Genomic DNA, 144,179 nt, shown 5'->3' with positions numbered 1-144,179 from the left:
GCAGCTCAATTCGGGCAACCAGTGTCACTTTTACGTCAGATAGTGTTAGATATCTATTAGATGTGAATTGGATCTCTAAGTCATATCTTGTGGAAATCGTTCAAGAGTATCTCCAGAATCGCATAAATGTCAAATTTGACAGGCTAGATAACGATATCTTGGTGACGTCTAAAAGATATCTAGTAGATGTCTATTTCAAAATCCGAATCGGGCCCTCAATAAGACTCGTGACTTAAGAGACTCGGAAGCTTTTTAAGCACTGAGTCTTCTAAAAAGGATTCTAGTTCTTCAAAAGACTCCAAAGTCTTGGGTTTCTACCAGCTTGGGACTTTAGTGTAGTAAATAAAGGTAGTGGACCCCGCAGTAATTCCTCAGCCAGAAAAAACTTTACAGTATGATAAAGTATCAATAAATAAAAAGTATTGTTTAAATTTCCAAAGAATAATAATAATAGAATTAAAGTAAATACCTAAAGTCTTAAATCGTTAATATCTTTTTACGGAAAAATCCACTCAAACTTTCTTCACCAGACATATTCATGTAACGTATTGCAACAATATATGAAATATCAAAAAAATATCCCAGCAGAAATACCAGTATTAATAAAATAAATTTTTTTGGCGTGTCTTGGACCGGAAAATTGCTCAGTCTAATTTTTTCACTGGAATGCCATTTTATTGCCGTTTTATACCTACAAAATGAAATTCTAAAAATTTTCCACTCTCAGTTTTTAATAGTTCTATAATACATACATTTCGATACGCATTTTTTTTGGATTTTTTTACCCACTGCGCCAAATTATATTCTAAGATCATATAAGAAGAAATAAATGACAGAGCAATTTTCCGATGAAAATGAGCGTCAAAAAAAGGAAGTATCATAAATAATTATTCTCATGTTTGACAAAACATTTAGATTTTTTTCTAGTATCACATACTGATACAAATAACTTATTTTGTAAAATAATTTTGGACTGAGGAATTACTCGATTCAATATATAATCAGATTTGTGTTTTTACCTAACTTAGGAGTGTTTTTTTTTTGGATATTTATAATGTTAGTCTCGGCTCATACTATACAATACCCAAGCTAAATTTCATCGACTGAGAAATTAATGCATGGGTCTCCATACAACAACTTGCTTCATTTACTACACTACTTGGGATACTAAGGTTAAACCGAGAAACACACATTTCTATGAAATTATGACGTATAAATAACACTTTCACTGCGTGGGCTATCAAAATCGCAGCAGATTTTTCTTGGTCTAACTCTAGCAGCTGAGGGTGTAACTTGGAAAAAGCCTAAAAAAGAGTATGAACGCCCTGTCGGTCAGCGGTGCTTCAATAAAGAATACATATCAGAAAGTTGCTTTATTAAATGAAGACAGAACTTTAACCCTTATGGCATAAGCGTGTCAGGAATTATTAAAATTTAACCCTATCACTTTGAAATAAAGTCCAAAATTAGGTGGGAAATATATTTTCTCTGCCTTATAGACTTACCCCCTTATTCATAAAACTTTACGGGCCTGATTTAGCTAAATTATGTTTTATCCCTTTCTTACAAATACATAAGTCAAAATGACAGATAAGGACAAACGATTATTAGCTAATTGAAGTTTGTAGCGCGTTTATGAATAAGGGAGTTAACCTTTTGGACGCCAATGACCGATATATGCGCACCGCAGGTCCAACGCCAAAGACGGATTAATCGGTCACAGACCACAGAGCAACATAGACCTACGTGCATATGCATAAAGTTCAATTTCAGTTTTGACACTTCGGTGACGTGGCGTCCGAGTGACAGCTTTTTTGTTTGACACGGCGTCGAAAAGGTTAATGATTATCACAAGCTGTTTATTCAATAACTTAACTTATCACTTGTCTTTTGCAGTAAAATTATGAGAAATGCTCTGTTTCTTCATTGAAAATCCTGATACGTCGTTTAAGAACTTGACGAAAAACGAATGGGACGACCCAAGACGATACCGTCGTGAAATAACCTCAATAGGAGTTCATTCCAAAAATTATGTCAGGAAGTTACTTTACTAACACTTGAGCGTACATTAAATGATATCACTTTTTGAATGAAAAACGAACTTTAATGATTACCTACTTGTCTTTTGGAGTCATAGACTAATGTTTTGTCTGTGTTTGGAGTACGATTTATGACAATTTGATCAATCGCTTTGGTCATCAACATTTGGCATGTTGACCTAAAGCATACTATATTATATAGCCTTGTGCCGCCCAATGTACATCAGGATGTACAATTGTACACTCAGTTTCGATGGAATGTCAACCTTAATTAAAAACAAAGTAGGTAGCATTTCATTTATCTCGTAAAATTTTCGAACAAATGAAATTCAACCTAATTGAAGATACAACAAGATTCTAACTTCCTTGGCTATAATTTTGTATGGTGGGCGGCACGAGGATAGCCCATTTCAGTCTATTTAACGTAGATTTTGCAGAACCACTTCCATGATCGTACTATTTATGAGGGCCTAGTATTTTTACTCCAAAGAAAGTTTCGGGTCTGGTTACATGCACTTCTTAGCCTTGTCCTTTACCTCGCAAGGATTGTGTGGCATCCTTTTTTAATTATATAGGAGGCAAACGAGTAGAAGTATCACCTGATGGTAAGCGATTACCGCCGCCCATGGACACCCGCAACACCAGAGGGGTTGTAAGTGCGTTGCCGGCCTTTCATATGGGTGTACGCTTTTTCATTCTTCTTTCTTCATTCTTCTGATGACAATACTTCTACTTTGACTTGGGGGTTGAGAAATCGTGTGTTTACAGTGGCAGATTTACCCTAAGGCCAAGTAGGCCCGGGTCTAGGGCGGCAAGATATTTAGGAGCGGCAAATTGTGACAAAAAATTCGCTGATGATAAGAAGAAATAACTCAAAATGTAGTCAATATGATGTGCTGAGAAAGCGGCGGCAAGAGGCCTAGGGCGGCAAAGACTGCAAATCCGCCACTGTATCCAAGATACAATTTTAGGAAGTTGCTGTATTAAAGAAACACTTGTCTGAACTCTGAACATTAGATAATATATTTTTTATATTGTAAGCCTAAGAACAGGTGACTGTGTGGAAGAGGATCTTAGGAAGATGAGGAAGTATACTAATTGAATTGGAAGGTTGCCAAGGATTGCGACAACTCGAGGAAGATATTGGAGGCCAAGACCCACAAACGGTTGCGGCGCCATCAGAAGCAATTTCTAATTTTTTTTAGGTTTTTTTTTTTGGAACATATTCACACGGGTCTTTTTTCTTGCACTTCGGCTTAGTTACGGCTGAATCGCAAGGATTGCGAGGGTTATAGGGCTTCTTGCATGCTTTCGGCTCTGGAGGCGCGCATTCGTTCTTGTCCTTAGGTCGACATTTCCTCTTTGCTTCCGCGGTGGGGTTAGAGAAATCGTGTGCTGACATGTTAAAGTATAACTAAAAATAGTTGCCTTAAGTTTGAATAATCGGTATGAACGCTGCAGTTAAACTGCCTTTGAATTTAAATAATCGATTTTCTGTTTTACATTTTTATATTTTTAATAATCATGGTTTGGATGTCAAATGTGACGTATACAAAAAGTCACTCTATGATGTGGCCATCAAAGAAGATTTTTTTTTTAATTAACTACACAGTTTGGTCAACCGAGTGACCAGCGAGTGCTTTTTTGAGAAAAGATTGGTGTCGTGGCCGAAAGGGTCACGTCACCACCAAGGACGAAAAGGAAAGGAAATTTACAGAAATAAGGATAGAGAAAAGCAAGAATAGAGAAGAGAAGTTGACTTGCAGCAAAACAATAACGCTATTTAAAGAAGAGTAGATAAGTAGAGGGAATATTACGCGGAACTGCGTAGGCCACTACCACAATCCATCACAATCTGAGGGTCTACCGCGAAACAAGAAAAACGAAATTTCGTTATCTAACCTCTTTATCACTCTTGCATATTCGACTGATAAAGAGGCAGATAACAAAATTTAGATTTTCGCGTTTCCCGGTAGGCCGTTCCAGGCAGTGATTCTCAAGAAAGTGGCATCGACAGGTTAAAGAAAAAAAAAATATTTGTATTTTTTTTTTACTTTTAATAATGAAAAATATGTTTTACCACTTCAAGTACCCCAAACTTTCAAAAGGGAACGGAAAATGAAGAAGTTATTTTCAAGACATACAATAACCTATACATTGAACACAGGTTAATGTTAAGCTGTTTACAGTAAAAAATACATTCATTTTTATTTTTTCCCTTGAACGGATAATAATACGAATGTCTCACTTTTAGCATAGATGAATAAACCTTCATACAATATTAAAATGATATTATTACATTAGGCCCCATACCAAATTCTTAAAATAATCGAGACAAGTTAAAGTTAACATTCCGTTACAAAACCCCAGATGTCTGCCTTTAACCACTTGTCTCTACGAAACTACGACACTTGGGTCATAATGGTACCCTACGGTGGTTAGCTTGATACTTACCTAATATTTTGCCATAGTTATGATGTAAATATTTTTTCTCAAACATGCAATGAAATATTGATGTTATGTTCCTTATAATAGGCTGCGAAGTATGACGTTTCAGGTGCGGCTAGGACAAAAGGTCGTTAATGGAATTTCATACACATCTTGCAGGCCTAGGCCGGCAAAGTCCTCTTTTTTAATTTTCATTTCACAGATATTTGTGACACAGCATCGTGGCATTCATCCATTAAAAAAAACTAGAGGCAGTATTTGCTTTATGGTTCGTAATGACACTCTGCCACTACGCCTATAAAAAAAAAAACAAAAAACAATGTTTGCTATAATTTGCAGTTTTATTTGTATAAAATCAACATGAACTTAATAAATAATACATTCTATAATTTTAAATTATAAATTTAACTACACAAATAAAAACATTCAAAATATTTCATCTAAACGTTAGCGGTAAAAAGGTCTACTCAAACACGCGTAGTTATATTTTTTAAATTGTTATGGAGGTAAAGTTGAAAAATATTCATTCTGTTTTATTGGATTTATGGTGCGTTGTTGATTTTTTGACTTTAATATGAGTTTCGACGAAATAATGAAATTAATATTAATTGTAATCGTAGGTGTTGGAATTGGCAGCGTAAGCAGAATTGATTTTAATAACTTGCTGCCTCTACCGCCAAGTCAAAGACGAAGTATGTATATGGTTGCTTATGGCAATTTTATTATTTGAGAAACTAAGAAAAATGGCTTACAGTTTATTAGAAATAGTTTTGTGGCATATTTTAAATGAATGTAACTACAAATTCGTCAACACTGTGGAAATTATACTTATTTACTCCATGCATAAAGCAACGATGTATGTGAAACATGATATCAACATGAAAGACTATGTAAACTTATGTGACGAAAACGACAGTCAGACGGATACAAGGCGAAAAAATCAAAGATACATGAAAATATACGGGTAGTAAAAATACACGACTCGTGTAAAACATACGCGTGATAATGATATAGGTACGTGTTGGTTATATTTTGGGTGTAGTTTACTTTTAGTTTTTTCTATAAATAAAACTTGGGTTTCGTGGATTTTTTATTTTATTTATTTCATTGCATGTTTGAGAAAAGCACTATACATACCTCGGCGGGAAATGGGGTTGCCCGCGCTCAGACCTATGCGGCCTCGCTTCGCTCGGCCGTCTATATGTCTTCGGCCGGCAACCCCTTTCGTCCCGGCCTCTGTAGTAATGTACTATTTGTGTGTATGAGTCAGATGCAATACCGCGCATGTACACGTTGGTACAGGCAGAAAGTATATAGGGAGTTATATATATCTTTCGTACAGGTTAACAGAGAAAATATCCTTGGACAAACTTCGTGCGTGAATATTGTTGTAAAAAAATATAAGGCCTGTGCATGTTTTTAAAAGGTATTGTTTATGTTATTATATAGCATGATATTTTATTTACATAAATTGGTGCTTATAAAATCTAAATAACTAAAACTGGAAGAGCGATGGTTTTGGACAAGACAGGTTATAGTAAAAAGTGCTACTCTTTATTTTTTATAAATATAAGTATTAAATTTAAATAAAAATAATGACTTGGCCTCGATAAACATTGTTTTAGTTTACATTTTTGTTTCATATGAAAAAGAGCAAATAAACATACATTCATTTCAAAAACTCGATGACAGGTTAAGATGCCACTATTTTGAGAATCACTCTTGTAAACAAACCGCCTTGATGCATCAATTGTTTTTTTTTGTGACAACTTGTCAAAAAACAGTTTAAGGCACAGTATGTATAAGTTACTCTATGGATTACGATAGGCGCTGGTGCAGCACTCTGGCGGCAGAACATTGCAGTAATACCCCCTAACACCACGATAGTTGGGAGAAGCGTCGTGGAATAAGGGAACTAATACATTCTATGACTCTTCTTTTTCAAATGTATGAACTCGCACTAAATAATAATCAATAGGGAATATTACGCAAAACTCTGCGTAGAGGGCGTCACTAGCTCAATCACATGGCCTACTGTGAAACACGACAGTCATAAGTTCGGTTCACTCTTGCCTATTCGATCGATAGAGATGCAGATAACGAAATTTCGATTTTCGCGTTTCGCGGTAGGCCACCTGTAATCAAACCGCCTTGAAGCATCAATATCATAGTGAAAACTTGTCAAACAACTGTTTAAGGCCCCGTTCGCACGGCAGCTTTTTCAACGCGCGTTAAAAAAGCGTTTGAATGACGCAAATGGATAACCATGTATGTATTCACACGAAGGCGGTTTTTAAGCGCGGCGCTTTTTTATCGAGCACTGTTCGATTTTCGGCGTTGAGCGTTGGCGTCAAATTGAATAGACCATACGGAAATCCGTGTATCTGTTCTCACAAGCGTTGAAAAAGCGCCGGCGCTGCTGTCAGTTGGCTGTCAAGTGTCAATTTTTGGTGTCAATCGTCAAGATTATTATTAGTTTCACCTTAAAAATGTCAACTTTTGCTTACAAATTCCTGAAATATTCAAGCTATATTCAAATAATACGTCGTAATAGCAAATAAAGTATGGCTTTGCTGAGATGCGTACGTGGCAGTACGACTCACAAGTGATTTTTAAGCGTTCATATGAACACAAATATTGGAAACGGTAAAAAAGCGCCAACGTCGGGTTTTAACGCAACGCTTTTTAAGCTGTCGTGCGAATGGGGCCTAAGGCCTAGTATGCGTAAGTTACTCTATGGTTTAGTATGTGCACTAGTGCTGCACTCTGGCAAGAGAACATTGCAGTAATGCTCCCCATTAATGAGTGTGTAAACAGACCAGTACGGTTACCATCAGTTTGTCACTGACATAAACGCCGTTGAGAACGTAATTTACTTTCTATACATCCCGTTTGCACTAATATGCGAGTGCGAGCGAGATGTATAGAAAGTAAATTACGTTCTCGACGGCGTTTATGTCAGTGACAAACTGATGGTAACCGTACTGGTCAACGAGCTTTGAGTTCGCGAACGCAAAAATTACCCGCCCGTCTATCATCCCCTTTAAATTTTTATTTTGTAAATACAGAACTTACCATCTGCATTGTAATTTAGTTTTAAATACATTGTCTTAAAATTCATTTTCAAAGGTTTTGCTTGTCATAGTAAATACTATGTTAAAAACTTCAAAAATAACTCTGTCCAATTTACTGTTACAATAGTGCAGTACAGCAGCATGTATCGCACATTTATCGATATCGATAAATGTATTGCACATTTATCGATATCGATAAACAGTAGGTACGCCAGTAGTGGCAAGCCCTAGCGTTGTTTTTTTTTGTGTTGGCAATATTGACATGTATTTGGTGTGTTGGCACAATGTACGTTCCTAATTCGGTTTAAGGCTTGTTCCAGAGTGCCGACTCTTAAAACGTAGTGATTATATGCTCTTTGACTCTGTCATATCAATAGAAGTCACCCAAGAAACCTGTGTGCAAAATGTTTTAAATTAATATACAAAGCACTACAAAACTACAACAATCAACAAAATCATAAAACACACTTAAAATACTCGTATTAACTAGAATGCCAAACCCAAAGAAAACTGAAGAAAACCCATGCGAGATCGATGTTAATTGTACAGGGAAAGCCAAATCTGGTACCGATGGTCCTTGTGTGGTAAAAATTGATAAACCTGAAAATGAACAAAAAGAATTACCAATAAAAAAATCAGAAACTGAAAAAGAATCACACAGCAAAACGACGGCGAAGAATCTAGACAACGAACAAGCAAGGATAAACAAGGAAGCATGCTCAGGTTGTTTCAATTTGTTCAAACGTTTATAAAAGAATAGCTACAGCTTAATCCGTAATGGTCTAAGAGCTAGCCACGGAAATAGGTATGCAATTTATAGAGCAACGAAATCCCTCTAGTTAGTATGCCATACTATCGTTATTAATTAATCCGGGCGCCTGGCAGCTGTTTAGCGGTGGGTGCGGGAGTGGTTGGGCAACAAAGGGGTTGTAAAATCAATCGAAGGTGTGCAATTTATAGAGCTCTGATTTTGGTGTGATATAATTTAGCTAAATATGTATTTAATTCAAATATAACAATGCCAGGCGTTTTAATTGGGGGAAAAGTAGTGCCAGGTGACGTACAAGATTCGCGAAAAAGTACCAAAATAGGTTTGCAAATTATAGAGCGACGAAATCTTTCTAGTTAGTGTGCCATACCATCATTATTAGGGCGAGCGAAGCGAGCCCTATCACTAATCGACGAACTATGCATTCTTGTGGTACACTTTACGGAAAAACTACTGCACTGTTAGGTTTGAAATTTAACATAGTAATTTAAATTCATGTCTAGATGTGTTATCAAACATAAAAATATCTTTTTATAAACCTAAAAAATAAAATAAAGTAATAACACTTCGTATTACTACTAGCGCCATCTGTTGGCAAAATGATGAATTAACATTCGTGCTAATGTTAATTATTTCTTTCTCTAACAGATGGCGTTAGTAATAAATAAATAAATAAATATTGGACATTCTTATACAAATTGACTAAGTAAGAAGGCTTGTGTTGTGGGTATTCAGACAATACGATACCTATGTGGTGTTTTCAAGTTCAATAATGTCGATGGCGCTTACGCCATTAACAACGATGAATACCAAAGTGGGTACAATTTTGGATTCAACCCACCTCGCTTCACTTGGTTTGATTCCCATTTTAGCAATTAAGTTTTTGTGAATACCTACTAGAACAATCAATCTTGCTGTACTGCGGAGGTCAATTTACTCGTATGTTTTGTGACGCTGACGATGTGATGATCAGTCATGTTGTGTTAGCAAACTTAAATCGGGTATTTTCAGTTCGAGATACAGTTTTGGCGCCATTAATTTATTACGTAAGACGATTTTGGGGTGGAGGGGGGTCGAACATATCTTATTTTTTCTTACAAGGGGGTGGGAGGGGGTTTTCATAGTTCTTAAGTAAGATCACAAAGATTTTTTTTATTTTTTTTAATTTCTATGAAATTATGACGTTTAAAATAATACTTCCACACTCTATGCTATCAAACACGGTGCAGAGTTAGCTTAAACAAGCTCAAGTACATTTGTACAAGTACAAATAAACATTCATAAAAATATTTTTTTGAAAATAAATTATATTGGTGGGAGGGGGACGGGGTCAGCCTATTCTTATTATTTCTTACATAGGGGAGGGAGGGGGTCAAAAGCTGGCAAAAATTGTCTTATGTAATTAATGAATGGCGCCTTTAGTGTTACTATTGCTTGGAACTGCTAAAATTATAAATAAAGATAAGCATAATTAATACAAACTTCAGTGAGTTAGGGCCGATACAGACGGACTACAACCCGACTGCAACTTGTATGGGAACTGCATGCCAATCGAAACGTCGGCGTGCAGTTCAGCAAAATGACCCAGTACCCTGGCAGTACCTAGTGGAACTCAGGTTTGGTGTAACAAAGGCACATTATGGTTTGTTCATCCGACTCATCTTGATGAGCACTTAGGAGAGTAGTACCCAAGATAGAGCCGATGCCGAACCCTAGCAGTACCTAGTGGAGCTCGGGTTTGATGCAACATACATAGACACTCGCTGTTTTGGATATCCGACTCGTCATGATGATCACTGGGTAGATCAGTACTTTCAGTACCCAAGATAGCTGATGCTGAACCCTGACAGTGCCTAATGGAGCTCGGGTTTTATACAACATAGGCACACGCTGTTTTGGTCATGCAACTCGTCTTGATGAGAACTTAGGAAAGTAGTACCCAAGATAGAGCAGATGCTGAACCCTGGCTGTACCTAGTGGAACTCGATCAGGTTTGATGCAACATAGACACACGCTATTTTGGACATCCGACTCGTCATGATGAGCACTTGGGAGAACAGTACCCAAGATAGAACTCATGCTGAACCCTGGCAGTACCTAGTGGAACTCAGGTTTGTTGCAACATAGGCACACGCTGTTTTGGCCATCCGACTCGTCTTGATGAGCACTTAGGAGATTAGTACCCAAGATAGAGCTGATGCTAAACCCTGGCTGTACCTAGTGGAACTCAGGTTTGGTGCAACATAGCCACACGCTGTTTTGGTCATCTGACACGTCTTAATGAGAACTTGGAAGAGCAGTACCCAAGATAGAGCTGATGCTGGACCCTAGCTGTACCTAGTGGAACTGTGTGTGTTAGTTTATGTGCGGAGCAGCGTGATTACCGCCAGTAGGTGTCCAGACGGGATAGTTTTTCGATCAATTGTGTGGAGTGGACGCAAAAATAAATTCAAGAACATTGGCTCGCTGACCCAACATTATATAGGAAAGCCAGTTGGGTTCCTTACAAAAAGTACTGGGCGGCCGTGTAGGATGTAATAAGCACTTATGAAATTGTATGTTACGTGTGGATGATATTGGCAATTTGATTTTGTCGTCTGGACACGTTACTTTCAAAGGACAAAGTAAAAGCTGTAACAGACAGGCGTACCGGACAGCAACCGGTTCGGTACGTTAAGGTAGAAAACCTCCGCGAGCCCTTACAAAGCTCTGCTTTTTGCTAGTTAATTAATCCGGGCGCCTGGCAGCTGTTCAGCGGTGGGTATGACAGTGGTTGGCCAACAAAGGGGTTGTAAAATCAATTGAAGGTGTGCAAGTTACAGAGCTCTGTGTTTGGTGTGATATTATAGCTAATTATATGTGGGTCGTTCTTTCTAAATTCTTGATGTAATAATCCTTACTTATAAGCTCAATCATTTTCTTTTTTGAAAAATGGCCATTCTCATGTGCTCTTTTTATAATCTCGGATTCCATAGTCTTTGGTACCACGAGATGCTTCTGTATGCCTTTGTAGAGCAAACCATTTTCCAAGTAGTAGTCCTGATACTGCGTGTTGTTTTTGAGCACCTCTATGATCGCTTTTAGCCCATCATCGTTTTCTTGTGAAGTCTTTAGTCGTTGATGAATCGGCCCGTTACATACTGCCACATATGGGTTTCGGCTGAGTGCATCCACATGCTGCATCTTACTTCCAGCTCTGTGCTCAATTTCATGTAATACACAGGATGCAGCTCTGCGTCTTCTCCTCTTTGTAACAGTATCGCAGAGATCGCTGCCATCGAGGCATCTGTGTGCATCTCAGTCTGCAATCTGGGGTTAAATATGCGAAGCACTGGCTGACTCACCAGTCTCCTCTTCAGCTCTTCAAAAGCAGCTCGGCATTCATCATTAAACTCATAACTGTTTTCTCGTTTTAACAGGTCTGTCAATGGTTTCGAAATCATGGCAAAATTCTGGATATATTTTCGAAAGTAGGATGTTAGTCCTATAAAACTCTGCAATTGCTTAGTATTGGTGGGCACAGGGAATCTGGCAACAGCGTCTGTTTTCTCTGGTGAAGGCCACACCTGTCCGTCTTTAATAACATGGCCCAAGTACTCAACTTGTCTTTGAACCAGTTGTGACTTCTTCCAATTTATCTCCAGCCCGTACTCAGCCGCCACCTCCAATACTTCTGCCAGTCTGCTCACAGCGTCATCTTCATTTTCTGCGGGAATGATTATATCATCAATAAAAATAAGGATAATACCCCTAGCAATCAGGTCCCTGAAAATCGCTGTGATAAATCTGGTGAACACTTTTGGACAGATCGAAGGAACTCGAACTGGCCCGTCATGGTAACAAACGAAGTGTATTTGACAGATTCTTCGTCCACAGGCAAATGAAAATAGCCATTCTTTAAGTCTAAAGTGCTAAACACTTTAGCATTTGCCAGTCTGTCAATATGGTCTTCAATGACTGGGAGAGGATACTCGTCTTTAACAATCTTTTGGTTCAGCCGTCGATAGTCCACACACACCCTCGTACTACCATCTTTCTTTTTTACTAATACTAAAGGGCTTGCATAATCAGAATAACTCACCTGTACTATGCCGTCTTCAACCCACTTAGCTATCTGCTGATCTACCTCAGTCTGCTCCCTCGGGGCCAACCTCCTTGGCCGCTGAGCCACAGGGATGTCGTCTTTGAGCACGATCTTGAGCTTGATCGGCGCCTCTTTCGTCTTGCTAGGAACATACGACTGCACCATGTTGTTCACCTTTTCCCGTATCGCGGGGCTTACCTCGTTACCTATAACAGAAGGGTCATCCACACGTATGGTATACACCCAACGAATACGCGGTAAAATCAAAACAAACCCGTCTTCCAACACAGTCGTACAATGTTTCAGTAATTCTTGCCCGATAATCATTCTAAATAAATTAACTGGTAGGTTATCTTTGTCAATAACAAAAAACTTCATGTCGTTGTACCAAAATCCGTCAATTAACAACTTTAACTTAACTTGTCCATAACATTTCACACCACCGCCAAGTCCAGTGATATTATCATCGGGATCGCATTCAACAAGCTCCGGCGCACTTAATTCGCTGTAGCACTCGATCGTCAGAATGTTTATATCACTACCGGAATCGATTAACGCGATTTCGTCCTTTCCGCACACGGAGATTTGTTTCAACGGTTTGTTATTAATCGTTTTCGGTCTCGTAGTCGTCATAACAGTTGTTAAACACTGATAATCATTCGTCGTTGTAGTATTTTCAGCGTCGGCGCAGCTAACGTCATTGCCGCCGTCCGAAGTGAAGTTTGTGACATTCGCGTGACACATGAAACTCCTTTTCCCGCCGCTGGCGGCGCCACCGGCGTTACTCGAGTGAAGTTTTTTCGTGTTGCCAACTTCACTGCTGTTCGCCGCTGCGTTTCCGTCGTCCTTGCCGCGTGAATTTGAATTTGTGGCTTGTGGCGTTTTACACTGTGATGAAATATGCCCAAAATAATTGCACCTGAAGCATTTTAAACCCTTGTCTTTATGCGGACACTCAGTCGATGAATGACTCATTTCTCCACAGCTAAAACATCTTGTAAACGCCTGCCGCCTGTTTGACTTCTCGTGATCTACGTACTTCGACTTAGCTTCTTTTTCTTTGCTCGAACCAGACATATTTTCTTTTAGTTGCTCGTATATTTTAATCTTCTCTTTTAAGTCACTATAGGTACTCACGCCGTACAACATGATTTTATTAACTTCTTGGTCTCTTATTCCCTCCACGATGTACTTTATCGCTACGTAGTCGGGCATCTTGCCGCGTTTTCCCAATTCTTTCATTGTAAACATGTATTCTAGGCAGGACTCACTCGGTTTCTTGTACCTGGAGCTCATCAACTCGTGTATCGTCTTAATATCAATCGTATCAGGAAACTCTTTTAGAACTGCAGCTTTAAATTCATCCCAAGTCTTGAATATTCGCTCCGCCCGGAACCATAGTAATGCCGTTCCCGCCAGCGAACGTCTTGCCATCAGCAACTGCTGTAATGGGGTCCATCCGCAGAGCTCCGTACTGTCTTCAACGTCCTGGACCCACCTAGCCGCTGGGTAGGTCTTGTCCTGACCGGTAAACTTAGGTATGAGGCCTTCGGTGAGATGCAACATACCGCTGCCGGCGCCATGCCACGTATTTGCCGCGAGCTCGTCGTCTTGCCTCCGCCGGTTTTTACGTGGTGACATCTTCGTCGTCGTTAGTAATCGTCGTTGTCGTCGTCGTAAGTCGTCGTAAATCGTCTTTAAGCGTAAATCGTCGTCTTCTTGGTAGCGTCTTCGTCAAGGTCAAGTCTTCAAATCGTCATATTTTCGTCGTAATTCGTCGTCTTCTTAATTTTGAGCCGTTCCCACATCTGACACCAAAACTGTGGGTCGGGCGAACACAAAACAGCTCAAAATATCTTTAAAACTTTTATTATTGGAAAAACACAGGAAATTTACACCCGCACATCGTACGTCCCAAATCAGTCTCTTTGAATCACCGGTAACAATTCAAAATCCGCCCATGGCGTTTTGCTATCTCTTTCACACGCTCTGATACTCGTCATCATACTCTCTCGTTCACACATCGTTCATTCAACAGTTCGTTCTATCACTCACTCGTTCATTCCTTACGTTCCAATCCACGCATCCTACATATATATTTAATTCAAATATAACAATGCCAGGCGTTTTGTTTGAGGGAAAAGTAATGCCATGTCCAAGATGCGCGAAAAAGTGCCAAGTCATCTCATTTACTGTGTCAAATTGTATCGTGTTTCGTTACTTGGGTGGGGTTGGGCTGATTTGAAAACGGGACTCTATTACTAATCGCACTTGGCCGGTTTTATCGAACTAATTCAAATTTGTCAACAATTTAAAAGATGATTTAGACTGGTTATCCGTAACACATCTAAAGAACTCAAGTTGCGGAGCGTTGGGCGTGACACGGCAGCGCGGTCGACGCGGGCGGCCCGGGCGGCGCGAGGCCAGTTGCTCTTTGTCGTCGCCTGGCGGGGTGATCGACTGAATATTTGCGCCTGTATTTTTGCACACACGATTTTGAAGGTCCACTCTAATGAAAAAGTAAAGGCCCAGACCTCTATAAATGAGACAACTTTGGCACTTTTTTCCGCACCTTGCACGTCATCTGGCAATAGTTTTCCCCCAATTAAAACGCCTGGCAGTGTTACATTCGAATTAAATACATAATTAGCTATTATACTACATCAAACTCAGAGCTCTATAAATTGCACACCTTCAATTGTTTTTTCAACCCCTTTGTAGCCCATCCACTCCCGCACCCACCGCTGAATAGCTGCCAGGCGCCCGGATTGATTAATAATGATAGTATGGCACACTAACTAGAGGGATTTCGTCGCTCTATACATTGCATACCTGTTTCCGTGGCCAGCTCTCCCTCTATAATGTAAACACAGGACTATGATATTTGAAAGATAGGTAGAGTCTGTTCAGAAAGAGAAGAGTCGTGGAATGTGTTCAATTACTTCAGAATGGTGTCAATCTGATACCATAAATGAATTTGCCAACCCCGATTTATACGAAAACGATACCAAACATGGCTTAGTAGCTTCAAAGAAGTAGATATGAAGATAAAATTGAGAGCTCCAAATAAACTTTCAAGAGAGGATATCTCGAAAACTATTCAATATTTATATCGAAAAACTAGACAAAATTAAACTTATAAACTGATATAGATATCACATCAAAGAAAAAGTAACCAAGTCCACCGGCGGCCGAGGAACCCAACCTTTTAAAGATAGCATACACCAGAAAATTTGGGACGGGTATCGCCGTGGCCACCCGGCCACCCGGTCTAGGGTAAGGACCTTAGCCGCGTAAGAAGACGCGGGTTCAATTCCCGCCTCGACCACCGGTGGATTTAGTCACTTTTTCTTTAGTGTATGATATCTATTCCAGTTTATAATTGATATAGGTAGTAGTGTGACTACTTAAAAAACACAAATCAAAATATTTTCATAAAAATAATAATTTATTCCCTAGTTGGAAATTTAAACTTGTAGCAAATTTATTCAGCTTTCGTTTTGTGTAAGTAGTTAAATAAATAAATAAAATAAATAAATAAATAGTATAGGACATTTTTACACAAATTGACTAAGCCCCACGGTAAGCTCAAGAAGGCTTGAGTTGTGGGTACTCAGACAACGATATATGTAATATATAAATACTTAAATACATGGAAAACAACCATGACTCAGGAACAAATATTTGTATCATCATACAAATAAATGCCCTTACACGGATTCGAACCCGGGACCATCGGCTTCATAGGCAGGGTCACTACCCACTAGGCCAGACCGGTCGTCAGAAGTAGTTATGTCGCTAAGACGCAGTTTGCAAGATATCGGTGAAAAACCAAAAAATGGGACCTTCAATCCTATTATTCCGTTGCTAAAAGAAAGAAGTGTAGAGCTAGACCAAGATAAGTCTGCAACGATTTTGATAGCACACGCAGTCCAAGTGTTATTTTTAACGTTAAACTTCTATGAAATTATGACACATAAATAACACTGCGTGTGCTATCATAATCATTGCAGACTTATCTTGGTCTAACTTGAATTTCCAATCATATAGTAATAATAATAAGCCTTTATTTAACCATCTTGTAAGTGTGTTACATTACATTTCATCTTAAAAATCTACGATTAATTCTAAACAGAACTATGATATTTAACATTAAGTAAAAATTAAAAAAAAAAACTAGCAAACTTTGTTGTTATGATGGTCTCGCTTCTCAGCATAGGCCTCCCCTAAAGATTTCCACAATTCACGATCACGTGCTTTTCTCATCCATGTAATCTCTGCTACTTCTTTAATATCATCTTCCCATCTGCGACGTTGTGAGCCTTGCGCTCTTTTGCGGTATCTTGGGCACCACTCTGTTACGTCAATAGTCCATTTGTCCTTTTTATTTCTTACCATATGACCAGTCCATCTCCATTTAAGTTTTTTAATGCAGTATGTTGCGTCGACCATTTTTATTTGTTTTCGCATCCATTTAAGTTATATTCTGTCTCTTAATTTGACGTTGAGTATACTACGTTCCATGTTGTGCTGACCGACTTGTAATTTGTGTATGTGCTCTTTGGTTAAGCTCCATGTCTGACCCCGTACGTCATGCTTGGCAGGATACACATATAGTAAGTATGCTTTAATTTTCAGATGTATATACTCCACCCGTATGTGAAAAAGAAAGAACAATACCTCCTAACCCACGCAAAGAATTCCAGAAGAAGAAGAAAATTAAGAAAGAAGAAGAAGAAGAAGAAAAAGAAGACCCGTGTGCTCCGAACCCGTGTTTTTCGTCACTAGAAAATCCAAAAGATGATGAAGAAGATGAGCCGTGTGACCGGTGTGACTAATGTTGGTACATTTTTGAAGGGGATAATATAAGGGAGATATTATGCGATTTTTCACAATTATACTTTTAAAGAGCAAAGGAGATTTTACCTTTATCATACCTGCTGTTCAACCTGGTTTACGGCCCGAATCGAACTTTAAGATACGTCAGTTAATAGATCTAGAAACGATATGGATTAGATATGTCAGTGTCAAATGTGACGTTTCTTCAAACAAAAACGTCACTTTTGACACTGACACATCTAATCCATATCGTTTCTAGATCTATTAATTGACGTATCTTAAAGATCGAATCGGGCAGTTAAGGTTCACGAAATATAAAGTGAGCCGATCTTGTTCGAACTTGTTCGAGAGACTTTATATTTCGTCCAATTTACCTATGTACCATCGCCCAAACTGTTAACTGTACACCGGTGGACCTTATGCTTTGCCTTTTGTAATAAGGTTCACCGATGTAAAGTTAGAAGTGTTGCTGTTTGTACAGTCAAAGAATTTCATTTCAAATTTCAATACCATTTCGTACCTTTCAGAGTGACAATCAATGTGTGTGTGTGTGTGTGTGTGTGTGTGTGTGTGTGTGTGTGTGTGTGTGTGTGTGTGTGTGTGTGTGTGTGTGTGTGTGTGTGTGTGTGTGTGTGTGTGTGTGTGTGTGTGTGTGTGTGTGTGTGTGTGTGTGTGTGTGTGTGTGTGTGTGTGTGTGTGTGTGTGTGTGTGTGTGTGTGTGTGTGTGTGTGTGTGTGTGTGTGTGTGTGTGTGTGTGTGTGTGTGTGTGTGTGTGTGTGTGTGTGTGTGTGTGTGTGTGTGTGTGTGTGTGTGTGTGTGTGTGTGTGTGTGTGTGTGTGTGTGTGTGTGTGTGTGTGTGTGTGTGTGTGTGTGTGTGTGTGTGTGTGTGTGTGTGTGTGTGTGTGTGTGTGTGTGTGTGTGTGTGTGTGTGTGTGTGTGTGTGTGTGTGTGTGTGTGTGTGTGTGTGTGTGTGTGTGTCTGTGTGTGTGTGTGTGTGTGTGTGTGTGTGTGTGTGTGTGTGTGTGTGTGTGTGTGTGTGGGTGTGTGTGTGGGTGTGTGTGTGTGTGGGTGTGTGTGTGTGTGTGTGTGTGTGTGGGTGTGTGTGTGTGTGTGTGTGTGTGTGTGTGTGAGTGTGTGTGTGTGTGTGCGCGCGCGCGCGCGCGTGTGTGTGTGTGTGGGTGTGTGTGGGTGTGTGTGGGTGTGTGTATGTAATTTTAAAAAGTATTAACACCGTAAATTGAAATGAATTTTGAATTTATACTTGCTGCATGTGTACCGTGTGTGGGGTGTGTGTGTGTAGAACATATTATGTTATTAATGACGTTTTACGGATGAGTGCATAATTATTTTCCATCATAAACTTATTTTTCCATCATATTTTGAGGGAAACGTACGTTCGTGTCTTGCTATTTCAGTCAGTCTCAGTACAAAAGTACTGAGGTCGACTGAAGAAGCATGACAAAAACGAACGTTTCCGAGAAAATACGATGGAAAACAATTATGCACTACATCCACTACATCTGTATCAGGTATGTAATTTCGGGCTTTCTGAAATAAGAATCTGAATTGACATTTCATCACTTTTGACAGAATTAATATAGTATTGTTTGGTACTGTCAAGCCATGTCACCAGTCAACAATGAACGAAAAACGCAGAATTTTATCTTAAACTCATCGAACCAAAAATGCCGGATCCCAATAAGAAAATATCCACTCCATCTCAAGACTCGCCGTGTGAGATAAAACTAGCTTGCGCTGGAGGAGCCAAAGACAAAAAGAAAACCTGTGAAAAGATAATTAATATAGAACACAGAGACGGAAAAACAGACACACCAAAAAAAGCCAAAACACGTAAATCTGCGGAAGAAAAACAAGCAACGTTGATTAAAGAACCGTGCCCTTTAGGTTAATATACTTAATAGTTACTGCGGGTTGGCCATAGAATAGAGCAGCAATTTGTGGGTGGGGGTATGTGGGGGGATGGAGGGATGGAATTGGTTACCTTACTGCTATGGCGCGACGGATCGAAGTGGATTTTGGCCTCCGACATCAAATGCTTCTCAACAAAGCCTTTTCTTTCCAGTCGATGACGCCGAGGTTGCTAAGGTCTACTTAATTGTATAATCATCATCATCGTCGGCATCATATTTAAGGACTTGACTCTTGTTGCTGGAGTAATGTTCACGTATTTTTATTCTAGGCCTTCTGTTTGATAGCCTGATATACGTTTACTTTTTCTTACATTTATTCTGTTAGTGACCCGCACACCATTACACAAAACCTTGACAAATTATACACTTAAACCTTTCTTAATAAGCACTCTATTGATAGGTGAAAGCCGCATGAGAATCCGTACAGTAGTTTTTGAGTTTATCGCGAACATACAAACACACAAAAAGACAGACGCGGCGGGGAACTTTGTTTTATAAGTAGTGATTAGATGTAAATAATCGTTATTTGGCTCAATTTTTAACAGGTCAGCGTTCAAAAACTAGATTTTTGGTTAATTCTAAAGCCTTATCCTTCAAAATCGCCATCTTTAGCAAGTATAATATAAATTGAAAAATCATTTTTATTTACTTTTTGAAATTGTAGTTGCAATGTTAATGAACATATCGAAACCAAAATAATAGGCATTTATTAGGGTTCCGTACCCAAAGGGTAAAAACGGGACCCTATTACTAAGACTCCACTGTCCGTCTGTCTGTCTGTCATGCACTAGGCTTTCTCATGAACCGTGATAGCTAGACAGTTGAAAGCTTCACAGATGATGTATTTCTGTTGTCGCTATAACAACAAACACTAAAAAGTGCGGAACCCTCGGTGGGTGAGTGCGAATCATACTTGTCCGGTTTTTTATTCTAATTTCTCATTTCAAGGAGTTGGCTGCCAATTAGCAAGACCAGAACAGACGACAGACCCAGCTGCTAGAATAGACAAAGAAAAGCCAGGATGTATCAACTTTGAATCATGTGAGGAGGATGAAGAAACGACAAAGGACAAAAATCTAGAAACAGGCTGTTTGGATTTCGAAGACTGTGACGAGTATTTGAAAGAGGAAAAAAAGAGGGTCCAGCAAATGAAGGCAGAGAGAAAACAGAGGAAAAAGGAGGAAATGGCGAAAGCGAAAGCGAGAGAAGCGGAGAGAGAGGAGAAGAGTTAAAAATGTACTGCAAAAGAATTAAATTCATTTTGATTAGACCCGTCTCTTCTTGTTATGCACATGCATGTGCGCTGGAAATATAATGTGCCGGGTCCACATAGAGCGAACATACGTATACCCGTATACGCTCGGCCGGGGCACGTCTACACTGGCCGTTTTGTGCGCGAGGTGTGGACCCGACTCTAGTTCGTTTTTTTTAGCATTCACATTTTTACCTTATTTCTAAGGTAAACAATCTTGATGTGTATTTTTAGTGAAAAACACGTTTTAAAAATAAGTCACGGCAAATAACAATTATGAATCTAATACGATCATTTATATGCTCCTGATTTCATAAGTAGTAGTTACTGATGAAAAGACATGTCAAGATCGCTTACCTTCTTTCTACTGCAAAAAAATCGAACTATAATGATTTATATTGTGCATGAAGCGCTAGCCGCATATATCGCCTCGGCACATTAACAATTTGGTTCGTCGCGCGCTTGCCTGTCTGTCTCCTCGGAGCCTGTCTCTGTGCCTGCAGTTTAAGAGAATGGCGAGAGACGACAGCAAGCGTCCCGGACAGAGCCACGTTAGTTCCGTGGAAACTAGGAATGGCCCAGAGGACCTTCCGACGAAATTCGCAAATTGCGGGGATCTTTCTGTATTACTCCAATTAAGGCGTAATTAGAGTGACAGTGAAAGATGCCCGCAATTTGCGGACTTCGATTTTCGAGGGCATAACCCTGGTGTAGGACGCGCCGTGCGTCGACACCAGGTGTCGACGCACGCCCCAAAGGTCCTTTGCACAAATGCACAAACGCAAAGGTCCTTTGCACAAATGCACAGTCCCATATTGGGGCGACCCGCATTCAGGTCGGCGCTGCAGTTGACTAGGCTCAGATATTCAAATACTCAATCTTAACGACTATGAGCTTGTAGCGCTCACGCTGACATTGTGAGATGTCCCTAGTCAGCCGACCTGAAAGCATTCATAAGGGCACTGTCGGCGCGCCAGGTCGACACCATATCGGACTCTAAGGCTGGCACGTACCTCTCAACGTATCTTACCTTGTACTTGTACTTGTACCTTGCAAGTCAGAGAGGGACCACCGCCAGTGTCTTGGGGTCTGGTTGGACGGGGTTTTCTTTTTGTAATTGAGTTTATTTTATAGCTGGTGCATGTATGCTTGTGAGAGTTGTTAACGCATGCAGCAAGCGTGGGTTACATGCGCCGTGTGCAAGAACCATAAGACGATAAATGAAAGTATTGTTACACGTTCGAGTAAAGGTATTGTTACACAATCATTCTCTGCAGTAGCATGCTAATAAGTAATAAGCATGCTTATGAGCATGTTCAATATGAGCATGTTTTGAACGGTTTACAGCTGTTTGCCACTAAAAAGTAAAAAGCATGCTTAAAAGTAGTACGTCTTCAACACACATTTGCTCAATAGTAGCAAATGATTTCAGGTATGTCTAACAGTACCTTAAGAATTGAGAGTAAAAAACATGTAAAAAAGAAGGTAATAACTTGACAACTTATTTTAACTTATTTTTATAAACGTCAATTAAAATATAGAGATGATGGGGTTTGAATTAAATTTTAACAAAACAAAATATCTTTCATCCTGAAAAATGTGACAACAATAACCAAACAAATATGTTTACCACAAAATAACCACGGTGACTTTAAAAATTTAACTAATCAATACTTGAATTCTTTGTTTGCTAAATTTCATGAGATTTTTTCAATTTTGCTAAGTTTCATAATTATTCAAAACAATAAGATAAAACACCCAAAATGGTTGTTCTTGGCCAAGATTCATCTGCTACTAAAGAAGACAATCTAGAAAATGACCCAGAAGAAAGTAATAGTGATACTGAAACTAATGAAAAAGAAAAATTGAAGACAAAAACTGATTTGCCGCCTACTGAGCTTGAACGTTTAAAAACATTTACCCAGAAAGTTGCAAGATGTGCAGCCAAATCATTCTGCGACACTTATGTTCACCCTTTAGTAATAAAAAATCCCCACCCAGTGCCAAATAAATCAGAGACCATAACTGCTCAAAATCAAGAAGGTCAATCAGTCACAATAATTGATCCAGCAGAAGATCAAAGCGAAATAATACTAAATCCAAAGCAAGAACAAAAAGAAAAACAAGTTTCATCAATACAAAACCGAAGACGAGAGATAGAAAAAGAAAGTTATAGACAAGCAGCAGTAGTCAATCCAAATAAAATAAAAGGCCCAATAGCAGCCACAGTTAACCTATTACAAGAAAAGGAAATGGCCATATTAGATAAAGAAAAACCTGGTATATCAATTGATATAGCAAAAATTTTGTCATATATTCCTTGCAAGCTTGCTTCTTGCGACCAAAAAGATGAGAACGCATTGAATCTAGAATCAAAACCAAGTGAACTATCGGGGCCTTCTGACGTTAATTGTAGCGGTTCTCAGTCCAGCACTTCGCAAGAAACAAAAGAAGATGACGAAGAAATTGACAAAGATACCATCGAGGAAGCATCTCCATTTACAGAAGAATAACAGTATATCGTCGGCCTAAGTCGCAAACCTCGTAACTCCTCCGGGGGATTGTTGTCCAAGGTAGCAATTACTAATTTCCTTGAAATGGAGTTACGAGGTTTGTGAGTTAGGCCGACGATATGGTCAATACAGGCAAAAAAAAACATTAATTGAGTTATAAGATGCGCAAAATCTAAGACAATTTCGTGCTTCAACAGGTAAACGAGATGTCGCTGTACAGATCCACACATTTTGCGGTAATTCTGATTGTCAAAAGTTGACATTTGACAATTCAGTGACCGCAAAACATATGACGCAGTACATCGTCATCTGTTTTGGATGTAAAACTAAGGGGCACGTTTTTTTCTCAGACTTTACCTATGTATTACAATCAATTTTCTTTGATACAGGTAAGTGTGGCGGGCCTTCACATTGCAAATTGCGAGTAAGTTCATAGATTTGCTAGTTGCTATTTGGGTTTAGTGGCAAATATAGGAACTCGCACTAACCACTAGTCAAATATAAACCGGCCCCAATGTGTAGGATACTCACATTTATCTTACAGCCACACTTAACCGTATTTACCTTATTATCTTTACAAATACAATAATTGTGAGGAGATCATTTAAACCTTATTCAAATAAACCTTACAACATATACATACATATATTTTATGTTGCACAGTTGTATTTTGAACGTAGATAAGTTTGCAAGAAGTGTGTCCATAAAATAAACTTAATCTCAAATAAATAAATATATAAATTAAACAAGACCTTTTATCTCAGATCTCCCTATAAATTAAAACCATAATATTTATAGTCTTCCATAAATAGTCATAAGTTAGTTAGGTCTACACGGTCTACAGTATCATGAAGATGTAAAAAAATCAAACTTCAAGTTAACGTAAACTAATAAACATAGTTATAGTTAGACCAAAACAAGTCTGCAATGATTTTGATAGCACACGCAGTGCAAGTGTTATTTTAAAGGTCAAACTTCTATGAAATTATGACGTATAAATAACAAAATCGCATCGACATCGGTCCATCCGTTGGAAAGCTACGATGCCACAGACAGATAGACAGACAGACATTGGCGTCAAATATAAAACACAGGAATATTATATCTATGTGACACCCCTATTTTTGCGCCAGGGGTTAAAAATAAAGCTATACATATATTCTTATAAATTATTTCTTATACATTTGTAAAAAAAAATATTTTTATTCCATCGCCGATTAAACCAATGGCTTCAATGTTTTTAGATAACAGAAAATGTATCAGAAACAATATTTTGGAAAGTTACTCTATGTTTGATGTTTAGAATTGACAGCAAAGTGTCAAAACAAAAAATGGATTTTCCTTAATGTTAAATTTATGTTAAATTATCTTTAAAATGCAAAAGATCATGTCATGTGGTGCAGGCGTCGGGTTTTGGATTTAGATGAACAACAAAGACGCTTCATACTATTATGCTTCCAATAAAATACGGAGACGATGATAGCTTTCTAAGTGATTTTTCTCTACATTCAACAGTTGATAAAGAAACACAAACCGAACCAGATTGCATCACCGAACAAATGAAAGAAGTAATTGTTACAAGACCTGGTGTTACTGGGCAAGATATTGAAAAAGTATTGGAGTACCGTGATATACTTAATGACACAGGAATTATCGATAGTAACATTAGTATTGAAAATATAAAACAATACAAACAAGGTGTCCTAAGTGCGCATTCATCCCACGGAACTTTCATATTCGGAAATATTCTTCAACGCGAAAATCCCATTGGATCGCACCTGAATAAATATTGGATATTGGACGAAAGTATTGAAAAAGAATTCCCTAACAGTGGATACGTATATATCCCTTGCGTTGAGGCAAATAACGATAACAAAGAAGACACTTCTAATAAAGTATGTATATTTATACCTAATCAGGAAACGCGAGAACATTTAGAAAACAATCAAAATATAATCAAGAACCAACTGATTGAGATTACAAGTATAAGCAACTCTATAAAGAAATCTTCTTTTCATTCAAAGGCAAGTAAAGAGAAAGTGACTCCTTACATAAGCTTCATAAATAACGCAGTAGAAGAGTCAACGAATCTTATCAATCCTATAAATAAATATTCTTTTCATTCAAAAGCAAGTAAAGAGAAAGTATCTCCTGACATAAGCTTCATAAGTAACGCAGTAGAAGAGCCAACGAACCTTATCAATCCTATAAATAAATCTTCTTTTCATTCAAAAACAAGTGAAGAAAAAGTCTCTGCTCATACAAGTTTCATAAATAACGCAGTAGAAGAACCAACGAATATTATCAATCCTATAAATAAATCTTCTTTTCATTCAAAAGCAAGTAAAGAGAAAGTATCTCCTTACATAAGCTTCATAAGTAACGTAGTAGAAGAGCCAACGAATCTTATCAATCCTATAAATAAATCTTCTTTTCATTCAAAAACAAGTAAAGAGAAAGTATCTCCTTACACAAGCTTCATAAATAACGCAGTTGAAGAGGCATCGAATCTTATCAACCCTATAAATAAATCTTCTTTTCATTCAAAAACAAGTAAAGAAAAAGTCTCTGCTCATTCAAGTTTCATAAATAACGCAGTAGAAGAACCAACGAATCTTATCACTCCTATAAATAAATCTACTTTTCATTCAAAAGCAAGTAAATCAAAAGTCTCTGCTCACGCAAGCTTTATAAATAACGCAGTAGAAGAGCCAACGGATCTTACCAATCCTTTAAATAGATCATCTTTTCATTCAAAAGCAAGTAAAGAAAAAGTATCTGCTCGCATAAGCTTCATAAGTAACGCAGTAGAAGAGCAAACAAATCTTATTGACATAAATAGGAAGGAAGACATGCCGGATAAAAAATGCAGCCCCCCACCCCCACAACCCCCCGACCCTTGTCAACCATCAGAGATGATAACTAAGCGTCTAAACAATTTTGCCCAAGGAGTGAAAGATTGCCTGTCTAATACTATATCGGTTATTGCTACTCCTATCTGTAGAGACATATGTAATAAGCCGAAAGAATTAAGATATGAGTGCACAAGCAAAGAAAAGATAAAAGAAGAAGAAAAACGTCCTTCTAGTCCAAACACAAGTCCGCCTCCGCCAAAACCTCGAAATTGCAGTTCTGACATGGAATCTACTAATACAATAGGATCGCGAGAAATTACACCTCTTATTAATGAAATGAGCCCAAACAATGAATTTGCGACTGAAGACTACGTATTCAACAATAATCAACTGACACCAATGAATTTAGAAGTAGTACATAAATTGTCCGAAGATGCCAGGATTAGAACTGATATGAATGATGTCCTATCTGCAGCAGCGTCTAATACAACTGACGATATTTCTAGTTCAAACGATGAATATTATCTGAATAGTCAAGATAAAGTACATATTCCGGAAAACAGTGGATTGAACCAAATGGCAGTGGCAATCAGACCGGTAGAACCAAGTGTGAGAGATTTTAAAGGACTAAATCTTGATAAGATTAGTGAGAGAAGTAAGAGAAAAACGGAGGCATCTGAAACACCTAGCAGTGAACATATTATCAGAATGGTAACTCCGGAAACTATATCTCATAGTCATACATTTGCTCAGCCGCCAAGAAGAGGTTTGTTCACTGCCTTCAAGTCGACTATATTTAGATTTTTCGGCGACAAAAATGTTATTGAAGAAAATTCAGATAGCAGTTCGGTTTCGTATAATTCCTCAGACAACTCGGAAGACTGATCCTGAGACGAATTGAGCATATTTTAGCCACAAGATCCACCATTCGAGATGTATGTTTTATAAAATGATCATGACTATTTTTGGGTCTTCCTTTATTTTTTACAATTATACCTACTTAAATAGTTATTTACGATACAAGTGCGGAAAAGAAAAAAAATAGGACCATATGTAGGTACTGTATAATAATATTTTTCACTTCTCATGCTCACAAAGTGCACCTTTATGTCGTGCGTAGACGACATAAAATCGCATTTTATGCTCTAGAGCATAAAAGTAAAATTTTCTTCTAAGACTAAGGTAATCGGTCTCAACAGCCAAACAGTTAAAACATATTGCACAATGATGAGCAATAAAATTGTGTAGATGACAAAACTTGTTTATTTATTTTCTTAATGCTACAATTTATTAGAAATCCGTATTTTCTGTCATTAAATTTAGTAAATCACATAAAATAGGAGTCGATTATCGTTCAAAAATGCTCCGAAATGTTTGACTTGGCAGAAAACCAAGCGTCTGAAATTCTGATCACATGTTGAAAATTAAAAAAAAAATTAAAAAGGAATGGTTATGTATTGTGTTCTTTCGCTTTACAACAATTTCGTGGTGTAAATTGACGTAAAAAATATAATTATTTTCCTCGCAATCGAAGTGAAAAGCAGAGTGTACAACAAGGGCATAAATGTCCATTTTTACCCTCGTCTACTATTTTGGTCTTTGCTTCGCTCAGACCAAAAAATTGCCTCGGGTGAAAGTGTGTGTTGTACAATCTACTATTTAAGCAATTAATGTCAGAAAAGAGCAAATAATGTCCTCTGGATTTTATACTTGCTTTGGACCTATAATAGTGTCCAAAGCAAGTGTAAAATAATTTCTCTCTGGATATCAATACTGGGCTCCACATACCTTGCAACAAATCGCAAGCGATTTTCAATAATAACCGGCCAAGTTGGTACAGTCAGTATCATATCCTATTAGGTGGCATACAATAGTGCGGTACACCATATAATTTGTATGGCGTACCGAACAATTTGAATACTTTCGACGCTACCTACTATATAACACTGACTGTACAACGAATATGATGGACCAAAGTGGCAACGTAAAGGCTGGCGTCCACAAGGCTCGCCGAGACCAACCGAGACGAATCGAATCGCAATAATTCGCCTTCTATACATGAATCGTAAATTCGATGCGACGCTTCACGGCTCCTCGTCAGTAGACGCAGTTTCATAGTAAATGTATGTATTGTATAAGGTGAATTATTGCGATTCGAACCTATTGGACGCCAGCCTTTAATCCAAGTAATATTGTTACAATAGGGGATATTACTGCAATGTTCTGCCGCCAGAGTGCAGCACTACCGACTCTAGTCAATTCATGCCTCTTTATCGCTCGAATATGCAAGAGTGATAGAGAGGCAGAAACCGAACTTTCGATTGTCGTGTTTCATGGTATGTAGGCCATGTGATTGACGTAGTGACGCATGATGTGTCATTGATGTTTGTTTACTGTATGTGCTAGTTGTGCCACCTACGCAGAGCTTTGCCTAATATTCCCTATTGCTGGGTTCTTGCTGGGTTGATAGAGTTAAGCTACGAAAAGTCTGCAGCGATTTTGATAGCCCTCGCAGTGCCAGTGTTATTTATACGTCATAATTTCATAGATGTTTGACATTTAAAATAATACTGCGTGGGGTATCAAATCTCCTGCAGACTTTTCTTGGTCTGACTCTACCTACATCTACCGTTTTGACGTGGCACTTAGAACTTTTTAGAAGTAGGCCAAGAAGTAAATCTAAATTAAAAGTGAGCCACGACATGGACCAATAATAATAAGACTTTCTCTGCTACTCCTACTGAAAGTTCCATAAAACCATCCCTTTCAGTCATTTCCGTCACCTTCCCGAGATACTGGAAATCGCATGCAGTTATCGATGACGTCTGTGGACCCCATTGATATACCTTATCGGTTCTCTTTTTTATACCAAAAAGGTGTTACAAAATCACCAACCAGATTTCACACATAGGTCTGAGAAAAAAAACTGACAACTTCACTCATTATCCAACCATCACTCCCTTTGGTCATTTCTTCCATTTCACATTCTACAAAATTACTAAAATAATGTCTGACAATAGTAGTAATAAGAAGAATATCACTTGCGTACCTTGTGATGGCAGTATAAAAAACTTAAATGATGAACCTAGGAAAGGAAATGATGAGAACTGTGCGGGTTGCGTGTGTGGAAAGAACTGCTCAAATACAGACAACATGAAGAGGAAGGAAAATCAACCCAGCAATTGAAAGTGTAAGTTAGGTCCTTATTTCGTTGATGTTATATTTTTCTACGGGGCACCCGCTTAATGTAAAATCTACCCCTAAAAAACCAATATAATTTATTTTCAGAATTTTTAAATACATTTTAGGGGTCGCTACCGCACTTTTGTACATAATATAATACGGATTGAGGCTGCCTTTCCACGGAGGCGGAGACGTGTGGGGATCAACCAATAGCAATGGCTGTAATTAAGCGGAGCAGAGAAGAGATGTGGATTACAACCAATGCTATTTTTAATTCCTGCACCTCTCTCACCTCTGCTTAACTCCGTCAGTGGAAAGGCAACCTGAAATTTGCATGTCTTACCAGTCTTACCACTAAACTAGGCTATCAATACTTGATGTTTGATGTTTGATGATATCTTCAGTAGAAAGGCAGCCTGAAAGTTGCATGCCTTACCGCGAGGCTAACCATGCTTATCTTATCTTTTTTGTTTCAGGAACGAAAACGGATCATATTTGTAACCATGATACATATAATTACAATTATAAATTATAATTAAAATTTGAAGTAATAACAGGAACATTCAGAAAAACAATTACAAAAAGATAATATGTACACTTTGTAATGAACAATTTGGAGTTTTTTTTAGTTTTTTTACAACCTTTTGTTTAACTTGCCCTGTTAGTAAGTATGGGTCAAATCTTGGAAGCTAAAGACCCATTTCCCGATTACCGAATGAGCTGAGGCTGAAATTTTGCAAACAAATATGTAAATCGGATAATAAATATGGCAATGCAATATTATGATAACATGGGGCTATAATGGTCCACATCTTTTTTGCCATAAACTAACCCCTAGACCAAATTATCTGTCTTTTATACATCTTATAAAACAAAGTCCCCCGCCGCGTCTGTCTGTACAGGACAGCTGTATGTTCGAGATAAACTTAAAAGGTGTATAATTTATGGTTTACCCGCGCGAAGCTGGGGCGGGTCGCTAGTTTAGTATAAAACCTTTTTCCTTTACAAGACTTCTTGGACTACTCCATTCGTCAACATGACAGTTGACTGTTAGAAAAAAAATCTTAAATCCACCCTGTCAAATATGGCCGATGGTAGCTCAGGCACAAAACCCTCAAACAAACACAACATCCTCACACCCGAAGCTCTTCATCCCTGCGCCAAAAAACCACAACCGGAAAAAGGTGACATCGTGAAATTAAAGCAATGCGTTTTCCCTCCAGAACCGGAACCAATTCCACCAACACCATGCCAAATACAGATTAGGGAACAGAAGTTAAAAGCAGGAGTGATTTTCTGTGAAAAACCACCTCCCCCACCTCGCCCTGAAACTCTTGAGTGCTCCGCTATTTGTATCGAAAAAGTGAAAAATCTTCCAGTCTCTGTTCCTAAGTATGAAGTACTACCAAAATGTCCTGTGCACAGAATAGAAACTGGTTCTGCAAGATGTGACAAGATTAAAGACGCGAATGCAGCTCATACGGACCTACCGTGGCCTGGCTGCCCGCCCGAACCACCCCCTCCACCCCCACATATCCCCACTCCTTGTGAAATACAAAAAAAACAGCAAGCTGCAGCGAGATGCAAGGCAAAGTATGCACACTTTTATCCACCTGAAAAAAATTAATAATTATTGTGAAAATTACAAAATTCAAGAACGAAATCCTTAAATATTAAGAACCCCATTGAAAATTTACCCTATTCAATTGGTAACCCTATGAACACTTGATGCTAAATAATTAATAAACTAAAATGTCTGACTCTCGGATTCAAATTGGGGTAAGTTGCCTGACAAGGGCTCTTTTACTTTCAAATAAAGTGCATGAAGAAGAAAAAGTGATTCTCGATGATAACCTTAACGGCGATATTAAAAAACTGAAAAAGGAATTATTGCAGAAAATGGAAAATTTAAAAGAAGTTGATAATGGAACCGACTATACTGTTCCACTAGAATACTTGACACACAATGAAACCAGAGAATAAAGCAATTATGAAATATTTGTCTTTCTTATTATTAGGTACCGAGTCCGAGAACTTACTCGTATAGTTATTTATGTTTCCTATAGGCTACATTTTAATTATTTGAAAAACTAATTATGCTAAACCTTCTGCAAGTTGTAGAGCTGATAGTTGCATTTATAAATTATAATTAATTGTTAAATGCATTTTTTCATGTAACTTTAATAAAAAGCTTAATAATAGTACATTACGACACATGTAAGCAAGAAGTAGGAAATTTGCAACGAGTGGCGATAAATTGAAACACGACCGAAGGGAGTATTTTAAATCGACACGAGTTGCCAATTACCTTTTCGCATGTGTATTGTACAAAGTTTTATAGTACATAAGACCCTTTAAATTTTCGACATAGGCACGTGTAGTGCTATTTACCGCACTAGGGCGGTAAAGTACCGCATATGTACCTACTGTAAAATAATTTTAACACTTTCGTCCACATTGATATGAAATCTTAGTACATAAAATAAGGTAATTTTTAGGGTTCCGTTTTTTTTTATTATGTTATGAACATTAATACATATGCTACCTATACTGTACTGACGTACTCTTTTTCCCTTTAGACACTACCTACCTAGGTACTCAAAACTTAAAGCCAATAAGCAGTGCGTGCTGCAAGAGTATCTTGGAAGGTGTTAAGAAGGTTGTTTAATAAAAGGTAAGTATAAATTTGTTGCAACAATTTTATTCACAATAACAATATCTCCATACAAAATACAACATAAATAAACATTTACATAAAACTCTTCCAAGCAAGCAAACTGACTAGACTTGCATCATTAAAATAGAAAAATACCTACAATGGTTGAAATATACAACAATAATAAATATAGAATTGTTTAAATTTCAATAGCAATAAATAGAGAATAATATAAAATTTTACTAATATGAAGTAATCATTTTGGCACGTATTTACTATATTATAAGTTATAAGTAATAAATATATTATGGGGCCACAATTTTCACAGTCCGACACTTAAACACATACATCTGTAATAATTAAGGCACATACCCATTAGGTATATAACATTATTAGTCAGTAAATATTTAATATTATATACAGTAAAACCTCAGGCGTTTGCGAAAAGCGATCCAAAAACTAGAATCATCTAAAACCCCGTTAAAAAATTCCTCCGTTTTAAAATTTAGAATATTTTAAAACTCCGAATGCTTTAAAAATATTATTCATTTCATTCAAAATATTAAAATGCTAAGTACTTAAAATTTAAAATAACATTACAAGCTACGCGGTCCGTTAAAATCGATTGCAAAATCTTCAAAAAACCCGGGCCGGGTTCAAAAAAGGGTAACACAAACCCTTTTGAAGGGTAAGACCGAGTGCGGTTACCACGCCGCACCGGTGGAGGGTAATCCAAGTATAAAAGTATAAAATATCATTTTCTCTGAGGCGGCTGCATCGGGGGCTGATGGAAGGGGTGGTACTGCCTTGACAGTATGCTCTCCTAGAAAAGAAAATAAGGCTTTTAAAAAATCTACTTAATTCACATAATTTAATAATTATATATTATGTGCAGTCAGTTGCAGGGAAGGTCAACAATATCTGCAGTAAACTGTATCGTAATAATAGTATATGAAATACCTAGGGCAGTACTCGTAAAGTAAGAGATATCTCAGACCAGATGCCATCGTCGATTTGAGGCTTTCTTCTTTACTGCCCTAGGTTTGAAATCTATTTTTCTGCTCGACGAAGCCAGAAAGGCAAGTTCGCTTAGCGCAGCGGAGGAAAGTTAAAAGTTAATTGTTTCAGGTTTATGATTAAGTAAAAACATAATTAGGTACAACTTGGTACAACTAAGGAACAAATTAATCAAATTATTATCCGTTTTTAATTTAGCTTTGGCACTGGAGTGTTTAGTAACTTCTTTAGTATAAGATATATATTTTAGTTTAAAAATATAATTGTTTTAGAAGAAACTCACCACATTGTTAGGCAGTTGTTGTGTTCTGTGCATCTGCCGCTCTTGCAAAATGATAAGGTTCGCAGCGCTGTGAAAAGGGTCAAATTTAGAAAACACACAAGTGTAAAACTTATGCGGAGGCAAATTTTACAAATGCAGGCGCGAAGGGTTATCGTCCCGTAGAAAATTTGATTTCGCGCCTTTTTGTACTGACAAGATTTGCTTGACCAGCTATATTTATCCAGTGGTGGTACTAAAGTGGCATTCTATGGAACTTGCTATGTAAAACAAACCGCCATATTGAAATTGTCAAAGAATAATGAATTTAGTCTAATGGAACTTGCTAACTCTATGTAGACAAAAGTCACTAGCTTTTGTTTACATAGAGTTAGCAAGTTCCATAGAATTGGCCAAAAACAACACAACAAAGTCCGAAAACAGTGACAGCAGCCTCGCAAAATGTATGTCGCCGACGTCCGTACTTCAACTAACGCCGCCGCTGGATTTATACAGGGCAGCAAACAGGGTGATTTTTGGACCGTTAGCCATATTATACGAGGTGATTAGGTAGGTCATACTGAACAACTTTTTCTATGGGACCAACCCCGAAATCCCAAAAAAATTTGGCCTTCCCATAGAAAACGTCGACATCCACTCGACCAAAATGTATGAAACGGCCAAAAGGATTTTTGTGATTTCGGAGTCGGTCCCATAGAAAAAGTTGTTCAGTATGGCCTACCTAATCAGTAATCACCTCGCACAATATGGCTAACGGTCCAAAAATGACCCTGTATTTTATATGTCTAGGTACACTTCAGATACTCTAAAGATAAACACTGTAGCAATATTTACTAGAATCCTCTGTACCCCAGTCAACAAGCTGGGCTGTAACAACCCCATTACTGACCTCATCTTGAGTCGCCACTAGTAAGCTTTAGATGCAAACTGCGCAGTCGGAAGTTTTATCTGGTTCTAACGTAATTATCGTCTCCTATGAGAGGCCCGGTGTCTCCTGCATCTCATGTGAGGTACTCTGGAGAAAACCGATTTGTGGCAAAGTTACCCCATTGGGCAAAGTTATACGATTTGTCTTTACGTATCGCGTCCTGGAAGAGGCCCAACGCCTCCTGCATCTCATTTTGGGCACTCTAAATACAACGATTTGGGGCTAAATTATTCAAGTGGGCAAAGTTATACGATTTGTCCTTACGTATCGCCTCCTGGGAGAGGCCCAGCGGCTCTTGCATCTCATTTTGGGCACTCTAAATTTAAGTTTTATTTAAGTCTGTATCTAGATTAATAAGTTACTTGTTTCCTAGATATACATTGTTATATAAACTTGCGTACTTAATAAAACGACCCATTTATCGTTGAGGCTAGAAAGTAGCAATTATAAGTATTTATTTTATTTTAAACGGACGAGTTTACATGCAAGATTTAAAGTTAAATATGGTTGTTAGAAGTAAGAATTTTTGTGAAATGAACTCAATGCCATAGTAAATAAATAAATATTAAGGACATTTTTTTACATAAATTGACTAAGCCCCACGGTAAGCTCAAGAAGGCTTGTGTTGTGGGTACTCAGACATCGATATATATAATATATAAATACTTAAATACATAGAAAACAACCATGACTCAGGAATAAATATCTGTATCATCATACAGATAAATGCCCTTACCAGGATTCGAACCCGGGACCATCGGCTTCATAGGCAGGGTCACTACCCACTAGGCCAGACCGGTCGTCAGTAACGTCAAATGTAACGATTTGGGGAAAAATTACCCAAGTGGGCAAAGTTATACGATTTGTCCTTACGTGTCCATCGCCTCCTGGGAGAGACCCAGCGCCTCCTGCATCTCATGTGAGGTACTCTGGAGAAAATCGCGGTCGCAGTATTTGCCGAGACCCTGCTCTGTCAAAACCTGTAAAATAATAGTCGCGTGTAACTTTGACGCCAACCACCATCAATAGGGAATATTAGGCAAAGCTCTGCGTAGGTGTCACCACTAGCACATATATACGAGTACAGTAAACAAACCTCATTGACATCATCAATGACACCGTCATGCGTCACTAGGTCAGTCACATGGCCAACCGTGAAATACGATAATCGAAAGTTCGGTTTCTGCCTCTCTATCACTCTTGCTTATTCCATCGATAGAGAGGCAGATAAAGAAATTTCGATTTTCGCATTTCGCGGTAGGCCACATGTAAACAAACCGCCTTGGTGCGTCAATATCAATGTCATATGTATAAGTTACTCTATGGTTTACTAAACAAATTAGTGCTGCACTCTGGCGGCAATACATTGCAGTAATACTCCCTATTGGCAAACTATTGGTTAAAACAAACATAATTATTTATCAAAGAAAATTTGATATAGAGGCGGATTGTCAAAGTAATTTTTGTAGCCACAGTAAATTTACTCCCATCTTTCGCCCGCCTGCCAAAACTTTTTGAACGCCATTTGACTTTGTTCCTTGTTCTTTCACTTAAATTTGTTAAATGTCAAAAAGTGTCGCCATCTACACGAGCATAGACCAAAGGTACGGTGCCATCTTATCGAGCAATGGCGCCATACCTTTGGCCTATAGGTACTCGATTTAACACATATCAGTGAAAAAACAAGGATCAAAGTTAAATGGCGTTCTAAAAGTTTTGGCAGGCGGGCTTTAGATGGCGGTAAATTTACTGTGGCTACAAAAAAAATTCAGCCTATATACGTCCCACTGCTGGGCACAGGCCTCCTCTCATGCGCGAGAGGGCTTGGGCTTTAGTCCCCACGCTAGTCCAATGCGGATCGGGGACTTCACATACACCTTTGAATTTCTTCGCAGATGTATGCAGGTTTCCTCACGATGTTTTCCTTCACCGAAAAGCTAGTGGTAAATATCAAATGATGAACTTTGACAATCCGCCTCTATACTAAATACTCTTTGATAATTATTGATCTCTTATCCAAACAATTAATTACTACTTATATTATAAGAGGGACTTTAGCAAAGTTTACTTATTTGCTTATACCACAAAAGTATGGCACCGACGCCGTACGTGAACTCGTAAAGTGCCATCTATTGTATTTACGCGACAACATGTTTTCTCTATTGGGTTCAATGTACCAAAGACATATGTAACTTCTATTTGCTTCTATTCTTTTTGAATGAACGTACAGGCTCACAGATAGGTGGACAGCGCCATCTCTGCGAAGTTCAGTGAGACTATAAGACTCTTCATATACCTAGAGACAGATTATAAGGACAACAGTCTATTCGCTCCGTGCATGACTGTGGCGCCACCCTAGTTGGTGTGGGACATATTATTTATTTATAATAAAACTTTCGCGTTTTGAACACATATTAACTCACTTTTATAGACGAGTCTATCGCGAATTTATTTTATTACCTTTATTTATCGACAAAGACCCGTCTATAAATGTCAGTTAATATTGCTTATTTGACAGTTGGCATTTGGCAGCTAGTATGAAGATGTCATCCCACGAAAGTTCATATTTTCACCACGTCGTGCGTTGGCGTCAAAGCGATTGCCAATATGGGCACGGGCAATACTTATCTCGTAAATTCTGGAAAGATCTCTTTAACATGCGGAAAGACTTACACGAGCAATGAGAGTCTCCGCCGGATTCTCTACACAATAAGGCACGTTGTTGTTCGGGCTCGACCTTTGGTCATGATCTGAAATGTTACAAACAAGCACAATGTTATACACATTTAAAAAAGATTCGGTTGCCTGGAAGATATCGCTTTCAAACGTTAAGACCGTCTGTTATATTTATCCAATTAACTTTGCTTTGGCTGATTCCTGCACTCTATCACTTGCTGACTTAACTTGCAAGGATTCTAGCTCTATATTTTTTTATCCAAAGTGTGTATCGGTCAGGGAATATAATCTCAGTACCATTTCACAGGTCTCTAGCAACTTTCATATTGTCACTGTGAAAAGGTACAAAATGGTAAGGAAATTATATTCCTTGACTGTAGGTACCTAAACGAGTGTCACATTAAAATTACTATGTCGATAAATATAATTTGTTAACCAAAGCAATATCCATTTTGTCAGACCTCGAAAATAATAGAAGAAAGGATTGAATACAGCGCCACCTTTTGTAGGACTACGATAACTACAAGTACTCTAGAGTAGCCTAGAGTAAAAATAACGTTACTGGAATAATGTCCACTAGATGGCGCGCTATATTCAAAATATGTTCGTCTGTTTTAGCCAACTTCAAAATATTAGAAGATTTTTAAAATGTAAAATTCGCGTTGATAATCTTGACTCGAGATTCTATTAGTCTTCGTCACTTTTATTACCTCCATATTTTTGTAGCTATTTCGGCCTTACCAAAAATATTTATAATTACAATAATATAAAAAAGGTTAAATCTTTAGGATATTGATAGAAACACAAACTTTTGCCATTTAACCCCCCCCCCCCCCCCCCCGATCCCTACTTTGAAATGTCAAAAGCCCCTAAATCCTAGGGGTTTTTCATACATTCAATAATTCATACATTTTGTATAAAATCGTGTGTGTCTAGGAGCCCGATTCAAATGTACCAACTTGCTACGATTTTGATTTTAAATATTTTGATATGACCTTGAAGATCACTCACGCTGATTGGTGCATGCAAAATGAAATGAAAGTGCGAGTCGGACTCGCGCACGAATGGTTCCGTACTATTAAGCAAAAAACGACAAAAAATCACGTTTGTTGTATGGGAGCCCCACTTAAATATTTATTTTATTCTGTTTTTAGTATTTGTTGTTATAGCGGCAACAGAAATACATCATCTGTGACAATTTCAACTGTCTAGCTATCACGGTTCATGAGATACAGCCTGGTGACAGACAGACAGACGGACGGACGGACGGACAGGCGGACAGCGGAGTCATAGTTTTTACCCTTTGGGTACGGAACCCCAAAAAGACGTCAAAGTTGTATCAAAACCAGATTAAAAATATAACAAATTGCTGAATTTGAATCGACTTGCCAGTTAATATAAAAAGTATAAAAGTTTTATTGAAGGTAAAATTAATTTCGTAGTTTGTTTAATGTTAATAATTTTAGTAAGTAAGTGCAAACGCCACAAATAAAACAGTTAAACAACAGTTTTTCCGTAAAATCGCAATTAGTATAAAATATTATTAGTAAAAATTAAAATACATATACTTACTTAAATACAATAATAAGCAAACAGTAAATATACATACCAATAATTCAATAAATAAATCTGCATTATAGAAAATAGAAATAATAGAATGATTTGTTGATTACCAACCAAAACTCACTCAATAACAAATAAGTCGTTTAAGTGTTAGATACGCGTAGCTGACACCCTTGGAGTTCTAGACTTGCATAAAAAGCGACGGTATACTCGTACAATATAATGTAGACGAAGCTCTCAGTACATTTTTGACTCCGAAAGCGGTTAACCCTTCTTCATAAATATACTACTATAGCTTTTAAATACATAATTTCCCGCAATTATAAAAAAAGCCGCGGACAGACAGACAGACGGACGGACATGGCGAAACCATAAGGGTTCCTAGTGGACTACGGAACCCTAAAAAAGTTGTGAGGAGTCGATAAAAGTTTTGCTTGGCTTAAATTAAATTGCGAGAATTGTGTCGCGAGCAATTCAATTGTACAGCGCTCAGTTTGACAATGTTTGTTTGACAATATTTGTTATATATATATATATATATATATAGTTATTTACGTTACGTTACGTTACGTTAGTTAGTTACGTATATATAGTTATTCTAAGTCGTTGTACGAAAGCATTTTTGCTTAGGCCGCAACGCTTGCGCTCAGTCAATAATATTTTAGGGTCTATCGGTCAAAATTTCAATGAGTTTTCGTTGCTAACTGAGACTGATATTATATTATAAATATAGATACTTATAATAATTAATAGATAATGATTTAATGAATCACAACACAGTAAAATGGACTTACGTCGGCCCCTCATCGTCTGCATTAAATCATTCGATGTTTTTCTGCGAACATTCATCTTTTCTTAACTATTTGCTTGATTTTAATGTGCCATGATTGAGATAATTTCAATACAACAACATTTAAATGACAACAATTAACTAATAAAATGAAAATATTAAGCGCCACTTGCACCATCCGACTAACCCGGGGTTAACCGGCCAGGGATCATCCATTAATTACATCACACGTACAATAGGAGGGGTCAAGAAAATGTGACATGTTGTAACAAGGGGGAGGGGGAGTCACAAACTTTGTGACGTCACTTGAACTACATCTGTAACCGAAAGTGGTTTAGATTTTTTAGTTAATAGTTAAATAGCTAGTGTTTGCAATGATAATCGTTTTTATGGATGTATTTTTATTCTTAATCGGCTTCGTGTTATGAATTTCTAACAAAACATCTGTCTCAAATGTTTTTTTTTTGTTTAAGTAATAAAAACTAATATAAATTGTTGGTTTAGTTGAAAACAAAATTGCGAAATAAGTGACGTCACACCAGGGGGGGAGGGGTTAACTAAAAGTGACCAAGTGTGACAAGAAGCCCCCTCCTTGGGGGTTAAAAAATCTTCAAATTCGTGTGATGTAATTAATGGATGACCCCTAACGTCAAATTTCATGTTATTTCAGAATGTCGTAACATAAATGTGAGCGTTACGTCGATTGTATGGCGGCGGCCAGGTTCTAGTGACTCTAAAATATCTGATGTATCTAAAGTCCGTTTTTTTTAGATTAGAAATTGTATAACTTCAAAAGTACTGATAACTTTTTTGTTCCAAAATTAAATATGGGTAAAAAGTAAATACATAAAAAAAAAAAAAACCATACTAAATAGTTGCCATATTTAAGCATTTTACGTTAAAAATGTAACAGTATCTATGCACTGAATTATAGCTGGTCAAGCAGATCTTGTCAGTAGAAAAAGGCGCGAAATTCAAATTTTCTATGAGACGATATCCCTTCGCGCCTACATTTTTCGAATTTGCCGCCTTTTTCTACTGACAAGATCTGCTTGACCAGCTATATATTAGTGTCGTTTACATATTATTGTATCGCAATATTATATATCACCCTAGCATTTCGGAAGAAACAGTTTAGTACCTATGTACCACTACTTTTGAGGTTAGAAAAATTCTAATCTTAAAAAAACGGAGTATAACTCCGGACAAACTTGCAGTGACAATGCAGAAATACCACCATAAACTAAAATAGATGTCATATACGAAAAAAAAGCGACCAAGGCCTCCAGTGCCCAGGGCCGTGATCGAACCAGAGTCCTTTGCATTCGCGGCAGATGCCTCAACCACTCGGCCACCCAAGTCGCGACGGGTTGAATGGGGCTGGCAACTGTCAAAGGATAGATGGCGCCAGCATAGAATTTACCTTTTTCTAGGTTCGTTCTAGATGAGATTTGGCTCACAGTATAATAATCCAAAATAATACGACACTATTCGTTTGAGAGGTAAAACCTATGCTAGCGCCATCTGTAAGATACTTCAACCGGCAAACCCCATTTTCTCGGGTATCTACAATCTCTTATCCTCCTAAGGCCCAAGGTTCTACCTATAGCACTTCTTCAGTTCGATGAAATTTCAATCATATTCAATTGGAACAGAGTCGCTTTTGCATTGTTTCGTTCAATTTTATAACAACGCAAAATCAACTCTATTTCCTACACTGTAGATTCACATTTCAGTGGCAAATTTTGAATTTTGAATTTGTATGACTGGGTCTTAGGGGGTAGGCTTACAGCGCCTTTACCTTATTCCTTAAATTCGAATGAAAATATGACGTTTATAGTGCCACTACCACACAGTCCCTGCAGAGTTGTTGCAGAGTTAGATTAGACGGACTCTCAATGAAATAACGAAACAAAAATGAGATAAATTACATACAGTAAAGCACTATATAAGACATGACAATTATTAGCAACAAAGTTTACTACATTATTTCGCTTAGGTTAATATAACACTAGACCAATCTAAGAATACTTCAAAATAAAAATATTCGACGTACATCTGTATCCTTACCACGAGTTTGACACTGACATAGATGATCTACCTCGTACTGACATTGGTGCAAGCGACTAGCGAGATGAGCTGCGTTTGAGTTGACCAAGTCGCTAGGAAGGCCGCGCAAAACTCATGGTGAGGATACGTGACATTTCGTTCGCATGTGTCATCCCGATACATTTGCACTTTTGACTCACGCTAGACCGGGCCGGGGCCGGGCCGGAGCCTCCAGCGCTTCGTTTTCTATGAAAGCACCACCGATCAGCCGTCAAGGAAAATTACATGTCGGACGCCTTGGCCCGGGCCCGGGCCGGTCTAGCGTGAGTCATCCTTAACGATCGACATCTTGTCTACGGCCCCTGATATTTTTAAATAATAAGAATAACTTACTCGATGGCGTGGAATATCTTCTCAGAATCTTTTCCACGGAGTAGCGGCTCCATCGCTATCTCCTCGTCGCTCGCGTGATTGTCGTCGTATTTTCTATAGAAATGAGTGTAATTTCATTAAGGGGTCCACATATATTATTACCAGTTCGCCGGAGGATATGTCTGTCAGTTACTCGCAAAAGGTAACAACAGTGGCGAATAAGGGATAGGCTGATATTTTCCGGCGAACTGGTAATGTGGGCCTCTTTAGGTACCTACTTACAATAGTAAGAATCCTTCAACTGAGTAATATCAAGATTTTATTGACTCGACACTAGGCCAAAGGTATGGAATCTTTTCCAGCGATGACGCCATAACCTTCAGCCTAGGTACTCTCGAGTAGATGGCGTTAATATTAATATTTAACAAGTTAACACATATCAGTGAAAGAATAATGATTAAAGTCAAATGGCGTTCTAACAGTTATAATCTTCTGTCGAAAGATGGCAGTAAATGTACTGGAGCTACATAATTTACCATGACAGTAACTCTCTATTTCAAATTATCTTTGCCTTAGTAAAAGCAGGTAAAAGGTATGTCGCCTGTACAGTCGCCATCAGATATATCGGAGCGGCCAAGGTGTTCACAATATCTGAACACGCGCTCTAACGCCCTGACAATAGAGGCGTGTTCCGATATTTGTGAGCTCCTTGGCCGCTCCGATATATCTGATGGCGACTGTATCTATAAATCTGTATCTGCTAAAATCCTATTCAGACTTACGATGTGTCTTCTTCAGGTATTCGGCCATCCATTCCAAACTCTCTCCTCATCATTGAGCCCAAGTCTTGTTTTTGTTGAAGATCTAGAGAGAAATTTAAATATATTTTAGTTACTTTGTAGACGGGAAGTGACAGACAAGATTTTTTTCTCAACGTTGGAATATTCTTTTAAGTTGTTAAAAAATATCTAATACCTATAATACAGTGTCCAATACATATAGATGATTCGGGTTCTGGTGATAAAAACAATACCATTTTTATATGATTAAACACGCATTATTAAGATAAGGCCAGACGGGACAACTAAGGACAAGGATAATTATATGCTGTCAATAACAGCTAAAAAGGACATGTAACTCTATAACACCTTTATGTAAAACCATTTTTATGTGCAAATAAGTTATTATGATTATGATTGGAACTATATACCTAAAACTTATATTTGCTCTATTTTCTTTGTATAACAATTTTTCGCAACAAGAACTAGTACCATACAGTCATAGATATGGGCCATTTTGTTTAAAGTTGTCCCGTACACTTTTTTTTTCAAAATTGGGATTTTTTATGTTATTTCTAATCAGAATCACGAGCACTTTCTATTCTAATAGGAGAAAAAAAGTGTCCCAAGGGATTTTCCCATTCCGTTACCATTTTTTCATAGACTTTGTATGGCGGTTTCGGAATGGAAAGATCGAAAAATGTATGGAAATCTTGGGACCTTTTTTTCTCCTATTAGGATCAAAAGAGCTCATGATTCTGAGTAGACATAACATACCTAAACATCCCAATTTTGAAAAAAATGTGTAGGGGACAACTTTAAATAAAATGGCCCATATAATATAAATATGTTACCTTAATGTTTACGCCAAGTTTCATGTAATTTAAGCATATTATTATCGTTTTTACTGAGAGCGTAAGTTTCAGCTGAGAGTGTAATTTTCAACTGAGAGCGTAAGTTTCAACTGAGAGCGTAGGTTTCAACTGAGAGCGTACATTTTAACTGAGAGCGTACATTTTAACTGAGAGCGTACATTTTAACTGAGAGCGTACATTTTAACTGAGAGTATAACTTCGATTGTATGGAAGCGGCTTTTTGGCAGCGGGTGCGTGAGACTCTTAAGCTGATATGAAAAGATGACCTACTAAGTGTAACAGTCTTTGGCGTCCTTTCCGGCGGTTTGTGCATCTCGACCCGTCTGTGTCTGGAGCCTCTGAAGCTTTGAAGCACTCCGAACAGCGGATGGGTTCGCTGCATAATAAAAAAAACAAATAAATAAATAAATTACAAACCGAAATAAATGCCATATATGAAAAAAAGTGACCAAGGTCTCCAGTGCCCAGGGCTGGAACCGAATCAACGTCCTCTGCTATCGCGGCAGGTGCCTAAGCCCCTCGGCCACCCGGGTCACGACGGCGTGGGTAGAAAAAAGCTCGAAGGGGCTTGTGTTGTGGGTACTAGACGATATATATCATACATAGATGTAGATAAATACATAGAAAACATCTATAACTCAAAAACACATACCCTGTGATAAATACACAAATAATTGGGTCACTAAGTACTGTCATAGAGAAATATAGTAAACATAGAGTGCTCACTCCATACATCAGTTTTGGTACCAAAATGACTATTATTTTGTAGTCGACATCTACCTATAATCCAGTAGCGGAATTATCAGTACCGCTACTTGATGTCTCGAGTGTCGCGACTCACGAAAATTGTATTGAATAACAATTTACAACTAATATTAAAGCAGGAGGAGTTGAAAATAGAGTTCCGGTTAATCCGGTTATAATATTACCTAGGACTTGTTGACCGTCGTATCATCTATTGTCAAGTAGCAGTAGTGATAATTCCGCTACTCGATGCTAGATATCGACTACGAAAATAATAGTCGTTTTGGCACCAAAACTGATGTATGGAGTGAGCACTCTATGTATTTTTTTATGCTACTCTCTAGGCTAGAAAGCCGTTAGTAAATAATTTTAATTAAGAACGCACCCGATGAGTAGGCTCTACGGCTTCAGCCACCAGCTCATCCAAATTCCCTGATATGGCCCTCTTCAGCTCGGGCCCTGCCTCGTGCAGGGTCCGCAGACCAGCCTGCAGCGTCATCTGATTGGTCTGGACCGACTCCGCCGCCGCTTGCTCCTTCCTTTTCCTAAACCTTTGGTTGGAAAGAGATGAGATTATTGACAGGTATCGGTGGCAGGTGAGAGAGGTAATGTTAATAGAGATGAAGAAATGGGACTCAAAAACGCAAAAGTTGACGATGTCGAGGTTCGTCTTTTGAATGGTATTTATTTAAATTGTTGATATGTTAATGTTAATAATGATGATACGTATGATTTAATAAAAAACTTGATATTGATTAATGACTATGTTGGTTATTAAAAAAATACTTTATATAAGTAGTAAAACAATTTAAGTTTGTAAATTGGAATAAATAGTTTATAAAAGTAAATGATTGTTTGTGAACATGTCTTCTCTGTGTCGAGTATTTACAATCAAATGCATAATTTTCAAAAAAAACAAACATAATAAAGTAAGCAAGTCGAAACATGCAGAATTTGGAACGCACAAAAGTTAAACTCACCAAAACACTCAAAAACAAGGAAAATACAAAATGTGTAATCAAAAGTTGTGCAAATTTAAAAGCAAGTGATTGTAAACAACAAGAAGATAACACTGAGAAAATATGCTTCTTAATAACTAGCTGAAAGGTTAACATGCTTTAGATTGACTATAATCAAATAAGAGGGCTTCCTTGGATTCAAACTAAAACTATAAAAAAACAACATGGGATGCCGATTTTTTTTATACTATGTTTAATATAAAATAAAGCTCGTTATTATCACAAAAGTAAATATAACATATATAATTGCTTCAGCATCTCACGAAGTAGCAACTAACATATTTACTATAGTGCAAAATAAATAAATGAAAACATCTGATTGCAAATCAACCCTAAAATTGGCAAAAAGGGGAGAGCAAAAGATCAAACGACACTCGTTGGCAAAAAAACTCAAAAGATGCCAAGGGTAAGCAAAAATTACAGCGTATCGGTCTTCGATATAGTTGCTTAATACTGAACAGACTTACGCATGGTTCCTATAAAATAAAAATTGTGTATTAATGTAATGAAGATGAAAATTAAGAACATTGACTCTAAAATCTACAAAGAAATTTACAGTTCTATCTACATACATAGCATGTACAACAGTTGCTCTCTCTAACAGAGTGCATAGGAAGCTTACTATTCTAACGACTAGAATATAATAAATACTTAAATAAGTACCTAAACATTACAATTTATGGCCAAAATTTCTAAACTGCGACAATGATTTTGAAGGAAATTGAGTAAATTGAGAAATTGAGTACAAAAAGAATAGAGTTAGACCAAGAGAAGTCAGCAACGATTTTGATTGTGCAAGTGTTATTTATACGTCATAATTTCATAGAAGTTTGACGTTTAAAATAACACTTGTACTGCGTGTGCTGTCAAAATCGTTGTAGACTTCTCTTGGTTAACTCTGCTTGATAAAACTAAAGTGACTTTGGCATTTATTGCATTATGTACAAACATTTAATGTCACAGGACAACACAGTGACGGACACAGTGATGATCAAAAACAATGGACGCTCATTAGTTGATAATAAAGACCGAACGTGGAATGACAATACTCTAATATCTGAAGACGTTACAATAAAAATAAGTAAAAAGTTACCTCCTAAAGTAGTCTTGTATGAGGAATGTAGCGTAGAATTTCCCAACGGTGATCTCGTTGGGGTCACCAGGGGGTGGGACCACCTGGTCAAGAACCTTATTGGATGTGCGTTTCCACACCTTCTTGATGATGGCTCTCAGCTCCGTGTTGCAGTCGTCAATGATGCCTATTAAAATATTGGAAAAGATGTAACTAATACAATTTATGTACCTATTTATTTTAATCGAGCAAATAGAGAGATAAAAAAATATCTGCTAAAATATAGTCGAAAGCATTTAATTTAAGGCTGCTATTTAACTGATCACCAGATTTAGTAAAATTTAATACCAAAAAAATATATTTTACCAGCCTAAAATATGATCACCAAAATTATAACACCATTTTAATGTGAAATGATTACCAATTTTATTACATTTTACTATCCTTTTAAAGGAAATGACACCAAACTAAACATTATTAACCCAAAAATTGTAAATGATTACCAAATTTCAAACCCCATTTTAATGTGAAATGATAACCAAATTTTTACATCTTGCTATCCTATTAAAGAACATGACACAAAAATAATCATTGTAAACCCAAAAATAGTAAATGACCACCAAAATTAGAACTCCATTTTAATGTAAAATTATAACCAATTTTTTAAATCTTGTTATCCTATTAAAGCAAATTACTCCAAAATAATCATTGTAAACCCAAAAGTTTTAACCACATTTTTATTAAAAATGTGCAAATATTTAATATAATACTATTAAATTAATTAATCCACTTCGTCACCTTTTTCTAGTAGCATTTGGTTTCTGTAAGGGTCGCAATTCAAACCTAACCTAACCCACTTTTCTGATAGCAGTTTGGTTCTGTAAGGGTCGCAGTTCAAACCTAACCTAACCCACTTTTCTAGTAGCATTTCGTTTCTGTATGGGTCGCAGTTCAAACCTAACCTAACCCACTTTTCTAGTAGCATTTCGTTTCTGTATGGGTCGCAGTTGAAACCTAACCTAACCCACTTTTCTAGTAGCATTTCGGTTCTGTGAGGATCGCAGTTCTAACCTAACCTAACCCTCTTTTATAGTAGCATTTCGGTTCTGTGAGGATCGCAGTTCTAACCTAACCTAACCCTCTTTTATAGTAGCATTTCGTTTCTGTAAAGGTCGCAGTTCAAACCTAACCTAACCTACTTTTATAGTACCATTTCGTTTCTGTAAGGGTCGCAGTGCTAACCTAACCTAACCCACTTAACTGATAGCAGTTTAACTTACTTTTCTAGTAGCATAACGAAATGCTACTGGAAAAGTAGGTTAGGTTAGGTAGGTATGCGGTGCGGGGTACGGGGGGTTGAGCGGGAGGGGCTAGTAATTTTGGCATCAGTTTACTTTAATTGGTAATATGTATACATTTTTTGGTAATCATAGTGGTTTATTTAGGTGAAAATATCGCATTAATTTGGTCTTCAAAATTTGGTGATCATTAATGATTTTTGGTGGTTATTCAATATATTTGGTATTTGAATACAATTTGAAGGGCAGTCGTAATTAAAACGGTGGTACTTTTGTATTTTTGGGCCTTATTTTTTTGGTGTTCAGTAATTTATTTTGGTAAGCATGTTTTTTTTTATTTAGGGTACCAAAGTATTTTTTGGTGGTCATTATATTTGTAGCCTTTTAACGACAAAACAACTACTAACGTTGATACCGAATTTTTTGCAAATTTTAGGTACAAAATCTCCTTATCGATTATGACATTCGGGGAAATGGACATTCGAGGCCATAATCCACTATCTCACGTAGATAATGATTACTCAGTAGAGTATCCAAGATAATTCTAAAAACAAACAAAGACAAAAAATTGTGTAGGTATTCCAAAATTGTGAAATTTTTATGGGAATCATTATGTTCGTATGGGAATCGAAATTTTCCATTTCTAAAAAGAAAGTGTCCTTTGCTTCCTATAAATTTCTTCTGAAATCTCACACAACTTTTCAAACTTTTTGGAACTTTCCGCAACTTTACACATCTGTAGAGTTAGACCAAGATAAGTCTGCAGCGATTTTGAGAGCCCAGACTGTGCAAGTGTTAATAGAAGTTTGACGTTTAAAATAACACTTGCACAGTCTGGGCTATCAAAAGCTTGGTCTAACTCTAGTTTTGTGATTCTTAGATAATTACCGACTGTCTTGATCCCCAGCTGTGTCCTCACCACCGCAAACAAGGTTGCATTAAAATTGACCGTTCCGTCCGAATTCAGGGGCATGTTCATCGAGACGAGACGCTTGCAGGCCGTCCGGTGGGGACATAGCTTACCGAAGCCTGGGAAAAAAATATGTTTACTCAGACCAAGCTATTAGTGCATTTGTAAGTGATAGTGTGGAACTGCCTCAATAAAAGTGACAATATACAGTAGACCTCGATCATCCGAACCGTCAATTACCCGAACGCTGCAGCCGTTGACGATTTTATATAAAAAAAATACGTTAAAAAGCATTCGACTTTTTCCAGGTTATATATATATCGACGTTAGGTAATACCTACATCACATTGTGATATATTGTACTGTTTTTATGTAAAAGGTGTTGTTTTTGTTTAATCTCTTCCAAAAAAAAACACATTTCTAGAATACGAACTTATCCAAGCTAGTCCTCGGTCCCAATTGATCCGGGTAGTCGAGGTTGAACTGTAGTACATTTTTGTTAGGAAACTTAATTGTATGCATTTTTTTACCTAGAGGTGGATTTATTTTCCTAAGTAACTGGACAACGTCCAAATGCTTGATCCTCCCCTTCGCATCTGGGTCGTATTCGCTCCATAATCTGAAATGTTTCGTTATAAATTAATATAAATATTTGGGGCTCGAAACTCAGCAGAGCTTTTAGTCACGGAATTTGAAGGTTTGTCACTTTTCGCATTAAGGTACAAAATTTGAACCCTTGTGAAAGTATGAGATTTAGCAATTTTAGCAAGCGGGCCTTATTTGGTACAGGTATAAATAATAAAATAAATAAATAAATAAATATTATAGGGACATTCTTACACAAATTGACTAAGTCCCACGGTAAGCTCAAGAAAGCTTGTGTTGTGGGTACTCAGACAACGATATATATAATATATAAATACTTAAATACATAGAAACAACCATGACTCAGGAACAAATATCTGTATCATCATACAAATAAATGCCCTTACCAGGATTCGAACCCGGGACCATCGGCTTCATAGGCAGGGTCACTACCCACTAGGCCAGACCGGTCGTCAAACCGGTCGGTATCTTGACGAAGACCGTCTGGACGCCCTAGGTACCGCTGAAGAGACGAAGTGCAAAGGACCTTAGCGAACTCAGCGCCGTCGACTGGACAGAAACGGCTTGGACAGAGAAACATGGTCTTTGATGTCGAAGGCCGAGATCCACTTCGGGTAGCTGCGCCACAAAAGTAAGTATGTAAGTAAATAAGTAAAACATTATACCATTTACCTAACAAACTCATCAAGGTGATGCGGTCCCAGGATCGACCAGTCTCTGGTCAAATAGTCAAAGTTATCCATAATAACGGCTACGAACAAATTGATGATCTGAAACAAACAAATGAATGAATGAATTATTGATGCTTTTATTCAAATAAATGATATACCTGCATTCAGCAAAACCATTGCTGTTTCCAAACTCATTGTGTTTTGAACCCATTGTGTTTTATTTAGTACATTAGTAATATCACTAAAATCGTAGGGTAGTGTAAACCACTAGGCAGCTATTTGGCTGAACGAAAATCGCGTTTGTATCGAAAGACGGTATCGACTAACGCACATAACGAGGTTTTATTTGGAATCTGCATAGGTACAGTGTACATACATACCTACAGTAAAATTAGTGTCATGTAAGTATAAAACCAAAAAGACTAGTGAAATTTACACATTAAATGTGTTGCTATGACGCGCCGCAACGCAACGCACCAGTGGGGCCTGAGGGCCTACCGCGAACCACGTTTGACGTGTTGCCTCTCTGTCGCTCTTCTAAATTCGTACCTAAGTGTAACAGTGAGGCAACACGTCGAACGTAGCTCGCGGTAGGCCTTCTGGCCCTAATTTCTCACCAAGAAGGTGCAGAGGAGTGAAAAGGATATGAAGTACGGGAAAACGAGCCAGCTGCCGCAGCCGGTTCCATCCGGGTCTATCTTATTTTCGTCCTCATCATTCGGGTTGTAGCACTTGGCCGGTTCGCCCGGACGCTCCTTGTTGTTCCGGGATAGCGCCATCATGATTTCCTGCCATGCTTCACCTGGAGAATAATAATGAGAATGTTTATTTTATTCTTCAATTTAGCCATATGACTCAAGAATGCCAAAAACTGCCTCCAGGTAGCCACCATAGCTCCCAGTAGATACTGGCGCAAAATTTAGTGGGCTCAGGATGTGAATTTTCTTACCTGTTGCAGACCTGAACAGTGCCATCAATGCAGAACCAAATGTTTGGAAATTATTGTGTTCCGTTATGATTTCATCGTCCACGCCTATCTTTCCAAATAGCTGAAATAGAAATAATGCATATTCATATAATTGTAACAGCATTTTTTAAAGAAAAAACATTTTTATATTATCTCAGCCATAAGACGTCCACTGCTGAACATAGGCCTCCCCCTTAATATTTTTATATATTTATAAGAATGTATCGTCAGTTCTGAGAATTTTCGTTACCCGATTGCCTTAAATCCGTTTTAATAATAGATTTTTCACCACACTGCGACTAGAATTGTGACCGGAAAAACCGGTGTCGACGCAAAATGTGTTGACACATGTCGAAACGCCGACCGAAAATGGTTGTATGGAAAGTTTTATGAATAAGGGGGTTTAATACCAACCTGCATTCCCACGACAGCATAAATGAAGAACAGTAGCACGATCAGTAGGAATACGTAAGGCAGGGCTTGGAAAGACTTGATGAAGGTCCACAGAAGCGTGCGGATCCTTTCCCCTCTAGAGAGTAGTTTTATCAATCTCATGGCTCGGAACAATCGGAAGAATGCCACGTACTTAAGCACAGAACCTTTGCTTTTATCGGGTGTCATCTGAAAAAAAAATATTGTCGTTTCAGAGAACGGCCTCATAGCGAAAAGGCTCATGAGTGGCTGGATCAAGGGTCAGATGCAGAAGGCGGTAGTTTTGGTCACGGCGCAGATAGTCCGGCGATTCCTCTCTCAGCGCCCCTGACTACCGGCAGTTTGAGCCCTGCCCCGCTGCACTCTAGGTTAGATTATTTTATCACAGTTTTGACTTTTCGATCCTACCTCTACCTTCAACTCTCTGGTCTTTATATATCCTCTATTCAATATATTTATTTAATTTCTCATAGACTGTTTTTAGACAAGTATTCACAAATAATAAAATATGACATGGATGCATCAAGGCGGTTTGTTTACAAAAGGCCTACCGCGAAACGAGAAAATCGAAATTTAGTAATCTGCCTCTTTATCGCTCGAATATGTGTGATAAAGAGATTATTTTTTTGTTTCGCGGTAGATCCTCGGATTGTGATGGATTGTGGTTGTGGCGCCCCATACGCAGAGTTTCGCGTAATATTCTATTATCTTTACGGCTAACTTACTTTCTATGCATCTCGCTCGTACTCGCATATTAGTGCAAGCGAGATGTATAGAAAGTAATATACGTAGACGCGAGCGTATCTGTCAATGTCAAAACTGGTGGTAGTGCTTCTGGTCTCCGATTTTGCTGAGTACCTTCGAAAGGGTTGCGAGAACCCATCATGGTTATTCATCTTTAGAGAGAGATTGTACTCCGATTTTCCGATTTTGATTGTCCGCGCACATAATCTCATACTTAAGTATTTTTTTATGGATTTTTTTTTACTCACCGTGGGATCCATTTCATTGACCTGCGTCACGACGATGTCAATGATACTGCCAACGACAATGATGAAGTCGAATGTGTTCCACGCGTCACCGAAATAGTTCTAGAAAAAAAAACCACATTTAAAAAAGTTAGTTTGCGTTGTTTTATCTCAGAGTTCCCATGGCCACCTCCTGTCTCCATCATCAGATCAGCTCCATGTCGTCATAATATTGCATTGTCATCCGATTTACATATGTGTACAAACATTTTAGCCCAATCGGAAATCGGCAAGTGGGTCAAATTTTGCGTCCAAGATTTGACCCACACTGTCTAACAAATTTAAAGCAGTAAATAAAATTATTTATCGACCATGCAAACTTACTTTAAATTTAAAAGCAGCTAGTTTGAAGACAAACTCCAATGTGAACACAGTTGTTAAAATCATGTTTAAATAATCGAGGAGCTGAAAGAAAAATATTAACAGAATATTAATCGCAATTAACAGAATTGCCATTCACAAACACTCTTGAATTTTCTGTTTAACAAAAAATACAATTAAGAAATATGTCACCGAAGTTAATTTGTGAAATTAATTATAATCGGATATATTCTTGTTTAAATTGAAGATCACACGTATTCCATAGAATAGGTAACTACAATTATGACGAAATTAATATCAGTTTTCAAATTATAGTTCAAATTCATAATTTTTTTGTTGTAGAAGGTATTTACAACATTATAACACTACTAGCTTTTGCCCGCGACTTCGTCTGCGTGGAATTAGTGACAGCAGCTAAAGTAGGTATAGCGCCTGGATAATGCTAATAGCAATAATTTAATTCGCGCATTGCTTACTTCAATTATTAGGCAATGCATTAACTCTTTCAATTCCACCCCCCTTTGCACTCTCTTCAGGGATGATTTCCGACATAAAAACTATCCTATGTCGGCCCCGGGACTCAAACTATCTCTATACCAAATTTCAACTAAATCGGTTCAGCGGCTTAAGCGTGAAGAGGTAACAGACAAACAGACAGACAGACAGACACACTTTATAATATCAAGTATCAGTAGTAAGTATGGATTATGAACAAAAGTTCATAGGATAATTTTAACAGTTGTCACTTTATGAGAAATGTAGAAAGTTTATTAAACACAATATACAATAAATAAAGCCCATACGACCTAGCCAAGTCACAATCAGTGATAGAAAACGCTAATCCAAAGTGAAATAATGTATGGAAATAATCACGTGATTTTTCGTTGCATCTGTCACCACTATACATTATTTCTTTTCGATCGGCGTTTGTTGTACGTTTGTCATCAAGGCTAAGCCCCTGGCCGTGTAGCCAAGATGCCAATCGCTCACGCTCCGAAGCGATCGAAACGCAACTATCACTATCGCACTAATATGGAAGAGTGATAGAGAGACATAAAGCTTTTCGTTTTCGAAGCGATAGCGATTGTAACCTTGGCTAGGCCGGCTGATCAGAAACACAAAGTATATTGTATTAGTTACCGTTTGATACCAAGGTTTGGCGTCATGGAACTTCATCATGAGGGCCAGCGTGTTGATCACGATGAATGTGAATATGAAGTACTCAAACGGCTCTGACGTCACGAACCACCACGTTTTGTACTGTATACGATGCTTTGGAATGTATCTGCACAAAAAATAAGGCAACGGACCATGAGTTCGATTTTAAAATAACAATTTATGGTTTTGGATAAGATGCCCGGCAAACGGAAACATGGTCGCCCTCAATCTACTTGGCGCCGTTCTGTGGAGCAAGAGCTGGGTGTATTTGGGATGGGGTGGGAGGAGGCTACCCAAGCTTCCCAGGACCGGAGTCAGTGGAAAAAAAATATTCGAGCACTACACCCCAGCACCCCTTACTTCTTACCTCCGACTTGGCTTTGCTTTTAACGCAAATTCCAAACAATTTCTTTGATTCTTTTCCAATTGTGAATCCTTAAACTCTTGCTCTCCTTCTTTCTGGAACGTCACTATGACAAAACCAACGAATATGTTCACCTGGAATTAAAATAGTGTTATCGTTATTACGTTATCACGTCAATCTTGTCGTCTCTGCAAGTTCATTTAAACCGATACATTTTCCAAAATCCACTTTGTATCTTTTGTATAATGCCTAACTTTCTATTAAAGTGGAAATGTTAAAATTACTCACCATGAAGAAAGCGATGACAATTATGTAGCTAATGTAGAAGAACGCAACCAATGGTCTCGAATTCTCTACAGGGCCCTCGTCCTCTTTATGCGAGTCCATTGAAACTGACAGTAAACTGGAAGAATCGTGTAAGCGTATCAGGGTTAACTTTAAAATGTCCCTCCTGCGCGTGGGACTCTTAGATAAAAGTAACTTTATCTACCGCCTTCTTACAAGGACACTTTTAAAATTGGTTTTAGGTCAACTTTGAAAATATTTGATGTCATCAGCAAATGGTACTACATACTTACAAGGTTAATCATTTATTAGTTATTACTTTGACCAAGAATATAAATGGGCTTAGAATAGAACCCTGCGGCACTCCGAGTTTTACAGAAACTGGATTTTATTTAAGTATAAATTATTGCTCATGTTCTAAGTAGGTATAGTAGAAATATGAGGACGCACAAGATACTACCTTAAGTCTTTTACTTAAGGCAATATCAGGTATGAAGATCTTAGTATTTTCATATCGAAATGAGATTTCTATGATCATCGCAGTCAATTGCTTTAGAAAGGCCGAATGCCTAAAATTCTTTCTTACCCTGGCCATCCTTCAAATGTAGATACGGTGAATAGAGTGAGCATCCCGCTCAGGACATCATCAAAGTTCCACTTATATTCCTTCCATATTCGTTCCCTCCTCTCAGGCTCGTTATTTGTATATATAATATACGTGCCCCTAAAATTTTCATTAAATAATCTATTATATTTTTTTTTAAGGATGTCAATTGAAGGAAGTTATTTCTTTTTTTTACAATATGGTACAGTCATCAATTCATCATATTTGTTTATTTAATTTTTATTTCCTCGACTGTTTGAAACGTAAGATAATATTTATCAAGTGAATAATAATATGCGTGTTATACAAGATAATTAAAAATGAAGCATTTATAATTTATGTTTTGTAATTGTATTTTGAATTGCGGATACCTAGTAATATTATTATCTTTCAATGATGACGGTTAATAAAAGGCTGCTATTTAACTGATCACCAGATTTAGTAAAATTTAATACCAAAAAAATCTATTTTACCACCCTAAAATCATGAATGATCACCAAAATTATAACACCATTTTAATGTGAAATGATTACCAATTTTATTACATTTTACTATCCTTTTAAAGGAAATGACACCAAAATAATCATTATTAACCCAAAAATAGTCAATGATTACCAAATTTCAATCCCCATTTTAATGTGAAATGATAACCAAATTTTTACATCTTGCTATCCTATTAAAGAAAATGATACCAAAATAATCATTGTAAACCCAAAAATAGTAAATGAACACCAAAATTAGAACTCCATTTTAATGTAAAATGATAACCAAATTTTTAAATCTTGCTATCCTATTAAAGCAAATGGCTCCAAAATAATCATTGTAAACGCAAAAATAGTAAATGATCACAAAATTGTAACCACATTTTAATTAAAAATGTGCAATCATTTAATATATCGTTATCCTATTAAATTAATTAATCCACTTCGTCACCTTTTTCTAGTAGCATTTTATTACTGTAACAGTCGCAGTTCTAACCTAACCTAACCCACTTTTCTAGTAGCATTTTGTTTCTGTAAGGGTCGCAGTTCAAACCTAACCTAACCCACTTTTCTAGTAGCATTTCTTTTCTGCAAGGGTCGCAGTTCAAACCTAACCTAACCCACTTTTCTAGTAGCATTTCGTTTCTGTATGGGTCGCAGTTCAAACCTAACCTAACCCACTTTTCTAGTAGCATTTCTTTTCTGTAAGGGGCGCAGTTCAAACCTAACCTAACCCACTTTTCTAGTAGCGTTTCGTATCTGTATGGGTAGCAGTTGAAACTTAACCTAACCTACTTTTCTAGTACCATTTCGTTTCTGTAAGGGTCGCAGTGCTAACCTAACCTAACCACTTAACTGATAGCAGTTTAACTTACTTTTCTAGTAGCATAACGAAATGCTACTAGAAAAGTAGATTAGGTTAGGTAGGTATGCGGTGCGGGCTACGGGGGGTTGAGCGGGAGGGGCTAGTAATTTTGGCATCAGTTTACTTTATTTGGTAATATATATAAATTTTTTGGTAATCATAGTGGTTTATTTAGGTGAAAATATCGCATTAATTTGGTCTTCAAGATTTGGTGATCATTAATGATTTTTGGTGATCGTTCAATATATTTGGTATTTGAATACAATTTGAAGTGCAGTCGTAATTAAAGTGGTGGTACTTTTGTATTTTTAGGCCTTATTTTTTTGGTGTTCAGTTATTTTGTTTGGTAAGCATGATTTTTTTATTTAGGGTACCAAAGTATTTTTTGGTGGTCATTATATTTGTAGCCTTAATAAAATAAATAACTAGGGATAAAGCATTATATTAAAGTTTTACAACTAAAATAAACTATATGTGTGTGATTGATCGATTAAGCAGAAAGATGATCATTGTCAGGTTTAATTTTTTTTTTGAATATTCATATGTTTACGTTACAGTTCTTGTCGTTGTATAAAATAAATGTTATTAATTATATTCCTGTCATGTGTATAAATATCATCAACTACCAACTTGCTCAAAATTATAATATATCATTAATTTGTTGAAGGTAATATTGAAGTAAAAAAACGTTAAACTTAAATACATTAATACTTACTGGCATTCAGTTTCTGTCAATTTTGTGGAATCGGTACAAAAGAAGAATTTTCCCTGAAATAATACAATAAAATTAAAAGTTTTGAATATATTGGCTTTAAATAAAAATATATGCACATGCTTTATTAAAAAATACAAAGATTTAATACAAAGAAATTCAAACAGTTCCATATAAATATACTCGTATCGTTAAAATGTCAGTAAAACTAAAAAGCTTTGCTTCCCATAAATTATGAAATAGGTTTCCTTTTCATTACTTACTTCTAATTTGGTTATAATTCGATCTGAGTATGTATTTCTTTGTATTTCATCTTTGTCGTTAATCAAAAAGTAATTCGTAATCATAAAGTCACATGATCTCGTTTCTATAAACCAAACACGACAGTAACAACACGTATTACATTTTTTTTTAATTCATAGGCATTTTACTACCCGGTCAAAGGCATTCTGCAAAAAGGTCTACTATGTCGGCGACGTGACGCGAATCCGCAGAGTTAGATTGTTTGCAACGATTTTGATAGTACACGCAATGCAAGTGTTATTTTAAACGTCAAACTTCTATGAAATTATGACGTATGAAATAACACTTGCACTGTGTGTGCTATCAAAATTGTTGCAGACTTATCTTGGTTTAACTATATTATGTACCAATACTGTATCATTGAATATAAAGTTTTCAAGCGTTATCATTTATCATGCCAAATACCTGCGGGCTCAGCACGGTTCCATTTTTATCGACTATCACTATGCGCGTCCCTTTCGCACTTATATACTTGTTAGAACGTGACAGGCATGGTGACAAGGGATAAAAACGCGACCGTGCTAAGCCGCCTGCTTCTCAACTTTATCAAATATAAAAAAATAACCTCACGTACCCAACACTTTTCGAGTGTCTTCGTAGTTGAAAGGTCCCATGCCGTATGTTATCATAATTATAATACATCTAACCAAGTACTAAAATGCCTACAAAATTTAAATAGAACAAGAGCAAAAGTCCTAACAATAAAGATTTTTTGTGAAATATTGAAGATAAAAGTTAAATGTTACCTTAAACAACTGAATTCCTACAACGGCAAACATAAACTGTAATATGTGATTTATTAAAAAAATATTCCCAATAGATCTAATGGAAGCTATTACACATTTCACTACGTACTACACAGACATAACGCAATACAAGATGCATTTAACAAAAATGTGCAACAATCAACATTCAAAACAAAAACGGGCCACATTCGACAATAAAAATTCAAGAAATTTTCACATTTAAAGAGTATAGGTATAGTTTGAGTAGGTATTAGTACATTCAACATAAAATTTACCAAAATCACAGGGTTTTTAATAACATTGTCAGCGTGTGATCCAATGTGTAGTCGTGGTGTTGACATTTGGGTAGAAAAAAAAATCAAAAACAGATTAATTCAAAAATATTTCAAAATGTTACATACACGGCTCACGTTAGTCCTTGGTTTCGAAAAAAACATTCGTTTAATTTTTTTTATTTAACTTGCCAGCGTCCTGATCTGACTTGTAAGCTTTAAAAAAGACCAAAAACACTTAGTTAAACCAAGTACCTTTCTCCTAGTAAATGAGCGTAAATGTCAAGGTAGGGCGGTTTGGGCAAAAAAAAACACAAAAGCTCGTTTTGAGTCCAAAAAAATCTAAAATTCCAATCAAAAATACACGCAACACCTTTGGGCTGATGGAAAAAATGAAAAGAATATGGCATGCTTAATATGTTAGCGAATTTTTTGGACTCACACGCGAAGCAAAAAGAAATGTTAGTATTCTAATTTCCAAAATGGCACGATCAAAGCCTCACACATAAAAAACGAAATCAGGTGATTGTGTGTAAAAAAACACGTATTTTTGAGGGGCAGTAAATGAATTACATAAATAATTTTTATTAGTGTCTGTAGGGACCCAAAGGTGTCGTAAAAATTTAGCGATTGTTTTTTTATATTTTTGTGAATACATTTTAACCATTACCATTTTACCCTACCTTGAACATTTGCACGCCCATGACGGCAAACATGAACTGTAGAAGATTTGTCACCAACAAAATGTTGCCGATGGTTTTAATGGCAACGATCACGCATTGAACTACGTGCTAGAAATTTAAACAAATTTAAAAATATATCGTGTGTCAGAAATTTTGGTCAAAAATTTTGAACCGTAAAAATTGTGTAGGGCCAAGGGATTAAGTCGACTGTCATTAAAAATCATACCTACACATGGAAATACAAGGTTTTCACAAAATAAAATTATAAAGTCAATAACAGAAGTCTGACATAAAATTCCACGTATAAAGTGCATTAGGATAACTTCAGAAACGAGATAATTTTGAAAATCAGTGATATCTAATAAACCAGAAGCTTTTCATACTTTGACCAACAGCCACACCACTGCAAGGCTTACTCTCTTTCTGTTTCTACAATAGAAAGTGCTTCTAGTTTAGTAGATAATTGTTATTTTTAAAGTTACCTCGTTTTCTAATTTACCCCAATACACCTTATATAAAATCCCTTTGTCCTTATCTCTTAACATAAAAATCATTAACAAATTTTTAACAAACAGAAACGTTTGCGAACGGTAATTGATAATAGTATCAATTATCGTTCGCAAACGTTTCTCAAAGCTCAGAATAAATTTAAAAATTGAATTTGGTGGCTCAGATGGCAGAGCGCTGGAGTGCCCACCCCAGGCCGTGAGTTTAAGTCTCACACAAGACAGTGATTTTTCCACTTTTAAATTTATTCTAAGCTTAATAAAAATCATACTGTTATGAACTATACACATAATAATTTATTTCTATATTTTTTAGTAACGGATTCTTTAACTTGAATTGACACAATCTCATCTTTCTACCACCTTTTTCAACACGGGTAGCTGTTGACTAAACGATGATGAGATATATAGAAAATTACAGATTTTAAAAATATGAATAATTACTACAAAAATAGGGTATTTGACTACTAGTCAAGTCAGTTTCTTTTTTCGAACTGTCAAAACGATTTTGCTACTATGGTATTTATATGAAATACTAGCATGTGACGTCACAATCAAATTACCTACTCTTTATAGTGTTATACCTACGGGTTTTAAAATTTAAATTGTGTCTAAAAATAACTGCTGTCTACGTTTCTCTATTAATCTTCTGGTGCATTATTTCATGCATGGTGTAAAATAATTTATTTAAAATACAGTCAAAAACCCTATTGAATATTTAATTGAAATGACAAATGATCTAAGATAACCGCTTCCCTATATTGAGGAGCATCATTCTTCACAGACTACTGATGTACCGTCGGACAGTTTCCAAAAATGAGAAATTTCCACTTAAAACTTCAAAAACGTCTCATATTTGCGTAAAGTAATCTAAATTCTCCATTTCCAAAATGATTTTATTTTGTTTCCTTGGAAAATTTTCCTGTCGAGAACTTGTACGACTTTTTGGAAACTTGCACAATTTGCACATCCGTATTCAAGACCGTTCTAACACGTAAAAGACTATTACTTATATATAGACCATTATATAATAACTAATAAAAACAACTGACCTTTAAGCCTTTGGCTCTGTTGATAGCTCTCAGTGGCCTTAAAACCCTGAACACTCTTAAAATCTTTATAAAGCCGAATTGAGACCTGTAACAACAAAAAAAAATGTTCAATTTAATACCTAGCTAATTAATGATCATTGATAAACCTAATTGTAGTATACAATCAATAAATATGAGTTAGAAGAATTAGCAAAAAAATTACAGACAAACTTACCCAACAAGGGATACTAAGGACACTACAACCACCAGTAGATCAAGGAGGTTAAAGGCGGATCTGCAGAAAGCGTCCTTATGGAACAGGAACCCATAGGTGATCAACTTCAAGCAAAGTTCCAAGGTGAATACGGCCGTGAAGAAATAGTCCACCTTCTTTAAAGCCTGAAAAGTAATAAACATGAGTCATGAGTTGGTAGAAGTAGTAGGATTATCAAGATGGAGCATTGAGGGTAAAGTGATTTTAACATAATCACATTTACAACCGGGTGAATATCGCGAAGTTATTTTTCACATCACCTATTCGAAAAAGGGCTTTTTCTTCTTCGCTAGGAGGGATCAAAGTGGAACTTTTCTTCCCTGCTAGGAAGGATCAAAGTTGTACTTTTCTATTGTAGGACACGATTTTTTCTTTCTTGCATACTATTTTTTTTTTGTGGTCAAATAATACATATTTTGGAACATAACAATTTCCTCATAGTTGATGTGAAAAGCAGTACAAGTTGTCTCAGGTGATTCTTATTTACAAAATACTCTTTTTACTCTAAAGTTACCTTATCAAAGATAGAGCAGTATTACTAATTATCACAGACCCGAAAGCGTAGCATGGTTCGGACATATGAAAAGGAGGGATGACTCAAAATTTCACAAGTAAAATTGCACAATATGAGGTGACCTCGAATGAATATGGAGGGATGTAAAAGGAAGGAAACCAAGAAAAAGGTTGATAGATCACGTGAGAGATGGTATTAAAAGAAAGCAGGTGAATGATGACTGATAATTTGATGAACGACAGAGAGGTATGCAGGAAAAGATCATGCTGGGATGTTAAGTGCTGGGACAAGGGCAAGCGAATCATGATGTCACCCTTCGGGTTCGTAAAGCGAAGGAACTCACTTCTGCTGTGGGTTTATTCTCATTTTTTGGCACTGGTTCTTCCATAGCTAACATCAGTGAGGAGATCAGGATGCAAACCAGAATGATGTTTTTGAACACAGAGTTGTTCTGGATGTTGAAGCACATCACTCTGAAGCTGTTGGATAAACATTAAATATTTAACAAAATTATCATTAAAGACTCAACCTTTCACTATTCCAACAATTACGTTTACTTCATCCGTCCCGTAATCGTAAGCTTAACAGCTAATACTCTCCCATTAAAGAAGTCTACAGATGCTATATGAGGAGTAAGGAGGCACTTTGGGCATTTTATTTAAAACTGACTGACCTAACTGTGACTGGCTAACTGTACGCTTTTTTAGATTTAAGATTTTTTTATGTCTACTCAGAATCGCGAGATTCGAGGTCTTTCGATACTGATAGGATTAAAAAGTGTCCCAAGATTTTTATTTCCATTCCGTTACCAAAAACTAAAAATACACGATTCAAGCATCATCGCCTCCTTCAAGTAGTAAAACTTTTGCATAAGAAACAATTACAAAAATATTATGTTATCAGATGGTAATTTTTGCCATATAGTTCAGTGTGCCCTATAAACTACTATAAAGGGTTAAGTGGCATCTAAAGTTTTTCAGAATTAATGGCTTGAAAGAACTTTATTGCCACCAAATAAAAACTTACGGGTTGGTCTTGGAAAAGATGAAGAAGCTAGTGCCGTCAGGGATGGGTTTCTCTTCGTCCTTGACTTCCACTTCGGAGAGGCGACGAGGACGGGCGGACGCCGTGGGTTGACGTTTTAGCGGTGACGGCTCTTTCTTTATATCCCCTGTAAAGAGAGCAACATTAAAAGTACGTGGCGAGTGAGAAAATCATATCCCTTTGTATGACATAATTATTAAAAGTTATAAGTACTAAATTGTTGCCATGTTTATGCATTTTACGTCTTTTCGACAATTTCTTGTCGGACTATACCTAAGCGTCATTTTATACCTTTGGCACTACTAGTGCTTCTGCTTATAAATGTTAACGTAGTCGACGTTTCTAGTTTTAAGATCCAAAAGTCATCCTAAATTTTGTTTTGTTTAAAGGTTGTAAAATACCGTTTTGATTGATCTGTTGATTCTCCGTAGTAACGAGAGCGGTATCCGCTTCTCCCCTTTCTTCTGCGTCTTGCTCATTTACTTCTTCTTCTGATCCCGTTTCTTCATATTCATGGTCTGATCTGTAATTGTAATAAACTAGAATATCAGTAGTTATTTTCACTTTAGAGTATACCTTTTGCATTTATAATATTAGTAAGGATTCTAGCTGGCCGAGCGAGTGCAAGCGAGGCATCCGTGTCAGCTTGGGCAAAAATGCTTTTCTATGTCTGTCCAGCTGTTCTCCTCTACATGTCATATTTCTCAAACGATTCTTGTAAAATTTTGTGAGCATTTTTGATTAATTATAAGATATTTTTTTTGAACTTGTGAGGTGTAAAACAGCATAATTCACTTATTCATTATCTAAGAACACGAAAAATAAATATATCATGATGTAAGTCGAAGTATTCTTACCTTGGTATTCTCTTATACCTCTGGTAAGGCCGGCTTAAGGACAATAGGAAATTTAAATTATAAAGAACCTGTTCTGAATCAATTTTATGCTAAATAGAACGATCTACTATTAGGGAATCATTAAAACTGTCTGGTGAGTGGTGTTTCAACGTGGTTTCGACAGAAAAAATGCTTTGCCTAGTATCCATACCAGCAAACATATTTACATACACATACATATTTGTATGTAAGGGTGCTAAGCTAATAGTTTTGCTGACTGTAAATGTGTGGAAACGTCGTCATCAAAAGATTCCTGTTCCATGCATAATATCATTGTTTTAACTTTTAAATGATAAGGATTAATTTTGTTTTAAGTACATCATCATCATTCTCTTGCCCTGGTCCTATTCACTTGGGATCGGCGCAGCATGTTTTTCTCTTCCATACCTCTCTGTCGCTCGTCATCTCATCATTCACTTGCTTTCGTTTCATATCATCTCTCACACAGTCCATCCACCTTTTCCTTGGTTTTCCTTTCCTTGTACCTCCCTCCTCATTTTATTCTACATGTTAAATATTTTTACTTACCCCTCATCTGAATATATTTCTTCTTCGTTTACATATTCATCATCTGTCTCTCCTCTTTCTGTATCTTCGTCAAGTTGAGGATTACCTGCCTCGGGATTATCTTCTGCTCCCTACGATTACATTTTACTGGTTTATTTAAAATACATTTTATATTGTTTAAATTCTGAACATATTTTTTATTCTATTAAATGTAATGTACTACTAGTAGGATTTTAGTTAGGAGCACTTAAATAACTTTCCTAATATTAACGTTATAAAAACATACTCGCAATGAAAAAACTAAATTTACCTCTGGCTCTTTCTTGACTTCTTCCTCATCATCGTCGTCATCTCCAAGATTATCGACGGCGATAGCCAAGAACACGTTCAGCAGGATATCTGATATTTGTTAAGAAAATCTTATGGATAACAACAATATTTCAGTTATTACATACCTTTGCAGCTCTGCTAGCATTCATACTTCTTTTTTTCAGAAGCCAATTAAAGGCTATAGTCGGTTTTCTATAGTAAGTTGGCCCTTAATTCAATTTGACTCGGGTTTTTTTTGTGAGTACCTCTTATGGTGAAGGATATTTTTGCTGAGTATCAACATCCTACCAGTTACAGTTTTTGACTTATGATTATTTATTTTTTTTCCTTAATGTATTGTTTTTCGGGATGTATTCAAGCGATTTGCTTAATTTTTTTAAATAGTGCTCTTTATTTAGGTATGCATCGATACTCAAAAAACGAATACCAGTTGTCATATAAAAAAAAAAAGAAAAATGAAGGAAAAAAAAATTAAACATTTTTTTTAATGTCGTTGTGAAGTAGCGACACCTCTAATTTTTTTTCTAGTTGTAGGCCAGACATTGGCCTACTACTTACCTAAATATCAAAATTTTCCAAACGGTACTTCCTGTCAAAAATAGCAATGTGTGTGGTCAAGTCCTGCAGTCACGCGGTGTTTTTCAATGTAGTATACAAACATTAAGTTGTCATTGGCATTTTACTCTTAAATACAATCAACCTGATAAGAAAACGCAAACATAATCGAAGAGTTTGTATACTACATTGAAAAACACCGATTGAATACAGAACCTGACCACACACATTGCTAATTTTTGACAGGAAGTACCGTTTGGAAAATTTTGATATTTAGGCAAGTAATAGGCCAATGTCTGGCCTACAACTAGAAAAAAAATTAGAGGTGTCGCTACTTCACAACGACATTAAAAATTTTTTTTAAATATTTTTCCCTTCATTATTTTTTTTTTATATGACAACTGGTATTCGTTTTTTGAGTATCCATGCATACCTAAATAAAGAACACTATTAAAAAAAATAAGCATATCGCTTGAATACATCCTGAAAAACACTACATTAAAGAAAAAAAAATAAAAAAACATAAGTCAAAAACTGTCACTAATAGGATGTTGATACTCAGCAAAAATATCCTTCACCATAAGAGGTACTCACAAAAAAAACCCGAATCAAATTGGTTTAAGGGCCAACTTACTATGGAAAACCGACTATGGCCTTTCAACTTTTAATTGTTTATAATTGCCGGTCTTTGATTTGTGACATACTTAATGTATAAAACTAAAGTCGTACTTATTAAACAACAAAGTGTATAGTAATAATGTCAATAATGGTTTTAGTGTCTAACTCTAAAGTAACGACGCTAAGCGCGAAGAATTTTGTACTTTGACCCACCTGTTCCTATCTCTATCGCACGTGCATCATTGCCACGGTCAACGCCGCTGTGCGAGCAGGAGAGCAATATAATTATGCGCGTGCTATAATGTAAAATCATGCTTAGTGTCCTTACTTTATGCTTCTGTACGTTAATGTAAAATTAAGGCCAGCCTTATAAAGGATACAATTACCACAGACGAAGATGATGATGAAATAAATAGATGCGATCATTCCAAAGGAGCCGGCGCCGCCGTATGCTTTAATACCTTCGTACATGACGACGTTCCAATCCTCACCAGTCAGGATCTGTCAAATAAAATTATATTTTCCAGAAGAATCATTCCAAAATATTGTATTCATTGGTATTAATTTCACCAAAAACGTTTTTTCCCCATAAGTTTAAGTAGATTATTAGGATCTAAGGTACAAATGTATAAGTCGAGAAAAGTTCCCAATAACTTGGTATTTTTTTAGAAACTTCAGGAAAAAATCACAAGAAATAAAGGAAACTTTCATTTTGGAAATGGGCAATTCCAATCTCCAAAAATCTGAGAGTATTGCAAAATTTTCCTGGTAAAAATTTCGCAATTTTGGAAACTTGCCAACGGTAGGTACCTACATCAGAGTGAGGTTGAAATTATGTTATAAGAGTTATAAATAGAAAATGGATTATTTTGGTGCTGCAAAGACTGATTGTTCAATTCTAATTTAAAAAACATAAACATACCTGGAACATTGTCAACACAGCTTGCCAGAATGTATCAAAGTTATGCCGCTCCTTCGGTTCCTCAGGAGCGTAACTCTCGAATCTTCCTCCGAACACTTGCATGCCGAGCAGCGCGAAGATCATGATGAACAAGAACAGCAGCAAAAGGAGGGAGAAAATGGACTGGATGGAGTTGAGGAGAGAGGTCACGAGGTTAGAGAGAGAGCGCCAGTACCTGGAAATATTAGGAATAAATATGAATAAAAATACAACCTAAAATAAAAAGACTGGCATTATCAATTCATTTTTGAAGTGGGATACAGGGCTAGTCATGCCGAATGCTGGCTGAGTTGTGAGCCAAAATAACCACGGAGTGGGAGCCTCACGAGTCGAACCGACGATCTGGCAAACCTTGTCGGCGATGGCGGGATAACTTGGACTCCTTTTTGAGAGGCTGGCCAAATTTAGCACTAAGCCGAGACGAGAGGAAAAAGAAGGGTCTTAGTCCAGCAGTGGGACACAATGGGCTCTTAATAAATAATGTTTAATTCCTTATTTTTCCCGTCCTTTCCTTTCCTTCCTTTGATGAGAATGGTGATTTAGCTCAGCATTACCAATATTTTACTCTTGAGTGTCCTGTCAATGGGCTGACCCGTTTAATAGTACAAATAAGCTTTAAACATTTTAAGATATAATAAACGAATCCTTGGTTCCTTGAGGCGACGGGGAAAGCGTAAAGTATAAAATAGGAATCTGAAACGGAAATAGTAGTAGATATTTTACTTACTTTGTAACTTTAAAAACTCTGAGCAGCCGAACGCAGCGTAACACAGAGATGCCCAGCTGTGGGATGGTTTCCGTCGCCGTGAGCACCAGTTCCAAGACCGAACATATCATGACGAAGCAGTCAAAACGATTGAAAAGAGAAACGAAATAGCCCTGAAATAGAAACGTCAATTATCAATAGTTGAATTGTTGGGACTACGAACCGAGCTCTTTTGACAGCCTCCTGGTCTAGTCGGTATCGGCAGTGACCGCCGAAGAAGGAGGTCCCGGGTTCAAATTCTGACAAGGGCATTTATTTGTGTTGTCATCACATGTATTTGTTCCAGAGTTGTATACCAATGTTCGTAGAGTCAGACCAAGATAATTTTACTTTTTTTTTTGTATGTTTTGTAAAGAAAAAATCAAATCGTAATTTAGAAGCATGGCCGTATTAAGGACGTCATAATTTCAAGGTCATATTGTCTAAAATTAAATTCTGCTTACTGGTTTAAACAATAAATTGCCGTTGTTCGAGCCATTGTACTGGGGTAAATTAACGAACATATTTTTGCAATAGGTACTCACTTGAATGCCAAGGGCATACATTTTGATCAACATCTCCATAGTGAAGAGCACAACGAACACATAGTTCGCACAAGTTTGAAACGTGTCGAGCCAAGTCGGCTGCCTGAAAATAAAAATTATGACTATCAAATTTTTTTCACATCAAAATATGCAACATGCAAAAATTTGCACATTTTTATTGCTTAGTCATTTTAGAATATGTGTAGGTGCAAACGCAAGAGTTAGGCGACAAAAGAGCTTGAGTCTTATACTGACACTGATATTATATAAAATTAAATCACTTACTTGTAATGTTCAGTTGCCAACACCATTGTGTTTAAAAACACAAGTACGATTATGGCCCAGTAGAAACCCTGAGATTTAACAGCAAGTCGGCAAGCCCTACGCATACGGCGGTTCACCTGCAATGTTTAGTTTAGTTTAGTTTATTTATTTCATAATGATAAATTACAGTATAAATTATTCTTACGCTAATCTATATGAATTTACATTATGATCGTCAGTAATTTAGCATGCAAACATAATTATACAATGTCAACAATGATAATCAAATTACAAATTTATAATTTAAAAAGAAATTTGAGAACTATCGTCAAATTGAAAAAGAGAGTTCACAACCACTGAAGAGTACCATAAACACTGCGAGGAAAATCATAATCAAATTCTCTGTGAAAAATGCTGGCAGGCGTTTGAGACAAATGAAGAATTAATCAACCATTTATGTAAAAAACTAAAATGCCCGGATTGTAACCAATACAGAAATACAGCAGAAACTCTCATGGAACACCATAATAAAACACAAAAAATCCACATCTGCAAAGAGTGTGGAAAATCATGCCAATTGAAAAAAACTCAATAAATAACAGAATACATGTCTAATAACTCATAATGATCGTCATACTAAAACTAAGAGCGGTAATCGGTAAAATGAAAAATTGTCATAAGATATAAGCTTATCCGTTTCAACTTGGGGGAAAATGCACTCATTTTTTCGGCTATCTGGCTGTACTCCTTTGATTTTCATGAAATTGTTAAAAAAGTTCGAGTTTTTGAGAAATATGACTTTCAAAATTATGTAAAGGTTTATAATATCAAATAGAAAATTTGGAATGTCGCACGCAGACGTATCTGCTTGTTTAAAAATTGGTTTATAATTTCGTAAATTTTTTATATAGGTACATATTATATAACTATGGAAAACATAATATCACAAATCAAAATTAAAAAATTTCCTCAGATAATAAAACTTTTCAACTTTTTGTAAATTTTTCGCATTTTACACATCACTATAAAATCAAAAATCGTTATCTACCTCTCTATCACTCGAATATGCAAGAATGAAACAGAGACCAATAACGATTTTCGAGTTTTCGATGGTTGCAGCAGGCGCTCAGGTCTACAGGTCCATCTAGATATAGTTTGCTGGCTGGCCCTGGCTGGCCTTTTTTTTCCTAGTTCTTTCTACTTTCTGTGGCGGTGATGTATACCTTATCGAATCTTTTGAAATAAACTTTGCAGGTGCCTGTGTTTTCTGTTGTATCCACGTTTATTTGGGATCCCTCGTTGCTTGTTCTCTCGTAATTGTTACCTGCAACAAATAAATAAAAATCTTTCGGCCAACTTCCACTATTATAAGTATACTTATATAATTTCAGATCGAAATGTAGGAGGAAGTAATTTCAGTAATTAAACTCCTTTTTTGAAAATTCCATGATGTAGAAAACATCGGCCGGGAATTCAATCAAGCCAGAGCGTAACTCCTCCAAAACCTCACTGTATAAAATAGAATAAACATTTATTCATACAGCATAGATAACAAAAAAAAGTAAATAAATCGAGATGTGATTTGAAGCCGAAATTGACATTCAGAAATTCAGCTAGCATGACTAGTGTGGTTTATAAATTATAATTCATCGTCATTGGCCACAGAATCTTTGCAAATAATAATTACAGTGTCTAAGGAAGTATTTTGAGGAGGTAATCTGCAGCCTACATCGACTGCAATGGCTGTGTAAAGCAATGGCCATCAGCATTTCTTGCCGCATCGATCACAGACATGTTTTGACTCCTGGGGTGATCCAGCAGCTCTGCAAAGTCGTTTCGGCTTGATTTGGTCCAACCAGACCTTGTCTTGCTTTGCCATGTCTATAGTTAGGGCGACAACAACAGGACAATTTAAATCATACTGACCCTGTGAATCTTCCCCTTCATTCTCCTGCTTGGGCTCGTTTTCAAGGTCCAGGGTCTCAGCGACGGTGATCCAGTTGAGATACCCCTTCATATCCTCCTCAAACTCCTTTCTTTCTCGTGACTTTTGGAAGTCTCCGCGATTCTTCGCCTTGTTACTGGCTTTTGAGAATTCTCTAGAAGAAAAGAGGAGGTTATAGGCGACGAATTTGAAAAAACCGGGCAAGTGCGAGTCGGACTCGCGCACGAAGGGTTCCGTATCATAATGCAAAAAAAAAAAAAAAACGAAAAAAAAGCAAAAAAAAAACGGTCACCCATCCAAGTACTGACCACTCCCGACGTTGCTTAACTTTGGTCAAAAATCACGTTTGTTGTATGGGAGCCCCATTTAAATCTTTATTTTATTCTGTTTTTAGTATTTGTTGTTATAGCGGCAACAGAAATACATCATCTGTGAAAATTTCAAATGTCTAGCTATCACGGTTCGTGAGATACAGCCTGGTGACAGACGGACGGACGGACGGACGGACGGACGGACGGACGGACGGACGGACAGCGAAGTCTTAGTAATAGGGTCCCGTTTTACCCTTTGGGTACGGAACCCTAAAAATGTATACACGAAGGATGGACCTCTCGTACAAATTTTGAATTTTGCGTCTTGTCTATATCAGTATAATATTATGACAATATTTGTTTGCCAGACTATATGTGTCAAAAGGCATTTGAGCATCTGCATTTGAAAACTAAATTATTATTTTAATATTAAACTATTTACATACAATAATCCCTAAACATAAAAGTCTAACAATTCAGAACAAGAAAGACGTAGTTTATGATAAACTTGGTATAAACCAAATATAATGCTACAATATATATGTTACATAACTTACCCGGACAACACACCAAGAATTAGGTTCATAACGAAAAAGTTTCCAAAGATGACCAGCGACACGAAGTAGATCCAAGGCCAGGAAGAACCCTTCACATCTGATATCTGAAATAAAATGGAGAAACATATTTATGTGACATCATTTGCATGCCATTTAGAAAAACATATTTATGTGACATCATTTGCTTGCCATTTCTCTATGGTTTGTCTGTAGTATACTGTAGTAAGTTTTGGAATACCTACTAAGTTGTCAGAAGGCTTGCTTATGTCAGCGTTTTAAGAGGCTCTAAACTTTTTGAAGTAGAGGAAAAGTTAAACATTTTCAATGCCTTGGGCAACATACGAAATCCTTGCTGTGGGCACTTTTCCTCCGAAACAAAATTTCGCCTAAGACGGGAAAGTTTATTTCAAAAATCTGTAGTGTCTTTAGCCGGCTTTGCGTATTAAAAACACTTACCCAATACATAATGTCAGTCCATCCTTCAAGTGTTATACACTGGAATACCGTGAGCATAGCGTAGCCAATGTTGTCAAAGTTGGTGATACCGTCGTTCGGCCCTGGCCAGGGTGGGGACCCTGGTGTACATACTTCTTCGGGTCCGCAATTGTGACCAACGTTAAACTCGGTACTGCACGGTCTTTCTTCTTCGCCCATTGTCAATTTGCCACCTGAAAAACAATTTAGTATTATTTTTAAATCATTTATTTACATACAATATATATACAGTGGTACTACTAAACGAAATTATTAACTAGCTTAAATCTAAAATAGGCCCCTGAGGCATTGTACCAAGGATGCTGGCGGCATTTCCTCGCTGTATCGCAATGCTGATACGTTGTGCGAGGTAGCCGCCAGCCCTTCGGTCACCAGTTACGTATTATTTAGTATTATTATAATCCGCATGCTCCGAATACCCTGGACGGCACGCCGCACTAATGTATCCATATTAGCGCAGCTCAAATTGGAAAAGGAACCTAGACTATCCACCATCTGTCTTCAACGAGTACTGAGATACTTCGGTCCGGTGAGGGGTTGGGGTACGTAGCTCGCAGAGACACGTACTGCACGTGTCGCACTGACAACTTAGAGAGACTTGTGGTGATGGGAAAGGTGGACGGCAGACGGCCTAGAGGACCAAGTCCAACGAGATGGTGTGACCAAATATCCGCCCAGATGGACATCACACTCAGCAACCCTTTCCACAAAGCAGCCGACCGAGGAAGAAGTGGAGAGCTGCCATAGAAAAAGTTAGCAAGCGGAGTCACGATCCTCAGTAGAGAGGGACCGACTTAGAAGGAAGTAATTATTATAATACAAGTTACTGTCATTATTTACAAAGTTTTATCGTTTAATTTAACTTGCCCCGTTAGTGTGGATACATAATTTTTCAGCTCAATGGGATATCGGGAAGTGGGTTGAATTTTGCTTCCACGATTTGATCCACACTAACATAGTATTAGTGCTTTTGAACTGGTTTTAATAAGACCTTGTCGATCGTCTTGGTAATCAAATCTTGGAAGTTAAATTTGACCCACTTCCCGATATCCGAATGTGCTGAAATTTTGCATACGTGTGAAACCAAATAGAGTTTTAATTCCTGTACCGTAAAATGGGGTGAGTTGGGTGAAATTTAACTTTCAAACATCGATAAAATTTTATTTTTACATGTGAAAACTGAATGGTGTATATAATAAGTGGTTCGGACGTTTGTATTTTAGTTTGTATTTTATTTTGGGTAGTTCCATTTCATAACTTTGACGATAAAGAGAAAAACCCACCTCACCCCGTAGTGCCTCTTATTTGGGGTGAGAGGGTTTTTTATACAAAGGTGATTTTGGAAGATTGTTGGATCGATTTTTTTTTTATTATGCGTATTACTATAGCCCCATTTTAAATTGGAATACATTATTTATGTAGCAGTCTTCAAATCCTTTCTCACCCCCCTCTCAAACCTTCTCTCCCCACTCATAACCCGACTCTCCCCGCGAAACCCACTCACCCCGTTTTACGGTACTGCTCGTGGTAGTCCCCAGTGGCACACATGATGTTTTTCATCACACTTGTAGGAAAAAAAGCGAAATAAAACGTCTGCCTAATTTCCTTCGTACATTCACTTTTTACACAACACACTTCGTACACAGCTCTACCTCGAAATTTATGATTTACGGACCACATCGCCTACGTCTAATAACACCTTTTACGGGCAAGTGTGATGAAAAATATATTTCATAAATGTTTGTAGCCTATTGTCAGCACGGTGAAAGGGGACCAGAAATACATACTCTCATTCTTATGACATATGTTATGCATGACTCCAGAGAACAGCTCGAGGCCGATGATGGCGTAGATGATGATGACGAACAGCACCAGGAACGCGATGTGGCACAGCGGTATCATGGCCTTCAGGATGGAGTTCAGCACGATCTGGAGACCTGGAAAAAGACAGGAAATGTGTGAATATTTTTGCGAGAAAAAATTAGCCAGACTTTGTCTGATTTAACAAAAACAATAGCCAGACTGTCAGATTTCACAAAATAATTGCCCGACTTAGTCAGATTGTGCAAAAAATTATTGCCCGACTGTCAGATTTAACAAAAAAATTGCCAGACTCATTCAGATTTACCAACTTGTTACGTTGATATTATTTTTATACGACCTTGACCTCACGCTCAAATGAGTTGATCGAATCGGTTGAGGGTCGAATGGAGATTAAGTGAAACGAAACATTACCGAAGATGTGTTATATTCTCGGTATCCAAGTATAGAGAGAGCAAGTAAATCTAAACATAAGGTTACATGCTAAATAAATACAAAATAATTACGTGCGTCGCATATTTATGTTGCAGGCAGTAACGTATAGTTACTGTTAATAAGTAAATTTAGGCATATAATACAACGCTGATTAGTGCAATGCGGAGTGAAATGAAAGTCGTGCGTGAGATACGCGCTAATTACCAATACGATCGTCAAAGTATTATTAAAACCAGTTCAAAACCACTACAAATTGTTAAATTGGAATCAACGTCAGTAAAACTTATTAATTATTAACGCTTATTAACACTGTTGATAGGGAATAAATAAATGTCATTTTCCCTTTTTTTATGCTTAAATAACTATAGGTAAACTGAAATAGATGTCATATCATACATTTATTACTAAAGAAAAAGTGACGAAGCCTTCCAGCGGTGAAGGCCGGATTCGAACCGGCGTCTTTAGCTATCGCGGCTAACGCCATGAACCCCTAGGCCACGCCACGAAGTAACCTGTCCCAATTTCTCGACCATATGCCATCTTAGAAAGACTAGGTTTAAATAATTAGTGAAATTTTGTACGTTTGTGTGAACGTGCTTACTTGGAACGCCGGAGACCAATCGCAGCGGTCGCAGCACTCTGAACGCTCTGAGCGCCTTTACGTCGAACGCATCTTTGAAGAGAACCTGCAGCGACTGGCTCATTATACTGAAAAATATTAACAATTTATTAGATCTCTTAGGGCCACCCCACACTAGCGTCTTCCGTGCGTCGGTGTCTAGCCAACTCTGTCGCTGCTGCTCGACGCAACATCGGCGCAACTGCACAGAAACGCCATTTTCCATAGCGCTGACTAGACGCCAACGCTCAAACTCTCTAGTGCAAATACTCTTTAGTGCAAATTCTCACTTATGAGGGACGTGGAGATACATAATAGACTTCACAAAAGGGCTTCTAGTTACTCAAAGATTTCGTTTATTGTGCGTGATCCGCCCTAAATATAACACTACTAGCCTAGGTTGTCCTTCCGGATCGTTCCCACCAACTGGGAAAGGGAGGCCGAAGATTGCGACCACTGGAGGAAAACCCTGGGTGAAGGGGTAGTTGCACACGATGAAGCGTGGTTTAGCCTTCTTCACACTATGCGAGAACTGAGACACCAGCGCGCCGCTCTCCCACCTTCGTCATTAGGCACGGCATTCTCCTGCCAGCTATGCGGTCGCGGCTGCCGCTCTCGCATTGGACTTAATAGTCATTTGCGGAAGTGCCGCACTCTTAATATGGACGCTGTTTAAACCATCATCTTATTGATGTTACAGGCCAATGATGACGATGAGCCTAGGTAGGCCTAGGTATAATAAAAACGATAGATGGACCTATCGGGCATATCCCATCGAAAAAAAGGAGGGATACCCAATTCAATGCTATCGAGGAAAATTACACGCATCAGACTCGAGGGGGGGCTAGCCAAATGAGCCAATGATCATACATCAACAAACAAATAAAAACATGTATCTGGATGACAGATATTACGAAAGTTTAAGTAACTTTTTCCATACATTATTTAAGTTTTGATTGGTGTTTTCTATCAATGATTATCATGTTCATGATGATTCGACGTGGAAGAGGGAAAGGAAATGACATCTTACCCAATAGTGACTATGGTGAAATGCAGACAGTTCCACGCGTTCCGCAGATAAGCCCCAGGATGGAACAGAACGTCATAAGCGATAACCTTCATCAAGAACTACCCAGTGAAGAAGAATAAATGACATCTTACCCAATAGTGACGATGGTGAAATCCAGACTGTTCCACGCGTTCCGCAGATAAGCCCCGAGATGGAACAGGAAGCCGTAAGCGATGATCTTCATCACTCCCCAGTGAAGAAGAATAAATGACATCTTACCCAATAGTGACGATGGTGAAATCCAGACTGTTCCACGCGTTCCGCAGATAAGCCCCAGGGTGGAACAGAAAGCCGTATGCGATGATCTTCATCACGCACTCCCCAGTGAAGATTACCATGAATATCCATTCTACTTTTTCCTGAAATAATTTAAGATGTGTTAAAGCCGTATTTGAAGAGCTCATACAGAGCCAACGTCGAGTAGGTAATTATAATGTAAATTTAGAAAACTAGTGAAAACACGTATACACTGACAAGGCGATACGGAAAATGAGTTTTAACTAGGAAGAACGCTTTTTCACTAAAAACAGGTTTTTACTGTAACCAACAATTATGTAAATGTATCAAAGATCTTTATTTCTTGAGTAGCGCAATAGATGGCGCTGCTAGTTATGAAATTAACTCGAATAGGCCCAAGTTGGCCCAAGTTACATAGTTACATGGGTGTTATCTCATATGTGGTTCGAGCGATGGCACACCACATAAATCAACGTTTTTAAGCAACTCACCAATATTCCGTTAGTGTAGTTTGTGTCTCCGGACGGGAAGGGTGTGAAGACAGCCAGAGCTATGCAGTTAGCGAAGATAGTTGTGAGAATCATGTACTCGAACGGTCTGGGATAGCGCTAAGGAAATATATTTGATATTCATCGAGATACAATTTTACAGCATTATAACAGCTAAGGGGCGCTGTAATTGTATAATGAGATAATGACGTATAAAATATACCTAAATTTTATGAATAAATAATTGAAATTGAAATTGATGTGCTGTAAAATTAAGTAATGATAAAGCCTACGGCTTAACTGATAGCCTAAGGGCTCTTACCCACTGAACATCCCGTTTTTAGCCGGTACGGTTTTCTGCAGGATCCTGTTTTACGTGCTAATAAAGTTACGTCCACACAAGCATTCTGTTTGGGATACTGCACGTATACCTACTAAATACTAAATCGGGACCCTGCAGAAAACCGTACCCGCAAAAAACGGGATGTTCCGTGTGATAGAGCCCTTATAGTATATATACCTACTATACCTAAGTATAAGACTCATTCATACCGGTTAGGTAAATATTGGTTCTTACGTTGTGCTGACAATACACACAGTCTACAAGATTTTTATTAGGATGCCAAAGAAAAATACATTTTAGTACCTAAATTAAGTACTTTAAATCTATGTACCTACTTTTACTGAATTAAATAAGGTGTTTGATGCTAAAAGCCCAGAAAAACATAAATAGTTATTGGTGGTGGCTCCATGGTGTTCATAAATATATGAACAAAACTTCTAATACTATTACGGCATTCAAGTGCACGTTCAGACATTTTAAGCACATCCCCCGTTCCGTAGTATTTGACGGCGAATGTATTATAAATTTATGTGTCTGCATGAACATCTGGCGAAAATGTTTACAAACACATTTACTCGTAGGTAGATTTATTTCATTTGGATTTACATTGACATTTTTATATCTCTCGTTAACGTTAAGATACAACACTTATTTTTCAGCTTTTTTTGCGTCATGTCGACGTCGAAATCCTAAACGACCGGAAAATATCATTATAAAAATGGCTAAAAACATCCGCCCGTCCAAAACAAAAGCGAGGAAATTTCCTTATTTTGATTTTGTATAATGCCGGGGCCACACTACCGGGAAACGCCGGGAAACGACGTTGATTATCGCGATAATTGACACTTTTCATACGGCCACACTGAGATTATCGCGATAATCAACGGCATTTCCCGTTAGTGTGGCTCCAGCATTAACAAAATAGAAGACCGAAATAGAAAGAAGCATTCATATATGCAAATATATGTATTCTGTTTTCACTCCAATACAGTCATGTACCACGTATGAACGAAAAGACATAATTATATAAGAAACACCGAAAATATATCGGAATATAAGTAAGAATTGACCTCCAAGACAGTGGTTGTCGTAATATCTGATAGAAAAGTTTGTAGTCAAAAATTTCTCATCATCATCATCAATATTTAGGAGCTATGCTCTTGTCGGTGGAGTAATCGCCACTCTTCTCTTTGCTGGGCCAGCCTTTTAACTCCCTCGTACGACATGACAGAAACTCTATCTTTTATTTGGCTGAGATATGTGAGCCTGGGCCTTCCTCTGCGTCGTTTCCCCTCAATTTTGCCCTCCAGGATGTTCAAAAAGAATCTGTCGTGCCGCATTAGGTGGCCAACCATCTTGCCCCTTCTGTTAGCTATTGTATCTAACAGGCATCTCTTCTCTCCCGCCATGCTCAGGACCACTTCGTTCGTCTTTCTTTCTGTCCAGCTAATCCTTAGCATCCCCCGCCAACACCACTTTTCTAAGACCTCCAATCGCCCTCTGTCCCGTTGTGTCAGTGTCCACGTCTCACACGCATATAAAGCAATGCTTCAAATATACACCTTTAACAAAATTTCTATACTATTTACAATTACACCAGCATATTTTTTTAAAAGGATACTTCCACTCCACGATCGCATAGCACAGCCTCCTCAGCGGATTCTTCAAGCCCAGACACAGTAGACTCCGCTTCGGTTTCTCTGGCTGCGGCTTGCCGCGCGAGCGCGCCTGCTTTTTCGGCGCGGGCGCCGTCTCGTCCGCGCCCGGCGTGCCTGGGGTGGGCGGCGCGGGGGTGGAGGCCGCGTCGGCCATTGCTGTAACAAAAAAAAATACAGTGCATAATATAGTGTGTCAAATTAAGTCAAAGGACTGTCTCATTTCAAACATAGACAGAGATAATCATACTATCTTTGTCTTACACTAGTACTAGCACCCAAAAGAAAAGGATGAGTATAGTTTTCCTGGTTCTTACTGACTGACAAATTGGTTTGACCAACTATACATATTATGGTGCTTCTTTAACGCGCGCGGGCGGGAATAAGCACTTATACCGTGCCCATGTATGTACCTATGTCGAAAACTTATAAGGCCATATGTACTGTAAAACCTTGTACGTGTACGATACACGTGCGAATAGGTAATTACATTTATCACTCGTTTATCACCACTAGTTCCGAATTTCCTACTTTCCGCACTTGTATCGTAACTAACTATATTACAGAACATTTACCTATGGTGCTACTTTCCCGCATTAGTGCAGGAATGAGCACTTTCCGGGCCTATGACGAAAGTTTGAAAGGCCATAATTATAATTATATACTGTAAAACGAAATATGGCTGTAGACAACTTACGCAAAAATAGGTTCTAAATTCGCTGACATATTATAAGATTTATAAGAGCTATGGGACATATTTTTGAGATGATTTGTGTACCCATATTTTGACACTTGACTGTACCGTAGCAATGCACTCACGAGAACTTTCCAAAGTTGCGAAACTTTCGACATGAGAATTTCTCGGTAACTTCTGAGAATGTTCTCGAGATAAAAAGATAAAAAGATAAAAAATAGTTTATTCAAGTAAGCATATTACAATGCGCTTATGAACGTCAAATAAAGCTATACCGAGAACGAGAATTTATTTATCAAGTAAAGCATATGGTTTGGACAATATTTACCTAATCCTCCCGAGTAACTACAACGATTTTGGACAATTGTTTAAACAATAATTTCCATGTTGCAGGAATGTTCTGAGAACATTCTCGAGAACGTTTCCGCTTTTTGGGAATGTTCTGCAATTTGTACATTGCTACTGTACCGGATTATACGAAACGTGCAACGTAAGGTACAGCCACCTGCAATAACATGTTACTCTTCGAAGGCCGCAAAAATATATGACACGCTCATATGGCTCTACAAATAAGATCGTGTCAGATATTTTTGCGGCCTTCGTTGTGTAACATATTATTGCAGGTGACTGTACAACGTGACAATCTGTATCGCCGTTCGAATATCAAAAAGCGCCGTTATAATTTCCGTATTGCCGCAATTGATTCGACAATGTCGTCCGTCGCCAGCATTCTGAATTCGAAATCAGTTCACGTTTACATTAATGGCCCCATAAACAGCCTGTAGCCTTACCATGAGTCGCTAGCGACTGCTTGAAGTCACAAAAAACAAATATTTCTTTAATAACAATAATTACATGTCACATATTATAAGCATAACATTATTTTTTTAGTTCAATTTTAAATGTCGGAACAACATACAACATGTATTTCATCTTCTGTGTATTTTTTCCAATGAATATTTATTTTACTTAATTACAGGGGTGGTTATATCTTGATTTAGATATACAGCAAATAATTTACCGTGTCAAACTTGTGGTAGAAATACAGTTAAGTGTGATCGACATATAAGAGTGAGTTTACGCAGTCGCTAGCGTAAACGTCTTAACGAACTCATGGTTGAGGTACAGTCCATAAATTGAGACATAAATGTATTATTATCGAGCGCTAATGTAGGCGAGACATAACAAGTAATGGCGGAAAGCTTTGGATTACTGGCCTGTCTTGTTAAATTACTGCCTTGGCCATTAAAATTAAGAGAACTAGATTTTGTCAACAATAATTATATTATTATGCTTTGGCACGCACCTTTGTTATACTACCAAAAGGTTGTCTGGGAGAAATCTTTAGCGATAACACCGTCTGTTGTTTATTTTCTATTTAGAATCAGGATCAGAATCAGAATAGCCATTTATTAAAATAACACATGCTTGGTTAGTACAATTTTTACAGTATATACATTCATTGATTATATATTTATATTTAACGAAATAATTTTATTTAGACTTAAAATGGCCTCTCCTTCAAGGTAGAAGAAGGAGACGTGGTAATAAGCTCCATGGGTTACCAGCCCTTTAATTTACGGGAACTGTTTTATTTTCTACTATTCACGTATAATTTTGTACCTAAACGACTAGTTATTGTCTGTATATTGATAAATACATACATGGCGAGATTAAAGCCACGCGACTCCTTAGCCTGGCTGGAGGGAATGGGAGAAAATCATTCTGTGAGGAGAGCGTATGTAGGGCATTCGGGTGGATAACGTCAGACAGACGCTGGAGTGACGAAGCCCTAAAAGTCCTGTCCGCCCTCGGAGTACCCAACTGGCGTAAAGTGTCGCAGAATAGGGCAGAGTGGCGTTCTCTTGTGTCAGAGGCCAAGATCCTTTTTAGGTCGCTGAGCCAGTGAAGTAAGTAAGTAGATAAACACATACTCATATACCTACATATTATATACATAGACAACATCCATAGCTCATAAATGTAATGTTTAGAAAATAAGAGCGTGCACGCTTAGCTACTTCGAGAGCTCGTGATTCTGAGCAGAAACAACATAAAAAAACCGCAATATTAAAAAAAAAATGTAGTTGACTTGAAATAAAATGTTCCGTTTATCTATTTGTTAAAAGCAATTTCAAAAGAGTTACACCCACTTTTATGTGAGTTTCGAAGCTGTGAAAAAGGTCAAATGTTTTATTACGAGTGTTTAGTTCAAAGGATTGGAATAACTATAGTAATAATGGCCGCGTGTGTGTCTGTGGACACTAAAATAGACACGTGCCATGTGTTTAGACGCGGAAGTATAAACTTATGTAGATTTGGTTCATTGGGCACTATAATAAAGATACACTTAAGTACATATACCTATGTTTATAATTTTATATAGAGTGGAGATTATCATTAAAATGTATGATAGTGCGTAGTCGCCAAATTCAATTCATATTTTCAAATCATTTCCTAGAAGTTGTATTTCCACTAGACAGTTTTTTTGTATGGAACATTTAAAGAACAGGATGTAATGTGATAGAGAAACGTCTACAGCTCGCAACTATTATTTATAAAAACTATTCAAACAGCGGGGCGTAGGTAAAATTAGATATTTTGAGTATTCATTAATTTAATAGCCGTTTAAAATATTTTTACACAATTTTCAATTGTGGCTGAATTTCGATGGGGCTTCGATGCCTACACTGCCAAAAAATTTCAATATAGCGGACGAATATTTGAAATGTCATCGTATTTAAGAATGATTTCGCTTAAAATTTAGTTTATTCTCCGCAAGTGTGATGAAAAACATTGTGTGTAGTTCCGGGGGTGAGAATATTGTTGGAGTCTTTAATTCACTCCAGCCTACGGCTATTGAATACGGTTCGTGAATATTGCATCCACGTTGCACGATGTACTATTGTAGCTATTGAACTTATATTTTCACTATTTAACTGTCAACGAACTAACTTCTGCCTTTAAATGTGTCCTATATTCTATTCGCGTCAGAGAATCCCGCGCACCTGCTGTCCGATTCAAAATACATTTTATCTGTAACTCACCCAGTATACCTTGACCCCCAGATTGGAAAGATCAAAGCGTTAAAGGAGGTCAAGATTAAATTGGACTTTGGGAGCGTATTAGTTAGCTTTGACTGAAATCGTCTGATGCTAATCGTCTTGGGTATTTTTACTTCTAGTTTGTATCGTTAGTAAGCTAAGTATAATTATCTATAATGTAAGGAGATTTTTGCCCGCGGAGGAAAATGCGATTTTTGCAAATTGAAACATTTAAATAGAGTTCAATAGTGGGCTCTTTATCAGACTGACGTAAAAAGGGGAGGAAAGTTACGTAGAGTTAGACCAAGAAAAGTATGCACCGATTTTGATAGCCCACGCAGTGCAAGTGTCATTTTAAACGTCAAACTTCTATGAAATTATAAACACTTGCACTGCGTGGGCTATCAAAATCTCTGCAGACTTTTCTTGGTCTAACTTTATGTATGTTCATAGATTTTATCTACCCACACATACATATAAACCCTCTATGATGTGTTCAAAAACCGCAAATTACTTAGGATTTATTTATGTGAAGTGGCGTTTGAATTCTTACAGATGATTAAAAGAAAATTATAAACAAGCAATAAACACTAAACAATTGTAAACAGGCCCCATTGTGAAGGCAAGCACACTTACTCATTAATGCTGTAATAGTACATTTAGATTCTAGGGCGGAAAGTACACTCGGCGTCACGGAAATCGCACACCCACCGATTTTTGTTTTAAGCGAATATAGCTCTTATCATATGTATTATACCCTCACAATATATACATCATTTAAAAGCACAATTAATAAGCATTAAAACATGAGTAAAGCATTTTTGGGAAAAATAATAATAATCACGAAATTACGGCGTTCTGAAAGAACACCTACAATACGCGTTGTAAGGGTCGCTAGTTGCGTTACCTTGGATAGGTTTAAAAGGGGGGGTAAAAGTGGAATATGGGTCATTCGGTATCCAGAGTTCACAGAGGTCACACCGGAACAGCTGGAGAAAGAAAATGGATACCACGGAAGCAGAAGCAGCTCAAGCAGTAGCCCTGGTGGAATCAGGAATGACGCAGTCTGCGGTTGCTCGGCAACTCAACATAAGCCGTTTCCGAGTTCTCCGAGCAGTTCATCGATTCCAGAGGACTAGAAGCTTCACCAGGAAGCCTGGATCCGGAGGACAACGCTGCACTTCCGAAAGAGACGACCGCTTTATTGTGTCGACGTCTTTGCGGAACCGTTTCTCCAACGCTGTCCAGCTGCAGCAGCTGCTGCAAGCAGTTCGGAGAACGGTGGTGAGTGTCTCTACAGTAAGAAGAAGGTTGCGGGAGAAGAAGATCATGCCCCATAGAGCGGCTACGGGTCCCAAATTGACGGCAGAGCATCGGCGAGTCAGACGTGAGTTTGCTCGCGAACACAAGGATTGGACGGTCGACCAATGGAAGGCTGTCCTCTTCTCCGATGAGACCAGGGTGTGCCTGTTCTGCAACGATAGGCGCAGAAAAGTGTACAGGAGGCAAGGGGAATGTTATTCACAGGCCTGTCTTGAAGAAACCGTCGGATACGGAGGAGGATCCTGCATGTTCTGGGGTGGCATTTCCCTCGCCGGCAAAACCGAGCTCGTTTGTGTTTCCCGCACTGGTGGTGGTCGAGGCCAGGGATCCATGACTGCTCATCGGTACATCACAGAGATCCTGGAGGACCATGTGGTTCCATACGCCGAATTTGTCGGTCCTGGATTCACATTCATGCAGGATAACGCCCGCTCCCACGCAGCGTTGATTGTTCGGGACTACCTTGATCAGGTTGGGATCACCGTCATGCAGTGGCCAGCAAGGAGTCCGGACCTGAATCCCATAGAGCACCTTTGGGATCAGCTAAAACGGAAGGTGCGGTCACGTAATCCTGCACCTGCGACCCTGGAACAGCTTCGAGATGCCGTCATTGAAGAGTGGGATGCTATTCCTCAAGAATACGTCGTGTCTCTCGTGAGGTCCATGAAGGCTCGCATGGAGGCAGTCATTAAGGCCAGAGGAGGCAACACTAGGTTTTAAGTTTAGTTTTAGGCATTTGTATTCCGATATTTGTTGATTTTATTGTGTTTTAATTTGTTGATTTTTTTGCATGAATATACGATTTTTATTTCTTATTAAAAAAGGTGCCTTTTTTTTACTCTTTAGTAACTATTGCATTGTTTTTAAATGAAGGGTTAAATTCTCTTTAAAATGATCCCACACACTCATACTTTACCTTCAACAACATAAGGTTTATAACGGCTTGAAACAAAAATCCGTGGGTGTGCGATTTCCGTGACGCCGAGTGTATTTCATTACTTCACGGGTACCGAGATATCACTCGCCTACGGCTCATGGCAAGACTCGGGACGAGTGAAGAATGACATTTCCGCACGTGTATCGAACGAGGTTTTTTAATACAGTTGCGAAAAAATAAGAAAAACATCAAGTAAGGGATTCAAACCTTACTTATTTTTAGATTTTTCAGGCAAAGCACTCTCATTTGCAATTGCAGCCTTCTCACAAATGTCTGGCGGTGTTAAATCAATTTCAAACTCTGATTCACTAATTTTATAAGCACTTTTTGAAAACTTAAGATTGGAAAACAATGTTGTTGTAAGTTCGATCTTTCGCAGTGAAAATTTCTGACATTATGAAGAGGTGTTTTTTTCTAGTTTTTATTCGACTATGGAACCCACTTCAATGAAGGTTTTTTTTTTTCAAATGCGTGTTCTATAAGACATAAACAATTGTAAATATAAAACATTGTATTATTATTACCTAAGTACCGTTATTTACGATTATTTGTGTATCGTATATTTATAAAAACAATATCGAATGCTGCCTTTGGAACAAACAAACATTTATTCGCAGAAAAAGGGTAAAGATTACATGTGTTAGTGTAAAAATAAAATATGTGTCACCTTTCTCAACTGTTTTAAACAGTATGCAAATATTATAGAGGATTATGATATTATGATATTAACTTAGCATTTAAGTTCTTAGGATAATATACAACATTAAATTAATCCGACAAATTGTAACTTAACATCAGTGAAAAAGAGTCAGTAATATAGAAACAGATTCGGATTAGAATTAGAAGACACTAAGTAGTTTAAGAAATGGTTTTAATAGAGTCTTGGTACCGAGGGTTGCACTGAAAATGTCGGGAATAGAGAAAACTGTCGCATCTAGACAGTCAATCTTTATTTTAATGCATACTTAAACTCAAACTGACCACGCATATAAATTTTCTTTTGAAAGTAATCATTCTGTAATGCACACGGCTCATAATCCCAAAGTCCTTTTTGTATGGCGATTTTGGGGCCTTAGTGGTTTTGTATGAAATTCGTGGAGTAGCCAACGGAATTGAAGTTTTTTTACATATATATATATATATAAAAGATGTTTTTACTGTTGTCATATGAATCTTTAGGAATGTTGAAATCTGCCGATATGCAACTTTTTAATTAACAGCACAAATGCGATTTAAATTTTTGACGTCGCTTTGGAATGACATGCTTCTTTAAGATCACCCATGGGATAAAATGAAAGTGACTTTCATATTTAATTTTAACTGCAAACGAGCGTACGATGAACTCTAGTTCATAAAAAAATAACAGAAGCCCATTGTAACTTTTATTTGTTCGCTGAGGGCATATTGAAAACCGTTTAAAAATATGATCCGAAAAATCACTTGGCCAAAAATTCAAATAATGTTCGACATACAATTTTCAAATTGCCAGTAATTCTTAAATACAAATGACAACCAAATGGAATATACCTTAAAAGTTTTATAAAGAGTTACATTTTTATAAATTATATGCCTGTTTCTATTATGTTATTTCTAAGTGTCCCATTCCCGAATCTTTCAGTGCGACCCTCGGTACTGAAATTTTACTTAAATGTTTGGCGGGAAAATCAAAAAATCTTTGGCTGGTCACACTTTGTGTAGTAGGAATTATAGTTTTGATACTCGAAAATATTTTAGATTTTCTATGCACACGCAAGGTACCTAAGGATATAAGTTAAATATACGTTAACGTGCAGTCAAAGCCAGCTCACATAATTTCTACCACTATGTAAAGTACAGTCAACGATAAACACATATGTTAACACTTTCTCACGATATACCATTGTAACAAGGCGAAAACTTAAATGTAGTGTAAATAAGACCTAGCTCGATAATACCGTAATAATTATTAATCCATGACCAAAAAAAATACATAAGTATTATGCCAAATATGCTAAATGCTAAGTATCAAAATATTTATAGAGCACCAACCTCCTAATTTGTTTAGGCTACAAATATAATGACCACCAAAAAATACTTTGGTACCCTAAATAAAAAAATCATGCTTACCAAAAAAAACTACTGAACACCAAAAAAATAAGGCCTAAAAAGTACCACCGTTTTAATTGCGACTGCACTTCAAATTATATTCAAATACCAAATATATTGAATGATCACCAAAAATCATTAATGATCACCAAATCTTGAAGAGCAAATTAATGCGATATTTTCACCTAAATAAACCACTATGATTACCAAAAAATGTATAGGTACATATTACCAAATAAAGTAAACTGATGCCAAAATTACTAGCCCCTCCCGCTCAACCCCCCGTACCCCGCACCGCATGCCTACCTAACCTAACCTACTTTTTGTGTCATTTTCTTTAATAGGATAGCAAGATGTCAAAATTTGGTTATCATTTCACATTAAAATGGGGTTTGAAATTTGGTAATCATTTTTTATTTTTGGGTTAATAATGATTAGTTTGGTGTCATTTCCTTTAATAGGATAGTAAATTGGTAATCATTTCACATTATAATGGTGTTATAATTTTGGTGATCATTTATTATTTTAGGGTGGTAAAATAGTTTTTTTTTGGTATTAAATTTTACTAAATCTGCCATTTTAAATAGCAGCCATTTGTTTACATTTGTTAAGGAGTTGTAAACATTGCAGTTTTTCGTTATATAACGCTACACGTGGACTTGGCACGTTGTCGTAATTATTTACGAGCCTAAATAATAGTTTGCGAACCTCACTCAGTATAGACATTATTAATATTATTTAAAATATATCCCTTATAAACCGACAACAATGTGAATGATTGACATAAATTGACAACTGACTTTTAGCTTTTTTTTAAATCATAGACAATTGGTGATACAACAACGAAATATGTGTCAACAATTTTTGGCTAGCCAGACTCTATATAGTCAGACCGTAAAAAGTCTGCAGCGATTTTGATAGCCCACGCAGTGCAAGTGTAATTTTAAACGTCAAAGTTCTATGAAATTATGACGTATACATAACACTTACACTGCGTGGGCTATCAAATCCGCTGCAGACTTTGTTTGGTGCGACTCTAACACATCATTCCGTATGATTCATAAAATCTTTTACAGTATAAAAACAGCGTTCCATGAGCCAAAATCTCAGTTTTTGAGTAAATTTCTTGTCCTCGAGTGCTTTTATGTGGACTGGTAATTTATTGTATATAGAAGGTAGGATCCTATAGAAGTGAGGGACAAAACATAGGCAATGCGACACTATAATTGGTCGAATTTATTTGTTGCCCACCATAGCCCATACCACTTTAAGGCGGGGAATAAAAAAAAATGTGAGACTGTGACAAGGACAAACAATAATAGCGCTTTCGCTGCTACTCCTACTGAAAAATACATAAGATCCCGTTCGCTCATTTCCCCCACCCATCATGCCTTATCCAGTTAAAATACTAGATTCATGTTTTGGAAACTTAAAAAATGCTTGCAGTAAGAAAAACGCCTCTTTTTTGACAGGCGTTCCATTCCATTCAGACAACTTATTAAGAACGGTTTTTCAATATTCAATATTAAAAAATAAACGTATGATAATGATGAAGAGGTAAGTAATATCATATGAAATATGTATATTTTTCATACTTTTACATTAATATTGTTGATTACGACGTTTAAAGGAAACTAATATTAACACTCATCAATAAGTAGTCGTGAATTGGAACAAATATAAATTTAAAAAAAATTGGAAAAGTAAAAAGCACTAGTTCGCGAAAACCAACTTTCCACACGCTAAACAGCCACGTAAAGTAGCACTTTTTGAGCAACTGTATTAAAAAAATCTTTACAGTACATATGGTCCTATTTTCCCGCACTAGTGCGTAAAACAGCATTTTTCGTGTGATGTCAAAAGTTTAAAGGGCCATATGTACTGTAAAACGTTGAACGATACACGTGCGAATAGGTAATTCGCTACTCGTGTCGATTTAAAACACTCCCTTCGGTCGTGTTTTAATTTATCGCCACTCGTTTCGTATTTCCTCTTTTCCGCACTTGTATCGTAAATAACTATTCCCGCACTAGTGCGTAAAATAGCACTTTTCGTGCGTATGTCAAAAGTTTAAAGGGCCATATGTACTGTAAAACGTTGTACGATACACGTGCGAATAGGTAATTCCTCTTTTCCGCACTTGTATCGTAAATAACTATATCTTAAAGTGAATTATGCTTATTTATAAAAACCGCATACCAACCGAATAATAACGCTCACATACTCTTTGATCAAGTGATATATACTATTACTAGCACAGTTCATACGCAAATGTAAATAAAGCTGTAAAAATATATAACTATGTAAATAAACTATATTCCTTTCCACGAAACCGAGTTACATCCGCAGTTCTTTTCATGTGAGTACGCATTACGTGATATCACAGAGATATACATGAAATAGTCACCGCATGTAACACTGAGATGAAGTTACTCTTCTTTAGTCTGTCGACTCAAAACGTCTTCGGCTTGTCATCATTGTCATATATCGCATTAGGTAATGATTTTATCATACCTATCCAAATAAAAGGAATTTGTACCTTTCATGTAAGAAAATTAACCTTTATAGCCCTTAACTATTATGTATGTCCACAGGAAAGACCTGAACATGGTTTTGTTAGACCCGTCTAGGCTTGAAAGACTATGAGTGTTTTTGTATCGTCTATCCATTAGCAGTATCTGGCCTCGATCCCCTGTGGAGGCACCCCGTCGCGCCGTAATCGATGCTCGCGTTTTCAGACTGGATATGCTTTACGTTAAACAGACTTGGCGACAACGATTTTTTATATATATATGGCCTACCATTCTATACTAAACATATAATTTGTAGATTTTCGAGGAGTTATAACATTTATTGATTAACCAACCAAACACAAAACCACCTGGATCTGTTACTGAACGACCTGATTTTAACCTACATTATTTGATCATGTAATGTTTTCATCTACCCTCAACTGGCTTAAGAAGCCATATGAGGATAGATTTTGTTTACTCTTTTTTAAATACCTAAAGATACAGACTATGGTCATTATACAGGTCATTCCGTTGCCTGGCGCTAGACCGTCAACATCTCCTGAGGATGCCTTGTAGAGAGGCGAAACACACGTATCGAGTATTGTTCTTTTGGTGGTGGTATGCGTATTTTTTTTTTGCAGTGGGAGGGTGTGCGTATATTGCATGTAAAAAATACGCAAGTATAAGTATAAAAGGTTAGCACTGATTGACTAGCACGTTATCTTTTCGCGGTTTAGCAAAGTAATATTTTAGCATTAATTAGTTGATCTAGCGCGAAGCGCGAGCAAAACTTTTTTCCGCTTCGAAAGAAGCGAAAAAAGAGAAAGAAAGAAAATAAAGAAAAAAGAGAAAGAAAGAAAAGAAGAAAAAAAGAAAGAAAAAAAGAAAGAAAGAAAAGAAAGAAGAGAGTTTATTGTTCTATATATTTTTATATGTATACATTTATAAATGTACGTATATCTAGCTTCGATAGCTTAGCTTGACCCTAAGCCGATACGAAGCAAAAACTACTTTTCTATTTAAAGTTTCATTATAACACTAAAAGTCTGTGGGGGTCCCCATAAACTAACTAATTAAATTTATAAGTGTTCGGCCTCAGTGGCGAGCGACCAGCGGCGCGTCGAGCGGGGCGTGCAGCGTCGAGCGTCCAAGGGATTTTGAGCTTGAGCAGCGTGCACTGAGGCCGCTCGTTGCATTTGTTTAACCAGCTCAGTCATTCAGCTTAAATTAACTCTATCTGTTAAATTTAAATTGACAAAGAGTGAAACTTAATGGGGTAAACCTCGGAATGAGATTAAGCTGGAAATTCGTATAGATACACCTTCGTTATGGCGTTTTTAAAGTTGCCTGAAAAGCCACAGAAATCTCGTGTGCGCGTCGAAACCTATTCAATGATTTCAAGATTTGTAAATAATGATTATATCTAGGTACAAAATGTGGAGTATAAAATGTATAATGGGTCATTCTCGCATTTCGTGCAAATCGGTATTATTTGCAATTTACCAAAAATGTGATGGTGTTTTCGAATATCTGTTAATGCAAGGTTGTAACATAGGACCTAAAGTATATTGGCCCGCCATGAACAATTCTAAAAAGGTGGTTATTTTCTTTATATTTACAATTAACCCCCACTATTTTCATTCCTCTCTGCATGTAACGCGTGAAGTTAAACTTTGACCTCCATTTGAACCTTAAGATACTAAAAATAGAAAACTTGTTGTTGGTTCAGTAAACAAGTAATTTAGTTACGTTTTATATCCTATAATATTATACGCTAAGAAATTAACAATAAAACTATACAGCCTTATAAGTGATGGTCCAAGCAATTTCTTCATTACCGACGCGAGAAATGGATTAGCTATATTTTGCTATATAGCAAGGGTATATAGCACTTCCCGCGGATACAACACATTGTTCGTCAATCAGTTGGCCGCGTGCTACCACAGCGGTCGTCCGTATGTTGCTTTTGACGAAAATACCTACGTTCTCTCGTGTCGGGAAGGAGTGTGGTTCAGATAAATCTTCATCGCCATCTAGTGATTTATACAGTAAGTACCAATTGTACATTATTAAAATTATACCTAATTGATGTGTTTTAGGGTTGCCTTTCGTGTGGCTTATTCTGCGAAATCAAGGTCTGATATCAACCGACCTAGGCGACGAAAACTTCCAAAACTTCATTCATATCTGTTTCATTCATTTCTTTTCCTTCCAATTTTGCCAGGGAAGGTAATGAACGAATTTAGAAGGTAATGATAATGTATATCAGGCAGTGCATTTAATGGAAAGAGGGTTAAGTTATTATAAATAGAATGTTGGTATAAGCATTTAAAACTATGTAATAATATATAGGGGAGCCCAACTGGTGATTTTTTGGATTTAACTAGAGCGCAGTAGATTAACATAATCTGCCGCTCTATGGCCGCTCTATATATAATACCAGACCGCACTCAAGGACTGTGCTGAGAAATTTGACACGTTACTAAGAGACTAAGTGAGTTGGAATCATCTGATACCTGTCGACGATAAGGTAGAGAACGGGGCAAATGTTTGGAATAAAGGGCAGAAACTACAGAAACATAAACACAGGCCGATAAGCAATAATAGTGCCTCCGCCGTCAAAAGCGACAATTCCCAATCCGTGCGTGATAAATCTCAGAAAACTGATACCAGCAGTAAAAAGCGGTGTAAAATCCCTCTCAGGGCGGTGGACCATCGCAAGTTCATCCATCTGTGGAATATAGCTTGAGGATCGGAGGACATACGGGCATATCTGCTGTTATTCATGGTGCACTGTCGATGAACTTAAGCTCAAAGGGGACTCCAAGACTTTCAAAATAGGAGTACCCTCGACAATGTATGAATCCTGTTTATTTCCAACTATGTAGCCCGATAATCGTGGTCATTTCGTAAATCCAACGTCAATGGGAGTCAGACAAAAACCAACCAGTAATACTTAGTTCGGAATCCTGATTTGAAACCTTCACTGGATCTAATTTACCAAAATGTAAGGGGTCTTAACACCAAAGTAAGTTTTTCGGGCTTCTATGCTGTTGGTCCAGACTACTTAGGTACCTGCATAAGGGGTCTTAACACCAAAGTAAGTTTTTCGGGCTTCTATACTGTTGGTCCAGACTACTTAGGTACCTGCATATATCTTAAAGGGGTGTTTAGAGCATTTGAATGGTCCAATACACTCCATGCTTAATCTGGTACCTACTCTCCACAAGTACATATCATCACCATTGGAAGATTTCACGGGTAAGACCGACCCAAAGTCAAGGTATTCTTTTCTTTCAGCTTTAGCAAAGCTGTTTGAGTCCATACTCCATGGCACGTTGTCGAAACAAGTGAAACCATTATTCCTGTGCAACACTCAGCATGGTTTCAGAGTGAAACGGTCTGTGAAAACTAACCTGACCTTGGTTGACAGTGACATCATCTCAGAGCATCTGGATATGGGTATCCTGATAGACGTCCTGTATTATGATTTCCGAAAAGCCTTCAATCGTGTGGGTAACGATGTATTCCTACACAAACTAGACGCTATTGGGTTCAATCCACATTTGCTTAACATTTTTGCCAGTTATCTGCGTGATAAACCGCAGCACGCAACGACCAGCATGGCCACTTCGTACCAGATCCGTACCATACTCGTTCTGGTGACAGCCAAGATTCAATCTTGGGGCCTTTCCTATTTGGAATAATGGTCAATGACCTGCCCTCGGTTATCCATAACGCTCGTTGTCTACTCTACGCCGACGATCTTAAATTGGTATATTGAGTTGAGAAGGAGGAGGATTGTAAGTTGCTGCAGGAGGATGTTTCATCATCTCTGTTCCAATGGAGTCGGGGTAACAAACTGACTTTCAATGCGGCTAAGTGTCAAGTGTGTAGTTTTAATCAAGCCCATCATGCATGCTCAAGAGTCGTCTCAGTAAAGGATCTTGCGGTCATATTCGATACGCGGCTAACATTTCACGACCATATCAAAGCACTTGGTACTGTAGCTTCAGTAGATTAGGCTTTGTCACTCGCATTGTCAGATAATTCCATGACCCTTGCCCCATAAAAGTTTTTTACAATGTTCTGGTCAGAAGCAAGTTGGAGGCGTCAGCATTAGCCTGGATCCCTTACGAGTCAACGTACATTCTACTATTGGAAAAGGTCCAAAAGAATTTCCTTAGGATGTATTACCTAAAAATATTTATTTTAGGAACCCTGGGCTTCATTTCTTTGGAGGTGAGGCACAACTTAAGCCTACTACTTTTAGCTTGTTGGGCTTTTCGTGGAGACTCTGGCTGCCTTGAACTAGTAGAGAGGCTTGTAAGACTTTTTGTACCGGACATTAGAAATATAACCCTTAGGCTTCTCCTGGTGCATCTCCTGTTAACTCATGAGTGCTTGAGATTTTGCGAGTTTATGGAGCTACGGTGGATGGATTGGCAGTCGAGTGTATTTGGATGTTAATTTTAAATTAAAGTATGTAGTTTCTCAGTGTGTTGGTGACAAGACTGATGTAGTGCTGTGTAATCATTAAATAAATAAACAATACGAAATACGTCTTCAATCACGTAAATTGTGCTTGACAATCGCTACAAGCTAGGTGGTAAATCATAAGTCGCGATTGTCAAGCCGGAGTATTTGTTAAGTCGGCTTGATCGTCTGCACAGCGCTTAAGACACGTGATTTTAATGTTGTTCATTATATTAATGGTGTTAATTTTCATTAACTAAAGTTTTTTTATTGCGATTTCATAAGTTTGTTTCATTACCCTCCACTGATAAAATTACCATCCATGCCCATTTCATTACCAGCGCGTAGTTCATTACCACCAGTCTTATTAAATGAAAAGGAATAAGGTTACGAAGGTGCCTTTAGCATAAAAGTGTCAATAAATTAATCCACAATGCATGAAAACCCAAAAATTTACCATTTAAAAGAAAATTTACAAATCGAGAGAACATCACCGATTTGCACGAAATGAGAGAACGACCCATAATACGTTTTTTTTTTTTCATACGCCTAATCGTTTTTAATCGCCAGAGACAGAAACAGATGGAGAAATATCATAAGAGAGAAAGTGATACAAAAGGGAGGTCCAGACCCTCAATATTGAGGAATACGACGCAAGAAGGAGGAGGGATCGTTATATAAAGATACAGGGTGCAGAAGGCACCCTCAGATTATTTATCTCTCATTTAGAGGTGAAATACTTAATTTGACTGGGTTAAACTTTTAAGTTTAACCCAGTCGATTGTTTACAATCGCGTTCCTGACGCTGTTCGCCACCACTCGAGCCACTCATTTTGTGCCCTAAGGCGTAGTAGTTCGTTTAAGCGTGCCAGGCAAAGCAGGTAATAAATTTAATTACTGAATAATGAACTTGAAATGTATTTTTTCTTCATTAACCGACTGAAAAGTTTTAAGGAGGTTCTCAATTCTTCGGTAATTTTTCTCGAGGGACCTAATACTTCCTATAGGGTTCTTCAAAGAAGGAGTGTACAGGTTTTTAAAGGGTAGGATACCGTTTGGTACGTTGCCCGCTTACAATCACGATGTTTTCCTTCACCGAAAGTTCATAAGATCCGAAAAACTCATTGGTAGGAGCCGGGTTTTGAACCTGCGACCTCCGGATTGAGAGTCGCACGCTCTTACCGCTAGGCCAACAGCGCTCTCTTACCTGTAGCAGGCGTGGCTCACTCCGCGATTTCGTCGCTTTGCTACAGGTAGCTAATAGTAGGTACCTCCGTTCCACACCAATTTTGGTGGCTAGCCATAAGCCGCGCGTGGCGCTGTCGCCACCTAGCGGCGCGTTTTGTTAGAGAGTGAGTCTTCTGTACCTACCTAGTACTATTATTTATTCTGTGCCTGTAGGCCACCAGCGCTTTTGCCAACATTGTGGGAAAAAATGTATTTAGAGACCTGCCTAACCTCTCTCATATAGACTAAAACACAGTTAGTTATACATATATATAGCTATTGGTAACATTGCGTGCCAAATGTCATTGACCCCCGTTTCATAATAGTAAGAGTTCCATCCAATTAGTGTTTTAGGGATCCGTGGAACCCTTACAAGTTTCACCAGTTGTATCTCGCATGCCTATCAAAAAGAAAACCGAAAAACCGGCCAAGTACGAGTCGAACTCACGCACGAAGGGTTCCAATACCATTACGCAAAAAACGGCAAAAAAACACGTTTGTATGGGAGCCCCATTTATTTTATTTAGGGTTCCGTACCCAAAGGGTAAAACGGGACCCTATTACTAAGACTTCGCTGTCCGTCCGTCCGTCCGTCCGTCCGTCCTTCCGTCCGTCCGTCCGTCCGTCCGTCCGTCCGTCCGTCTGTCTGTCTGTCACCAGGCTGTATCTCACGAACCGTGATAGCTAGACAGTTGAAATTTTCACAGATGATGTATTTCTGTTGCCGCTATAACAACAAATACTAAAAACAGAATAAAATAAAGATTTAAATGGGGCTCCCATACAACAAACGTGATTTTTGACCAAAGTTAAGCAACGTCGGGAGTGGTCAGTACTTGGATGGGTGACCGTTTTTTTTTTGCTTTTTTTTTTTTTTTTTTTTTTGCATTATGGTACGGAACCCTTCGTGCGCGAGTCCGACTCGCACTTGCCCGGTTTTTATTTTTTTGTTTTTAGTATTTGTTGTTATAGCGGCAACAGAAATACATCATCTGTGAAGATTTCAACTGTCTAGCTATCACGGTTCATGAGTTACAGCCTGGTGACAGACAGACAGACGGACGAACGGACGGACAGACGGACAGCCGAGTCTTAGTAATAGGGTCCCGTTTTTACCCATTGGGTACGGAACCCTAAAAACCAGTGTTTTGTGAGCCACCTACTGACAATACAGCACGGCTACCACGAGTTGGCATTTGATATTTACGTAAGCGACTGCGTGAACTCGATCGCATTACCTCTCTATCGCACCAATATATCAGTGTGAGCAAGATGGACTGAGATCGAGTTTAAGCAGTCGCTAGCGTAAACGTCAAGTGTCAACGGTACGGCTACAGAAACTAGCCTCACTTATAACAATAGCGAATATTACGCAAAACTCTGCGAAGAGGGCGTCAGTAGGTCAATCACATGGCCTACCGTGAAACACGACACTGGAAAGTTCGGTTTCTGCCTCTCTATCACTCTTGTCTATTCGATCGATAGAGAGGCAGATAACGAAATATCAATTTTCGCGTTTCGCGGAAGGCCATTTGTAAACAAAACGCCTTGAAGCATCAATGTCATAGTGAAAACTTGTCAAAAAACAGTTTAAGGCCTAGTATTGTATAAGCTACTCTATGGTTTAGTATATGCACTAGTACTGCACTCTGGCGGCAGAACATTACAGTAATACCTATTCAGCTATTTTTACCATGCAAATGAAGATAAAATACAGTCCATTATTTATGCCTTCTATTAAAATTTGCTCTCTCGAGCTCATACGACGCACTGACAGACAAACGGCAGACGTTTTTATATACCTACATCTAAAGCTGTAACAGTTCAAACGATTTTATCAAGAGCATTACATATTTCAATAGTCTATCCGAGATAGAGATACATATATATTTATTTGTAAAAATGTACCTAGTGGTATACATTGTTGCCATTGCTGGACAGTAGCATAGAGAGTAAAATACATAGATTGCTCACTCCATACATCAGTTTTGGTGGTATTATTTTCATAGTCGACATCTACCGGAAAGTCTAATGCTCAACAACATAAGACTTTCCGGTCGGCGCTACATCTATTGTCACTTGACAGTAGGCTACGTCCTACTACCTACTGCTACTTAGCAGTACGGCAGTACTGACAATTCCGCTACTTGATGCTAGATGTCGACTATGAAAATATTAGTCTTTTTGGTACCAAAACTGATGTATGGTGTGAGCACTTTTGTCTTGCTACATTTCTCTATGGCGATGGTATGACTCCCCGCCACTACTAATTTGTCAAAGAACGCAATTTCAGCAACCAATAAGAATATCTAAAGCATCCGCCGTCCTAGTTAGAAGTTGATTGCCATAATATTCTGAAGCAATTGGACACAGACTAGGGACGAAACTATACTCTATTCCTAATCCCTAAGGTCCCTTTTTAACTGCAACTTCATTTGGACATACGACCTTTCTTAGCCTAGCCATTTCACACTGCTTGGAATTAAAAGGTTATTATTTCACTGAGAATTTAATATAAGATACGACGTTTTAGTACTAGACTGTAGTTTATGGGAGTTTGCTTTTAGTATTTTTATCAGAGGAAGCGATTAATATGAGATTTATTCAAGTTTCAGTTCTTGCGCCGAGGGGGATAATGAGGCTTCTTTAGTTAAAGAGTTTCTTGACCCAGTTTGTAGTAGTTTTTGTTTTCTGTCTTGTTTTTCCAATATTTATATTTCCCTTTGTCCGATTCATTTTTTGTGTCAATTCTTATTTCATTGTAATCTGTGTTCTTTGCTCATTCTTTATTAAAAAAAAGCCTAGCTACTCCATGTATGTATCAAGGAGATTGCCAGTAATATCGCCCGCGTCTAGGCTGCAGGGTGTAACCAGGTGTAACGAAGAAACAGCGTCGCTGCTGGAGACACCATTACCATCATCATTATTATAGCCTCATGTCGCTCGTCCACTGCTGAGTATACGTCTCTCTTCGTGTAGGTACGCCACTTATCCCGGTTCTGGGCTAGTCCCGCGATCTTCCGAATATCGTCCATCCAACGAGCCAACGGACGCTAGGCGCTTCTTTCATCCTTAGCAGCTAGCAATTCGTTAACACTTTGGTCCACCTGCCATCACTCTGCCTTGGCAACATGTCCCGCCCAAATCGTGTGGCGTCGGATCTCGACATTCCATACTTGGTCTAAAGCAGGCCACTGACGAGCCTTCCAAATGGATGCCGTTACAATGGATTCATCCAAATGGACGGTATCCTAATATTAAACATAGATAGATAGATAGATAGATAGAATACTCTTTATTGGCACACCTCAGTAAAAAGATACAAAAGAAAAGTACAATTGATTAAATGTAGAGGCAGACAACAGGCGAGGCGGTCTTATCGCTAAAGAACGATCAAAACATTGTACGTTATTGACATTCACGGACCGATTTTGGATTGCAGCCACGCTATTTGGACTGTTGGAAGGCTCGTCAGTGGCCACCTAGTTTAATGCCGAGCATGGCGCGCTCCATGGCTCTCTGTGCCAGGTGCCTGTGCTATCATATTTTATGCACAGCCTAAAGCGTCCTTAGCGAGCGTCCATGTCGCGGCACACCATAGGTCATGGTGGGCAGGACGTAATTGGTTAAAGAGGCGAGTTTTCAGGCATTGTGGAACGTTAAAGGATTTAATCATGTCCGCTAGTTTGTTAAATGTCTAGACAAATGGCTAATACTGTTTACCCTAATCTTTTACGACTAGACCAGACTAAAGATGCATGGCTGAGCTAGAAGTAGTAAACCGTGTTTACACTCACGCACGTCAGCACACCATAAATAGCCGGTTTGGACATAAATATACTCCGGTTATTTCGGATTTAGTTGCCTCACTTTCTTCGTAAACAGATGTTGGGAATAGGCTGGATTTTATACGATTTCGGCGTACTGTTTAGATCATTTCAGTATAACTGGTGTAAACTATTTTCACCTTGTTACAAGGTAAGGTAAACCTTGTTGACGTCAAATTGCATATCATGAGCTATACTCTGTATCTTTAGGTATTTAAATAAAAGTAAACAAACAATTTGTATATTTTCGGGTAGTTATAACCAGTTATTGGTTAACTAACCAAATACAAAAGCGCCTGGATCTGTCACTGAACGACCTGACATTAACCTACATTATTTGATCATGTAATATTTTCATCTACCCTCAACTAGCTTAAGGAGCCATTTGAGGGTAGATTTTGTTTACTTTTATTTAAATACCTATATATATACAGACTATAGGGTTATATGTACAGATATATCCGTCAGATGTCTCTACAGATTTTGTAGATAAAGGTTGGAACAGGCGGTCTTAACACTGTAAGCGATCTCTATTATTGTTTGTATTGTATTCCCTATAAAAGCATTATAACAAATTGTATAACTAAGAATCGATAATCCAATCTAATCCTTTCAAGCACTTTCTAAGAAAATATTAGTTCAATGATTTAAATAGGTACTACTATCAGTAGCCCGTACAAATCTCAGCTGTATATATATTTAGGCCTGAGCTATTAACCAGCTTAGCTAGATCTCCCTTCACATAATAATCTTAATGAATCCACAGCTCATGTTATAATGGAACTAGTATGTTTCGTGAATGAGAGAAGTAAATATATTTAGGTTTGAAGTGAGGGATTTTCCTTCTCCTATGACGTGGGGTGAGTCATCCTAAAGTTTAGAAGTCCCAAAAACGAAAAGACGTATTTACTATGCATGTCATGTGGATTTTATTACACGATGGAATGGATGGGGCTAAATTTAGAGTTGAAAGGCGAGAATGGGAAGAAATCTTAATTCTATTGACGTATTGTCTGTCTTGAAGAGTTGTGGCACTATCTTTAATTCTATTGAGAAAATACAGGGAGTCTCGTTCAATATGAATCAAAGGATAGAGGACCTTAAGACCCCTATGTATGTTCAGCGAATAAGAATAAATATGGTGGAATAGAATCGGAATAAATTGTCCCAATCCCACACCGAAACTCTGGATTGAGTGCTCTCAATATCCCACAAGCTTTACACGGCTTTCTACCACCACAGAACGAGGGATGTTGGCACGGCTTGGTATCGGTACCTATATATCTGCTGTGTATCTCAATCTCTCTCAATCTCTCAATCTCACTGGCGTCTGCATAGCTATGAATGTCGTCGGTAGACAACATATAGATATGCAGCAACAAAAGCGTTGGGGATAGCGCAGAACCTTGTGGAACGCCAGCGTTAATGTCCATGTTATAGGAGCAGCTTCTGTCTACTACGGCGAACAAAAATCTAGCGATTCATTTGCATATATACCCTCGGGCAGCCCATTAGATAGTAACTTAAAATAAACGAAAATTTGCCAAAAAACATCACCACAAAAAACACCCTCCCTGCATTTAACATACGGCTCCATACCCCACGCATTAAGCGTACACCATTATAATGTTAAACTGTAATATCGCGTCTAGACGGCGACCTCATACTTTACGAGATACGCGGCATGCAAGCAGAGTGCAGACTCTATCATGTGATCATGTTCCACATTACGAGTTATACAGAGGTTAAATACATATAGGACAGTGAAATAATAGTAGGTTAGACTGCTTCATAATGATAGGCATTAAAATACGAGTGTTGGTTTATGAAACGAGTTGAAAGCGAGTTTCATAGTAGTTTATCTGACTGCTTCAGAATAATGAAAGGCATTAAAATACGGGTGTGTGTTTCATTTCACACGAGTACTTTAATGCCAAAGTACCTACTAACTACATACTTATATACACTGCTTTAACTACACACGGTCATATTATTAGCTCTCTATGATGTGTTCAGGAACGGCATGTTACGACCGCCATGGCGGAATTTGATCGTCATCGAACGTCATTAAACGTCATCTCGACAGATACTATGTTATAGTAAGTTTCACTAAACTTGTCCTCGCACGTTTTAACCCATTCAGCGTTAATCACACGTTGTCTATTTGTCTCTACGAAGCATTTTCGCTACATACCGGGAAACCCATGTTATCGGCTACGACCTCAGCTAAGCGGTGATTGTGAAGTCAAAACAAATTGCACCTGTCAAGCCGGGAGCCGGGGTATGTTCGTGCAAACCGTGAGTGGCTTAGTAAACATTTTTACATACATTTTCCACAAGCAAATTTCGTTATCACCCCTGTAAGCGACATATGTGATACATATTGTACAGTCAGCAGCAATAGTTACTAAGCAGGCGAGGTATTTAAAATGATCTTAACACGATTTTATTGTTAAGAGAATAAGAGCGCGTCAAGGTAATTTTGAACACCTCGCCCGCTTAGCAACTTCTGCTGCTGACTGTACAAGAACCTTGTTCCATGTGTATTCAGTTATCATCATCATCATCATCATCATTCTAGCCTTCAGTCGCCCACTGCTGAGCATAGGCCTCTCTTCGTGCACGCCACTTATACCGATCCTGGTCTACTCTCATCCAAAAGTGCCCCGCGATTTTCCGAATGTCATCCCCCCAACGAACCACCTCTACCAGTTATCACCTATGAAGCCATTAAGCTGGTGGCCTAGCGGTAAGAGCGTGCGACTTACAATCCGGAGGTCGCGGGTTCGAACCCCGGCTCGTACCAATGAGTTTTTCGGAACTTATGTACGAAATGTCATTTGATATTTGCCAGTCGCTTTTCGGTGAAGGAAAACATCGTGAGGAAACCGGACTAATCCCAATAAGGCCTAGTTTCCCCTCTGGGTTGGAAGGTCAGATGGCAGTCGCTTTCGTAAAAACTAGTGCCTACGTCAAATCATGGGATTAGTTGTCAAGCGGACCCCAGGCTCCCATGAGCCGTGGCAAAATGCCGGGATAACGCGAGGATGATGAAGCCATTAAGCTATCGAATGTCGATAAAATGTCTTTTTGATGGCTGTTTATGAGTATATTCCTGTGCCTAGAGGTCGTAAAATTATAAAGAATACATTTCAGAATCCTTCAAATAGATAACGAATCATATTTTCATATATAAGCGATTTAGAACTCTTTTTAATGAAAATTAAGTACCGTAAAATGGGGTGAGTAGGGATGACAGAGAGGTGAGTTGGTTTTTACAGGCTACTGCTACGTAAATTATATATTCTAATAACAAATCAAGCTATTATAATGTTCATAATCCCAAAGTGTCGATCCAACAATTTTCAAAACTCACCTTAGTAGGAAATCCCTCCTCACCCCAACTACGGGGTGAGCTGGTATTTCCTACTATTTCGTGTTTATCTCTAAAGATATGAAATGGACCTACACAAAATCATAAAAAAACTAAAATTCAAATGACTGGAACATTTATTATGTAAAAAAATTAGTTCGCCACATATAAATAAAAATAAATTTTTATTGAGGCTTGAATGTCAGTTTTATCCCTACTCACCCCATTTTATGGTATCTATTCCAAACGATAGAGGTCCGATCTTTTGGAACACCGCGCGCACTTTTGCAACTTACTTAAACAAAAAGCGAGCGTGTGCAGATCATTTTGAATACTTTGCCAGTATAGGCACTTCAAGTATACTTGTTACTTCCATGTTATATAAAGCGTTCACTTATTTCTGAACACTTTGCTAGAATAAAGTATAGCTTCATAATCTTAATACTCAGTTTAAAAGCTCTCCTAACGAGTTGTACTAAAAATAAAATTTCCAATACCTCCCAGAATCTAGGTTAAGCCGTGCAGGATTCCTAGGCTAGCAGGCCAATTCGAACATACACTGATATCAGAATGACATCTGACTGATGTCATTCAGTTATCGTGTTTTTGCTCGTACTTGTCCGTACAATACTGAGCGAGACGCACGATAAGTCTTCTTCCTCGCGTTGTCCCGGCATTTTTGCCACGGCTCATGGGAGCCTGGAGTCCGCTTGACAACTAATCCCAATAATTGACGTAGGCACTAAGTTTTTACGAAAGCGACTGCCTTCTGACCTTCCAACCCAGAGGGGAAACTAGGCCTTATTAGGATTAGTCCGGTTTCCTTACGATGTTTTCATTCACCAAAAAGCGACTGGTAAATATCAAATGATATTTCGTACATAAGTTCCGAAAAACTCATTGGTATGAGCCGGGGTTTGAACCCGCGAACTCCGGATTGAAAGTCGCACGCTCTTTTTTAGGGACGCACGATAACTAAATAACATGATTCAGATATCATTTTGATGTGAGTGTACGTTCGAATCGGCCTGTAGGAAACTGAAAAGGCTCTATATGTCGAGTGCGAGCTCTACAACACCCACCAGTTTGTAGTTAGAGCATTAAATAAACTAGGCTCTACTCTCAGTTGGAGAGACTCCATGTTAGTTATTTTATACTTTGCATGACGTATTTATAAGTATTTATTTATCTCTGAAATATATTTGCGTATCTTTCTATCGTATCTTTAAACTTTCTGTGTAAGTTAGCAGTGGTTTGGTATTTTTACTGTTATGTTGTTGAACTTGTTTGAAATAAATAAATTAAAATTAGCTGGTTTCTCTGGTTTTATAACGGATTCTATTATTTCTGTATTAACCCAGATAACAAAACTAAAAAATCTTACTCCTGCTTTGTTTATGATTTTTCAATGTATGTAGTATCAACACTACAAAAAACCAAAAAAATAAAGCCGTGTAACACTTGGTCGGGCTAAGTGGGTTAATTTAATACCTATTTTAATAGAGTTAGACCAAGAACCGTCTGCAACGATTTTGATAGCCCACGCAGTGCAAGTGTTATTTTAAACGTCAAACTTATATGAAATTATGACGTAAAAAATAACACTTGCACTGCGTGGGCTATCAAAATCGCTGCAGACTTTTCTTGGTTTAACTCTAACAAAACTTCCGTGAGACACAGACATATTAAATATATTAAAAATGGGTCACTCACGTATTTGTAGTCGAAAAACGCTCGACATGTTTCACTCCGTACCGAGGAGTGTCATCTGTAATAGGGACTATAGGGAGTGTTACTGCAATGTTCTGCCGCCAGAGTGCAGCACTAGTGCACATACTAAACCATAGAGTAACTTATACATACTAGGCCTTAAACAGTTTTTTGACAAGTTTTTACTAACATTGGTGCATCAAGGCGGTTAGTTTACAGGTGGCCTACCGCGAAACGCGAAAATCGAAATGACTGTCTATCGATCGAATAATCAAGCGTGATAGAGATGCAAAAACCGAACTTTCGATTGTCGTGTTTCACGGTAGGCCATATGATTGAGTTAGAGACGCCGTCTACACAGTTTTGCATAATATTGCCTATTCAGAAGGAATAATCCAGCTATCCATACAAAAATCTTTATCCCATCAAATACTCCTAAGCCAACGTGATAAGATTCAGAATCGTACACATATTTCTGAACACAAACACAGCCGTCACGATCGATAAGCGAATTAGTCGTGTTAGATAAGATACGTTGTATAAAGATAACATAAGATACGTTGTACAAACAAGGCACAAATAAAGGGGGAAGTGGGAAATATGACGGCGATAAATTGCGAGAGCCGTATGCTGAAAGCCGTTATACTTGTATACATAAATATACTGCCTTCTAGGCGGGCGGCTCTGTATTATGGTTGTGTTGGAAGGTTGTAAGAAATTGTAGTGAGAATTTTTATGATTTTCTATTGTTTTTGGGAATGGCGTTATATTACAACGTGTCTCTACCCTTGAGATCCCGAATATAGTTCCTTCTCAGGAATGTTCTAATATGGTAAATTATTGAATAAATAATTTATTGGCCAGCAAACAATGAATCCGAAATACTTATATAAAACTACCTACTTTATATTATTACTCTTTAGCATTTATTTTTATTTAAAACCATAAACACAATTAAAATCAAACTTACAATAAAAGGTAACCTAAAATTAAAACTACCTATAAAACTAAAACTAATACCTAAAGATAAAAAATAAAACATAGCATGGGTGACCTAGCCCGTTGGGCGAGGAACGAGCCAGCCCTACGGTCCCCGGTGACCTGGATGATTTTTTTAGTTTTCTGCCGGATTAGTTTGTGAGCGCTTGGGCACCACGGTCCCAGAGTTTCGACTGCAAATGCCGCAAATATATGCCGGTCAGTGAGCGCCATATATTTGCGGCATTTTGCCGCCTCAGCAGCTGTGGCCACCCCGCCCGCTCTCAAAGATGTTGAACCGAGGTGGGACGGTGCCAGGGTGTCCACGCGCGAGGCCAGGTGGCTCAAGAATGGCGGGAACGTTGGCGCTGACGAAGGATGTCGTTGAGCCAGGCATGGCGTGATAGGCGGCCGGCACTCTTAGGACATGATAAACCGTGGTGTCCAAAGCTGTCCACAAAAGTTCCGCAGGGGCAGCGATGGGGTGTGACAATGGTGGATCCCAGGCGAAGACCGACAGCCAGCCTGAAGGTATTGTTATCAAGCAATGTACCAAGGTTGGAGGAGGGGAGAGCATGTAGCCAGGAGCCGGACTCTCTTTCCGATACAGCCAGAATGCGTGCTTTTTCCTGGCTGGTGGAGCAAGAGTTTAAGAGGTGGGAATGTACTTGTGTAAATCTGGGATCAACCTATCTGTAACAGATTCTCTGAACTAGTGATTGCAATCCGGATTATTCGAAGTTCAAAAATCCGGATTTCGGAGCGTTTGAAAATCCGTTTTAAAATTCGGATTTTGAAAAGAAAAAACCGGTTTTTCGGATTTTTTCCCACCAGTACTAATTTGCTCAAAATTAATGCTAATGCGAAATAAAAAGCGGTGCACATGAAGCGGTAACGCGGGAGAGCTATTGCCAGCCGGGCATTGCGCGTCGCGCACTCGCTCGCACCTGTATGCTTGCCCCGCGTCCGCTTTTTTTATTGGCGTAGCAGCCCAAGTAACAAAATTTGGTACTATAAAAGTCCTGAGAACGTTTTGGAGCGTGCTTATTAGTGTTCATGATTAGCACTATAATGGTGTTGTCTTCTTCTTTGTCGTCACACTCTTGTCAGAGTGGTCGTGGTCGTCATGTCAGGGCCGGTGGCAAGCTTCACAATCCGTCGCCATTCTTCCCGTACTGTAGCCCTTCTTGTACATTCATGGCCTGGTTCATTGAAAATGGTGTTGTAAACGTTTACAAAACCCCAGATAGGCCCTAGTTTTATCACTGATTTATCCTATAAACATTACATAAAGGCTCTCACGGTGATAAATCAGCTCTATGGTTGATATTTGGTTGGTATGGTAAAAGTGACGAGAAACGCTCTATAGTACTAAAATAGTGCTGTCTGCAACGTTTATGTCGCAATTTGGAATTATAAAAGTAACCAATGAAACATGTTTATAGTGCTATTTTGCACCGTAAACGATTCCAGTGATCTTTTTTATCATACTTGCGTCGTGGGTGCCTAAAAAATTATATAAGTTCATTCGCCATTGTTTCTTAAACTGACATTTGTATTTAGGTAATAAAAAGGATGTACTAAAAAGCATTTGTGGACCGTTACTATTTGGTTACTATGCCGGTACATTGTACATGCGAAAATAATTGTATCGATAGAATTATTATGCTGATTTCAAATTTGACAATGAGCTCTCATAATTTTCATGTTTTAATTAAATTAAAATTAATAAAATAAGGACTTGTTCCAACTGTGGCTGCTATAGTACACATAGGATCCAGCCGTGCCGCTAATGTGCTATTATGGCAGAAAACAGCAGCCATTTTTTAAGTTACGATTTAAGTTGTTTAGCAACGTACCAGGTAACTTTTATGGTACTTATAGCGATGTTAAGAGAGCTTTTAAAAAGCTAAAACGTTACGTAATGGTCGTGCAAAGTCCTTTTATAGTGCAGATTGATGCTCTAATAGTGTTTACGATACTGCTACAATACTAGTACTATAAAAGTTACTTTGACGCATTATTAGTGCAAAATAGGTACATAAAAGCATCAGTAAAGTCGTCTATAGTATTAAATAGTACCATAATCGCTTTTCAAGAGGTCAACCGCCGAATCCAACTCGGTTGGGCAGCGTTCGGGAAACTACGTAATGTCTTTTCGTCCGACATACCTCAGTGCCTCAAGACGAAAGTCTTTAATCAATGTGTGTTACCAGTGATGACTTACGGCTCCAAAACGTGGTCTTTCACTATCGGCCTCATCTCAAAACTCAAAGTCGCTCAACGAGCTATGGAGAGGGCTATGCTCGGAGTTTCTCTACGTGATCGAATCAGAAATGAGGAGATCCGTAGACGAACTAAAGTCACCGACATAGCCCACCGGATTAGCAAGCTGAAGTGGCAATGGGCAGGCCACATTGCACGCAGAGAAGATGGCCGATGGGGTCGAAAAGTGCTCGAGTGGAGACCACGGACTAGCAAGCGCAGCGTAGGACGTCCACCCACAAGATGGACAGACGATCTTGTTAAGGTCGCCGGAAGACGCTGGATGCGGGTCGCTTCCAATCGGCACGTATGGAGGTCCAAGGGGGAGGTCTATGTTCAGCAGTGGACGTCTTATGGCTGAGATGATGATGATGATGATGATAATCGCTTTTTGCATATCTATTACAGTGCAGCACTTTAAAGATTCTTTTGTATGATCCTATAAGCGTTCTAAGAGCTAAATTATAGTACTTAAAAGGTCTTTAATCTTATAGAAACAAAACGCTTTGTTAAAAATCTTTATAGTACAAGCAGTCACAATGGTTACCATTATAGGCCTACTATATCACTGTTTGGTGATAAAATGCCTTAGTTATAGAACCTTTTGTTACTTGGGAGTGTACGTATGTATTTTGTTTTTATTGTTTTTTAAAGATTTTGTTATTGGCGTAGCAGTGTACGCATTCTGTTTTTTATTTTTAATAAAAACAACTTAATTTGATTGTTTGTTTCACTTTGCCTTTATGCCACATATTCCTTTCTTAAAATCCGGATTGAATCCGAACTTCGGATTTCGGTCAAACTAAAATCCGTAAATCCGGATTTGAAAAATGTTCACGGATTTGCAATCGCTACTCTGAACTGATTTATTTATGGGTAGGTCTCTTCCAGGGCAGGCCATTTTCCAGGCGTCTTCTGCCTCAGACAAGTACGCTACCTCGAAACCACAGAGTGATGGCGTAAGGATTTTGCCGACGAGGGTTAGCGTACTATGTACTGAGGACAGAAACGCGGGTAAGGCGACACCTGATATTTGACGGATGCCGAGACCTCCGAATCTAATTGGTAGGGTGGCATGAAGGAATTGGCGATCGCTAATATTGACATTTAATATTTTTTCCAGATGAATGTGCAGTATTGAGTCTATGGACGCGGTTATGTTCGGAAACTTCCATAAGGGACTACAGCGTAGGGAATATGTAAATTTGGGAACGAAAAGGCAGGAACGTAGAATACAGAGTGCCATGTGGGAATTAATTTCGAGGAGTCGGTCCGAAAATTCTGAGAAAATATGAACTTTTGAGTTGATGAAATCAGGGAATGATTCCTCGAAAACAGGTGCACCAAGGAGGCAGAGCGAGTCTTTTTGCAGGATTTTAATGCCTGGGCAGATGGTTTCGAAGTTTTGCTGGATTTGCAGCTTGTCCGGAATGTCTGGATTGATATATAGTTCACACTTGTTTGTGTTAAGTTCTAGTCCTATTGATTTGAATTGGTTGATGATGGATAAAAGATCATTAAGAACGAAATTCACTTTGCCTCCCAAGCTACCATCGTCGAGGTACCAAACGTTGAATTTAGAATTTAAATTAAATTTAATTATTTGATTAAATGAACATAACAAGATATTTTAAAAGTAAAATAATTCAAATAAATCATCAATAAGTAGGAGCATACTGTGTCAGTTCGGTCACAATGGCGATAAGATTAAAGTGACACTAGTGACATGACATATACTCTTTAATTACCGTGTATCTAAATGAGCAATTATCAAATAGTTTGTAAAGTACATGAAGCTGAACAACTTCCACCACATTTCCCAAAATGTCCCGGAAATTTTCTAAGAAACATCCCTTTTTTGTTACCAAATGTGTAAGGAAATCTGCTTCATGTACTTTACCAGCATACCAATTTTTATAAAAATCTAAGATGTGATCGAAATGTACAAACTTTTTGAGAATTGCTCAAATAATAACTCAATGGTCTTGTTACCAACATCAGTAAAACGGTGTATCTATTGGTTTTTTTTAAATCCCCGTTGATTGGACTAAAGCCCACTCATTCATAAACAAACAAACATCCCCGTTGTTTATCCAATCAGCGCGTCCGTCGATACGTAAAACTTTGCTCCATATCGAACTTCGACACTCAGATATTACAGTCAAAACTATGTGATTGTATTGGACGGTTAGGTACCTACCTACATTGGGGTACTAATAAGTGTTCTGTGAACAAAGTTTTGTACGGAGAATAATTAACAATAATTTATAATTCATTGTATTTATAATATTTAAGACTTTCGCGTTTCGAACACATATTAACTCACATTCATAGATGGGTCTAACGCCATTCACTCATCATTGTATTTTCTGATAGGTTGTATTGATGGTTTATGTAATTGATGTATGATAATTATATTAATTCATTAAATTTTCTTGGACTCATTGTGTATTTTATATGCCATTAGTATGTTTTTTTTTCTTTTGTTGTTGTTTAGTATGTATAGATTATTGCGTTACTTACTTTTTTCCCAGCAAACATTTTTGGTCAATATTCCGATAAAGGCACCTATTTGCGACCTGAAATAGGTGCCGTTATATCTGTTTTTTGTGCGTCCTTGCAGTTTTAAGTCAGGTCCCACTGAAAACCAGTGTCACGGATTCTCGCAGCATTATGCTGAGTGGGGGTCCTAAGCGTCTTCTATTTCTTTTCTATATATGTAATATGTTGTGGCGTTAAATTAATTTACCTACATTAATTCTTTCTTTTTAGGGTTCAGTACCAAAAAGGTACAAAAGGAACCCTTATGGTGCGGCTCTGTCCGTCTGTCCGTCTGTTTCAATCACGGAAGAAAGAATGAGCGCGCCGCGCTCGTTTCAATTGAAAAAGCAAAATGTTTTGATTAAAGTCAAAAGGTCTTCGGGAATTAGTCGTATAGTAGATCTTTATGCAACGTCTTGCCAGAATACTTGTGAATAAGCAATGAACTGGTATACTCGATTAAATCCAATGAAAGTTAATATTGCGTTTTCGTCTAGTTTTCAATAGTTGTTAAACGGTCTTTGATAATAAGGTATTTGGAGACAACAAACTAATTACTTACTGTGACTTTTCAAATACTCTTTTGTTGCCTAAAAACAAGAGCCCAGTGTACGATGAGTCAGTAAAATCAATCATGGGAGAGCAGTGAACCTTAAGTGCGTTTAGATGTATCGCATCCGACGCTATTGATCTAAAACTGTCTGGAGTGGATGTCCAGCCCAACTGACGACCGGTCTGGCCTAGTGGGTAGTGACCCTGCCTGTGAAGCCGATGGTCCTGGGTTCGAATCCCAGTAAGGTCATTTATTTGTGTGATGACACAGATATTTGTTCCTGAGTCATGGTTGTTTTCTATGTATTTAAGTATTTATATACAGTGAAACCTGGATAAGTGAGACTTCAAGGGACGAGCAGATTTGTCTTACTTAAAGAGGTATTCCACTTACCCAGGCTCTCAGTTAGCCAGGTACAAATAAATTTCTGTCTCATTTGCAGAAGGTCCCATTATTAGAGGTGAAAATGGAGGATTATTCAGTTATAGAGGTGGTTAATAAGGTATTTTGTAATTATCTTTAAAAATAAATAAGGTAAAATAATCCTTGTCCCTAAATATTTTTTAAGTCTGTTAATTATTTCTTTAATTTTATTTGGAATGATTCTATTTTCAAATGATAGATTTTTTCAATTAAATTTGATACGGACTTCATTGCCTCTTAGAGAATTATTAAATGAAAATGTGTTTATTCGTGTTACTTATCAAGATTTCTTCTTTTTCAGAAACTTGAAGTCGTTTAGACACAATTAAGCAAATGCGGAATTTGTGGATAGACTAAGAGTTAGTAAGAATACGGAAATTGATCAATAAAGTCCAAGTTAGAGAGGTCATAGACTGACTTTATCTCAGATACAGAGGTCATATTCTATAAAATTCTAAAAAAACAATTAGGAAAATGTAATCTTATAAATATAGTCTCAGTAAAAGAGGTAAAATACACTCTCTGTCTCAATTATAGAGGTAAATCTACTATAAAATCACAACAACTAATCCCAGTTATAGACTAATAACAGAGGTAATTCAGTGCTAAAGTGACGGGACCGCACCATGAGTCCCAGCTATAGAGGTTTCTCACTTATCCAGGTCCCACTTAACCAGGTTTCACTGTATTATATATATCGTTGCCTGAGTACCCACAACACAAGCCTTCTTGAGCTTACTGTGGGACTTAGTCAATTTATTATTATTATTTATTTAACTGTAGTTTACTGTACTATCACGCTCCGCGATTGTTGTGCCATTTATGGTCCTAGCTAAATTGGTTGTTCAATACTTACTCTATAGAATTTCCAATGTAGCAAGAACCTTAGGCATAACAATCCCGTGTGGTGACTGTACATTCTAGATGCTTTGGTTGACAGTCATAATTATTTAGCTGAGGATACATAAATACAGTACAGATCTGATGGACACTTCTGTACGTAGGCATCCTCGCATCTTTACGCATATGTTTTGCTATTGACTCTATATAGTGTTTAGCTATTGTGTGCACTCTAGTTGACAGTATTTAATTAATATAGTTATTTAAACTAAAACGAGACTTTTAAGTAGAGACAGAGAAGTTAGGGGGGCAAAATGCTCTGAATCTTACTATTTATTTCATTACGTTAATGATTGTTGCCACTTGTCGTTATTTAACCCTTAAGTCCATAGCGGCATTATATTAAAACGCATCTCTACATCTACAATAAGAATTACGGTTCGAAATCGAATGACTAGATGACCCTTAAACCATTTGACAGGAATGTCAAATAGTCTGGACACAGTTCAGAACCAACGTCTCAATTCTCCAGGAACTTGGTATTAAACAGCGTCTTTCTTCCATCGTCCAGTTTCGTATTCTCACTTTCTTTGGACATATTACACGTCGAGATGATACATCTGTGGAACGACTTGTAGTGCAGGGAAAAGTCGAAGGCACAAGGCGCGGTAGGTCACCAATGCGTTGGTCAGACCTAGTCAAAAGTGCATTCAATGTACCACTCCATGAATGTACAAGGGCTACAGTACAGGAGGAATGGGGACGGATTGTGAAGCCTGCCACCGGCCCTGATATGACCACCACGACCACTCTGACAAGAGTGTGATGACAAAGAAGAAGAAGTCATATGGTTTAAGGGTTTGGAAGAAATTTATGGATATTAATACTTTTAAAATGGTCCCAAATCTAGGTTTTAGGTATACCTACACGAGAAACTCACAGAACTCCTCATAAATAGTTTAGTTCACATGTATTGGACATATATTCCGGTGTTTTCAGCAACAAAGTGTTCTACATTTTAAACACGTTCCTAACGCAAAATTAACATATTGTTTAAAACGTTCACATCTCGCCTTCGCTCCGATAATACTCTCACATAATAAATAATTAGTCCTAACGTTTGCCAAAGTCCGCGCCAATAGTTAGAAGTGGGTCAAAATCAAGCGAACAGCTAAACGAACACGGTGGCTAAGCCAAAAGGGTAGTCACTATGCAACACTGAATTGCCAACCATTCAGGTCACAGAAGTTAAAGTTCAATGTTGATTTTTAAAGTTCTGTACCCAAAGGGTAAAAACGGGACCCTATTACTAAGACTCCGCTGTCCGTCTGTCCGTCTGTCCGTCTGTCCGTCTGTCCGTCTGTCCGTCTGTCCGTCTGTCCGTCTGTCCGTCTGTCCGTCTGTCCGTCTGTCCGTCTGTCCGTCTGTCCGTCTGTCCGTCTGTCCGTCTGTCCGTCTGTCCGTCTGTCCGTCTGTCCGTCTGTCCGTCTGTCCGTCTGTCCGTCTGTCCGTCTGTCCGTCTGTCCGTCTGTCCGTCTGTCCGTCTGTCCGTCTGTCCGTCTGTCCGTCTGTCCGTCTGTCCACGTCACACGTGACAGACGTCTATCACCAGGCTGTAACTCATGAACCGTAATAGTTAGACAGTTGAAATTTTCACAGATGATGTATTTCTGTTGCCGCTATAACAACAAATACTAAAAACAAAATAAAATAAATATTTAAGTGGGGCTCCCATACAACAAAGGTGATTTTAACCGTTTTTTGCGTATAATGGTACGAAACCCTTTGTGCGCGACTCCGACTCCGGTGTGTGTGTTGAAGATGAAGGAAGCATTTATTATTACAGCCGTTCCGGGCTTTTTTTATTGCTTAGCCATACTTTCCTAGGTGAATCTGAATACATATGTAGGTCATACTTGGTCATACTGAACAACTTTTTCTGTAGGACCAACCCCGAACCGCAAAATAAATGATGGCCGTGTTGACTAATACTGATATAACAGACATAGATAGATAGAATTCCTACTCTTTATTGCACATTTTATTACAAAATACAGCTTCAGGAAAAACATTTCAGGAATATCTTTCCTGTCCAATATCTATTATGCATCAGTTACGTAGTTACTATAATAATTAACCTCTTTCATATAGAAAATCATATAAAACCACTTTAATTAACTAAGTGAAGAAACCGTCTAATAATCAATGCACCCTCCCCATTCCTATTCCCACACATAAATAAATTTCTACCAAACCAATATAAGAAGGAGCCCAGATTACGTACAATTATTACACAAATAGAGGTCATATTAAACTCGTTGGGGTTATGTTAGGAATACAGTTATTATCCCCGTCATAAATATTCAGTGAAGAGACACGCCAACTTATATAAATAAAAGATGGGAAGGAGTAGTGATGCGCTTTTGTGATATTGGCTAGGTCATCTTATAAGTAATTAATTTGTTGTAGATTTGAATCGGAAAATTAATAATTAATATTAATTTGATTAGGAATGAGCTAATAGTAAGTACCATAAAACGAGGTGAGTAGGTTTCGCGGGGAGAGGTGGGTTATGAATGGGGAGAGAAGGTTTGAGAAGGGGGTGAGAAGGGATTTTAAGGCTACTGCTACAAAAATAATGTATTCCAATTTAGAATGGAGCTATAGTAATACGCATAATAAAAAAAAATCGATCCAACAATCTTCCAAAATCACCTTTGTATGAAAACCCCTCTCACCCCAAATACGAGGCACTACGGGGTGAGGTGGGTTTTCCTCTTTATCGTCAAAGTTATGAAATGTAACTACCCAAAATAAAATAAAAACTAAAATACAAACGTCCGGAACACTTATTATATACACCATTCAGTTTTCATTATGTAAACATAAAATGTTATCGTGGTTTAAATTTAATTTTTGACCCTACTCACCCCATTTTACGGTAGTTGTTTATTGCTATTGTACAATCGGGAACATTCCGGATGAAACATTTCCCACAGAGATAACCAAACGCCACGCCAATTATTGTTTTGTTAATGATTTTTAGTCAGGTTTCGCTCGGTACAAAAAGTACTGAGGTTGACTGAAGTAGCATGACAAATACGAACGTTTCCGAGATAATACGATGGAAAACAATTATGCACTACATATGTACGTAAGATGCCTTAGTTTAGCTCTGCTTTGCAATAGCGTTGCCAACGTATGAAGTGCTTCTGGTTTAGTAGATATTAGTGATTTCTAAACTTAGCCCATTATCGAAGTTACCCCAACGCACCTTATTATAGGCTCACTTATATTGGTTTGCGTATTTTTAGGACTCCATATTTATAGAAACACGTGTATTTGCACTTGAAAGGCATTTGGCGAAGTGGAACAGTTGATGAAAATCATAAAATGATGGCATTTTACCATTTTAGACGGTTTTGTGCTCTTCTTCTTTTTCTTTGCTCCATCCCACTTTAAAAGGGCTGATTTAGACGATGCAAGAACTCGCATGCGAGTTTCATACCATTGCGGGTTTTGCTTGTTCGGTTGAATTATACGTAATCCACAGTCCGCAAAGTAACTAAAATCGCATGCGAGTTTCATACCATTGCGGGTTTTGCTTGTTCGGTTGAATTGGACGTAATCCACAGTCCGCAATGTAACTAAAATCGCATGCGAGTTTCATACCATTGCGGGTTTTGCTTGTTCGGTTGAATTGGACGTAATCCACAGTCCGCAATGTAACTAAAATCGCATCGAGTTTCATACCATTGCGGGTTTTGCTTGTTCGGTTGAATTGGACGTAATCCACAGTCCGCAATGTAGCTAAAATCGCATCGAGTTTCATACCATTGCGGGTTTTGCTTGTTCGGTTGAATTGGACGTAATCCACAGTCCGCAATGTAACTAAAATCGCATGCGAGTTTCATACCATTGCGGGTTTTGCTTGTTCGGTTGAATTGGACGTAATCCACAGTCCGCAATGTAACTAAAATCGCATCGAGTTTCATACCATTGCGGGTTTTGCTTGTTCGGTTGAATTGGACGTAATCCACAGTCCGCAATGTAACTAAAATCGCATCGAGTTTCATACCATTGCGGGTTTTGCTTGTTCGGTTGAATTGGACGTAATCCACAGTCCGCAATGTAACTAAAATCGCATGCGAGTTTCATACCATTGCGGGTTTTGCTTGTTCGGTTGAATTGGACGTAATCCACAGTCCGCAATGTAACTAAAATCGCATGCGAGTTTCATACCATTGCGGGTTTTGCTTGTTCGGTTGAATTGGACGTAATCCACAGTCCGCAATGTAACTAAAATCGCATGCGAGTTGCATACCATTGCGGGTTTTGCTTGTTCGGTTGAATTGGACGTAATCCACAGTCCGCAATGTAACTAAAATCGCATGCGAGTTTCATACCATTGCGGGTTTTGCTTGTTCGGTTGAATTGGACGTAATCCACAGCCCGCAATGTAACTAAAATCGCATGCGAGTTTCATACCATTGCGGGTTTTGCTTGTTCGGTTGAATTGGACGTAATCCACAGTCCGCAATGTAACTAAAATCGCATCGAGTTTCATACCATTGCGGGTTTTGCTTGTTCGGTTGAATTGGACGTAATCCACAGTCCGCAATGTAACTAAAATCGCATGCGAGTTGCATACCATTGCGGGTTTTGCTTGTTCGGTTGAATTGGACGTAATCCACAGTCCGCAAAGTAACTAAAATCGCATGCGAGTTTCATACCATTGCGGGTTTTGCTTGTTCGGTTGAATTGGACGTAATCCACAGTCCGCAAAGTAACTAAAATCGCATGCGAGTTTCATACCATTGCGGGTTTTGCTTGTTCGGTTGAATTGGACGTAATCCACAGTCCGCAATGTAACTAAAATCGCATGCGAGTTTCATACCATTGCGGGTTTTGCTTGTTCGGTTGAATTGGACGTAATCTACAGTCCGCAATGTAACTAAAATCGCATGCGAGTTTCATACCATTGCGGGTTTTGCTTGTTCGGTTGAATTATACGTAATCCACAGTCCGCAATGTAACTAAAATCGCATGCGAGTTTCATACCATTGCGGGTTTTGCTTGTTCGGTTGAATTATACGTAATCCACAGTCCGCAAAGTAACTAAAATCGCATGCGAGTTCGCGCGCCGTCTAAATCGACCCTAAGTGGGGTCGGCTCTCCTAATTTTTCGGCGCCAAGATGGCCTGTCTTGGGTTGTCAGGTCGGGCAAATTCAATTTATATAGTTAGTTTGGATGCTGGTCCACCATGTCAGCAATGGGCATCCGCGGCATCTCTTACGTTCCGGGAGGCACAGAGCTTTTTTTAGACTGTTTTGTGCAATCGGTTTATTTTTATTATAGATTACTTTCTCAAGGTTTTAGATCTCAGTTTGCTAGATAACAAAACTATAACGTTTATAACTGTAGACCTCGCGATAAGCTTCATAAGCCTACATGTAAAAATATAATAAAATAACTTCGTTGACTCATTAGGTATCACAGCAAACCCACAGTGGTCTTAAGTGCCATAGACCATACTGGCCTGATCTTTTATGCCATTTTAAACATTAAAAAAAAAACGAAACAATAAAAAATGATAACTACTTACCTGCCGAACTTGCTCACAAAATTTCACAAGAATTGGTAGAGAAATGCGACCTGCAGAGGAGAACATCCGGACATACGAAAGCATTTTTGCCCAAGTAGAACCGGAGACCTTCGCTAACGCTCGGTCAAAAATGATGCCTAAATCCGAGACTTATTGTTTTGTAATCGAAATTGTCATTGTTATTACACACCACTTACGTGGTAAAATAAGTTTATTTGTAAATAAATACCTATAGCATAAAAAAAGAATATTTATTCACTACCTGAGTGTTTCTTTTATTTTTTGCCATTTTTATTTATTGTGACCTTTTTTGCCACTTTTGCGTGTTATTTCTACTCAGAATCACGAGCTTTTTCGATCCTAATGGGATAAAAAAAATGTCTCAGAGTTTTTTTCCTATTGTGTTACCATTTCCCCATACACTTTGTATGGCGGTAACAAAAAGGAAAGTGTGAAAAATGTATGAAAATTTTAGGACATTTTTTTTCTCCTATAATGATGAAAAGGGCTCGCGATCCAGACTAGAAATAACACAAAAGTGGCAAAAAAGGTCACAATATATTAAATGGCAAAAAATAAAAGAAACGCTCACCTACCGAAATAAAAGCTTTCCATGAGCTTCTAGAGTCGGTTCAAATTAACTCTGCGTGGCATTTGCAGTGAGAAAGTGTGACAATGTCAATTAATGTGAAATTTATATGAAAATATATTTATAATGGCACTCTCTCACTTTCTGTTCCATTCAGTGCAAAGTGAACTTAGATGGACTCTACTATATTACATATTTAGATTATTTGCAATTTAATATTGTTACTGAATAAATGATGATGATGATGATGATGATGATGGTGGCTTATGTAAACTCTTTTTCACAATTTAATTAAGTTTCTATCCAGAAGTAGGATGAAAATATTCAAAAAATACGTATTTATATAGTGTTTTAATTTTTTATACTAGAGTTAGACCAAGATAAGTCTGCAACGATTTTGATAGCACACGCAGTGCAAGTGTTATTTATACGTCATGATTAATTCATAGAAGTTTGACGTTTAAAATAACACTAGCACTGCGTGAGGTATCTAAATCTTTGCAGGCTTATCTTGATCTAATACTATGTAGATTTCTACTTTCCACGATGATTCCAAATATTGGGTACTAATATTCCTACGCAACATTTTCATATAAATCTTGAATATAAATGCATGCCTAAATAACTTAATAACTATTTAATAAGCTATTGTATACTACACTTTAATATAAAAATAAGTAATAACACTTACCAATTTATTTATCCTATTCACAAAACACAATCACACATCATCACTACACTTTTCCAGAAAAAAAAAACAATTAGGCCATATTCCGGACGGCCAAAATTACCGCGGCCTCGGCGCTATTTTGTCACCGAAACCCGCCAGCACTACTAAAAATAACCATTACTAACACGCGCACTTTTTTCAAAAAAGGAACGTTACTTTTTTAATTTTCATGAACACTGGCCGGTTGTGAAAAATAATGTTATTTTTGAATTAAGAACGGCGGCCGGGCGCGTCCGCGAGCGGAGCTCGGAATTCGAATTTAGGTTAGAATACGCGGGTATGGCGCCACGCAGACATGCGCAGATGTTGTACAGACGGGGCAAAGACAGAGTGGTGGAGATGCGTCAAAGCTTTGTGCTTTGAGCTTTCAGGAGCGATGATGATGTCATCTACTATAGTATGTCATGAATATAGTTTGGCCAGGGACTGTCTCATTTCAAAAACAGATACCTAGAGAGAATCTTTACTGTCTTTGTCTAACGCTAGTAATAGCACCCGAAATAAAGGGATGAGTGGAGTTTTTTTGTTCTTATTTGCTGACAAATTTGGTTTGTCATTTTTGCCAGATTATGCGAAGCAAAAGCAAATTTTTAATTTTGCCAAAGAATACTATTCATCAATATTCATGCATGTCTTGTGTAAATTAATATGTATAAGCTTTTAGACATTAAGAGTTATGACTTCAGTTAAATACACTTTTATCACACTTGGTTATAAAGGATGTTGATTATTTTATGCAGATAATGCCAGTATTACTTCTAAGGGTGAAATTGAATATTTCACTTGTCATTTCCTTGCGTTAACTTTTTAACTCAATTATGTTTATTACTTTTTGCTAACATGCTTGGCATCGTCTCTAGTTCACAGTTGATCTGATTAACTGACAAAAGATAAAATTCAGGTCATAGATCTATACTGTAAAGATGGTTAGAGAATCTAGGGACCGCACAGTGACATCAAATCCAAAAATTGAAAAAGTAGTGAAAGCTCTACTCTTGGTATAACTTGGTATAACTCGGATCACATTTAGGACTAAATGAAGGCATTAAAACCCAGTTTGCTGGGAATTAATTCAACAGCTTTTTTGGATCTAATTTGATAGGCCTATAAGCAGTTTATTTACAATTACATACTGAAATCCAGGATCTGACAAAGGTATCCCGGGAAATTCTAGCATCTACCCAATCTACTCTGTGACTAACATACACACACACAGCCCCCGGCAGACTAGTCGGCGTTTAAGCGTTTCGCTGTTTACTGAAATACTCGGCGACGTGAAGTTAGCTGATACAACTTCACTTCAATGAATGTCAACTTCAGTCGTAAAAATGTCGTCATGGTCTACTGTAGGTATTTGAAATTGAATCTTAAGAGGCGTAAAACTTGGAAAATAGAAGAAAAAACCGGAGAAGTGCGAGTCGGACTCGCCCACCGAGTATTCCGTACTTTTTAGTATTTGTTGTTATAGCGGCAACAAATATATCATCTGTGAAAATCTTAACTGTCTAGCTATCACGGCTCATGAGATACAGCCTGGTGACAGACAGACAGACAGACGGGCAGTGGAATCTTAGTAATAGGGTCCCGTTCTTACCCTTTGGCTAAACAGATATGGGTCGCCGCGCAGTACCAAAACGTAATGTTAGCGAATTGGAAAATTCGAAATTTACTGTATTCAGAATATACGGTGGCTGATTCTACCCGGGCACAAATATCCTCAACGAAAAATTGCAAACACCTAATGAACAAGTCACAGAAAATATTAAATAAAATTGATGATTTCGAATAAAAGGTCAACGAATCAATAAAGTATCGCATTGTCATCCATTCATCATTCGTATTAAAAAATATCAAACTTGTTTTCTACGTGTCATTCAAATATAAACCTTATTGTTTTCGAACAGACTTCAAATTTCTATGGAGGGAATATCAGCTGATCGTTCCTCGCTACTTTAATTTAGAAATGTCATTGTGAAATTAACCTTAGATGTAAAGAAATAGAGTATAATTTGGTGTGATGCGAGTTCCTTTTATATTTCCAATAATATTCAAGGGCGTGGAATAATCGTAGCTTCTTATTTATGAACTAGCTTTGCTCGTAATAGTCATAACTTTGCTCTGGTGTTTAGGGTTCCGTACCCGAAGGGTAAAAACGGGACCCTATTACTAAGACTCCGATGTCTGTCTGTCTCTCTGTCTGTCCATCTATCTGTCACCAGGCTATAAGCAGGTCTACTCATGAACCGTGATAGCTAGGTAGTTGAAATTTTCACAGATAATGTATTTCTGTTGCCACTATAACAACAAATACTAAAAACAGAATATAATAAATATTTAAGTGGGGTTCCCATGCAACAAACGTGATATTTTTGCCGTTTTTTGCGTAATGGTACGGAACCCTTCGTGCGCGAGTCCGACTCGCACTTGGCCGGTTTTTCTATTCTAGGAACGATGTAATAATGGCTCCTCTACACGATTACCCAGCGCTGGACCAGCGAGATGATCATGCGATGGTTATGGCTCCTCTACACGATGGCCCAGCGCTGGACCAGCGAGATGGCAATGCGATGGTTGAGAGCACGCACTACGGATGGCCATGTGTAGTATTTCCACCTCAAAAACAATTGTCTGAACTACAGGGTGCCCCAAGGTGCAATACTCTTAGGTACCTACATCAGGCCTATACGTCAAAGTTGCTACAACATGGAAAATAACTGCTACGGGCTACGGAGCGGTACGCGATTAGAAAAGCCATTCGATGTTCATAATAGGGAATATTACGCAAAACTCTGCGTAGAGGGTGTCACTAGCTCAATCACATGGCCTACTACTAAACACGACAATCGAAAGTTCGGTTTCTGCCTCTCTATCACTCTCGCCTATTCGATCGATAGAGAGGCAGATAACGAAATTTCGATTCTCGCGTTTAACGGTAGGCCACCTGTAGACAAACCGCCTTGAAGCATCAATGTCATAGTGAAAACTTGTCAAAAAAACCGGGCAAGTGCGAGTCGGACTCGCGCACGAAGGGTTCCGTACCATAATGCAAAAAAAACAAAAAAAAGCAAAAAAAAAAAACGGTCACCCATCCAAGTACTGACCACTCCCGACGTTGCTTAACTTTGGTCAAAAATCACGTTTGTTGTATGGGAGCCCCATTTAAATCTTTATTTTATTCTGTTTTTATATTTGTTGTTATAGCGGCAACAGAAATACATCATCTGTGAAAATTTCAACTGTCTAGCTATCACGGTTCGTGAGATACAGCCTGGTGACAGACGGACGGACGGACGGACGGACGGACGGACGGACGGACGGACGGACGGACAGCAAAGTCTTAGTAATAGGGTCCCGTTTTACCCTTTGGGTACGGAACCCTAAAAACTGTTTAAGGCCTAGTATGTATAAGTTACTCTATGGTTTAGTAAGTGCTGCAATCTGGTGGCAGAACTTTGCAGTAACACTCCCTATTGTAGTCTCAAATTGATATTTTATACAGTGTCACGATTAATTGTCGATACAAGTCGAAATTTACGTCCTACGTAAGTTCATTTCTATACAGAGCAGCTGTCACATATTCTAGACAGTTTTTGGAAGTTTAGCGTGACTTCCAAATGAACTTATTTACAATCCTTTGTTTACAATGTAGGCAAACAATGCGTTTATAATTTTATAACAACATAGCGGCGGAGCGTTTTTACGACGTTTACGTTGCGGTCGGTGACGTCATTAACATGGCGTAAACATAAACAACCGGCTAACTCGTTCGAAGGACGAACCAGTGTTGTTTTAGCAAGTTCGACCCCCCCCCCCCCCCTCAAGCCCCCCTTAAGCGAGATTTAGACTAACAAGAACTTCCATGCAGTTATCATTACATTGCGGTATCTGATCAAAATTTTAATGCAAGGTATATTTGTGGTCGGCAATGTAACGAAAATAGGGGATATTACTGCAATGTTCTGCCGCCAGAGTGCAGCACTACTTACTCGGTAAATTCATAGACTAACTTATACATACTGTGCCTTAAACTGTTTTTTGACAAGTTTTCACAGACAATAAAATATGACATTGATGCATCAAGGCGGTTTGTTAACAAGGGCCTACCTGTAAACGCGAAATCGAAATTTATCTGCCTCTTTATCGCTCGAATATGCAAGAGAGGCAGAAACGATAGAGAGATTAGATAACGAAATTTCGATTTTCTTGTTTCGCGGTAGGCCATGTGATTGACGTGACGTGTGATGTGTCAATGTGGTTTGTTTACTCTATGTGCCACAAAGGTGCCACCTACGCAGAGCTTTGCATAATATTCCCTATTGCACCCCATATAACCATTCCGGACGCAGAATCATCAAAGTAGAGTCTGTGCGTCAGACTCTACCTGTGCGGAAAGAGAAGTTGTGAAATATATGGGATCCCTTACATTCCACGACTCTTCTATTTCCGCACAGACTCTAGTAACTAGATAATGTCAGAGATGTCGTAAAGGTGTCGTAACAGTTACTACACTTTGCGACTGTATTCAGTTTTGGTTACTTAGTGTGGTAACAGTGTGCACACAATGCAACCAGAATTGTTTTAGTACCTAACTAAGTGTGGTCGCCGTGTGTACACATTTCAGTCACAAAGTGTCGAAACATTTTTTTACACTTTGCGTTCAGTTTGTGACCAAATCTATACACAATGTGTCGTAACCGTTACCGAACTGTTTCGAAACATTGTGACCGAAAGCATTTACTTCTCACCAAACCCTGTTATCAATGTTACAAATAAGGGACGGCAAAACTATCTGCCGCAGGGAACCCTAACTTCGCCATTGGTGCCCAAATTTGCTCAGGTAAAGAATTAGAATAATAATTTTACTAAGATAAAGATTGTTCCTTAAATTCACAATGAGTAAACAGAGCTCAATAAAAATACAAATTCTAAAACTGGTAAAACCCGTCCGTCCCGTCCCCAACTTCCCTGAATATTTTTTTATAATATGTAATGAAAATATTATACTTACTAAAACTTGTTCTAACGGCTCGATTCGAACTTTAAGAAACGTCAATTAATAGATCTAGAAACGATATGGATTAGATGTGTCAGTGTCAAAAGTGACGTTTTTGTTTGAAGAAACGTCACATTTGACACTGATATATCTAATCCATATCGTTTCTAGATCTATTAATTGACGTACCTTAAAGTTCGAATCGGGCAGTAAATCCTCTACATGTTGAATTACTAAACGGTCATTAATACAAGTTTTAGTGGAATCATGATTTAATGCTACTTAAGGCGAAGTTTTGCACTAAATTTAAGGTACATATAATCCAACCCTTATTTTCCATGAACGGCAACATTAATAAAGTGGTTTGCACCCGCACATAAATAAAACTGCAACGATTAAAAAGTAGGTTAATAATTTATAGCCTCTTTGGCGGCCATTTTACATGGTTTATTACTTAAGACGATGAAAGGAGCAAATGGCTGGTATTGAAGTAATCGCCGGGCAATATTCCACGTTTTAAGGATGACTCACGCTAAACCGGGCCTGGGCAGGGCCGGAGCTTCCGGCGCTTCGTTTTCTATGGAAAGCACCACGTGGTCATCGATCAGCTGTCATAGAAAGTGACATGTCGGACGCCTCGGCCCGGCCCGGTCTAGCGTGAGATCCTTTTATACCACTAAGAGTGACATTCCATTTCCAACTGCAGCTGCAATACTGTTCATTTTACTATGGAAATTTACAATGACAGCGACGTGTTCAGTACTGGTAGTGCAGCTGCGGTTAGAAATGGAATGTTACCATAAGGCAAAAGCAAACGTACGTTGTATAAGCAGATACCAAAATTTAAGCGTCCAGTTTTTCTGATTCCGATGTAAAGTCGCCATCAGATATATCTGAGCGGCCGAGGTGCTCCAAAATATCTGAACAAGCACTCTAGCGCCAGATATTTGTGGTACAATCGTAGTACCAATAGAAATTCCTATATTGTACAAAACATACGCTCAAATAAAATTTGTAGATATTTGATTGGAATACTAGTAGGCTCGTTGGGAAGAGGTAGGTATACAGTCGCCATAAGATATATCGGAGCGGCCGAGGTGTTCACAATATCTGAACACGCACTGTCGCGCCTCGACAATAGAGGCGTGTTCAGATATTTGTGAGCGCCATGGCCGCTCCGATATATCTGATGGCGACTGTAATACATAAACCCATGGTATAATAATATACTCCGCCTGGTACTCTCTTCCCGTCTTTTCGTGGTCACGTGACTGAAACAAGCCTACGTCATCATGCGACAGCGCTATATCATAATATGCGATAGCGCTATATTAAGTGGCAATGTTATTGTGACGTAGGCTTGTGTCACTCTGGGAAGAGAAGAGCATGTTTTATTAGACTATTAGATGAGTGAAACCATGGTATAATAATATACTCCGCCTGGTACTCTCTTCCCTTCTTTTCGTGGTCACGTGACTGACACAAGCCTCATCATGCGACAGCGCTATATGATAATATGCGATAGCGCTATATAAAGTGGCAATGTTATTGTGACGTTGGCTTGTGTCACTGGAAGAGAAGACCTTGTTTTATTAGACTATGAGATAAACCTATGTCCAATGCATTAATAATTAATTTGTGTAACGAAAAGCCCTTGCTACACGGTCGCCGACAAGCCTTCTAACCGTCTGACCTTGGTTTGTCCTTGGTCAGTTTTGGTCAAATTTTGTTGGAAACAACTGTCTACACGGTCCGGGACGGACCAAGGCCATGCGGTCTGAAGGCTTGTCGGCGACCGTGTAGCAGGGGCTAAAGAGTTAACCGATTCCAAAGTAGGTTAACAGTATATGGCTCGTTCGACCGCCATTTTGCTTAGTTCATTACTTACGGCGCTGAAAGGGAATGGAGGCGATTAAAGTAATTGTACGGCAATATTTCACTTAATGCCGGTACAAATAGCTTTTTCACTTCTCATGCTCAAAAAGTGCACCTTTATGTCGTGCGTAGACGACATAAAATCGCATTTTATGCTCTAGAGCATAAAGTAAAATCATCTATTACGACCCTTATTGACTTAGCAATAAAGTCCAAATTCTGCCATACAAACTGCCAGCCCTGCCGGCGCGCCCCCGACCGGCGCTCTCCCGATCGGCGTGCCCCGCGCCTCCGACCGGCCCAAGAACAATTTTCTTTAGTCTTGAATAAATACGTTAAAATAAGCTAAAATATTTGATTTTTTGTATATTTTCCTCGCAATCGAAGTGAAAAGCAGAGTGTACACAAGGGCATAAATGTCCATTTTTACCCCCGTCTACTATATTGGTCTTCGCTTCGCTCAGACCAAAAAATTGCCTCGGTCTTGCTCTTGTAAATTGCAAATAGGTCACTTTATGCTCTTGTTGTACAATCTACTTATAGCAGACGAGGTTAAGCTATATAATATATTATGTTTGTATGTAACACAATGGTGTTCAGAATTGGATAAAGTGATGATGATGACAAGAGTAAAGGTTCCGTCACACAGGCGCGTTTTCCTAAGGTATTACCTCTGACTTCATCATCAATCGAAAATTCGTTTTAAACATTCATAGGCAAGCCGGAGCTAGCTTGTAATTCCCCACCCTGATGACCTTTATTAAACTTATGTGTCTAAATTAAGGGGTCATCCATTAATTACGTCACACGTTTAGGGGGTGGGAGGGGGTCAAGAAAATGTGACATGTTGTGACATGGGGGAGGGGGGAGTCACAAACATTGTGATGTCACTTTAACTTCATCAGTAACCGAAAATTAATTTATATTTTTTTATTCGCTGTACAGTTAAATAATGAGATTTTGGATGTAACTTTCGTTGTTATAAAATTACTAATATTTATATATCAAAAATATTTTTTTATTCATATAAAAATAATGCCGAGTTAATATTGTCGATTTCGTTGAAAACAAAATTGCCTAAAATGTGACGTCACACCAGGGGGGGACGGGTTTGCAAAATGTGACCAAGTGTGACAAGGAGGGGGGAGGGGTAAAAAAACCTAGAAATTCGTGTGACGTAATTAATGGATGATCCCTAAGTAAATCCGTGGTAATCGAGTTTTATGGACGATTTATAATCCAGAACAACGCATGTATACCTGAATGTAAATGTGTATCTAAATGTGTATTTATAAAATTGTATCCAATTTATTGCAAGGTCTGTAAAGGCCTTTCACAATAGCCGATCGTGTAGTAGGGGCTTTATGGAATACACCTCTACCAGCCTCTACTAATGTCATCCGAACAGCGCCATCTGTGAACACGGAGGCAAACTAAATAGGTTTTGTTTACTTTCCACTCTTGGGTCGTCCCACGTAAGTACAAGTACCTATTCATGAAACTACGGGTATTTGTGCGCTAAGTCTGAATACACCCGGCGAAAGATGTCGCCACCTGTGTCATATGTTAAGTGCCTTCAATAAGTATATTTTGGAAATGGAAATATGAGAAGTTTCCATGTGGATAATTTAGCGAATTTTGAAAATGTTCCATCCGTAGTTGTTATAGTGCTTGACCCTACATGATCAAAATAATAATCATTGACATCAGATTCAAATTTCTGTGTTATTCAAATTATTCTGCATACTTAATGTGTATTTGGGTCAAACAGATCACCGTGTTATGTCTTTCCTGTAGACATACACAAGAGTTAAGGGCTATAAAGGTTAATTTTCATATTTAACCCTTATCCACGTGAAAAGGTCCTCCTTTTATTTAGAGAACTATGATAAAATCATTGCTTACATGCCCACAAGCTGTTAACTATTGCCCACAGGAGAGAAAACTAGTGTGTTATCGCGAACAGTACATTTTTCTCTCCTGTGGGCTATAGTTAACAGCTTGTGGGCGTGTAAGCAATGATTTTATCATAGTTCTCTAAATAAAAGGAGGACCTTTTCACGTGGATAAGGGTTAAATAAGAACATTAACCTTTATAGCCCTTAACTCTTGTGTATGTCTACAGGAAAGACATAACACAGTGATCTGTTTGACCCATTTCCTGTTTGGTAAATATTTTAACACATTCACTGTAACGTTTTCGTAACCGATCACTCAATGTGTTAATTAAAATAACAATTCTTTGTTTAGAATCCATAATCATAGAAATTTATGATTACCGATTTGGTTCCTAACAATAATATTTACTCGTTTCTTTTCCATTGAACCTACAGACAATTGTGATTCGTTTAAATTATACCTATAGTTTGTGAAAAGTCAATGTCCTTTCTACCTAGCCCAGAACGAATTCTACTTAAATCGCCCATAAATTCTAAAATAGGCCAAGAATGTACTATAAATATTCTTAAAAATTCAGCTTACACAGCAGACAGCCCGCGCAAACTTATCATGCAGTTGAAAAGTTCTCTACCGTCGCGCTTTTAGTGTAAGCTAGTACTAGACTTGCTTAGTTCCGCTATTGGCCACCAGCAAATGTACATTTGTCAGGTACAAAAGAAGTGATTTGCCATGCAGTGCATTTTTCTGGAAAATTCCTTGGGAATTGCGGTTAAATGTACCTAACTACGTGTTAATTATTGTTTTTTTACAAAACTCTCTATTAGTCTCTTTCTTAATTTCTAATAGCTAATGAATGTATCTAATTGGCTCCCCTAATCAATAGGTATTCCATGACAAATACCTATGATCTATAAGTGGTCTTTCTTATACCCATTACTGACTTTTTATTATTTACTTAGTAATTATGTGATGCTATTCTGTCTTTTTATTTAACATCCGAGCACAAAATGCTGTGTCTTACAGCTACATGTTATTACTATTTTAATATTAATATAGGCCGGTAGCTTGAACATGTCATGCTCGCTTAAAAGTCTTTGCTTACGGTGGCGTCGTTGATCGGGTCGCCACTTTCCCGAATGAAGGTTGAGGGAGGCGATGGCTGAGATACGCGTCATACTCGTGAACGGGTGCTGTTTGTGGAGACTGGTCTGTTTAAGCTTACACGAGCTATTATACTTAGTAACTTTATTTTTATTAATTAATTACAGTAAGACGCCTCATTCTGCTCTCGTATGTTTCTTTTCTCTTAATGAATGTGTGAATTATACAGGATATTGACTCTTGGAGACCCTATACATCTCTAAGGATAATTTGATAAACTATATAATCTTATAGTTCTGACACCTAGAGACATTTACACCTCTAAATATTATAGATTTTTTTTTGTGTTTTGTATCTGTATTTTTTATGTAATTCGACATTAAGAGACCATATACATATCTAAGTAATTATAATACGTTAGTTTGAATTGTTAGTTGTATTTTATAAAATTGTTGATGTATTGTTATTATTTTTGCTTGTATGTAAATTCAATGTTGACGTGTAAAGGTGCCCTTGTGGCCTATTTGCTGAATAAATGTTGATATTATACACCGTGTTTTTATTGAATTCCGTTAACTTCGGGGTATGGTTAAGTACGTTTAAGAAAACTAAATGGCATAGTTAATTAAAAAAAAAAATTTTTTTGCTTTTTTTTCAGAAAAAATAATTTTAAAAAGTAATTAAATGTAGCATATAGCGTTGTTGTAACACGGGCATTACATTTAACTAAACCAAACAATTGAAATCTGTGACATATCAATGTCAATCCGAACATCGATCGACCGAGATTTTACTTAAGTTTAGTAGCAAATGTATGAACTCATTCTAAACACTAATCAATATGTAAACCGGCCTTAAGGCAAGTGTACAAGCAAGGAAAAAAATAAAATATTGATTATCTTCGAAATGGAGTTAATTAGAATATCGGTGTCTTTGGGAAAGTTACTTGATTTAAGCTCAGGTATGCACCCTTGAAATTAACGGAAATAAAAAAAAACACGGTGTATACTTAAATTAAGAGATATTTGTGCAAAAAAGGCACATCCATCAGTATTATTATAGATTACAGATCTACTGCTCTACTATGTACATTCAAACTACAAATAGGTAGGTAGGTACATCAAACAACTTACCAATCTTTCTATTTTTAAACTACAAATGTGTTATTGGTGGTGCTTTTATAGTGACCTTCTAAACAATTTTGGTTTCTGTTAATTAATAACAAACAGTATAATGTAAAAATAATTGCCAAAGCTATGTTTAATCCTCCCTAAAATAGTAATGGCAGGGCGCTCAGGAAACCATTTATACTTTGATTCATATTTAGTTTTTCCAGTAAATTCACTTATTTCCTATATATTTACTCACTTAGACACTAGATAGGTACTTAGAATAATTCAATCTAAAATACGTGCCATAAGTACAAAAGGGAAAGTATGTGCCTTTTTTTCGAACTTATTAATGTCCGTCAAAGCTAGAGTTGAACCAAATTAAGTCTGCGACCATTTTGATAGCAAAAGTGCAAATGTTATTTTAAACGTCAAGCTTCTATAAAATTAAACGTATAAAAACACTTGCACTGCGTGTGCTATCAAAATAGTTGCAGACTTTTCTTGGTCTAACTCTCACTCTACAGACTTGGAAACGACAAAGAGAAAAAACGACTAAAAAGTTATATTTTTAATAAAAAAATTACGTTTTTAGCTTTATGTCCACCACTTGCGAAGTCGGTGCAGAGTTTACAATAAATATTTGCCATACTTTGACTGTTTTATATTTTATTTATTTATTTTATTTTTTTGGAGATCCAACACCTATGACACTAACATAGAAATTATAATAGATACATATACAGGACGCCAATTATAGGAACTCAATTAAAGGAAAATTATAGGAACTTTATAGAAGCCAGTTGTAAGAAAATTATATGAACTTTTTTAAGCTATAAATTTTTTGGTAGCCTCCTAGACTATTGCAGTGACTTGGAAATCGGAGCCGCTGCATTGCGCCAAACAAATGGCCGGGTTTGTACCATCGTCCACATTGTTAACTGACAGGACGTAAACCTTATTACAAACGGCATAAGGTCCACTGATGAACAGTGGTGCTGTGTGTACGATTTGCCGATAAACAGCCACCATAAAATGTAAATAAAGGGATCATCCATTAATTACGTCACACGAATTTCTAGGTTTTTTTACCCCTCCCCCCTCCTTGTCACACTTGGTCACATTTTGCAAACCCGTCCCCCCCTGGTGTGACGTCACATTTTAGGCAATTTTGTTTTCTACGAAATCGACAATATTAACTCGGCATTATTTTTATATTAATAAAAAAATATTTTTGATATATAAATATTAGTAATTTTATAACACAACGAAAGTTACATCCAAAATCTCATTATTTAACTGTACAGCGAATAAAAAAATATAAATTAATTTTCGGTTACTGATGAAGTTAAAGTGACATCACAATGTTTGTGACTCCCCCCTCCCCCATGTCACAACATGTCACATTTTCTTGACCCCCTCCCTCCCCCTAAACGTGTGACGTAATTAATGGATGACCCCAAATGAGCAATTGAAAAAAATAACCTTTACAGTACATATGGTCCTACTTTAGATCACTTTCCGTGCGTATATCAAAAGTTTAAAGGGCCATATGTACCTACTGTAAAATGTTGTACGATACACGTGCGAATTCTTTTCCGCACTTGTATCGTAAATAACTATTTTATGATATATGAGGCAAACGAGCAGACGAATCGCGCCCGATGGTAAGCTGTTGCCGTCGCCCGTGGACACCTGCAACACCACACCAGCTAAGGACTACCAACCATCTAAATGGTGAAGATTGAAAGATAGTAAGAAGGAAATAAAACAATAGGTAACCTAAAATATTTACCCAGCACACTTATGCGGTAGGAAGTAGGTACGGAACCCTATTATTAAGACTCAGCTGTCTGTCTGTCTGTCCATCTGTCTGTCACCAGGCTGTATCTCATGAACCGTGATGGCGAGACAGTTGAAATTTTCACAGATGATGTATTTCTGTTGCCGCTATAACAAATACTAAAAACAGAATCAAATAAATATTTAAGTGGGGCTCCCATACAACAAACATGGTGTTTTGCGTAATGGTACGGAACCCTTAGTGCGCGAGTCCGACTCACACTTAGCCGGTTAATTGTAATTTTTATTTAAATTACATACTAGGGTTTGCACGGATATGTGATTGTCTAAACAAAAATAGGCCCCCAGGGAAATACATAACATATGTGGGTAGGAAGGATACATTTTACCCAACTATTATTAAGTTCACATCTTTCCTCTGAAAAAGCCGGAGGAACACGTTACATAACCTCCAAAACGCAAAAAGAAAAAAGCAATGCAATAATCCGTTTATTTCAATACACAGACAATATTAACGACCAAATAAATCATAATGCCGGGATAAAATCGATAAAACGATTTCCTAACTATTAACACTGCCAAATGTCACATTTCGCGCCGAAACGTCAAACGTCACTCCGCCATCTTGATCCGTTATTGGCGCGTTCACGGGGGTTGTTTCGTGGTAGCGGACGGATATACAGCCGTCCTTGTCTAGTTACATAATAAGGAAGTGGGTGAGCAGTGTTTAGTTTTGGAGCGACGTCCGCATGCGGGTCGGTTAGGGGGAGATATTGATTTTCCAAGGAGTTTGCGGCAGTGCCCCACACGCCGGTGTCACCGCGAAAAACACATCTCCGCGCGTCGCGAAAACACTGTTCCTTTTTCGAAATCCGATTCAAAATTACAAAATTGGAGAAAGGAACGCGAGTATCGTTCGAAATTCAGTGGAAAAATAGTGCTGGGAATACATTTTCGTAAGTTTGTCTTGTCATTTTTTTTTATTCAAGGCCCCATTTTAATCAGTTCTAAGTAACGATGCTTTTTATTACGATCTTTAATTTACTAAGTGTCTTTTATTGGAAAAGTAAAAGTGATTGGACGTTGGCCCGGCTCTTACCTCATTCAATTAGTAAAACAGCTGATTTATCATCAGCAGTTGATGAAACGTCAAAAACCAAAGCAAAATACGCCCCGTTCATTATTTTCGGCGTAATTCTCCGTTTAGATTGTTATTATTAGACGGATCTTAATCTTTATCAAACAAAAAAGTGTACTTACCGATTAATGGACACTGTCACATGTTCTATTTTTAATCTATGATCGATTCACTTCACTAAATTGTCTACCAATCAAATGAAGTATTCTATATTCAAATATTTAAAACATCATGCACAAACACAGGCAGGTAAGAAAAAAATTATAACTTTTTTCGAATTCTAATTTTAAAACGCCATCAGAGCCTCAGAGGCTGTTAATGGCTGGAAACTGGCATCCTTCTAAGACAGATCTGAGATGTCGCATGGGATATGACGTCATGGATCGTTACTAACACCATAGGTGACGTCACACGTCCTTCTAATAACCCATGGATGGACCTAACTATATTCGCTAGCCATATCAAATTTTAGGGTGCGAGCATTTATATTGACTACCTAGAATACCTAGATAATAAGGTTTAGTGGTGAAAGTTCGTCATTTCTGAACGTCCGATATTAGATTAGGTGATTTTAGTGCTGTATTAAATTCTTCAGTATTATATTTCTCACTAAATTTAGAAGCCGAACAGTGTCATAATTGTAACAAGGGTAAGAATATTTCTATATTATGTTCTTTGTCGGCAATTATTAATTTTTGTTTTGTAGTTGAAGTGAGACACTAGGCCAGACTATTTTTTTAAAGGGAAGGCCTAATGTTAAGTTGTATTAGTCCGCTGTTTTTTCCTTCAGTATTATCGGCAAAAAACTCTTAAATCTATAAACCTCTACCCCAACACGTACAATTTTTGTTTGACTACCTTATAGATGTTCTAGTACTTTTCATTTTAACTGGTCAATGTCAGTATAATAATCACAATCCCAAAAATTTGACAGTTCTGCAGTGGCGGGGCGTTAAACATAACCCTTAGGCAAGACAGGGCACACCTCGTACATAAGTCTGCAACGCAGCATAGCATACGCAGTGCAAGTTATTCATACTTACATCATAATTTCATAGAAGTTTGACGTTGTAAATAACACTTGCACTGCGTATGCTATCAAAATCGTTGCAGACTTTTCTTGATCTAACTCTAAAGAGCTGCCTCTTGCATAGGGGTCGTTAGAAGTTTCAGTATTTAAGTGCCGATTGTCACAAAATAGGCAATTCAGAATCCTTGTTCAGCAGTCAGCAGAAGTTGCTAAGCGACCGAGGTGTTCAAAATTACCTTGACGCGCTCTTATTCTCTTAACAATAAAGTCCCGTCAAGATCATTATGAACACCTCGCCCGCTTAGCAACTATTGCTGCTGACTGTTCCATGAACGCTACACTACCGCTGTCTGTTTTACAAGTACTGTGTTCCATCCACAGTGTCATTGTATACTATCTGCAGCAACTCTAATAAAATTATATTTAGTATCTAACTTTGGTTCTTTTTCAATTCTACTCCACGACGAAAAAGAGCGTTTTTTTATTTTATTTATTATTTAACACGACCTTTATCATTTGTACCTTATTTGTACATATCGGCCCTATCAAGTCCGCTTCTTATATATTCAGAAATTATGCCAATAACATCCATATAAGTGGACATAAAAAAAAGAGCGTTACTTTACCTTAATGCAATAAATTACTTGTCTTAACTTGACTACGTGACTATTTCATGTACAGTAAGCTGCAGAGATATCTGACCCCCCTTCCCTGTATAAAAACTTGTTTTCAGTAAATAGTAACATTAACTAAGTTACACAAAACTTTTATGTTTCGTGCCCTGAAAGTCACAACACAAAACACACAATGTGGAACTTTAGTCCCGCATGTAAAACTTCGGCATAACAAATGAGATAAGTAGATGTTGTGTTTTTGCTTATAAATTATACAAGAGTTTTAGAATTCATTGCTGAAAGTTTAGAGAGTCGTTTTTCTTTAGTGACTACATTGTCTACATTAAATTTAGTGGTGAGATGTTCAAAATGACCTGCACACGATCGTAATTTTCCGTATGAGTCCCAACTTCCAAAAATTAGGGAACATACTTAAATAACCGACCAAGTGCGTATCGGGCGACGCATAATGGACGGTTCCGTACCTTCGCACGATACAAAAAGACAAACCAACAAAAAAGCGTACGTCTTTTAAATATTTTTATTTTTTTTAAACCTCATTATTAGGTTAACCGATCGTGTTGAAAATTAATCCGTTCCGGGTTCCGTTTTTGCCAGTTTTCCATCAAAGGAAAAAAATACATACATGTCGACGAATGGGGTTGGCCGGTCGAAGTATTTAGCAGTTGGCGCCAGCATAGCTTGATCTGTCAAATCCTAGAATTGTGTCAATTTTTTTTAAGGGAATTTTATAGGGAGAACAGCCTTTTAAGGCAAATCTCATAGAAAAAGGGGCAAGCTATGATGGCGCCCTCTATGCAAACCTTTGACAGATGGCAAGCTATGATCGCGCCATCTATGACCTTTGACAGTTGCAAACCCCATTGTATTAAAATCTTCCCTTTTTATAGCTGGTAAAAATATAAAAGTTAAAAAAAAAGTGCAATCTACGATACGAATACCGCTGTGCCGACAAAGACCGCTTCCGCAAAGTTCTGTGCCGGTAATTTGGCATTCTTCCCGGGACATGCAATCTTTACTTTATTTTTATTGCTAGCACGCCCGTAGATTACCTCTCACAAGATTGACTTAAGGTGCAGTGGGTTCAGCTAGCAGAGTTTTTTGACAAATCATAATATTTACTCACTTACTACTTACTCCGCTGGCTCCACAAAATGAGACACAAGACAGCGCCACTGTTCGGTCCTGTACATCATAATACGGTTGCCAAAAATAAAAATAGCAATCTTGAGGCTTGATTAAAAAACTTTCGCTCGTCGTAATTCCCTTTTCTTCCATTTGACCCTGTTAGTTGTTTTTGGAAAAGAAGGCGAAAAGAGTGATAAATAAATAAAATAAAATTCATTTATTTCGAGTAACGAGGACTCATAATCACAATAATATTAAAATACAATTAAATTAAATGAAGCGACGACTTAGTCGTGGAAAAAAGTCGCCCCGCCATCTTTTCTCATTTTTACAAACCCTATTTAAACCCGACAAATACACCTGTATATTCGGCTGTATGTTCCATCTTGTGGGAGGCAATCTCCACCCGGTCTCCTCGTGAACGAAATAGTGTATCAACAAGCCTTGGAATTGAATCTAGTACTTGTTTCAAGAGTTCTGAATCGACTAAAATAATGTGTTTTAAAGTAAACTCTATGTCCTTTGAAATAAAGTCTTCTTTGAAATAATCTGAAAATAAATGGTTTGAAGATTTTGGTTTTGTCGGCGTAAGGTTTTAAAGTCATGTTTCGTTCCGGATAAAAAGGCACATTAGGGCGTCCTTTAGATCATCATGGAACTACGCTGTAGCTTTTTTGTATTAAAACATTATTGTAGTAAAAGTCCGCATAGGAATGTTTCCATTTTTTAAAACTGAAATGTAACTGGTGAATTGCAGAGATTCTTAATGTTTATTCCATTCAAGTCCCGAGGTTTTTTACCCGATTACGGCAAAACAAAACGAATATTAGTTACTGAGTAATAGCTGTTCGTTTTTGCGGAGTTCGAGGAGACTGCAGGCCGTCCCATATAACCCTAACTATACCGATGTTTCTAAGAATGGCAGAGTCACCATGTAAATCTTCTTGAATGAGTCTTGAAACAAAAACTGCGTAGAAATCTTTGGGATACAGCCCAAACACCCATAAATTAAGGTTTGAAACCCTCACCACGCCCAGGTTTCCTTTCTCTACCTTCATTTTGATATTTGTTGCAGCGGCACATGCGCGTAGCCTCCTGACCAGACCGTAGACCACCCGCGAGGCAGCCGCCAGATGATCGGCTGATTTTGTTGACGTTAATATAATGTTTCTAAAATGTCCGGGTCGCCATGTAAAGCAAAAGTGTTAAAACAAGCAATAAAACTGTCCAAAACAACCAAACACGAGGGTTTAAAACCCTCACCACACTCAAGTGTCTTTACTCTATCCTCATTTTGACATTTAGCTCATTGTTGCAGCGGCACATGCGCGTAGCCTCCTGACCAGACCGTAGACCGCCCGCGAGGCAGCCGCCAGATGATCGGCTCATTTTGTTAACGTTAACATAATGTTTCTAAGAATGTCCGGGTCGCCATGCAAAGCAAAAGTGTTAAAACAAGCAATAAAACAGCATAGAAATCTCCAGAAAACTGCCCTAAATAACCAAACACGAGGGGTTAAAACCCTCATCACACTCAAGTGTCTTTCCTCTATCCTCATTTTGACATTTGGCCCATTGTTGCAGCGGCACATGCGCGTAGCCTCCTGACCAGACCGTAGACCGCCCGCGAGGCAGCCGCCAGATGATCGGCTCATTTTGGAACCTGTGCCGTGCATGTCCGTCCATGCCCGTCGATAAGGTGAGTCATAGTGTTATATAATATAGGATAAAGATGAAATTAATTAATCGTAATTATCACAAACATGTACGAACATGTACGAACATGTACAGACAACAAAAGCATGGAAACATAACATTAATGCGCATCAATTATATCGTTTAAACCAGCGGTCGGCAACCTTTTAGCAGCCAAGGGCCACATTTTGGTAATATTTGTGACTTTAGCAGACATTGTCGTTTGTCAATATTACATACACAGACAAAACATCCTCCAGACTTAGCATAGTCGCGCTACCCCCTCTGCCACGCATACGGTAATTTTACTCCATGTTCGAGTCGAAAGTGTCTTTGTGTGACGTCCGTGAACTCGTTCGTCGTTTGAACGGACCAATCACGGCACGGGACTTCGCTCACCTTGTCTCGCGCACCCCCGCATTTTTGGCATCATCGGTTGCATGAAATAATTGCTCTAAACTCCGTCTAGAGGATTCCTAGTCTATGATTACATACAAAATAGCCAGGGAGGCTCGCGGGCCGCAAGCGAGAGGTCCGCGGGCCGCTTGTTGCCGACCGCTGGTTTAAACATATCGTTATAACGAGTTTAAACATATGCCACTAAACGCAAGTGGCAAGTAACAACAGTAAACAGTTTTCATCTTATTTTGGTACTACCTTAAAGATCGCCCACGCTGGGTAGTGCATAAGATAAGATAAGATAAGATAAGATAATATTTTATTGTCAATATTATTTTTATTGCATGCCGAATGAAGTGAAATTCGTGCGTGAGATGCGCGCCAATCACCAAGATCGTCGAGCTCGTGTCAAAACCAGTTCACAACCATAACGAATTATAAATCCGCATCGGGTTTCGGAATTATTAATCTTACTGCCGTAGAATAGGCCGCTTTGCTACTAGTCAAATCAGCTTCTTTTTTAAAACTGTCAAAACCCTGATTTAAACTTTCACGATTATTAAACATTATCAAACTGCACAACGGGACTTCGCGTATTTATGTTTTAAAATTTAGTAAGTTGACATCAACATGTTGACTCGCGCGGCTAGAAGATGTTGATGTCAACTTGAGCCAGTCTTCTCCGAGACCACGGGTACAACGCCGTCCTCGAAACGTCGGAGGTAAATCATAAACTTAAATACGCGATTAAGTCCCGTTGTGCAGTTTGATAACTGTCAAAACCATTTGCTAATATGGTATTTATATGAAAACGAGTATAGTAACGTCACGGGCAACTCACCTACTTTTTATATTTCTATCCGATTTTAAAAAATAACAGCTATCTATGTTTTCCAATAATTATCTGGTGCTTTATTTCGGGCACGGTGTGAAGTAATTTATTTTAAGTAGATGAAACATCCCTATTCAGGCAATGGGCAATATCGTTATTTTGAACACCTCAAAACGAGGCAATTCTGCCGAAACACCACGAAAATGGCCCATTTCGTCCTTACACAAAAACATATCCTTTACCAGGCATTGACAAATGTTATAAAACCGGAGGTATCAATAAATCAGCCCCAGAAAGGACATTCCAAAATTATAGCTTGAGGTTTATTTTGATTTCATTTTGACTTCATTCGTTCTCAAGAATCTTCCTGTCTCGTTCGAGTCTTGTTCTCGAAACTTCGTGTCAGCTAAACTGTGGAATGAACTGTCATCCGCGGTATTTCAACCCCACTTACAACCCCTCTGGTGCTGCAGATGTCCATGGGCGACGGTTATTTCTTACCATCAGGCGATTCATCCGATCGTTTGCCTTCTATAACATAAAAAGAAACTTAACCAAATTTCAGTTCAATTAGCAACGCCACGACGGAAAGTTTAAAAACCGGCCAAGTGCGAGACGGATTCGCGCACGAAGGGTTCCGTACCATTACGCAAAAAACGGCAATAAAATCGCGTTTGTTGTAAGTATGGGAGCCCCACTTCAATATTTATTCTGTTTTTACTTTTTAGTACTCGTATTTGTTGTTATAGCGGCAATAGAAATACATCATCTGTTAAAATTTCAACTGCCTAATAGCTATTACGGTTCATGAGATACAGCCTGGTGACAGACTGACGGCCGGACATACGGACAGACGGACAGCGGAGTCTTAGTAATAGGGTCCCGTTTTTATCCTTTGGGTAGGTACGGAACCCTAAAAGGAAACAACCAAATTTCAGTTTAATTAGCAACGCCACGACGGAAAGTTTAAAAATGGCGGTGGTCTTTTGAGGAAATGCATGGTGATTCCATAGCCGGAGTGTTCGCGGAGTCAAAATAGGATCAAACAAGTTCCAATTTTCGAATGTGTCTCAGCGTGGTCTAAACGAGGTGATTTGTCTTTCGCCTGACCACTTCAGAGGTCTGTAGGTTCTGGTCTGGTCTGGTCGGACCCTTACATTATTATAGATATGAGAGGCTTTGAGCCCGTTATTATCTACGTTAGAGCATTTTCACATTATCCGATCTGATATTGGATGTCGGATACGGCCACAAAGAAGCAAAATGTAAAAAGTGCCTTTATTGCAAAAATAAAGATAGATGTCTTTCTCCAAGGGTCATCTGACATTCGTACCCCTAGGTGAATCTCATTCGATAGCATGACATGATGGTACTTACGCGTTTGCGTTCTCGTTTTGTATGGGATTTTGAGTTTCCAAAACGTCCCGCTTGGCGCGCAGTCAAAATACCATACAAAATGAGATTTAACGCAAACGCGTGGGCGTGGTGAGCGTCTCGCTATCGAATTAAATTTACACTAGGGATTCAGATATCGGTCTAAGTAAGGATATTAGGTATTATGCGCAATCGAGTAAAAAGGCTTAGATACCTTTGGAATTGAAGGAGTTTTTGCGGTGAGATTAATTTTATATATTTATTTGAATGTGCTTTGATCACGGTCATACCAGACATGGAACATATTTTTTTTTCAAATACGAGATTTTGGTATATTATGTATAAATAAGAGTACCTACCTATAACAAAAAAAAGGAAAGACAATATCTGAATAGTCTCTCTTTCATAGGTGAAATACTTGCGTATATCTAGGTACCTATGTTTCCTTCTTTTTCTAGTTTTTCTACCTATTTACGTAAAAACAGGAAAGCTGGAGGAAGTAGAAAAGCTTTAGGTAGGTAGCAAAAATATTTGTAAACCTAACATAAACATCATTCAATCATAAAAATCCCTTTTGACGCTGCAAAATTTCATGCTGTCGTCTCGCCATACAACAGCAGTTTTTACCATGAATATACCTTATTCCTTTACCATAAGGTACACAAACAGTCAACTGTGACATACACTCAGCAGAACATAAGTGTGCCTTACAAAAGTGGACTTTATTCCTTTACAATAAGGTCCTCGACCCATGTTACATGCCAAAATGTCGCACTCCAGTGGACTCAGCCGTTTAGCATGTGGGGCTTCGCAAATTGCCGGCCGTAGGTTACATACCACGGTTAGTTGTCCATCTGTATACCTTATCGCATTGGTTTAAGGTCGAAAATAAGTCAGCAACTGTCATGTACGGTGTTCACGGATCAGCTGGTCTCGGGATAGATTCCGGTACACTTAGGCTAGGTCCTCGTATTACGCTTGGGAGGTTTTGTAAATTGAAATGCTGGATATTTTCCGGCGCCTTGAGTGATATTACTTAGACATGATGTGCGATTCAAATAAAATTATTATTATTTCCAGGTATATTTACTTCAAGCCTCCAAGCCTAGTTGTATAGTTGGTGATTCTGAGTAGAAATTACTCCAATATTTAAGGGAGCGCGCGAGCGCGAACGTCTCCGGTTCAGCTTGTGCAAGAATAAATGCTTTCGTATGTCAGGCTGATCTCCTTTACAGGTGGGATTTCTCGACCGATTCTCGTGAAATTTTGAGCAAGATCGATAAATATATATGTATAATAGACGTTTTTTTAAATGTCAGAGAGCCATAGGGATCCGCGAAGATTCACAGAGCCACGAGTTAAGAATGACTCACGTTAGACCGGGCCGTGTCCGGGCCGGAGCTTCCGGCGCTTACTTTTCTATGACATGACAGGCGATCACGTGATGCTTACCATAGAAAACGATGCCCCGGAAGCTCCGCCCCGGACACGGCCCGGTCTAACGTGAGGCATCCTTTATATGTTATCGAGAAAAGTAAAAGTCACACTATTTCTGCAGTTTCCTACATATTTACAAAATGAAATGATACCTACTTAAATAGGAGCCACGTATTTTTAATTTTACATCGCACCATTAAAATATGTACATTAGTGCCTACAGGACTTTATATTAAATAATCCGTACTTACTTAACCTATTTTAATAATAAGAAATACTCTTTCACCCTTTGAGACCTACAAATATAAAAACCATTAAATCTCTAATGAGGAAACTTCACTTGCAAACACTTTGCTTAACGAGCGCCGTCGTCGATAAAATGGAATAGGATCGGCCATTTTGATATTAAATCAATGATGCAAGTTGAGCACTGTCAGTCGCAGGTCTGTTGAGATAAAGGTTTCCTAGTTGTTTTACTAAAACTAGCTGCCTTTTTCTATTCGAACTTTAATATACGTCAATTTAATAGATCTATGTAGAAACGATATGGTTTAGATGTGTCAGTGTCAAAAGTTACGTTTTTGTTTGAAGAAACGTCACATTTGACACTGACATATCTAATCCATATCGTTTCTAGATCTATTAACTGACGTATCTTAAAGTTCGAATTGGGCCGTCGGTTTTGCCAACAACTTCGTTTACTATATACTGAAATAAATGTCAAGAAAAAGTGTCCAAGCCCTCAAATGTGACGGACGCCGGATTCTTCAGCTATCGCCCTGGAATTCAATAGGCTACCCCGGCACGGCGGTACCCTTCCTAATTTATCATCATCATCATAACTTAGGAGCTTTGCTCTTGTCGGTGGAGCCACCAATCATTTCTTTCTTAGACTTATATCGACCGGGATATGATCCGTGATTGCCTTTTGTATTGTTTTCGAGCTCCCGATATTTCGACGCAGTTACATGCATCTTGTTCACCCATCCGCTATCATCAGTTACCCGTGAACAAGATGCATGTTACTGCGTCGAAATATCGGGAGCTCGAAAACAATACAAAAGGTAATCACGTTTCTGACGTTTCATATCCCGGTCGATATACGTCTAGTGAAACTTCCGTGAATCATTCAAAACTGTCATTTGTTTCTTTTGCCAGTCTTTTAGTTTCCTCATACGACGCATTATTTTTTATTTGGCTGAGATAAGTAATTCTAGGTTTCCCTTCTTCTTCTTCTTCCTCGCGTTATCCCGGCATTTTTGCCACGGCTCATGGGAGCCTGGGGTCCGCTTGACAACTAATCCCATGATTTGACGTAGGCACTAGTTTTTACGAAAGCGACTGCCATCTGACCTTCCCAACCCAGAGGGTAAACTAGGCCTTATTTGGGATTAGTCCGGTTTCCTCACGATGTTTTCCTTCACCGAAAAGCGACTGGTAAATATCAAATGATATTTCGTACATAAGTTCCGAAAAACTCATTGGTACGAGCCGGGGTTTGAACCCGCGACCTCCAGTTTGCAAGTCCACGCTCTTACCGCTAGGCCACCAGCGCTTCCTTGGAACATTCTTAAATAAACGATAATATCGATATCGACGCCGTCCCATCACTAGTGCGAGGGCAATTTCCACAGCGTATCCTCTGAACCCCAATAACCTATGGCATTTGAGAGCTCGGTAACCTAATACTTGTTATATGAGGTTTCTGTCCCTCGACTTGTACTAAATTTAAAGTTGCCATCTGTATTTACTTTAAACTTTATGTATCCGACATCTTGATATTGTTACATATCTGGTCAATGAAACGGTTATGGTTGACAGCTGATAGATCATATCCATAACCGTCTCATAACAAGAAAGTACTTTCTGAATTGACCTCTTGGTGTCGTTATTAGTAAAGTTTATATAGCTACAACGATGAATCAAAAAGTACAAGAATACAATAAGTCTTGTTTCTTGAATCAACCAATTATGACCGAATGGTTTCTTGTATAATTCTCTCGTTCAATCTTTCTCTTTCGCTCTGTATACTCGTGTGATCCTTTTATGAAACTCGTTTCATTCGATTCATAAACCCGTACTCGTATTTTAATGCTTTTCATTATGTAGCAGTCACATAAACTACTATTAAGTTATTAATGAAAATACATTTTACGTTGGCAGTCGGGTACCGTTACAAGCCGTTACATGATAATGCCACAGATACAAATCCATTACTGACAAAAAAGGTTTCCCTTCTTCTCTTGTCTTTTCAATCCTGCCTTTCAGGATGTTTAGGAAAAAGTTGTCATGCCCTCATGCCGTGTCCTAACATCATGCCTCTCCTATTTTCCTATTGCATTTAAGGTGGTTCGCTTTCCATACAAAAAACAATTGAGTTATATTAAGTAATTACACACTATTACTACATAAATATGTGCGCATCTGTCTACTTTCAAATATTTATTTGCGCTAACTTGCTTCCATTATGTAATTTATCGAGTAACTATATTATGTAATCCGCGAAAGACTGCGCGTCTTCGAGTCATAATACGGTGTCCAATGGCAGATTTCCGATTTCAAATACAAATAATTTACGTACATAAAGCGAAAACCGACATTTTAAAATATGATTATCAAAAAATTTTATCCGCATTCATCTTCTTTTGGTAAAAATAATAATAAAATATTATATGTTCTAGTTTTTTTTTATCAAATTCTGAAATCGGAAATCTGCCGCTGGGCGCCCTGTTTCAAATATTTTATCCCATTAAATTAGGTACTCAATCTTTATTCATGTAAACATTTTAGCTTGGTTTCTGACGCTCACCCTGTATAAACACATTAACCCTGCCCTTTAGGTATTTACTCTTAAGGGATATTTACTGAAGTCAACGCTCGCTTAACTTTATATACAACGGTACATACTTACTTGTTTGTACCGTTGAGTAAATAATACAAAGAGTAAAGTAAGTATAAATAATACATAAAGTGACTCTGGAAAGTAATTTCCAGTCGAATTATGCATTACATAAAATGTGTTTAATAGTACATTATTGTCGAGGCTCGGAAGTAGCTACTTGCAGGCTGAGGATTCGTATTAAACGGACGACCTTGGGAGTCCGTTTAATTGAATCCGAAGCCAGCAAGTAGCCTTCCAGCCGAGTCATATATAGTGCTTTTCTCAAAAATGGTGCGAGAAATATAAATATCATAGAAATATTTTACAGAAGCAACGTTCTTACGTACCTTTACGTAAAAAAAATAGGATTTGCCGCCTTTTTATTAAAAAAAAAAGGGTATTTTACTGCCGAAAATACGCCAACCTATTTGAGACAGCTAAATAGTCGCGGTACTAATCATCTGTTTGGCTGTTTAATGGGCCTGTGCCTTCATTTGATATGGCCATTTCAACTTTTAAAAAGTTTGGAACTCGACAAATAATGGAATTTGTATGCAACATTGCAGTCCCAAAATCGAGACAGCAATGTTTTTAACTTTTTAATTTTTGACTGACCATAAACTACGCGCTTCGCGACCTATTTTTTAGACGGGAAAGTCGACTTTGCCGTCCATTTTTGAGAAAAAGTATTTTAACTTTTAGGTCCATCAAATTAGATTTTTTCGAAGAATTAATGCCCAGCAAGCTGGCAATCGTTTTATAGTTATTTGTTTTACAAGGGGGCAAAGTTGTTGTTTAACCGCTCGTGCTAATATTGATACCCGAGCAAGGGAAAGATTCCAAAATTGAACCACGAGCGTAGCGAGTGGTTCGAAAAATGGAATCTAGAGCGTTGCGAGGGTTTCAAAGCACGAGGGTTAAACAAAATTTGCCCCGAGTGAAACACAATTTTTCACCACACCAACCCGAAGAAAACATTAACTGTAAGATATCAAACAAAAATAAACCAAATCAAATCCAGATGAATGTTATCAAATATTTATCATTCAAAATTTTATTGATAAAAACAAAGAAAGAAATAAACAAACATAATAAACCTTATAAACCTACAGGATCAAAATCATCATTTAAAAATAAATTCAACCAGGAAATTTAAGAAAACAACTCAAAATTTGCAGTTGATTTGTAAATTTGTACTGATTTTTAGTTATTAGACCTATTGTAAACCCACAAAAGCAATAAATAAATGAATTATTATTATTATTGATTACTTTGCCTCACATGTGAATAAAATGCAACTCTGCTATCGGTTTTTGAACAATCAAGAGAGCCTTTACCAGTTGAGGTGGTGTAAATACCTTTATTTGGTCCTAAATGCGTGTAGTTAGTCCAGGATTTAGAACTGTAAAAAATACAGAAAAATGTATATAGGTATAACTAGAGAAAACATTATTGAACTGATCAATTGTAAAACAAAATACTGTCTTATCTGAATTACTTACTCGTTTGTTAAACTACGTAATACAAAGCAGAAACAATACGAGAAATAACAAGCTGAACCCGACTAAAGATAAACAATACTGAAACAATCGTACCTATTCCAGAGCTCATCATCTGCTCGAGTTGATTAAAACAGAGTTCAAGGCAAAGGTCGTCGCCCTTGACCAATAGGAGGGCCGCCGCAGGACGATAATGGAACTGCGACCAATCAGCGTCCCGCGAGCCGCGCTCTCATTGGCTAATAATAAAAAGCTGTACGCGTTTCAAAATGAGCTTTCTTTCAATCCCTTTCAAGCGAAGTTGATGCGTTTTTTATTTGATAAAGGCATTGTTTGAG

General features: G+C 37.9%; 2 protein-coding genes across 8 annotated transcripts; both read right to left on the bottom strand.

Annotated features, from left to right (window-relative positions):
• Window positions 1-31,668: 31,668 nt before the first annotated feature.
• On the bottom strand, window positions 31,669-74,752 carry LOC134801579 (voltage-dependent calcium channel type D subunit alpha-1-like). Of its 7 annotated transcripts, none has more exons than XM_063774188.1 (45): window positions 74,649-74,752; window positions 73,470-73,576; window positions 72,400-72,549; window positions 70,574-70,785; window positions 70,118-70,221; window positions 69,231-69,403; window positions 68,528-68,628; window positions 67,326-67,441; window positions 67,041-67,143; window positions 66,478-66,629; window positions 65,712-65,925; window positions 65,170-65,290; window positions 63,597-63,685; window positions 63,308-63,417; window positions 62,741-62,773; window positions 62,285-62,406; window positions 61,866-62,010; window positions 61,183-61,318; window positions 60,287-60,450; window positions 60,073-60,157; window positions 58,515-58,622; window positions 56,514-56,566; window positions 54,434-54,571; window positions 53,851-53,965; window positions 53,566-53,696; window positions 53,181-53,325; window positions 52,044-52,124; window positions 51,684-51,782; window positions 50,674-50,880; window positions 50,242-50,341; window positions 49,910-50,094; window positions 49,294-49,391; window positions 48,546-48,634; window positions 47,994-48,134; window positions 45,829-45,994; window positions 45,203-45,211; window positions 44,102-44,267; window positions 43,243-43,348; window positions 42,101-42,182; window positions 41,340-41,432; window positions 38,902-38,942; window positions 36,542-36,618; window positions 34,742-34,848; window positions 32,944-33,010; window positions 31,669-32,466 (listed from the first exon to the last, which is right to left on the bottom strand). In XM_063774188.1, the coding sequence occupies exons 1-45, from the start codon at window positions 74,738-74,740 to the stop codon at window positions 32,398-32,400; spliced, it is 5,202 nt and encodes a 1,733-aa protein (XP_063630258.1). In that variant the 5' UTR covers window positions 74,741-74,752; the 3' UTR covers window positions 31,669-32,397. The 7 variants fall into 7 exon arrangements, 6 of the variants coding, with proteins under 6 accessions (XP_063630258.1, XP_063630260.1, XP_063630259.1 ...); XM_063774190.1 differs by lacking the exon at window positions 58,515-58,622 and adding an exon at window positions 57,560-57,667; XM_063774189.1 differs by lacking the exon at window positions 74,649-74,752 and adding an exon at window positions 74,518-74,632.
• A 19-nt stretch (window positions 74,753-74,771) lies between these two features.
• Window positions 74,772-117,319, bottom strand: LOC134801584 (muscle calcium channel subunit alpha-1-like). The gene is made up of 4 exons (XM_063774201.1): window positions 116,975-117,319; window positions 77,246-77,438; window positions 75,285-75,390; window positions 74,772-74,915 (listed from the first exon to the last, which is right to left on the bottom strand). The coding sequence occupies exons 2-4, from the start codon at window positions 77,434-77,436 to the stop codon at window positions 74,772-74,774; spliced, it is 441 nt and encodes a 146-aa protein (XP_063630271.1). The 5' UTR covers window positions 77,437-77,438; window positions 116,975-117,319.
• Between the last annotated feature and the right edge of the window lie 26,860 nt (window positions 117,320-144,179).

This window comes from Cydia splendana, chromosome 22 (genome assembly GCF_910591565.1).
Source record: "Cydia splendana chromosome 22, ilCydSple1.2, whole genome shotgun sequence".
Classification (NCBI taxonomy): Eukaryota; Metazoa; Arthropoda; class Insecta; order Lepidoptera; family Tortricidae; genus Cydia; species Cydia splendana.
The sequence above is the reverse complement of the archived record's forward strand: the minus strand, read 5'-3'. Positions and strand labels throughout refer to the sequence as shown.

Coding starts and splice junctions, on each gene's coding strand:
- LOC134801579 (XM_063774188.1), bottom strand. CDS start 74,740: ATGAAGATCATCGCTTACGGCTTCCTGTTCCATCTCGGGGCTTATCTG. Junction 65,926..66,477: donor AGAGTTTTTAAAGTTACAAA/GTAAGTAAAATA, acceptor TAATATTTCCAG/GTACTGGCGCTCTCTCTCTA. Junction 48,135..48,545: donor GAAAATAAATCCACCTCTAG/GTAAAAAAATGC, acceptor TTTTTTTCCCAG/GCTTCGGTAAGCTATGTCCC.
- LOC134801584 (XM_063774201.1), bottom strand. CDS start 77,436: ATGGCCGACGCGGCCTCCACCCCCGCGCCGCCCACCCCAGGCACGCCG. Junction 75,391..77,245: donor TATGCGATCGTGGAGTGGAA/GTATCCTTTTAA, acceptor GCGCTATCCCAG/ACCGTTCGAGTACATGATTC. Junction 74,916..75,284: donor ACTACACTAACGGAATATTG/GTGAGTTGCTTA, acceptor AAATTATTTCAG/GAAAAAGTAGAATGGATATT.